General features: G+C 40.9%; 5 protein-coding genes across 20 annotated transcripts in view; 1 reads left to right on the forward strand and 4 right to left on the reverse strand.

Annotated features, from left to right (window-relative positions):
- Window positions 1–2,241: 2,241 nt before the first annotated feature.
- CRY1 (cryptochrome circadian regulator 1) lies at window positions 2,242–42,123 on the reverse strand. 2 transcript variants are annotated; one of them, XM_041416732.1, is made up of 14 exons: window positions 41,664–42,123; window positions 19,240–19,348; window positions 15,368–15,510; window positions 13,813–13,997; window positions 12,358–12,446; window positions 11,646–11,786; window positions 11,239–11,550; window positions 8,631–8,782; window positions 8,333–8,535; window positions 7,471–7,572; window positions 6,339–6,431; window positions 5,079–5,150; window positions 4,875–4,982; window positions 2,242–2,910 (listed from the first exon to the last, which is right to left on the reverse strand). In XM_041416732.1, the coding sequence occupies exons 1-13, from the start codon at window positions 41,819–41,821 to the stop codon at window positions 4,879–4,881; spliced, it is 1,863 nt and encodes a 620-aa protein (XP_041272666.1). In that variant the 5' UTR covers window positions 41,822–42,123; the 3' UTR covers window positions 2,242–2,910; window positions 4,875–4,878. The 2 variants fall into 2 exon arrangements, with proteins under 2 accessions (XP_041272666.1, XP_041272667.1); XM_041416733.1 differs by lacking the exons at window positions 4,875–4,982; window positions 5,079–5,150 and having other exon boundaries at window positions 41,664–41,824.
- Window positions 42,079–55,090, forward strand: MTERF2 (mitochondrial transcription termination factor 2). Of its 9 annotated transcripts, none has more exons than XM_041416735.1 (3): window positions 42,079–42,211; window positions 42,843–43,614; window positions 49,556–55,090. In XM_041416735.1, exons 2-3 carry the CDS (start codon window positions 43,476–43,478, stop codon window positions 50,761–50,763), a joined length of 1,347 nt encoding a protein of 448 aa, XP_041272669.1. In that variant the 5' UTR covers window positions 42,079–42,211; window positions 42,843–43,475; the 3' UTR covers window positions 50,764–55,090. The 9 variants fall into 9 exon arrangements, with proteins under 9 accessions (XP_041272669.1, XP_041272677.1, XP_041272668.1 ...); XM_041416743.1 differs by lacking the exon at window positions 42,079–42,211 and adding an exon at window positions 45,301–45,323 and having other exon boundaries at window positions 42,396–43,598; XM_041416737.1 differs by lacking the exons at window positions 42,079–42,211; window positions 42,843–43,614 and adding exons at window positions 45,855–46,036; window positions 48,667–48,862.
- A 338-nt stretch (window positions 55,091–55,428) lies between these two features.
- On the reverse strand, window positions 55,429–68,576 carry TMEM263 (transmembrane protein 263). 5 transcript variants are annotated; one of them, XM_041416745.1, is made up of 5 exons: window positions 68,463–68,576; window positions 64,976–65,037; window positions 62,952–63,041; window positions 59,830–59,899; window positions 55,429–56,049 (listed from the first exon to the last, which is right to left on the reverse strand). In XM_041416745.1, exons 3-5 carry the CDS (start codon window positions 62,955–62,957, stop codon window positions 55,763–55,765), a joined length of 363 nt encoding a protein of 120 aa, XP_041272679.1. In that variant the 5' UTR covers window positions 62,958–63,041; window positions 64,976–65,037; window positions 68,463–68,576; the 3' UTR covers window positions 55,429–55,762. The 5 variants fall into 5 exon arrangements, with proteins under 5 accessions (XP_041272679.1, XP_041272680.1, XP_041272681.1 ...); XM_041416746.1 differs by lacking the exon at window positions 62,952–63,041; XM_041416747.1 differs by lacking the exon at window positions 62,952–63,041 and having other exon boundaries at window positions 68,477–68,523.
- Window positions 68,577–94,095: 25,519 nt separating this feature from the next.
- Window positions 94,096–126,274, reverse strand: RIC8B (RIC8 guanine nucleotide exchange factor B). Of its 3 annotated transcripts, none has more exons than XM_041416863.1 (10): window positions 126,141–126,274; window positions 122,903–122,950; window positions 114,579–115,187; window positions 112,014–112,108; window positions 107,281–107,434; window positions 106,875–106,970; window positions 104,325–104,469; window positions 104,019–104,163; window positions 102,122–102,241; window positions 94,097–95,206 (listed from the first exon to the last, which is right to left on the reverse strand). In XM_041416863.1, exons 1-10 carry the CDS (start codon window positions 126,255–126,257, stop codon window positions 95,095–95,097), a joined length of 1,641 nt encoding a protein of 546 aa, XP_041272797.1. In that variant the 5' UTR covers window positions 126,258–126,274; the 3' UTR covers window positions 94,097–95,094. The 3 variants fall into 3 exon arrangements, with proteins under 3 accessions (XP_041272799.1, XP_041272797.1, XP_041272798.1); XM_041416864.1 differs by having other exon boundaries at window positions 126,154–126,193; XM_041416865.1 differs by lacking the exon at window positions 102,122–102,241 and having other exon boundaries at window positions 94,096–95,206.
- A 4,627-nt stretch (window positions 126,275–130,901) lies between these two features.
- Window positions 130,902–144,179, reverse strand: part of RFX4 (regulatory factor X4) — an 82,499-nt gene continuing 69,221 nt past the window's right edge. The window contains exons 17-19 of the mRNA XM_041416970.1: window positions 142,290–142,452; window positions 139,764–139,902; window positions 130,902–131,174 (exon numbers count right to left, since the gene is read on the reverse strand). Of these exons, the coding sequence (XP_041272904.1) occupies window positions 130,902–131,174; window positions 139,764–139,902; window positions 142,290–142,452 (575 nt within the window). The remainder of the gene's footprint in view (window positions 131,175–139,763; window positions 139,903–142,289; window positions 142,453–144,179) is intronic.

Here is a 144,179-nt window from a genome sequence, read left to right on the forward strand (position 1 = left end):
GTAAGCAGGTAGCACCAGTACACGACGGGCCACACAAAGTTCCTTTGCAAACGCTCAGGTTCTGAACGCTTGAAGACACTTAAAACTATTTTTTCATCCCAAATATCCCCTAAAGTTGTTCCTGCATGCTTCCAGAGTACATTTTTTGGTTTCCAAAAAACTCTCCTCTCCCCATCTCCTACTAGCTCAGGGAAGGGCCAGCTAAATCCCTTGGAAACAGAACTTTCTTGAGGAATGTTTTAAGCTCCATTTCTGGAGGAGAGCTCTAACAAGCAACAATAGCCCGGCCCTTATTCCATACTGGATTTCTAGCACATGTCCAACCCCTCGAAAAATCACAAGGGGGTAGTGGGGGTGTGAGGAGAAAAACCCTACGTTACAATGGTTTTAGTAATTTTTTTATGTGCAAAGCCTTCACCTTTTTTAATTTATTTTTATGTGATCACAGCACTTAGGTTGGAGGACTTTTATGAGGCTGTTGCTAATCTGAAGGCAACTTCTCCCCTTTATTACAATGGTTTTAGTAATTTTTTAATGTGCAAAGCCTTCACCTTTTTTTAATTTATTTTTATGTGGTCACAGCACCTAGGTTGGAGGGGAAGAATATGAGGCAAAGGGCTTTTATGAGGCTGTTGCTAATCTGAAGGCAACTTCTCCCCTTTCACACTAAACTAATCACAGACCCTTTTTTCCACCACAGTCCTGACACCAGAACTCCTCCAAGCCAGCACAGAAGTCAAACAGCATCTCCATAAATTTTCCTTTGCAAATCCAACAATTTGCCTACACCAAGAAGAGGAATACACTTTTCAGCACTTAAGAAGGGGGGAATTAACTTACCATAAAAATAAACTCCTTGGGAAATTTCTTCTTTCACCTACTGAACTTCCAGACTGGTTGGGGGAACGCAGTATTTAAGATGATGTTACCTTGATGAAGTTTCTCTGTGGGAGTTTCATAGCTTAATCATTCCAAAAATCTAGGTGGAATGTTTAATTTAGACCATATGGTTTTTTAATCTAAGGTTAGCAGAAAAATTCAGCATTATCTTGACAGAGTAAAACATGTCTTAAAGCAGTCTGGGCCTATTTTTTTTTTCTATTTTCAGACTACTTAAAAAAAAAAAAAAGAATTGTTTCTTTTCCTTATTATGTATGTCCCTAGGGCATCGCTCCACTTTATTTGGACCGATCTGTGGAAAATAGCATCTGCTTCTCTATTGTTATCTTTGAGTTTTTTTCATAAATTTCAAACATTCTCTGCCTCAAGAGAGTAGACATACCTCTATTTTCTTAGTAGTGCTTTTGATTTTGCTCTTGTATACAAATCAGTATGCAGAGATATTTACATTAACAACTATAATCTAAAATCTAGTACCACGGTAATTTATTCTGCCACAACAGCCCAGCTGCATATGTTGTTGCAAAAATCTAATCTGAATTTTAAACCAACACACAGAAGTGCCCACTGTCTAGAAGTCACCAATGTAATACTAAGAAAAAGATAATTAACTATTCTCGCTTTAGAATGAATTAATAGTACCAACCATATCAAGTTTGACAAAGACAAGTGCTGGATTCTGCACCTGACAAGAGTTCAAGAAGCATTTGGACAAAGCTCTCAGGTACATGGTGCCTGAGATTCTTGGGGATGGTGCTATGCAAGGCCAAAGGTTGGATTTGGAGATCCTTCTGGGTCCCCTTCCAATTCAGGATATTCTAGGATTTTAATCTGGGCACCCATTCAAGTAGGAAACTAACCTAGTCATATGCAAATTCATACTGCTTCTTCAGAGATCTTAATGGTCTAAGAAAACACTTAGATACAACTAATCTAAAAATTTGAGACAGTATTGACTGAGCATTCAAGCAAGTCTGAAATCAACATCCTCAAAAAGCAGCAAATTAATGCATTGCAGGAAAGACTTGGCAGCTATCAAACACATTGCAATTACAGCAGGGAAAAAAAAAACCAACCCAAACACCTAGATTGTGAAGAAACACTTATTAAATACATTGGTAAAAACATTTAATGGTCAGAATACATACATCCAGTTTCAAGAAAAAGGCCTGGATAATTTGAATATTGTTTTGCTTCATGATTACTTGGAAGTAAAAGGTAATATAGTTAATTGTTTGTGACTTCCAGATTAAGTCTAAAAAGAATATTTCTCTTCTTTCCTGAAACAGTTCTGTTTGGAAATGTAAGCAGGAGCAATAAACTACACAAAAGACAAACATATGTATCTATATATACAATTTTCTTTTATTAACAAGGTATGTCATTACTGAACAAGGCAACTGAGAAATACAAGGACTGGACATATACATGAAAATTTTACAACTGGACTAAAATTGGCATGTGTTTTATATACAGATGTGAGTAATTACGGTTACAACTCTACTGTATTTGATTAAACACAGTCCCAAGCACTTACAATATGAAAATATGAAATTGATCATACAGAGCTCAAGTATGGAATCTAAAAATAATGATTTAAAAACTTCGAAACTTTCTATTTTCATCTGTTTTTCAGAACAGCACTATAGCTTTTCCTACTACCATATACATGAAAGATTATCAAAAATATATTGATGGGTCTATCACTAATCATGAATATTTATATTTACAATAAGTTAGCAAATTCTTCACCAAATACTTTATATACAAAACTCAATCTGCCCTTTGTGAAAGAGTCATTAAAAAGTTAAAAACCATAGAAATGCCAGTTAGAAATAATGCATTGCAAAAATTGGACTTGTTTACAACAACTCAGAACAATTGAAAATAATTTATGAAAAAGTATGTACTTTTAGAACATGAACTCTCACAACACTTTAGCTCCAATACAGAGTAGCAGGAATTTTGTCCCAGGTGTTCTTTGAGTGGCAAACTTCTCTTCCAATCAAGCTGCAAGAAAAAAAGAAAAAAAACATTCTTAAGCAGTTTGATGTGAGTCTTACCAATATTGTTTCCCCCCTTCTCAATGCAGGAAGCCCTGTCCCAATCTATATTGGCCCAAATACTCAGAATTCTTATTTCTCACCTTAAAGGCTAAAAGAAGAAGGAAACAAAATAAGAGAAACCCAACAAAAGCCTCTGTACTCTGTACTTGAGTGCTATTCAGTAGTGCACGACCTTTTGCCAGCAGTGTTTTGAGTATGATCTTGGCTGATGTTTGTACGGATTATAATGCTTTTGCAGCATGCTTTGAACGCCCCTAACCAAATAATCTTCTCTGCCAAACTAAAAACCCCTCCAACCTGTCTCTCAATTGAAAAAGAACTTAGACAGGAACCAGACGTTCGCTCTGCAGGTACTTCTTCTACACAGACACGAGCACCTAAGGAATTCTGCAATACAAAACACGGATGCTGAATGAATCTACACACACTAAGGATCAGACAGCTACTGAAACACAGACTCTGTTGGAATTATGTTCCACTCAGGCCCATCCAGAAATCAGTTTGAGAACACAGAAGCAGTTTATAGGGCTTCCAGTATGTGAGAAAATAGCAGATGGATCACTCACTAAGGTCTCAGCTCACTTCCTCAATTGACAGCATTATGGAAACAGTGCTGTGGTTCTGCACTGAATCAAATCAGTACGACACAATTGCTCCAAATGCACTGCAGTAACTTCGACAAAGTGCTGCCACTGTATAACAAGCAAAATTAGATCTTGCTGTCAGAACCAAATAAAGTAGACTGAATTTCCCTTTTTATCTCTAGAGATGATGAATGTATCTCCTACACTTGTTGCATGGAATCCCCGTTTTCCAGTTCCAACAATGTCTCTCCATGTGCTATTATCTCGCTTGTTGTGCTATTCTTACTTATTCTTCAAATTCCATAATTGACTAATGCTCCACTTAGTTTTTTTAGACATCTTGATCACTTTTAACCTTTGCAGACACACTTCCAGTCTTGAAATCCTGTCCTCTCTCATTTCAGACAGTCTTCCATTATTTGGTTTCCTTCCTTAGTAATTACTCTTTGATTTAATTTAATCTTAATTCTTTTCAGGTCACCTTCCTTGTTCCTCTCAAATCAAGCTTACTGGGGGAAGAGGTATAACAATTTTGGCCTTCTCTTTCCTCTATCCTGTTCCCAACTTTAAAAACCACAATTGACTTGACTTCTCTGTGTTGATGATTTTACACACCCAAAACTCCTCCTCCAGTTTTCTACTTCTCTCACCACATTTTCACACCTGTTTATGCGTATCCATCTGCAATGACTTCTCCAAATTCAAGTCTTTTTCACCACAGTGTGACAAACTTGGGCACTCTGAGTAACCTGCTTCAATTACAGACCAATGACAAAGGCTCACATCTTCAAATCTTATTTGTCCCTACATCTTCACACTCAAGAACCACACCAGCATCTTGCAGGTTTTTGGCAGTATCTCTCTAAAACATGTACTGTTTAGTCCACTTATATATATCTAAACTAATCCAGGCCCTGAGCTCTTCCTTTTAAGTTGTCTTAGTCTCCTGATTCAGGTCACCATACAATCATGCAAACCATTCTACTGGCACAGCTTAAGGTGAGATGTGGGAACAGAGAGCAACTGAAGCTACTTAAGTAGCTCTGCTAATGTATTAAAACCACAGTTTATCCATCTTCCTTTCACTAACACCTGGATCTGCGTCTGATAATCTTCAGTCTGGCTCCACTTTTGCAACTACTTCCTATCTCATACTTCACAAACTCTTGGAGCCAGAATTTCATACTGTCTGTTTGTACAATCCCCAGAAAAGAAATATCTACAGCAATAGTTGAGGATCCTTTGCATTGCAGTGACATAAATGTTATCACAGACACAAAATCTGTACAGGACTTTGATAACTTGAAGGTGCCTCAGATCTTACCAGTTTAATTTGTGCTCTGTCGCTGGACTTTTGGTCCAACGCTCTGAGTTTCTTCTTCTGGATTTGGGCGTTTCCCTGCACTAATGCCAGTACCAAGGGCCGTTCTTCCTGATAATTTAAAATCAGTGTTTACATTAAGACTCTATTGCACCCTTATATATCCAAGAAAAGTTTTGGGTTTTTTTTCATTATTGTTTAAATTACCTGCTTGCAATAAGTGTGATTGCTGATTGTCTCCATGAGCATAGTGTAAGATACTACTTGCTTGACAGTAACCTGTTCAGATACAGTAGATATTTATTATACTACATAAAATTTAGAGCTGCAAGCAAGTGTAAAATTATGTTCTGTGCAACAACAAAAAGGAGCCAATTGATTTATTTTCCATCATCAAGAATAATCCTGCCAGAAACTATCCTGAATGCACAAGAGTTCTTATGCAAAAGAAAAATAAGCCTCATGGTAGTCTATAGCAGTTAAACATATATGCACTGATAACTGCAGAGTGAACATGTAGTGCCTACATATTTATGCATTATATTTGCAACAAGTAGAATGCTTGTATACCCAGACACTTTAATTATACGTTGTTATAAATTTTAAATTAAATTCTAAATTTAAATTTTATTTCTGCCAAGTCCTTTTTATTATTTTGTTATAGCAACGCAAATGAATCCCTGGCATAACTTAGTTGTGGAAAAACAAAAAAAAAAAAGGCAAGTTAAAAGAAAGATGAGAACTTTCTTCTGATCCATGTAAACTATCTACTGGCAACCTTGAAACTGAGTGTTCTGCGTGAATAGTGCAATCAGCAGAAGCAGTTGCAAGGTTTCTTGTTCTGAACAGTTGCGGTGTTCCAGTTACGTTCTGGGTGCTTAAACAAAACACAGATTACAGCCTTTCCTGATCAGTAAACACACCACCTCTGTTAAGACTGCAAAGAAACAAACAGTTGGGTTAAATTTCATTGCAACTTGGATCTATCACAAACCACAGCTTAAGGTTCTGTATACTTAAAGTAACACAAATTTGCTTCCACAATAAGAGACTACCCACACAAAACTGCGGAAATTAATTATATATGGAAAGAGCGGTAGTGAAATCGGGGAAAAGATAACATACAAATTTTGATATCCAATACACAAGGTGAACTTCTGGTTTTCAGTTTCTTTTAAAGTAGCCTAGGATAACGTTTATTTATATTTTTTTAGTCACATTTGTGATCCCTCCCACTCAAAGCATACAAATACTGCTCTAGATGAGCACTTTAGAGATAAAAATGACAAGACAAGCAAGTTCACTCTAAGAAATAATTTCCATGTTTCAAGAACAGAAACAAGGTCAGTTCATGGTGTATACAGCAGCTGTCACCCAAAATCTATCCATGCTACTTTGATGTTTTGTCTGGTTTTCCATAGTTGCAAGGATTTGGAGATCCTCTACAGACAGGCACTGCCATAATACCTTGCTGCTGAATTCCACTTGTTCCTGTATGAGAGTCTCCCAGGGCACATGACTGAACAACAGAATGACCATCACCAGTTCCCAGCTGAGCTCCTGGAGAGGCAGGGAAAAGACTTAAACATAACAGAAGGTAAAACTCTCGTTTTGGGATTTAAAATGTGGGGGGGCTTATCCCGCTCTTCAAGACATAGGATTTTTATTGTGGGTTTTAAACTTTTTTTTCCAAACCCCCTCATTACTGGTCCAAAGCTCTAAAGGTTTTTTTCTTTCCAAATTCACTGAACCTCCTACAAAAGGAATACATTTCTGATGTGAAAAGCGTAAGTACATGTATATATGAATGCATTTTAAAGAGAAAAGAGTGCACATGATTTTTAAAAATAAACCTTTCTTGTCTTATACACATCCAAAACTTATAAGAAATAAAAGCACAAGCACTCTGCTTTCAGGAGTTCGTATTTTAAATCTTTAGGAGAACTGTACTGGTTAAGAACAATAAGGTCCACCTTCCTCCACAATCTGCTTCTAACCTTGACCAAGGCCCACAAAGAATATAAAACTGTTAGATTTCCAGTTCTGCTGTATCCTTTTACATTGAAGAGTCTAAGGTGTATATAGTTTTTAAGATACACCATGGGTTAACACAATCTTAACACTGTTCTTATTTTTTCCTAGTAGAAATAAATAAAATAAATAAATTTAATAGAAATAAATAAATTCCAGTAAGCAATCTAATGCCAGCATTAGAAAGCTTTACAAGTTAATAATTCTCACTTGAAAGTTTACAAGTCACTCCTTATTACAAATATCAGGATGGTTATACACTTCTAGGACAAAATCATATTCAAATGCTTTTGAAATCAAATTGTTTGAGACTAGTTAGTAAGTAATTTTTGGAGTGGGAAAAACACAGATGAAAAATATTTGCATATTTGAGATTAAAAAATAACGTAAAGATGTCTATATACAAACACTATCAAGCAGTGAATAAATTTGAAACATTTGTGACTTGCACTCAGAATTGTCTTATGAAAGCAGTTCTTTCTTATAATACAAAAAGGCAAGGGCATTATAAAAGAAGTTTATGTAGTTCAGTCTCAATTATTCTATGTATTGAAAGAATTTGACTGACCTCCTGTACTACCACAACCAGAAATGCTTTCTCCTGGTGAATAGCCCATTAGGCCACCATTTCCATTTCCATTTGGATTAGAAGGCACAGTTGCAAGAAGACCTAAAAAACAAGACAAAATATATAAAGAAAGATAGCTAGAGAAAAAAAAAAATCAAGTGCAGCATTCTGTTTTCCTTGTGATAGCCAATTTTTCACCCTCACCTTGAGTGGTTTACTTTTATGACAGGAGAACACCTCTCTGTCTTGCCTGCTTCTGTTTCTTGCCAAACAATTTCAGTTCACATTTACTTAATTTTTTCTACATCATATTCAGCGTAACTTTTCCAATATTCCTTAGTTACATATATCCAATATGTTGGGTTTAAGTGCAACATATCCTGATTCAATACCCAGTATGTGAACATACTGACTGCTCACACCTTCCTGAGCAATACCGTGCACCTGGTTTAACTCTCAGAGCAAAGGGGAAGAATCCACCAGGGGCTGGGTTGGTGCTTACTTCTGCAACAGCATTTGCATAAGCAAATACAGTATTGCCAAAGTTACAAACCATATAAAATTTCTAATCACTGGTACTAAAACTTAACTGTACGAGAGTTTATCAGAATGCACAAAAGACCCAGCTTAACAAAAACACTTCCAAAGACCCAGAGAAAAAAAAATCCAAGCAATATTTGGAGAGCCAGTCCCCTCAAACTCTTTCCTTTCTCAGTTACATATAATATTTACTTGGATACAAACCCTGGTCACCACCCTGAGCTTAGACCTGACTCTCACTGCTACAAGACTAAATTATTAATTGCTAGAAGGTGAGAGAAGTTTTATATAAAGAAATAAAGCAAATAATCTATAATCCTACCTAGTCCTCTGTATCGTGAAAGCTGCTGGTAGATCTGTTTCATCCTCTCAATATTCAGACGGCTTGCCTCTGCGTGGTTTACCATTGGTTTGGGATAATTAACTCCTATAATACATTTTGCAGCCTTCTGGATGCTCTCTGGGGCATTCCAAGGATCATAAATGTATTTTGCAGGGAAACCTCTAAGTACTGGCAAATAACGTCTTAAAAAATAACAAAAGGGTAAAAGGTCATGTTAAGTATAAAGCTGCTCAATAGTTTAAGCAACACCCACTGCAATTTCCAGATTCTGAGTTACCTGATATAATCCCCATTTGGGTCAGTTCTTCTGCCAAAACCCACTGGGCAGTAGCAGTGAAAAAACTGTTGAAAGAAGGAACTACAGGATAGCCACATCCAGCTTCCAGCATTCACACTCCAATCTGCATCAAGTAACAGCTCTTCAAAGACCTTAAGAAATCAGTGCAACACGTTAGTCTGGGCGTGGCGCATCTTCAAGACACCTACTTTTTCAGGATTAGCTCTTGAGTTTCTGATTTCTTACCTGGCAGCATTCACAGAATGCTCAGTATGCAATTGCAAATGCCTTAATGCCAAACTCAAGAACAAAATAAAAAAATCATAACCAGGATTTTATCCTGTAAACAAACTTGTAAACATCTCAGCAAGCTACATATTCTTCTTGAAAAATAAATCCCCAAAGGATGGCTGGAGCCTCATGGCTTCCAAGTGGCACTTGCTATTTTCAGAAGAATTGCTTCATCACATTCCAGCTGAGTAGGCTTTGCAAACTTCCAGAAAATGGGGAACATACAAAGTACATTTTGAACTCAAATTGCTGGTCTGAATACCTCAACTTGCACAGCACCTTTCACTACGTGAGGAATCCCAAGAGTAGAAATGAAGAGTTTCTGGGCACCCCAAACATGCAGAAGTTGTGCTCTTGAAGCTAATAGTTTATCTAGCAAGTCACAGTTTTGAGAACACATTCAAATTCCTGGAGGCATTAGGAACCACCAAGAACACTGAAGGATGGTATGACAGATAATAAATTCTGGTCTGAAGACAAAAAAAAAAATATTCCAAACACTTTGATTCTAATTTGTTACCCCTATTATATATTTAAAAACCCCCAAAACAACAACAAAAACAAAACAAACAAACAACAACAAAAAACACACAAAAAACCCCTCCCAAAACATGAGCAAGCTGAAGATTTATGAGGGTTTTACTTTCAATCTGGAGCTCAGTAGCTGTGAAACATTCAAGTTTCCAGCACTGATTGCTTTTTCATCTTCAACACAGACAGTACTAACTTGTATAAAAGGAAGTTTATCTGCTCAGTCAGATCACTAGCAATGTATGCTTACAAAAAACAGAGCGAAGCCTCATTCTGTGAAGGACAACACTCAAGGACCTTTTAAAAAAAGAGTGCCTCTAGAAGTAGTTTTAAGAACAGATCCTTATTTAATACATATTTTTGCAAGTTCTGATTTTCCTTTCGAACTTGCATAAATTCCAAATCGACCACCTTTCTTCATGCTAAGGCACTAAAAACTCAACATCATAGTACTGCCATCCAACTTCAACAAGCATTATTCCTATACATGCTCTAAATAAGGTAATACTATTAAACAATGATCTCTCTCAATCTCTTTCTCTATACACTCAATAAGGCATTTATTCCACAGTATACACTGAGTAAGTGTTACAAAAGTATCTTTTACTAAATATCTGCAACTACTTGGGAAAAAAAGTGTTTTCAAAAAATAGGATTTATGTCAAAACACTTTCAAAAAGTGTTTCAAATAGATGGTGACTCATAATGCAACAAGATCTTCAGACATGAAGTGTGTAAGCACACAATTGTTCCACTAGATGCTGCCATGCAATAAGACTTTGGAAGTAACACCATGAGGAATGCCAGATTAACTTTTGCTAGCTATGGAAACTTGAGTTGAACATCTTTCCACTGCACAAGTCTGGGGCCTTCAAATATCTGTATTATTGCAGAAGTAAGAACAAGCTGCCATGTATCTGTAATTTACAGAGTAATTTATCTGGAACATACTGAGTTACCTATGTATGTGCATCTTCAATGTCTGTATTTGTGAACTGCAGAAGTGACCAAATTTTTTTGAAATGTGTTTGCTTACAACTGATTTGTTAAGGAAGAAAATTTCATATGATTATATACATACAGAAATATGATCTCAAAGTCCTGATGGCAATTAAATTTTTTAGATTTCAAAAATAAAATTGTCTGATTCTCAATTTTTCACAGGTTATTATTGCTCAGTAAAAGTTATGCTATGCTTCTAAAATTGATTCAAAGGCTTAATTAGTGAGAATAAATTATTCCCTTGTTTTCTCCAAAAACCTGACATCTTAGATTTGAACTTCAGCATCTTATACTTGCATAAAATTAACTGCATTAAGCCTTCAGCTAAATCATGTTCCTTTACTCACAGTTCTAACACTGGGCAACGTGACAGAAATTGCTGAAAGGACATTCTCAGTTTTTAGTTTTCTCTCTTTTATTCACAAAGTACTTACCCTTTGCAGGGAAGCAGATGCAAGATATGAACAGAAATTTTTCACACACAGAATGATTGGGTAAAAAATTAAATTACAGTATTATTATTGTAATTATTTGTCAAGATTTAGGAAGAAATCTCAAATTTTAAAGAACTTCAGACCTATTCTGACTGCAAGAATATAACATTCCAATAAAAGGGGACATTCAAGAGGCAAAATTTCAGCACACCTGGTTTATCAGAACCGATTTAGTTTTGCCCACAGTCTAAGGTTTAAAATTCAACTTACCCCACACAGCAACAATTCTAGAATGACCAACTGAAACTTTAACAGGCACTTTTAAGAAATTCAAAAATAAGAAACATTACCTTCATTCCTTCTTCCCAGCTAATCCAGAGGTCCCCTCGAGTCAAAAAGCATGCTACAGCATGCCGGGCTAAATGGTGTATCCAACCTTCCTGACGAAGTTGTGTCATAATTGCATCAATCCAAGGAAAACCTGTCCTGCCTTCTGCCCATTTGGCCAAAGCCTCAGGATTCTTATCCCACGGAATTTGAACACAGATAGGATTCCCCTCCATTTTATCAAACCGTGGATTGTTAGTCGCCGCTGTGTAGAAAAATTCACGCCATAACAGCTGGCCATAGAGGGAGAGGGGAGGGGAGCTGTTCTTTTTTACCTGAAGATCACCATTAAAGAAAAACATTTTATTAGGAGAAGTAGAGGATAACCATGGCATCTAACAACATGTGTCTGACTATACAGAAGTCCTACCTTTTTGTACAGATCCGTTAACTTGAAATAAAAGAGCCGACAGGACAAACAGCCAAAGCGGAGGTAGGGACTAAGCCCCGTAGGGCTTGCCAGAAGGGAATTTGCATTCATTCGTGGTCTTTCAAAGTTTGCTACCCAAGCCTTAAAAAAACAAAACAAAACAAAGCCCACACAGCAAAATTAGACTACAAGCTACACAGCAACTTAGAAAGGGAGAAATCACACACTGTCTGTAACTGAATCCAAACAGTGGACAGATGGTCAGGTCACCTACGATACACAGGTGCTCATTTTGAATCAGCAGAACCTCTAGAAGGTAATTCAACTCAATGCAGAAGGCATGGACTGTCTTCCAGAGCTATCTGTGCCTTTCTTTTAAATACACTGGAAACCTAGACAACTAGCAATACAATGTCAGAAGACTTCCCCTTCAAAGTTACAAAATGTAGTTTTTTAAAATAAAATTACTTCCAAAATAAAATTAAATTTATAGCATAGAAGAGTAAAACAGACTGTCTCTAAAATTCATATCAAAGACATGAATTTTATCTTTAAAAAACAAACTATTGATTTATATCATTGAGGCTTTGAGTTCAGGTGTGTGGGCTTGATTTTTTTCTTTAACACAACTTGCCCAAGTCCTTTTAGGTTTCACAGTAAAGAGTAACTATGTTTCCCAGATATGTCAGACTTGCAGTAATCTGAAACACACCTTTCGTTCTAAATGCCTTTCTAAGCGTGTGAGAGCTTCAGTTTCTCCCCCTGGCCATACTGCAGAAGGCAAACCGTCTGTGTCAAAACCTGAAAGACAAATTGAAACAAGGAAATTGCTTGTTTGTTTATACTATAAGGCAACAAAATTATAGCATGTTGATACTTGTCTACTGCATCCTTAGAAAAACCGTAAGTTGGACACCTGAAAAAGTCTGTTTTACAACAGAACACAACCAAGTCTTCTTGAAGAACATCCAATACCTTGAACTTGCAGCAACACTCAAATTTTTACTTTTACATTTACATTAACGTACATCAGAAATTTTATGTGCTGAATTGTCTTACTTCAGTCCCAATCCTTCTGGTTTGGTTTTTTACATGAAGTGACCCCTCAGATTTTCCAAATCTGCAATATGCAGACTATCCTAAAACCATAACTTTTTTTTTTAAATGGTATTAAGAAGCAACAATTGCTTTTGTCATTTGCAGAATGTCTAAAAACTTTTCCACCAAAGTAAAATTATGAGTGCCCTCTTCAGAACATTCCTAGAGATCGCTGACCTCAACTTAAATAACAGAGATTGTAAATCTGATGATAAACACGTATTTGAGCCGCAAAAGAAAGATAAAAAGAAGGTAATCAGATTTTTTCCACATCCTCCCACCTGCCCCAACATTGCTCACCAGATGTGTGGGAGAACATGTCTGCCTATATTTTAACCACTGCATAGCAAGATCATTGCTTCTTATAAAGGCTTTAAAAACCAAGGTCTGTTTTGTAAGAGTTTGAATGGACTAGACAGGGAAGTAACAGGTTAACCAAAATCTGTCCAGACCCTTTTGTTAGCAATTTGGAGGTCACAGCACATTTGACTGCATTTTGGGATGTGTGGGGAAACAGGAAAGAGATGAGAAGCTTCACGGGACAACAGCTGATACTATTCCTTAAAATTACATTTATAGAAATATAAGACTTTTTTTCTCCCAGAACCCTTTTTTTCTCCCTTTAGAACCTTCTAAAGTAATTAACTGTGTTATTAATATATTTTTTCAGTATATCAAGAAAAGAGGGCAGGTTTTTTTAAAGAAGTTTGTTAAATGACAGATAAATGACCCGAAGCACAAAGATACGAAGTGTATTTAATACAAAATGAAGCATTAAAGACTATTAATTAGTAGCTTAATGATTATTTGGTACCTTGGGAAAATGGCTATGCTGTATTACAAGAAGCCAAACAGTACTTAGTATAGTTCAACCTAACCTGTAATTTACCAGAAAACAACCAAAATTTACAGAGTTGATTATCTTTTTTTGTTCCTTTTGTATGCCATAATTGCACCAGGTTAACAATTACCCACTAGCAGGACCTCACTTGTTGTTTTAAGTATCGTGTTTTTAGTGGTAGATTAGATCTTACTTGTTTCAAAATGTCAAAGCAATCTCAGAACATACCCAGCTCTTCAAGTGATGGCACACCATATTTCTCATCGTGGTCATCAGAAACTGGAGTAGTACATTTTTTCATTACTTCTGGGGTTATAGTCTCCACAGGCATCTCCAGGGGTTCCATTCTACTAATCAGGGTCTGAAATCGCTTGTAAGTAAGCGGAGGCTGTCCTCCATTTAATTCTATTATTCTATATTAACGAAAAAAAAAACAAACCAGAAAAGCATGTCAGGCAATAGTATTTAACAGTTTTTCTTATAAAATATACACACCTATACATACACAGAAATATCTTCTTACCTCCCTCCGGCTTACACAGAATCCCAAATACATAGGGTAATCCAGACACTTAGAACTTTAAATATACCATCCTTCTTTCCCCATGAGGGAGACATATAAACTAACTGTTTATAACCAAGTCAATTTTCTTCATTCCCGAGTTATAGAAATTCCCTCATGAACAAGGATATAATGAACATGGACAGCTCAAGGCAAAGAAAAGAACAGATCAGAAGCAGATAGAGATCCTAGCTACATGCAGAAGTATCCAAGTCACGTAGAAGGCCACAGTATTTACGTTCAAAGAAATTCACTTTCCCCTTCTGGTATTGAGAACAGTAGTCAATATTAAAACTGTCTTAATACGGGGGGAAATTAACATGTAGCTTTTACACACTGACTGACTAAAAAACACAGTTTTGTGTTTTGCATTGCCATTTTAAATATATCTGCAGTCTTGGAAACAAGGAAAACTTCGAAGAAAAATTTACAAACTGATAGATGGAACCAAATGCTTATTTAGCAGGGTGTTTGGGCGGGAGGGGAAAAAAAAATTTCCAATTTGGGATTAAAAAAAGTCATCTATTGGTTTCAAAAAGTAAATACTTCCAATTTCCCTGCGCTCCCATATCTCTAAAAGTTTCTTATAGATCAGCTTATAAAAGAATAAAATGGGCAGCTACCACAATAAATCACCTAATGTTAAGAGAAGACAAGTTATATTTGTAACAAGTTTGTGGATTATGTTTCTAGGGAATTAACACAAATCCATTAAATAGATCTGTGGAAAAATATAACAAGACATTAAGGAATAGCAAACAATCCCCAATTACTTATTGAATAGATAATTGGTAGGAAACAGTTCTTAAAAAATCTTAAAGAACTTTCTCATAACTTGTGTACAAAAAGTGAAATAAAGACAAAACAAACAAAGCAACTAAACAAAACCAGATGTTATTTGGGAGAACCTACAGGCTTGTTTGAGGAACTTAATTATAAATGACAGCTAATTAACATAAACATTATTTTCAAAAGAACTCCAAATTAAAACTGCATTTCAGATTCAGTTACATATCTTTTTTAGGAGTTTCAAAGTTCTACTCAGTATGTAATAAAATTTGGATGGATGGATAAAAGTGAAACATAAAATAAATGTGTAGTTTTCCTAACTATGAACTGCCTGGTGCAGGAAGTAGCCCACAATATATAAATAAATACTACATAAAATTCCAAGGGTTTTTTCCCCTCCTTTTTTAAAATTCAAGGAAAATGGTAACTTACTTGTCCAGGTCATACAATGTATGCGAAATCCGAACAATGACCTCCACTCCCGCTTCACTAGCCAGCTTCTTGATAGCTGCATCTCTTTCCTTCCCAAATGGTTCAGAATCATATTCAATAGAAAGTTTTGCAATGTTCCATTCCTACAACACAAACCAAAAGTGTGGTCCTTTAGCAATTCAGCTGCATGATGGAGGGTCAGCGAAAGGAGAACTGGAAGGACAGGGACAGAATGGAATGTCAGCTATTACCTGTGGATAGTTATCAGAGATACAGAAAGATCCAAAATATATTAGGCACCCAGAATAACAAAAATAAAGTCCAACTTTTTGGCATCTAAGGAGCTATCAGGCACAAAGAGCCTCCATCTGTCCTATTACCATGGGTGCTCAGTAATGCAATGTGTAATGAACAATTTCCATGTAAATTTTGAAAACTCATCTCTAACTTTAGGATCCACATACCTTAAGAGACTCAAGAGAAGAGGAAGATGACGAAGGCTGTCTTCTGAACATGGATCAACAGCAGTACCTTGCCCTACACAAAAGCTTTTTACATGTCTGTCAGCTTTAGCAGCAGAACCAAAGTTTGATGGGAGGGGGTGGAAATACTGCCCTGCCCTATCACCCAGCACTTTCTTTATCTTTTCCAAATCACTTCTCCTCACTCAATGTTCAAATTCTTAATTTAAAAAAAAAGAAAAAAGTCTGTCTTCTACAAAGAGAATGCCTTGTGCCTTGAAGTCTAATATTCTTTATGTCACAGATGCTGTTACCAAGGCAAACAGTCACAGGTGAGGAAAAAGAAGGAAACAAAGGGATCAGTAACAGCTAAGGCTTCTGCAACAGTAAGAAATTGGAAAGGTGGAGTATGCACAAGATGATCCTAGAAAGCCATCACTCCAATCAAATACCCTTCTAATCCCTCAGAATCTTAATGACTTGATTTAATACACCCTAGTATTTCAGAGAATTGGATTTACACCAGAGACAAGGGCACCCAATGCTAATCACCTAGGTGCGATTTCACTACCTAACTCCAGCTCTCTCCTAGATGAAGCCCAGCCCTGAGAATAGATGATTTCAAGGAGTGCTTGCTCTCTGAAACACGGCTGTCCCACCATCCTTAAGTCTGCCAAGACTAACCCAGCAGGCCTTAAATCCTCAAGGAACTTCCTATACCATCACGTAACATTTACTTCCCATTTCATAATACTCCATAACATAAAACCACTGTCTGACAAGCTGCAGCAGATACTTCTCTAAACTCTTCTTTCCTCTCACGTTTTGCAAAGACCATAAAAAAGGGTGTCCAAGACACAGAGTCAAGTCCCTACAGAAGTCAAGAAACTCTGAGACAACTGCTGTGTAATGCGAATACACCCAAGTATTTCAGAGAATTGGATTTACACCAGAGACAAGGGCACCCAATGCTAATCACCTAGGGGCGATTTCACTACCGAACTCCAGCTCTCTCCTAGATGAAGCCCAGCCCTGAGAATAGATGATTTCAAGGAGTGCTTGCTCTCTGAAACAAGGCTGTCCCATCATCCATCTGCCAAGACTAACCCAGCAGGCCTTAAATCCTCAAGGAACTTCCTATACCATCACGTAACATTTACTTCCCATTTCATAATACTCCATAACATAAAACCACTGTCTGACAAGCTGCAGCAGATACTTCTCTAAACTCTTCTTTCCTCTCACGTTTTGCAAAGACCATAAAAAAGGGTCCAAGACACAGAGTCAAGTCCCTACAGAAGTCAAGAAACTCTGAGACAACTGCTGTGTAATGCGAATACACCCGGATCACATCAGCATGAGCTAGGCAATTAGAAGAATCAGAGACAGAGATAATTTTGCACAGTCATACTGCTGAATGGTTTTAGCAACAGTGATGCATTAAAAAAATTACTGATTGTTTCAATTCTATTTTCTTTACTGAGCCAAGCCCAAAGACCTAAAGATAGAAAGCAGACCAGGACAAATTGAAGAGAATGGGGCAAGAACAGGCCAAAACTTAAATTAAATGAAAGAACCTAAAGGTGTTTGAAGTCTTTGGTAAAGATAAAGATAGATCAGTGTTCTGCCTTTTGAAGGAATTGTTCAGACTGTGAAAAGCAAAGCCTCACCAAGAAACAGCTCATTCCTAGGAAATCCACAGATCTTGGCACCTGTGATAGGGCTCCTGACACCTGATAGGGCTCTACAGAAGTTCCACTATCTCCTACCCTAAATTAATGACTTAACTGAAGTTATTATTCCAAACTTAACTGAACTTATTTTTTCCACTTGTGTTCGTTCTCCAGGGTCAGGATCATTGCTCACCTCTGAGACATTTAATAGGGATGATCTAAAAAGCCTTGTTCACTGTTACAAGCCCTTCACTGCACTGCAAGTGTCTGATGCACAGCTACTGCTCTGGCAAAAGAAGTTGTGAGATATAATTACAAGACATAGATGCATGTTCCAGGTCAACTTCACTCAAAAGTGAAGAAATCCTCAAGAGCTTCAGTAAATTGTTGAGCATAGAGGATGTCCTGAAAAGCCCCTTAGTGAACCAATATATGATAAAGACACTAACTTGAGGAACCAGAAGACACAGACAGTTGTGAATGTTCTTTTTTGATTGTATCTATCTTACAAGTTATTTTAATTTTCTTCTCAGCACTAAAATTAATATTCTAAAATTGTGGAAATCCAATGCTGCCAGGCATAGAAAGATCAGCCTAGCAGCAAAATCTGAAACAGGAGCTGTCAAAGTAGCCATTAAAGCATTTAAGAAGACTTGCCACAGGTTGCTCAAATCCAGAAGGCAACACACAAAGGGAAGACCTTTGCTCCTACTTAAATGCAACCATACTAAGTTTGGCAGACAAATACAATAAGCTTGAATATCTGAGGGGTTGCAAGCAGCACCTCATGCCACAGCATGAGCTCCAGGAAGTTTTTCACTGAGGGGAAATCAAGGAAAGACCAGTAGAAGTATCATCCAGTTAGCATTTCACAACAAAATCACAACAATGAAGATGGAAATGTGGTTTGAGTTTTCAGCTTGATGTTGAAGACCTGAACATACAACCAAGACCAATGAACATACAACCTCTTTGGGAAAATGGGTATTTCCTTTTGCCCCCCAATCCCCGCCCCCCCCGCCAAGCTTCACTTGTTTCAGTCACCTCAATTCAATCATTCTGAAAAAACTCTTCAAATCAATTTGCCCAGTGGTCGTTTTTACAATACTATTATAGTATTACTACCTTAAATACACTACTATCCATAGACAACGTATTACTATCGGTAGCAATCACTCACAGCTTTAATTCTTTCAGTAAGACCCCTTCCCACAAGAGCCTTAAATTTCTTTCACTAGTAATTGCTTTTTAGTTACACTGTGCTTTTAACAACCTTACTACTAGAAAAAAGCTTATTAAATCACCTTTTATGGCCAGAAAGCAATCACAGCAGATGTTTGGCCTAAATAAAACATTGTTTTTGCAGGTCAGGCTTTGAACATGGATTCATGTGCACAAAATTTTATTTCAGTACTACAAAGGGAAGCTGTAAAGGAAAATGTAGTAATACACAGTACCTACACGTAGCGAAACATTTGAAATCAATTCTGTTTCTGGAGGGAAAGAAGCAAAAACCAGTAAAGTCTAAAAGCAACTCAGCTCAGCTGGTGATAAGCACAATACAGAGGAAAAATTAAAAACTAACACAAATAACTTTAATGAGAAACCGAAAAAGAATAGATCAGTATTTGAATTAATAACTTGCACTGAATGAAACAGTACAAGAACTATTCCTCGCTGTAATTAGTTTGTTGGTCATATTTGTGGATACAAACAACAACTGCAAGGTGGTATTTACCTTAAAAAGCCTGGGGAAAACATCTGCTGGCTGTCCACGGATAACAAACAAACGTGAATTCAGTTTCCGCAGATTGGCATCAAGATCCTCAAGACATTGAAGCAGGAATCTGCAAGAATTTAGAAGAACATTTGTTTTCTGAGGCAAACCAGACAATTTTACAATAGAAAAAGGTAACCGAGAAGAATAATCAACAACAATTATCAGACCTTGAGCACTTTCTGCAAATTTTATTTAGTATTGCATGCATGTTCATATCCTAATTACACTTGGCTTACAGCGATATGACACCCTGTAATATCTTCCACAATACATAATTCATAAAACCAAACCACATTGTCATTTCAGTTTTCCCCTCAATGTTATTCAGCTGTGGAATGGACTAAAACATGCTCTTAGTCTCAACTAAAACTACAAGTCTCTTGTCATTCTAAAGACAGAAAAACTCCTACACTACACAAAAAAACCCAACGAACAAAGAGATAATCAGCTGTTGGCACGCTGCTACTAAACTTAACCCAAGCCCTTCTTACAGCACTGAACTGTTACTAAAAACAGCATACCATGACTACACAGTCATGATTATCCCTCTGCCCTTCATTTATAGAAACAGCCCTCTATATAACATATGCATCTCTGCTGTAACTTCACCAGAATTATTCAATAAGCAAATTAGCACATCAGGAAAAAAAAAAAAGGGGGGGGGGGGGGGGGGAAGAATGAGGCGCTGCAAACCTGCAAGTGTTCAAGGGAAACAGGTAGTTACACAAAGAATGTTGAGACAGCTTCACATGCGCAAAAATTTATTAGTAGCTATAATATCTCCAATGGTGAAAGTGGTTTGGGGAAGAAATAAATACAAAAGGAAAGAGGGAAAAAAAATCTACCTTGCATCCACAGCTGGAAAGAGAAGTGCTGGAGGTTCCCAGATCAGTGCCCTTCCCCTGGACTCTCTCCAGTCTAACAAGTGGCCTCCTCCGTAATATTTTTCTCATGGTCAGCAGGTTGAGGGAGGTCATCCTCTCCCTTTACTCTGCCCTGGTGAGGCCACATCTGGAGTGCTGAGTTCAGTTCTGTGCTCCCTAGCCCAAGAAAGACCAGAAACTACTGGGGAGGGGTCTGGTGGAGGACTACAAAGACGGTGAGGGGACTGCAGCATCCTTCTTACAAGGAAAGGCTAAGAGAGTTGGGCCTGTGTAGTCTGGAGGAGCTTACTGAGAGGGGATCTTCTCAATTCATACAGATATCTTAAACGCAGTGTCAAGAGGATGGGGCCAGACTCTTTTCAGCAATGCTCAATAAGATAAAGGGCAACAGGCACAAAATTAAACAGGAAACTGCATCTGAATATAAGAAAAAATATTTTTGAGGATAACAGAAGACTGAAACAAGCTGTCCAGAGAGGTTGCAGTCTTCTTTCCTGGATATATTCAAAGGCCATCTGGACATGATCCTGTGCAACCTGCTCCAGTGAACGTGCTTTTAGCAGGGACAGTTGGACTAGGTGATCTCCAGAGTCCCCTCCTACCCCAAGGATTCTGTAATTCTGTACTAACAATATACATTTCACCAGGAGCTGCTCATGCCCTCTCAGCCATTCCTTCTTACAGTGCTGCTGGCACTCAGCAGAGCACATGCTGATCGGGGCAACTGCTGAGTCAGTGCCTGCTGGTCATTAATTTCTGTGCTCACACATTATTGCATCTCCTGCCATAAACCCCAAGCTACACCCAAAGGGGGGGGTGGGGTGAAAGGGGGCAATTCCCACACTGCAGTCTGTTACTCCTGAGAAACCCTGCTGTAATGACACTGTGCAGGTGCAAGGCCACAGCGATAACACCTCCGGAGCAACTGCCTGGAGCAAGGCAGGAGAAGCAGCGCCACGACAGCTGGAGACTGCGCCTGCTGAGAAGGGACACAGATACCACAGAAGGGCAGGAGCAGCTCTGCAAGTGCCCACCATGTTATGAGGACAAAGGCACTGAGCAACTGGCTTGCTAAAATCAGGAGTTCCTGATTTTAAATCAGGAGTAAACCTGATTTTAGCACCTAGATTTTGAAGGCAAATCCTAAAAGCTAACCGAATTCAAGGAAAATGCTGCACCTTCTAGGAGGGATATAGCATATGTGATTGCTGTAAACCTGCTAATATCCATATTCTAAGTATTTAGCAATATGTAAGTGATGCCTACCGAACACACATTGCTTCCAGCTTTACATAGGGAAAAAGCTTATCAAAAATAGTATCTAAAAGGCTGGGACGAACCTCCCCTGGCTGCTATTAAATACCTACAATGTGTGGCTCACTTGACCTGAAAGAGTAAGAACAGGCCTCTTGGCAGCCAGCATAAAAGAATACAATGGCTTCTTGGCTGGCAAACCACATTTAGATGTTTAATGACTGGAACAAACCAGAAAGCCTAATTTTTCTCACCTTTCTCAGTTTTGTTTTGAAAAAACTCTGCGGTAGTTAGGAAAGAAGAAGAAGAAACTTCTCTATACTCATTTAATTAGAAACCATGCAGGAGTTATTTTAAGAATCAGATGAGAGTTGCATATGCTTCTATCAGAGAGAACCTGAGCCCCATGTCCCCAGGACAAAGTCAATTCTATTTGGACTCTGAAAATTACAGCTTCATTTTCTTGTGTTTTTTTTAACTTGGAATGATAATTAGAGTCTTATCCATGTGAATCTCATTTTCAAGGAACATGTGCATTCACGTATACTTCACAAATCACTAGGAAGACAAACTGCAATACTGTTCTGGATACCTTTAGAATAATCCAGGGAGTCAGGATTTTTGGTTGGTTTCTTTTTTGTGGTTTGGTTGTATGGAGTTTTATTGTTGTTACACTGGTTCTTTGTCTGTTGTCTAAACTCACCTGACAGAGTAGAGGAAAAGGTTATAGAAAGAAACTGGTGACATAAAATAGTCCTAACTATTCCTGTATTTCAGGAAAATTGATTTTTTCCTATTGGCATTTCAGTTCCCTCTATTTTCTCAGTCTCTTCTCTTCCTACCTGACTGATCACAATATATAACTGCTAGTCTGGGCTGGGAACAAAATCCTACTCAAGATGATAACATGCACTGACCCAGTCTCCAACTCACATCCAAGATCCCTAAACTTGCCCTTAATACTGTTTAATCTCTATTTGTTGGTTCCCCAAATCCCCTCTATTATCTGTCTTATCTCTCACCACACTCCAGCATTTCAATCTCCATAAAACTCTTTCAGGTACTTAACAAAAATAACAGTGTAGACTCAAACTGTTAAATATATTTAGGAAGAGAGCAGGAGGGTGGCCAGGGGACACACACACTCCCCCTTACCTCAACAAAAACCAGAACAAATTAAAAACAGCCCAACCACAACTTATGTTGCAAGACTCACAGAAAGCACATTGTTCAAAAATAACAGACCAAATCAAACTCTAGTGACCTTACAATATCTAGAGTAATAGCAATGCAAAAGAATGTTGCTTTTGACTTCCAGAACACACACTCAGCTCACAGTTACTCAGAAGAAGCATGCCATTTATTAAGCATATTTCATTCTTTCAGTGGAACCAAATGTGTTTTAACAAAATGTGATGTAAATAATTAATCACTTATTTTGTTTTCATCCACTGTATTTATGCTATACTACATCTAAAAGCATTTTTTTTTATTAAAGTGTCAACAGAAGTCATCTAACATAAAAGCCTTTACACAGATTTATAGAATCACAAAATAGTTTGGGTAGGAAGGGACATTTGAAGGCCATCTAGTCCAATCTCCCCTGCAAAGAACCTTACTCAATCAAATATGAACCTTCTTAAATAATCACTTACAAAAACATACCAAGAAACATAATAATCAAATCAACTACTTGTCATAAAGTTTTTACCTCCTCTTTTTCTCATTAGTACCCCTAAAACTTAAGAGAAGCAGCACAGCATCTTTAACTGAATGCAAAATTACTTGACCTTTTTCTCTGAAAAGATCCACCAAAATGCTCACACATTCCTTTCACAGGAATGGTAAATTAGTCTATGAATTGAAAATTAATATGAAACCTCCATCTCATGAAAAGTATTTCTTTTCAGTAAATGAGCTCTAGAGGCAAAGTTTCTTCATAGCAGCTATGAAGTAAGAGCTACTAGGCTTAAACTCTACTATACTTTAAACCAGACTCTGGCAATGAGAAGATATTTAAATCTCTCCCTACAATAACAGGTCACGTTTCTGAGTCTGCAATCTAAACTAACTTTTTTCCCCTCAACCTACCAGTCAATGGGAAAGCACTTTCTTTTGCACTTGGAATGAATTATATGAGCTAAAAACTTTATTAAGACACAAAAAGGATGCCCAGATAATTTTTATCAGATTAGAGCATCAGCCTGGTTTTCTGTATCTAGTCTCAAACATCCCTTAGGCAAACCAGGAGGAAATGTTCACTAATAATTTCACACTAGCAAATGATGTGAGTGAGGCACATGTACGACTGACCTGATGATAGAGAGAGGCAGAAAAGACTTACGTATTTTAACATGGGGAAGATGCTGATGCAAAGCATCCCTGTCTGCAAGCAACATTCTTAGAGAGCACTACTCACATTTTGCAAGAAACATCTAATTATGATATTCAGAACTTTCATGAAAGCTGCTGAAGACTTCATTCTTTAAAAGACATGCACATAAAATCTTAGCAGTTGACTCCAAGAAACTCCATAAACCTCCCTTGCTGTCAATCATACAAGGTATGCTCGGAGTCTAAAATATAAATTAATTGCCAGAAACTGGCAATAATTGCATAATACAGCTCATAATTTCAGCTACCATGCAACTGAAAGAAACTGATACCATCAAAGTAGCTATTCAAAAACTTCAATAAGTAATTGTTAACACAGTTAACCATTAACAAAATGACCTAAAGCAAGCATTACTTCACACAATGTTCCTGCCTCTACTGTCTATATTCCTGCACTATTAGCATGATTAAAGACTATACAGGGAAGAAGTCAGGAGCAGCCTGTTAGAAAGGTAAGAATTTTATTTAGGGAGGAGACCTGCAAGAAGGATACCTACAGACATGCTATTTAAGGCTACCCTTAAGTCTTGTTTGGGGTTATTTTTAGGAGTAATAAACACCCAAAACCACAATCAGCTATAACCATCCTTGCCAGTACAAAATGAGGGCAGTTGCTGGGAACTGAGGGGACTTAAAATGCAGTGGCTTCTCTTGCAGGTGCTATTCACATCTGAAAATGCTAGTGGGCTAAACCATTAGGAATAAGTTTTCTGAACTAATCCAGATTCTGAATTTGACCATTAGCAGGAGTGTTAGACTGCACAGACACACAAAATACAGGAATTTAGCTAGCCTTTCTCATTCTGAGAGGAAGTTTAAGAATTTGAGTGAAAAGGAACAGTGCTAAAACTTGTTCTGTTCCTAAACTTTTTACCTATGACTGATCAACTTCCAGCAACTCATCCAAACTTGTGTTTAATCTCTCTTTTTAAATACCTTTTATCTATCCACTAGTCCTCACACCAAGCCATTGATTTTTTTTCAATAGAAAAGCTCTGTCAAACAAGAGACATGTTATGGGTATTTGATTGCCACCCAGACTTTGTCTATCAGAATTATCTTAGGCAGCCTAATGTCTGCTAGCTTTACTACCCTGTTCAATTGTTTTTTTCCAACAATGCTACCAGATACTCCTCCTTCATCTTTCAGAGTTTTGTAGAGCTGGATTCAATAAAAAAGAATATTGCACACTGTTTAATACCAACCACATTTTATTAGAGAGAATATCATTTACAGCATTAGAACTTAGTGTACTAATCACACAAATTATGTACCCTTTATTTCTCTTCAGAGAGAGAGCAAGAGCACTTTTCTTTCACACATACTTTGCCGTATGTTTGATCAGGTTAAAAGGAGATTTCAGTATAAGTCAAATATACACCTCATACTAATTTCAACAGGAATCACAATGCGAATACCAAATCAAAAACCAAAACTGAGTATGAGGCACTGAAAAGTATCTCAAACTTGATGTACCTTTACATAAATATTTAGTATTTTACCAAGATATTTTCCTGTTGGATTGTCACCAACTAACATGTCTTAGTGCAAGCAGTATATTCTTATGAAACTGTAAGAAGATTAAGCTCAGACAGGATTTAAGTGTTATGTACACTCCACAGCATCCTTTGGCAGCCAGCCGCAGTAGTATTTTCCTGTTACCAAATCAAGGTCACAGAGGCATCCTTTATTGTACCACATTGTTTCAACAAATCCCACATCCAACTTCCACATCCTAAAGTGGTATACAATAATGCATTTCATAAAGGTATTATCTTTTGAGCTTACACACAAGAGAAGGAAAAAGTTTATGTTATTGAACTCTAGGTACTCGAGTGAATTAGCTGTGGGAGTTTAAACTAATCTCCTGAAGGGCTGCTCTACAGTCAGCAAAGAAAAAACAGCTCCTTTAGAGAGCAATTCAGGACTACAGCATCTTTCATAACTTAGTACAGCTGATCCACTTGCAAAAACAATACCCAACACTGACCATGATGTGTGTCACTTGGCTTTTTTCCCCCTAATATTTACTACTGTTATAATCTTTAAGCCAAAGCAGGGCTGTGACGGATGACAAATGCAAGATACATCCAAGCCCAGGCACAGCTGTAAAAGAGGTTTTCAGGGAGAAAAAGGCAATTCTTTGAAAACAGATGAAAGAAAGGGTTTTGAACAATAATCAAGAGAAAACCATGTTTAAAATTTAATCTCTCCAAGCTGAGTCCTTTTGGGTGCGTCTTCTTTGACACTAAGGAAGAAAGACTACTTCAGATATGGAGTGAGAATAGGACATCAACCACAGCAAGCAGTACTGCTTGATTAGGAACAACAAGCTCATTTGAATCAAACCTATCTCACACTGGGCAAAAAGCTGGCATTTCCTTACATACCATCCCTCATTAATTTCTTTTCAACTGAACAAACTTTTCAAGGTTAGTATTCCCCAAAGGAAGAAAACACAATTTTTTTTCTCCTCTTCAGAAGGAGATTTGTAACTTCTGCTCTTCAAAAGACATTCATAATCCCCAAAGATGAAGGAAGCAAGGTAATAGGCAGGATTACAACCCTGGACTTTTGGAGATATACTTTTGACTGCTTCAAGGACCTACCTGGAAGAATCCCATGGGTTAATTCTCCAGAAGGGAGAGGGGTCCAAGGGCGCTGGTTAATACTCAAGCATCATTTCTCCCAAGGCAAGGACCAGTGCATCCATATTAGTAAGAAATCAATTAAAAGCATCAGAAGACCTGCACGGATAATCAAGGAGCTTCTGACCAAACTGAAACACAAGAAGAACGTTTACGGAATATGGAACACAGAACAGGCCACTTGGGAGAAATAAAGGCGGGATATGACCAGGAATGCTAAGGTCCATTTGGAATGGAATCTAGCAAGGATGTTAAGGATGACAAGAAGGGCTTCTTTCCTACCTTTTGCTACAAGTAGCAAAAGGAAGACTAGGGAAACATGGGCTCACTGCTGAATCAAGTGGGTGCCCTGGTGACAAAGTATGCAGAGAAGGCACAGTCACTGAATGCTTTCTTTGCTCAGTCTTTATTGTTAAAGCCAGACTCCAGGAATCCCTGAGCATGGAGGCAAGAGTGAAAGTCCAGGAAAAGGAAGATTTTTCCTTTGGTCAAGGAGGATCAGATTAGATATCCTTCAACCAAGCTTGACATCCAGAAATCCATAGATCCCAATGAGATACACCCGTGAGTGTTGAGAAAGCTGGCAGATATTATTGTTAAACCATCATCCACTCTCCATCATCTTTGAAAGGTCATGGAGAACAGAAGTGCATGAAAGTACCAGTACAGGTTAAATGTTGTCCTGCTGGAAAGTAGCTCTGCAGAGAAGGACCTGTGATTCCTGATGGACAACAGGTTAAACCAGGAGCCTGCAGTGTGCCTTTCTGGCCAAGAAGGCCAATGGTACCCTGGGATGCATTAGGAAGAGCACTGCCAGCAGGTCAGGGGAGATGATCTGCACTGGTGAGGCCACATCCGGAGCAATGTGTCCAGGGCTGTGGGTGGGTACGCTGGGCTGCACAGTTCAAGAAAGACAAGGAGCTCTTGGAGAAGGTCCAGGAGAGGGCTACAAAGCAGATAAGGTGACTGGAGCATCTCTCTAATGAGCTAAGGCTGAGAGAGCCCAGCCTGTGTAGTCTGGAGAAGAGATGACTGAGAGGGAATATCAGTGCATACAAATATCTTAAGGATGGTGTCAAGAGGACAGGGCCAGACTCTTTTCAGCCAGTGGCAGAATAAGGGATGATGGGCACAAACTAGAACACAGGAAGCCATACGAATATGAAGAAAAACATCTTTATTGTGGGAGTGACAGATCACTAGAACAGGCCCCAGAGTGGTTGCAGTCCCTTTCCCTGGAGACACTCAAAAGCCACTTGGACACATCCTGTGCAGCCTCCTCTGGGTGACTCTGCCTTAGCAGGGGGGCTTGGACTTGATGATCTCCCAAGTCCCTTCCTACCCCAACCACTTTGTGATGCCGTGAAACAGCACTATGGAGTTCGTTCCTATTTTGTGAGCCATACATCACAGCAAATGGTGTATTTAGCTTCTATGAAGTCTGGATCTTAAATTCACATTCAAAGGGCACCCATTATTCACCTAAATTATTCCCATATAACTTGAAACAAACATCTCAAATTACTTCATGTTACAAAGGTCAGTCTGCTGATGATACAAGACTAACAGGCTCACAGCTTCCTAAACCTTTCTCTTAGGGTCTTCTGTTCTTTAATGTACATATTCTGTGTTTATTTTTTTCTAACCCCCTACTTCCAATCTGATAAATCAAAGTACTTAATATTTGACTTTAATTGTTTATGTCTGTTCTCTCCAGAGAGAAACAAGTTAGATCCATAAAGGAAAACCAAGAGCAAACAAATTGTACTGGAGACATATCACCTAGAAGCAAATTACAAAATTAGAGTTACTTGAGAGTACAGACATGGTCATACATAAATTTAAATCAACTTATTCTCATGTATCCAAGTTCTCTTATTTAAATTAGTAGCTCTTAAGGCTTGATTTAATTAAACAAGAGCTGGCCTGTTTTACAAAATATTTCAGCCACATTATTTTCAGCAATCTAAGCTGTCCATGACAGCTAAGGCTCATTTAAAAAGAACAAGCACAATAAGAGCACTCCAACAAGATAGTCTTGCAATCTGATTCTAAAGGACAGATTTTATACTGCCCTTCATTTACTTTAATAAAACCTCCTTCCTCTCCTTAAATTAAAGTGACCTCTTTAAGGTTACAATTACTGCTAGTAAAATTTTGCAGTTTTACGTTTCCTAGAAATAAAACAATGGCTTAAATAAATATATTTCTCAACTACACTGGATAAATTTCAAGTCCTTAATGTAAGAATTCTATCATCTCTGGCTTCCCATATCTCAAAAATCTATTAAACTAATAGAAGAGAATTAAGGATAGAGCTGAAATCCTTTAGCAAGCACAGAAATTGGTAGAAAGTTTGGAAAATGGAAAAAAAATATCCTGAAGCTATTCCTGGAAATCTTAATTAAAATTGACTGGTGCTCACCTTATGGCGGTCAGATATTCAGCATTATCTCGACTTCCCATTGCTACTGTTATGAATCAAAATGCCAAAATTTTATGAACCAGTCTTTCAAAGCTGAAATTAGTCATATATAGCTGAATACAAGGTTAACTTGATGAGGATGTATTCAGGGTTTTGAGTAATGATGATGTAGGAAAAAAAAACCCCAAAAATTCCCCCCCCCCAATAACTGAAGCACAGATTTGTTTATCAAGATGCATGAATCCTGAAAACCTCCACTTTGTCCTCAACTATCTCAGCATGTGGGCAGACTAGTGGAGTTAACTCTTCAACTCATGCTGCAGAGTCTGATGCAGGAGATGCAAAGAGCTCAGTCACGTAAGTCCTAGAAAACAGAACTGAAGTACAGCTCAAGACACAACAGGTTAAATAATCCAAATAACCTCTAGATAAATGTGCTCTCTTCATCTGCCACAATTTCAGCAGCTCTCTGCAACACTGAAGGTCAGGACCAACAGAAGGTACATCACTTGAAGTAGCTAAACTGATCTTAAAAAGTTACACAGGACAGTTAAGTAGAAGAGTCAGATAACTAAGGAATCATACTCAGTCATCTCTGCCCAAGTCATAGTAGTTTAGATAAAGATTTTAGGAAGAATGAAACTTTTACTGTAACAACTTCTACATTTTCCCCATCTACCCATTCCTTTTAGAAGACAGGAGTGGATTTCCAAAATTCACTTCCTAAACACCAGTAACAGCTTTTTTTATTACTTTGTTGAAAGAATAAAGGTAGACAAATGGAGAACATCCTTTTATACAGAATCACTGTACTTTTTTCCAGTTTGCTTGTGTGAGGGTTAGAATTAATAGCAAAAGAGTAGACTTAGACAACACTGCCAATTAAAAAAAAAAAAAAAAAAAGGAAAATAAAGAAAAAGAGGCAGGCACCAAACCCACCTTCCTGAACGTGGATAAACTTTATTGGAGAAAAGTGGTTTGTATAAGTGCGGTTGAATACCAAGAGAAACTGTGAGCATTCCAGAAGAGTGATACAGAATTACAGAATATCCTGAGTTGGAAGGAGCCCAGAAGGACCAATGAGTCCAACTCCTGGCCCTGCACAGGACAACCCCAAGAATCACACCATGCGTCTGACAGTGTTGTCCAAATATTTCTTGAACCCTGCCAGGCTTGGTGCTGTGACCACTTCCCTGGGAAGCCTGTTCCATTGTTCAAGCAAGATTTTATCTTTTCCAAGAAAAAGGTGGTTCTCTAGTTTGTGTACTTTGTTTTAACTCTAAAGTTATTTCGATAGACAATATTTATAAGGGAAGATTTGTAGGCTCTGAACTCTGTAAACATAATCACCAATGATAGGCATTATTGTTATGCAGAACCTTCAGGCAAAAAAAAGCTGTCCTCCATTAGAGGTCACCCCAACAGAAACAAACCTTATCTGCTTTAATCCTCCTATATTCAACATCAGGGGACAAGACGGGGGCGGGGGGCGGAGGGGAAGGAGGAGGGCAGGAGGAGTCCACAAAACCTGCAGCTTCCACTGTTACATATCTCCTAACCTGATCATTTCCTTATAGCACTTTCAAGAAGAACATTTCAATATGAATCAACAAAAATAGTTTCGTAAAGTAGGTCGTTGCTGCAGCAACCGGGCGGCTGTTTGGACTACTCCCTGCCACAATGACCTACTTTTCCAGTTATATGTAACCGCTGTAGCAAGATCCGAATATTCCTTCCCTACGGAGCCGCTCCGAGAGGATTCCTGTACCACAGCTGAACTTTATTCCTAACAGGGACAGAGAAAGGCTTCATTTGAGCAGGTACAAGCAGCGGGTCGGTTTTGCTCTTCCTCCTTGTCGTACTCAGAAGTGTCGGTGGCTAAAGGTTACATGAAACCCAATATGTGCTCGGAGCTCAGAAAGTGCCACGGCAGCGCTCAGAGGCGGAGGAGCCGATAAAGAATGGAAGGGGAAGGTGTGAAAAGGAACAGGCGCTCGTGAACAGCGTGTCCCCTGCCAGACTCAACAGCTGGCACCAAACTTCGGCACAAACAGGCTGTTCCTGTACCACCAGCCAAGCACAAGCTAATGGACACCATCCTTTATTACAGGTCTAAATAACATTAGATCTTCATAAAAGAAAAACCCTGGTGAATGGCAGGTAAAGCTCACATGTTTTTAAACCCTATTAACCCTGCATGCACTGGAGAGGGGAGACACAAAGGTGCCACGAAGGAAGAAATGTTGACAATTACAAAACTCCCTGTTTACTGTTGCTGTTAAAACCAGCATTTTTTCCTTACGACAAAGGAAAAAATATCATCTCTTAAACTAATGAAGGAAATAATTATCTCTGTAGAAATAAGACTACAAGACTTCAAACATCAATCACACTGACTTGTACTTAGGTATTTTTTGATCAATGTGTTCAATCAAGTTCAAAAGCTTTCATTCAAGGTAAAATTAAAGAGACAAGCACAAGAGACAAACATTTCCAGGCAAAAGAAAACTCATTCCAAGAAAAGGCAAGATAGGCATTACCATGTAGTACACCATAATTAAAACTCCAGCCAACAAAAGGCTTCTGAGAGATACTACAGCTCACATGATGAAAGCAGAAAAACAGAACACACAAAAAGGCTCTCCAAAGCTTACTTTACCTCAGGTATTCTTAAAATTTCTAAGTTCAGCAGGAAAAATACTGCAACTGGTGACAATATAGTACTGCAAGTGGAAAAATTTTTGGAATTTCCCGCACCGTTTCATTTGGTAACAAGCCACTTACAATGACATAACTGTTCCTGAAGATCCCATACTCATCAAACAAGACAGTAAAAAAAAAACACCCAAAAAGCCTAAAAATTATTTTTACTTCACCACTGCACTTGACAAGCCATAGAGCAACAACTGCAAAGGCAGGATTCTGGAATAAAGACAGAATAGAAGGGGGAAAAGTGCAGGATAATGAAAAGAAATAGGAGAGGCTGCTGCTAAAAGAGCAGCACACGATTACTAGTAACACTTTTCTGTTTCAAAGTGTGACCTCCAATGCCAAAAATGCAAGCTTCATTGTGCTGTCTCCTGTGGAAGCAGTAAAGAATTGGAGCAAGAATTTCTTCAAATGCTGCAAATGCAGCATTGAAGAATTTTGCTTTAACAAACACAATGTTTCAATGCTGGGACTAAAAAAGAGAGATTGGTGGAATTATATTCAAAAGAATGCAAATAAATTGTAAAAAAAGAAACATCCATATTATCCCCCACAAACTCACGATTTTCTTCATGGTTTAGAAGAAAAACACACTACTGCTGAAATAAAGTACTCCTCAAGAGTAAGTGTACCGGCAACTAGCTTACGGAAAGGAAATTTCAACCAGCAAAAGAACCCTACTCACAGAAAAGCACCATGACTATATGATGAAAATTAATTTTACACATACAGACCTTTAAGGAAACATTCACAAGATCTGGGAGATTACTGTGCAAGAGCTGTAAACAGTAAACAGTTACACTCTCTAAAAAGAAACATGGATAAAGCATAGTAAACTAGACCCGGCCTGTCATCTACTAAAAAACAATGAAGGAAAGTCACAGGAATTATCCCTAGGCAACACAAATAAAACAAATAATTCAGATGCCATCCTAGGTTTGATGACTCCCATTAAGCCTTGCATGGTTTCAACTTTTTGAATTCACTAACAGCAAGACTTACAAAGAACAAAATTAAAATGCAACCTCCTCCCCCAAAGACCCTTCCGAAATCTGGATGGCAAAAATTACGGTGTAGAATATTTTCTTTTAAATGCATGTCTGAGTTTTGCCAATGTAGTCATGCTTCTCCCATGAGACAGGAAAAATGGAAAAAATATTAGGTAATCTCTGCTAAAAGCCACAATGTTTTCTTCAGCTTTAAGACTTCTAGAAAAAAAAATTAGCTTGTTTAGTCTCTAGAACATAAAGTATAAAGGAGAAAGAATTAAAAGAAAATCACTTGACGTCACAGGATTTATAGACAGAAAATTTAAATGCAGAGGAAACTCTATAGAGAACATAGCAAGACAGTATTTAGTCCATTCTTCAATGAATCCAATATATTAGAAACCAAAGCCATTTTCAATGCCAGCTGCTCTATAAAATCCAGTCTCGCAATTCTCTGGATGCCCCCCCAGTACTTCAGAACTGCACAGATTGTGAAATTGAGATGTTTGCCATGATGTTCTCTATCTTTAGTGCACAGCAATAACTGCAACCATTCAGACCATGATCATGTTTTATGAACTATACAAGGCATGAAGCAACAAGCAGCCAACATGAACAAGTTGCCAATTTATTTATTTCTTTGTCTGATGCAAATTACCCTCTTATTTCTGTTTTTTCAATCATTTTTTTTCTCTCTCTCTCTCAATTGCAGCACAGTTTACCCCTCACCGACAAGGTCAGTAGAACACTGGCATTGAGAAACCAAAAAAAACCAAAAAAACCTGCAAGCACTAAACTCCACAAGTTCCTTACTATAAAAAATAAAGCATTTCCTAGGTCATGGATTTCATAAACTGGATAGATAACAGACAGAAAAATCCAAGTTTTCCTTACAGGAATTGCTCCTAAGTAACCTGTACTGTAGATATTTAATCTTCATCACTGAAGAATTAACAACACATATTCATACTTCACAACATCTCCATATGAGCTTAAACAGAATTTTTCCAACGTTTCTGGTTTTAATTCTGAAGGGATACAGGTTTGCATTCTGAAAGGGTACAAACTTTCAGCGCAAGAAATGTATAGCCTTTACTTTTCATGTCTGTGAAAGAGCCACAAACATACAGATGTTAAAGAAGAAAGGCATGAGAATGAATAGGAAGGGAAATGCTTTTCTATGAATTAAGAAACACTGAGGTAAAGTAAACTTCTAAAACAGGTCCAGAAATTTCCTCTAGTTTAGTTGTAGGAGGAAGCAATGCATAACACAAAAGCTCAGGTGTACATCACACATCTGTTAATACAGAAATTTGATAAGCAGGACACATCCTAACCAATGTTCAGTGGAAGAAATCCCCTCCATCTCTGATAAAACTGAAGAGGTTTTTCTTACTGCAAAAAAGTTCTTGCACTAGCACTTTTCAAAGAGATTTTAAGCAACAGTTTGACACCTGAATTTACTAGTTTACTTCCAAAACCCTGAGTATTATGAAATTCTTATTTCCTACCCAGGTTTACCAATGTTGAATTTTAGACCTTTCAAATACTAATGCAATTTAAAAATAAATAGTAAAAAAAAAAAAAAAAAAAAAAAAAAATCAAAGTACAGAATTTACAAAAAAAAAAAAGCATACTTTAGGGGGTTCTGTTCACTGCAGCTCACCTACTGTCTAACCTAATGCTAACAAAGCTCACGTATTGGTTTTTATTATCTCCACTGGTAACTGGAATGCACTCTGATTTTTAACTGTTTGAAAAGCATAGACAGCCATGCGGACTTTTGCCACAGCCATCTCTGCTTACACACTTGAAACAGAACACTGAAATATTGACCTGTCCTTTCCAATCTATCCTTCACCTCCACTGAAGCTTTGCTCCCTTATAAAAAAAACATTTACACTCACAAAACTCCAAAGCAGTGAAAGCAAATGCTTTATGGTGACCTGAAAAACAAATGGAGGCTTCAGGGTTAGAAGAACACTGCAATTATAACTCACCTCTTGACCTAGATTGCAAAGAACGTGAAAGCCAAAAGTACACAGAAGCACAGAAACTAACCTTGCTCCATGTTAAATAAGAGTTCTGAGAAATCTAAGTGAAATGTATTGCACCAAAATACCATGAAGTTCTTACCCTGGTAATCAAATCCAGTCCTTTCCTAGGGGTAACCAAAGGTATGGCTATTAAACCTGCTAAAATGTGATAAGCAAATTACTAAGCCCATGGAACACAAAGTTACATACTCTTACACTATTTACACAACCCACTCATGCTCAAGCTGACTTCTGCCTATTTAGGTCACTATGGGAAGGTCACAAAATTCCCAAAAGCAAAAGGTTTCTTTCAGTATGCAAATTCATAACATCACAGAATTTAGAGTGACTTCTACACTGAAAAAATGGCCGACTTTGCTGGCAGCTTGACCTTCCTCCAATCACAGGTTATATAACTAACCTGAAAACCTGCCAGGCACTGAGACACAGTATGGAAAAGAACCAGTTCTGAAAAGAAAGGCTTCCATGCTGTAGATAAACTGCTAGAAACTGAAAAGTTCAGGCAGTGCACAATGATAAACAGGCTTTTCTGTAATATTTGCGTAATATATTTAAAGAGTAGCTTCCATTTGTTGTGATAAAGACATTTTCCCAAACTGGAGGAAAATATATTTTATTGTATTAAAATGTCCAAAACAAAATGATAATATAGAATTGCTTTGAAGAGCAGATGCAGAATTCATTGACACTGCCACATACTGATCAGTAAAGGGAAAAAAAAATTGTGAATTCTTGATTACCTTAAAAAAAGCTGCTTTCACATTCATCACAGATGGTGTTTGCACTGATCAGTAAAGGGAAAAAAAATTGTGAATTCTTGATTGCCTTAAAAAAGCTGCTTTCACATTCATCACAGATGGTGTTTGGGGGGTTATCATCCTATCTGCTTGTGACCAGAGCAGGAAACACTATGAGGTGTGAACAGATTACCTTGCCCTACTCAAATAAAGAATGTGATCTATTGATACTTTTGTAGAATAAAACAAAAATAGACTACTGGTCCCAAGAGAAGGAAGACTAAAAAACTCCTGTGGACTTGTTTCAAAATCACATTTCTCCCTTAATACTCGAAGTCCACATACTATTACATATCAAGAACTCTTGACTCAGATCTTCTGTGGACATCCTCAAACCTGGAGATTAGTGATGTAAAAAACCAGGTGTCTAAAACCTCAAAATTTCTTAACCTGAGGAATTAACACTCCTTCAAGATAAACCTTGGAGTCCAGATTGTACAGATGCTCACCATAATTTTTCTGGCCTATAGTAACTGCTGTTTTGGAAAAACCAACTTACTGAGCACAATTCAATTTGCAGTATTGCCTGCTCCCTCCACACCCACCAGTGCAGACTTTTGTCCAATTGAATAACAGTTACTTTACAGAATCTGGTGATCCAAGATCATTCACCAAAATAAGGAAACAAGCACAGTGTAATTTCTCAGCTAGCAGGCTCATTTCTCACATTCTGACAGTTAGACAAAAAAGAAATTGCATCTTTTCCCAGCAATATCATTTCAAAGAGTGTCAAAAAAATGGCAAGCCACAGAAGAAACCAATAATCCCCTTTCCAAAAACACCTGGTGGTTACTGCAGACATGAGCAATGTAGTCCAAGAGTGATATGACCATTGTAATGTGACTCAAATCTATATTGCCACTGAAAGAAATGGTACCTGCCCTTCTCACTCTTTGTCTCTTCACTACTACTATGGTGACCTTTTTGCTGGCACAATCTACCACAGAGCTAATCCCACCAAAACTGGTAATTAATCTCTTTTGGACAGATTGATGAGCTAAACTGGCTCACCACATGGTTGTGTGCTATCATAAAAGGGTGGAACCAACCCTTTCATCAACAGTGCAGGATTAAACCCATGAGGACGTACGTCAGTGTGCTTCAGTGACGTACTTGGTAAATCATAGGGCTAGATTTTATAACACAAATTATAGAGGGAGTTGCTGAATTGCAGGCACTTTTGGGGTAAAAAATATTTTTTGTGCAAGAGAATAGGTGAACCGCCTAGGGGTGTGGCACTGGGGGGTTTCTCCAATCTAATACAGAGCTCCCATCTGAAAATGCAACTTCTGGAAGGAAGCTACAGACTTCTCAAGATTAATGTTTGGGCAAACAGAAGTGCTCCAAGTGGCACACACCACTCTAGAGTTGAAGCCACTCACTCATTACAGGGTATGCTGGGTTGCACTGGATTTGCATGGCCACAAGTCAAGGCACCAGGGGCTACAAGGATGGATTCCTGTGAGAAGCTGCTGGAAGCTTTCTGTCTGTCTTTCCAGGCCAATGCCAGACAGCTCCAACACAGACCTGCCACTCGCTGGCCAAGGTAGTGCCTCTGGGATAACATATCTGACAGGAGGAAAACATTACTGCTCAGAAGCCAAAGAAACACTCTGCACACTCCTAAATCAGGGAAGGAGGAGGGGGAGGACATGCTCCAGGCACCAGAGCAGAGATGTCACTCCAGCCTGTGGTGAAGAACACTGAGAGGAAGGCTGTCCACCTACAGCCCATGAAAGACTGTGGTGGAGAAAATATGAGCGTGAAGAATCCTTCCCTGAGGAAAAAGCAGCAGAGACAACATTTGATGAACTGACCAAAACCTCCATTCCTCATCCCTCTGTGTTCTTCAGAGACAGGAGGTTGAGAAAATGGGAGTGAAGTTGAGCCCAGAAAGAAGGGAGGAGTGGGAAGAAGGTGCTTTAAGAATTTAGTTTATTTTCAGTCACCCTATTCTGATTTGGTTGGTAATAAATTAACTCCTTTTCCTCACGATGGTAATGGCTAAGTCATCTCTCCCTGTCCTTATCTTGACTCACAAGCTTTTGTTGTATTTTCTACTCCCTGCCTAATCGAGGGGAATGACAGAGTGCCTTCGGTAGGATTCATGCTAAATACTTCGTAAATCAAATAGATTTTCATTCTAAGTGCTACACAATAAAAGCAAACTTAAAGGGATATTTTCATCAGGGAAGTCATAAATATTTCTGTGCATTCCTTTTCATATATTAAGCATGTCACCAAAAATTAATGAACACACAAACTTTGTCTGCCTGAATTACACATATAAAATTCAAATCACTCATAAATTAATTATATTGACAAACTTTTTCCACCAATTCCCCATCCAACAAACACATCTCTATTGGACCAACCATAACTATGTAAGCTGAAATTGTAAGTATATTTTCAAAACCAGATGCACAGAATAGCAAAATTTAATAGATACTACGGAAAGATGTCTAAGCATTATTTTTTAAACAACTTCCCATTTCCATGAATTGCAGTGATTGTCCTGGAAATGAAACTTTTCGTTCCCTCAGGTTTTTTTTTATTTGCTTGAAATCTGAATGTGGAAAAAAAAAAAAAAATCACCTTTCTTCTCTCTCCAAAGTCAATACCAGTATCTGCCATAATAGCAGCAGCTAACTTTGAAGGATGTTGAACACATCAATATTCTCAAAACATCTAAGAGATATACAAAGCAAATTCAATTACTCTTATTTTAAAAGTAAAATCTGTTCTCTTCAAGAATGGTTAAAAAAAAGAAGTGTTTTAACTAGCATATCAAAGACAGACATACATACCCAAAAAGACAAACCAGAAGAGGTAAATTATTACCCAAAGTAAATCCTTATGCAGCAACTAACAATGTTTGCATTTCTTTTCAGGTATTGTGATCAACTGTGACTGTACTAAAACCAGGGCTAAATGGAGGTCTCCCCTAGGTGATGTTGTTAAGCACGAGATCCCATTCTCCTTAATATGGAAAAGTCTGTGACCACACAGGAACACATTTTTTCAGAAGTAGGTAATGGTTACTTGTTGGAATATGCAAGTTACATTCTTTGCCTGCTTTGTTGACATAATTAGATGCAAGCTAATTCTGGTTCCTAACATTTAAGGGCAACTGACAAAACTTAAGAGAGCCTTAGTGTGATTTTAACATTTGGCATCTCCCTCCACCATTTCTACATCGCCTTTTCCTGCACCAAGTAACTTCTCTCTCTCTCAAGTGTTGATCTGTGAACAACACTGTGAACTCCTCCCATAGAAAAAGCATGTTTCAATGAAAGCACATCTTGATTTATTTGACAGCTTGAAAAAAAGGAACAATAAGAAGAAACAGAACAGACCCAGAAAAAAAAGAAGTGAGGTGAGGGAGGTCCTGGCATTTGTTATGTAGCATTCACGAATTTAGAACAGGTAGGCTGAATGCCAGGAGAAAGGAGGTCAGTAAGACCATGTGACTGCTTAGTAATTAGACTTGCTCAATAGTGCAATTACACAAAAATATTAGTCCCTGATTGTTACAAGACTGTTTTAAAGAAAAAAAGTTAATTAGAAAGCACCTATGTGTTAAAGGTTGCTATTTACCAGATTTAACACACATTTGTTAATATAAACCATAAGTGGTGGCCCTGCAGAATGACAATATTCTAACAAGAAACTAAACCTCCTGGTTTCTTGTATTCTTTCACCATTTTTCCTCATGTAGGTTGTGTTAGTCACAGTTTGACAGAGAAGAGTTTTGCCCAGGGCACCAGGACAACAAACACTTGGCGTCAATCAACTCAAATTAAGAAAGGACCACTGTAAATTCACACCAGGAGGTTAAATTTGACTCACCTTCCGAATGCTGAAGGGCTTCTGCTCCTAGTCTCAAATAAAATATTTCTGACTACAACACCCTACTCAACAGGCGTGTAAGAAACAATTTTGATCATAGTCATCAAGTGAAAAAGAACATAAAACGTTTTTTCATTAATTATAAGTGTGAATTATAAATGCAAATGAGATTGGCAAACCAAAAAACTGCATCATATATCTTGTGTATACTTGCTTGGAATGTATGTGTCTGCAGTGGTTAAAAGCACCTCATTAAAACCACTGGAACCTAAAGTGGATTCATACCAAACTAGTAACTGTTCATTTCAATAAAAAATTATTGAGAAGGACCTTAATAAACATACAGCTTTAGCAGCCAGTTATTTTATAAAGCTACTTTACTTTTAGACTTGAAAAAAAACCTGATGATTTCACAAAACCAGGCTATGCAGGCAGCAAGATTTCCTACTCAAATCCGTGTGCAGCATGTGCCTCGAGGGTATTTGAGTACCAGGAGATTGCTTGAAGTGCTTTGGACAGGAGAGTTGTAATCTACCCCAAACTCAGTCCCTCTGACCAGCAGCTAAAACCAGGCATTTTTCTTCAAATGCAAAATGCAGTGGAAGGACTAGCTGCCTTCTAAAACACTGAAAACACTGTTCAAGCAAACCAACCAGCAATGCATCACGCACAGATGTACTCAAGGACTCTATTAGCAAATGATCATATTACACAGTCATTGAAGAACCAGGGCAACAGCACTGAAGACATGAACTTCCTCCTGCTAGAATCAAAGTTCACATTTGTCTATCATTCACTAGCTCAGACAATACAACCAAAAACTGTTCAGCGCTTCAATTGCAGGGCACACTAGAGACCTAAGAAGTATTCTGAAGACGTGATTTTCTTAACACTTAGACCTGTGCCAGTTGTCCACAATCTTTTAAAACTTAAGTAGCTGTTCATGTTTCACCCACAAAATTACGATCTCTGAGCTTCTTCAGTAAGCTAAAATGTTATTAAAAAAAAACTTATCCCTTCAAAACAAAAGCAATTTAAAAGTCTCTTATAAAATAAATGAACATCATGAATCTCAGATAAGGGAAGTATCTAACAATTATTAGTAAGTTATTTTTGTCAGTGAAAATTAAATAACCATCAAGTTGAAGTTTACGAAAAGCATCTTTAGTATTTCTATCTCTTGAAAACAAGAGGATTGTAAGGAAAACCTCTCAAAATCTGAAAAATTCTAGAAACTCAGAATCTCCAAAGGTAAGTTACCTGGCTGGTAAACTATAAGCTAGGATACAAATTATTAAATCTGAAAGGAGCACTCCTTCAAGAAAACACAATTGAAACCTTAAGTTTCTAAACTTTGTCATTCTTCTATGACGCAGTGTTAAGATAAGTTTCATCGTGCTTGTTCCATAATTAGGCAACTTCTCAGCATTGTGGTCTGGGCAGGCTAAGTTCACTAGCATTTCAAGTTCCTGACAGGAACAGATGATACACAAACTTTACCGCATTATTAACCATTTTACAAGGGTAACAATTTTCAGATTCCTAGTGATGTTTTAACTAATCTCACATGACAAACATGCACAGAAGTCCTATTAACCTCTGCCTTATGGCACACATTTAGCAGGCAAGCGTCAGCTACAGCTCCACAGTAAAGTTCATTTTTATATCGGGTAGGAGAATTACAACTGGCTTGACAGTGCAGGAACAAATCTGCACTTTCCAGAAAGGGACACTGCACACCGAGCCAGCCAGAGTTCAAGAAGCGTTTAGACAACCCTCTCAGGCACACAGTGGGTTTCCTGGGGCTGTTCTATGTAGGGCCAGCTACTGGACTCCAGAATTCTCGTGGAGCACTTCCAACTCAGGATATTTTGTGACACCCTTCCGTGCAGGAACGCTACTCTGAAAAAGTACTTCTGAGCTAAGCGAGCAGCTTCAGAGTTTCTCCAGGACGGAGTCGCCCCGGGGTTCCCGGCTGCCCAGAGTTCCTGAGATGGTGCAAGCCCTCCGGGCTGCTCCGCACAGGGTTTTCCGCCCGGCAGCAACCCCGCTCTGAGCTCCAGCGCTCGGGCACTGAACCGCCGCCCTCGGGAGCGAGAATAAGCGCTCCCCGCACCGGGAAGCCACAGTCCGCCGGTCCGCACTCCGCCACGGGCTTCCCGGTTCCTTTTTCCCCGTCCCTCCCACGTGCGCCGCAGCCCGGGCCGGCGCTGGGCTGGATATGTAACACCGCCGGCCCGCGGGGAGGGCGAGCAGCCGAGAGAAGCCGGCGCTGGCGACGGCCCAATCGGGCGCGGAGGGGAGGGGATGGCGGAGAGGCAGCGTGACCGAATACATAACGCGGGGATTAGGGCCCCCGCAGCGCCCCGCACTCACCGCCACCTGTTGATGCCCACGTTGGAGGAGCCGGCGAACCAGGGGTCCAGGATGTAGACGCAGCGCACCGTGTCGGCGCCCTGGATGCATTCCCGCAGCGCCGGGTTGTCGTGGAGCCGCAGCCCCTTGCGGAACCAGTGTACGGCGTTCACCCCCATGCCGGGTGCGGGCGCTCAGCGGGAACCGCCGCCGCCCGCGGGGCCGTTCATGGCCCGGCGCCGCCGGGCGAGCACGGACGGGCGGCGGGGCGGCCCGCGGGGCCTCGCTGCGGACGGCTCTAGGATCCGGCGGACACGGCGGGAGCGGCCGCCCGGCGGGGACGCATCACCCCGCGGAGCCCCCGCGCCGGGGAGAGCAGGGACGAAAAGTGTGACGCTGGGTCCGGCGGTGACGGCGCCCTGCCCGCGGAAAGCGCCGTCCGTGCCGCTGCCGCCTCCTCGCCGCTCGCCCTGTGACTGCGCGGGGCTGCGCCGGCCGCCCCGCCCCGCCCCCCGCCGCCCATTGGCCGGCGCCGCTTCCACGTGACCGCGGGCCCTCACGTTTCTGAGGTGTGTTCGCTACAGGCGGCGCGCGGGGGAAGGGAGGCCGGCCGGGGGGCCGTGGCGGAGAGGGGGCGTCAGGGGGACCCGCGATCCCGGCGGGAATCCCACCCGCCGGAGCACAGCGGAGCTGGCGGGCCGGCCCGGGCCGGCGGGGGGGGGGGGGGGGGGGGGGGGGCCCCCCCCCCCCCCCCCCCCCCCCCGCCGCGGCTTGGCTCGGGCGCGGCGGGACCCGGATGAGCACGGGGCCGCGAGGCGGCTCTTGGCGGCGCCGCTTCCGCCGGGAGGCGCAGGCGCGCGCGCCCCCGAGGCTGTTACGTATCGCGGCCCGCGCGCGCACGGGCGGGGCCCTTATGTAAGCGAGTGCGCAGGGAGCGCCCGCTGCGCTGGCCGAGCGCCGGACGGCCCTTCCGACCTGACGGCTCCGTGACGCCGGCCGAGCGCTCGTTGCTGCCCGCTGCCGCCGGGACGTGTCGGTCGGTCGAAAGGCACCCCCGCGCTTGAGAGAGCGGCTCGGCCGTGCGGCGCTGCCGCACCCAAGCAGGCTTTCAAGCAGCAGAACGGGTTAAAATGGTCCCTCCTGGAGCGCCGTTAGTAAAGTCATTACTAGTGGTGAATTTCTCACGCCTGTTAATTACAGAGCTCACACCACCGTCTGTGTGCTGCCAACGCCGCGGGTTTCCCTGGACCTGCTCCTTGGTTACACTGGGCACGGCCAGCAGCCGACGGAGGCACCGCACTGACCGGAGTCGGTAGAACCCTTTGGAGCCTTAGCAGGGCAGCTCTGGGTACAGATCTGAAAATAAACCTCCACCTGTGGATTGCAGCTCAAATCTACAGCTTCACGGACAAGCGCATAGCAACAGCAGGAGTGGTCTCAATCGAATTACTGTCTCAAGTAAAAGGCAGAGTACCCACATCAGCAGTACGGCTCTTTCTTTAACTTCAAGAATTCCAGACAGTACTTTAAGAATTGTCATTTTTCTTTCTCCTAAAATATTTCTTCTGCTAAGATCCACAGAAAGTAAAATCAACAAGAAGAGACGCGTGCATCGTATGTTTCCCTTCGGGCCTTTCTTTCCTCACTTTGAATGACCTAATAAACACAGTAATAGAATCACAAAATCATTTAGGTTGCAAAAGACCTCCAAGGCCAACTTTTGACTGACCACCACCATGTCAGCTGGGCCATGGCACTGAGTGCCACATCCAGTTGTTTCTTCAACACCTCCAGGGACGGTGACTCCATCCCCTCCCTGGGCAGCTCAGTCCAATGTTTAACAACCCTGTTGGTGAAAAAATTCCTCCTGATATGCAACCTGAACCTCCCCTTGTGCAGCTTGAGGCTCTGTTCTCTCGTCCTGTCACAGCTTGCCTGCCAGATGAGGCCCCACCTGTGATTGACGATCAAGGTATGCCAAGGCCCCAGCCGTGATTAGAATCACTTTCTGCTTGGTCTTACACAAAATTTCTTTTTAAAAGGTGTAGCATGTGGAGACCGAACAGTTTCTGAGCACTGATTTTAACAATAGCATAAATTATGATGAGTTTCTCAATTATCACTTGATTGTAGAAAATAATATTCCACAGCTCATCATTCTGACCCAAGAAGAACATATGGGATCCTTGCTGCAAGTCAGAGCTGCAGTAGTGGGGTCATTGTAAAGTCAAACATTGCTTTCTCAATTAATACAAAGTACGTTCTTATTTACTTGGTAGTTTTTTATTATTATATGCCAAATATTCGGTAATTAATTTGGAAAAAAATAAATAATAAAAAGGAATTCAGTAGTTAATGACCACTGTCCATCAAACTCATTTGAATTCTACAATTTTTGAACACACTGAAGAAGTAGATTCCTTATTTTCAAGGAAAGTCACTTCACAACAGTTTTTATTTCAAACATTTAAATTGCTTTTTCATACTCATTATGTGTCCTGCTAGCTCCCCACAAGGCTGCTACACTGAAGATAGCCCTGAATAAAGTCCAGCATCAACCAGTCTGCCTTCTTGGGAATACTGAGGTGGAAACAGCCCTTCCTCACTAGACCTTATGGTTTCATAAACAAATTGCAGTCATGAAAACCATCAGTCTCTAAGCTGTTTGTTGCTACAGGCTAAATAACAATTGCAGTATATCATTAGCATATAGTTATGTCAAAACACTCTTTGGGTCTACCTGGCCATGCCTTCTATGTGAGACAGTTTGTTCTTCACTCAGAAGTGAGAGAAAGAACATATTAACGTATAATTAATATTGTATTAGGATATATTAATATATAATAGATGCAGACTATATTAATTAAAATGTCAGCTCTCAAGGGAAGAGCCAGTTCAACTAAGTTGAAATAGAAAATAGAATGACAGTTAATCAAGGAACTCACACAAGTGAACCTCTCTACAGTGTTCTCATGTGAATAACTTTTTTAAACAATATTGCTAATTTAGCCCAGACGGTGATTGCAAAAATTAAGAGAGTGGGGAGAAGATAGAAGGGAAAAAAGATAACGTGAAGGCATGAAGTGAAAAAAAACACGAAGAAGCAAGTGTACAGTACATTTTGTGTTACAAATTAGAAGCTATTTTTTTAGATGCATGTTTTTAACGTTAGTGTATGCATTACATTCACAGAGTTTGTTAACTGTTCTAGGAAGAGCTGTTATTTAGGAGACCAGGCCTGAACCCTGCTCCTACAGCAAAGTTTCTTTCTATAGCATTTCTCTTCTTCCTTCATTAGCTCTTTTTCACAGACCCAACAGAGACTACTGAACACGTCGCTATGAAAGAAGGGTTCACAGAGACAACAGCAGTGATTCTCACCCTTTGAAAGATGTGATTGTACAGACTTGGAGTCAGTTAAAAAATCCCAATGTTTCTAGTCTAGAAATCATTTATGTGACTATTGATTGCTATTCTAGTTGAGAAAGGTAAGCAGATGTAACTAAAAAAACATAAGCTAGAGAAAAATGGTTCTCACCATCACAGCTCAATGAACTTCTGAAAAGCCACCAGCAAAACAATATAAGCCCAATGACTAGATGTGAATTTAATTATGTAATAAGGCAGTGGTCATATAAGGAAGATACACTGGTGTAAGGCAAGCCTCCCCTCAGGATGTCGGCGTTACCGAATCAAAAGGATCATCTGCTTCCCGTCAGAGCAAAGGCACTCAAGTAGTCTGACTTTCAAATATTCCGTTCTTTGCTATTATATTACTTAGAAATTATTATAAAATATTTTCTATTCACCCCACCACTTCTCTCTGCAAGCTGTTTTACTCCAAGGGCCTTTCACTTTCCTAGCGCCGGCCAAGCCTGCTTTGGCAAGCGGCGGAGGCTCGGCCGGGCCCGGCCCGGGTCCCCTGCGGCACCTGGTACGTGCCAGCGCCCCCCGCGCGGCGGCGGTGGTGCGGCCCGGCGGCGGCGGCGAGTGAGGGTGGGGCGGGCGGCGGGCAGGGGGAGAAGGCCGCGGTTCCGAGGGAAGCGCGGCGGGGGCGGGAGCCCGCGTCGGCCGCCGCTGTCTGCGGCAGGAGCGGCACTCGGGGCGGGATGGGCCTGCAGCCGCTGCTCCCGCGATGGCTGCAGGAGAACATCCGCCTCCCGCCTCTCCGCCCCCAAGCGGGGTCCAAAGGGTGGGAAAGGACGGCCCCGGTGGCCGGGCTGTGGGAGCGGGCTGTGCTGGAGACCCGTGTTTTGTCTGTGCTGAAAGCACCACCACTTAATGAACCGTGGTTTAAATAGTGCTGCGCGTCCTTAAGCACTTTCCAAATGTCTTTCCTTTCCTGGATGTAAGAAGAAGCTTTGTCCCCATCAGGAGGTTGAGCAGTGGAACAGGTAACTCACAGAGGCCGCCGGGCTCTATCCATGGAGGCTTTAAAGACCTGACTGGACAAAGCAGCCCGGATCCTGCCGACCCTGCTTTGAGCTCTTGAGGTCCCTTCAAACCTGGATTACTCTAGGATTCTCTATATTTTTTTTTTTCTAGAAAGCTTTATGTTTGTCTAGCATGTATTTTATAATAATTTACCTAATTTCCACCACTAATGCAAAGCAGGGATTCATTTTTTGTAAGTGCATAAGTGTGAACATTTACTGTGCATTAATCTACAAAACTGCAACCTGTCACCACCCCAGATTCCTTCACAAACCATTTAAAGCCTGTCTACACTGCTCTCTTCTAGATAGACACCTACTCTTCTTGGTTCACTCTAAGTTCAATCTAGGCATTCAGTGTATACATATATATATTCAGTATATATAATTCTTTATAGCCTATTAAGTTTCCTGTTGTGAGAATGGTAGTGGGTCAGCAGTCATACTGTTGCCCTCTTTACTGAAAGATTTTGTGAATAATTCATCATGAGTAAAAGTTTGAGTTTGCTAATTTTCAAAAAGTGATATTTGAGTCTCAAAACACACATTTCAGAAATTCATGAGGGATAAATCAACCAGTTGTATCTATATAAATCAACCTTGTATCTATTTCCTATAGAAGATTTACATAGAAGTCTCATTCAGCAATGAAACTTACAGCACCCCTGTACTCTATGTTCAGGTCTGCAAGTGTGCTAGCAAGCAGGATCACAGGTAACTTTGACATTGGGTCACTTCCTTATTGCTGTTCTAACACTTGGTGGTGAGAGGGTGCTGCTGGCAGTGAGAGCAAGCGTCTTATCTGAGCTGGCTGGGCTCTTTTTTTCCTTAATCTCCCAATTGCTTTACAATCCCCACAGCAATCTGGTTATGTGAAAAGTTACAGTGGGGTCTTGGACATTAGAACATGCATTAGATCCAACAAGAGCATTGAGATAACTCGGAATTCTTGAAAGCAGTTACATACCTGAAATGTAAATACTGTCACCTATGGACTTGGAAATCCATCAAGTCATAACTCAGATCTTCTTGGTTTCTACAGAACACCATGACATTCAAATTCATTCATGTTATTTCGTATGTTTTATTTTGCATAGGGCTTTTTCACAAGGGCTCTTAAATACCCCTGTTAAATGAGTTTTGGCACATAAACTTTTCCTTTCTTTTACAGTATTCTGTTTCTGGTGATCCTCACTAACAACAGGGAAAAACTGACTATGATCCTAGGCATTTTTAGAAAATGTAAAGCTTTTTTTATATGAATGTAACAACCATTCCTATGTCAGATTTTAGAAGAGCACAATTTACTGTCTCAGAATATTTTTAAAGTTCTGTAATAGTAAAAATTACAGTATTTTAAGGGACTGCATTACTCACAAGGCAATTTTATTTAACAGCAGGATTATGCATTTAAGTAAAAGTAAGTCATAGTTATTTTTCCAGTTTGTTCTTTGGAAATATTATTTGACATCCCAAATAATTTTAACAACACTTCACTTTGCTTGCTGCTTCTAGCTAAGCTGAAGCATTAATGAAGAAAACCCTGATCCTTCAGAGATTGGCTTATTCTGACTGGACCCACTAAACTCAGTAAAACTACTCAGAGTGCACAGACACAGGCAGTTGTGTCACTCCTGTGGAGGAGAGGTTTAGTTTGCAGTCACTTTTTCAGGACATGGAAAGGTCAGCACAGAAAACATCTGTGACTTACCTACACTTCCAGTGCTTCCAGGGTTACTGGGAAAAATCACTTGTTCTGTTGTGGGGCTTGAGACAGCATTTCTGAAGTCACAGGGTGTATGAAGACAAAATCATCAGCCTTGGGATTCTGGTACAAGCAGCACATTAGGCAGTTGGTTTTGCCTTAGATGTGTGAAATAACACTAAAGAGCAAGTTATCAATAAACAGGTTCTGTTAAATAACATAAGTGTGCATATAGGAAATGACATCATATTCTCTTAGTTTATGATATAATAACATAACAGTAGTTCATCTCAGGAGCAGGAAAAAAAACAATCTCAAAGCAAGGGTACACTCTCTTGAGACAAAGGATTTACCTCTGGAAAATATTCAACCTTACCTGGCAGCTAGAAAGAGAATCTACCACTAAAGTTTTCTAAACAAACCACGTATTTTCTTAAACAGCGGGCTATAAGGAAGATTCTAGGGCTCTGGTACAGCTGTACAATAGGTGTGTTGGTCTGTTATGTAGGAGATTGGACTGCATGATCATAACAGTATTTTCTCTCCGGGAAAAAACAAAAACAAAACAAAACACCCCCCCCCAAAAAAAAAAAAAAAAGCCAAAAAAACAACCAAAAGAAAGTAATTTAACCATGCTCATGTAGGTACTTTTTGAAGCATCCTATACTTGGAAGAGGTGAAAGCAGCTGTCCAAATGTTCTCATTTTCAGTTTGAGCAGTTTTAAGCATGTTAGCAGCAGCTGTTTGCAGGAGTATTACAGAGATCAGCAGTTCTCCCTTCCACAGTGGTACTTCCAAATGGTTGTTCTGAAAACACCCCGCAGGAAGTTAAAGATACACTTAATGATATCTTTGTTTGACTGCCGCGGCTCCTTTGCCCCTGCAGAGCGGGTGACAGCGCATGCGGTATTGGTGATAACTGGGCAACCAGTTTGAGCAAAGGTGAGGTGTGGGGTTGGCCCTGTGGACTCCAGCACAGCCACACACCTATTCCACAAGGACTCTGCCTGCAGAAGAGACCTGAAGGCAGAGATAAGGCACTGGAGCACGCAGCAGCTGTAGCAAAGTAGGTGTTGGAAGAGGTAGGTGAAGGCCTGGAAATGTTACTGTGTACTTGCTTCCTCCCCCAAAATACCAGGGTCAAACTGAGTGTGTCAAACTCAATTGACACACTCAGCTGGAGAAAAACACTTACATAAAAGTTCATATGATTTTTTTTCCTCCCTTAATTATATAAAGAATGATTTCAAAATGAAATTATGCTGCAAACTTCTGCTGAAGCAGCACTGCGTGGTAGGTCTCTGACACATGAAAGAACAACTCACACTCCAAATAATGCTTGAGAAGTTAAAGCAAATACACTCATAAGAACTAACTAAGAGATTTAAGCTGCCATTTTTGTCTATTTAGTGGGATTGCTGTCAAATGAAATTGCATGAATCATTTTCCTCACACGGTGTGAGTGATCTGTAATGCAGTCACATTGTTAGTGGCAAGAAATGGCTGACAGCTTGGAGCTTGTATGACTGCAAACATCGATATGGGCAGACCACCGCCCCACATCAGGTCTGTTGCGTCCAGTGACATGTCCATCAGAAGGTTAACCTTTCAAAAATAGTCTTTCCCTCTGCTTTCATGTGAAGCTGGATTTTGTACTAATAGCAAAAACCACTCTGGAGAGCAATTTCTTACATCAGTTCCGTCTAAACATCAATGATTCTGATCATTAACTCATTCCTTAAATGTGTTTTCTTACAGTTGTTGTGTCTCCACAGGACTGACTTCCATGATGCTGAGAGGAGTTGCTCACGGTGCAAAAGACACATTCACTCTTCTGTTGACAAGATCTCCGAGCTGTAACCCAGGACTGAAGTTTTCATCAGCATGGCCTGACATAGCAAAAAGAAGCTTCCTGATACATTCCAGTTACACAACTGATACCAAGTCAAGAGAGGAAAATAAAAAAACCCTCGAGAATCTCTACAGTTTGTCAGTTGACATCACGAAGATACGCAGACTGAAGGAATGGGTCCTTCTCCAGGATGTGGCCTATGTTAAAGAAATTGCTGGTATCTTACAGGAAATGGGAGCAGATGAGACCACTGTAGCCAGCATTATAGAACGCTGCCCTGAGGCAATTCTTCACACCCCAGCAGAGATAAATTCTCAAAGAGCTTTATGGCAATTAGTATGCCAGAATGAAAAACAGCTGATTAAATTAATAGAGCAATTTCCAGAGTCTTTTTTTACTACTGAGAATCAGCAGAACCAGAAGGCAAACATACTGTTTTTTCAAGAGCTGGGACTTAAGAATAATATAATCACCAGGTTCTTGACAAGTGCACCCAATATTTTCTATAATCCTCTTGAGAAAAACAAAAATGTGATAGAGACATTACAAAGAAATTATTTAAATTTGGGGGGTTCTGAAGCAAATATGAAGATCTGGATACTGAAGCTATTGAGCCAAAATCCATTTATTTTATTAAATACTTCCACTGCAATCCAGGAGAACTTGGAATTTCTCCAAAAGAATGATTTCACTGACCAGGAAGTTCTACAGCTGCTGTCCAAACTTAAAGGCTTCATTTTTCAACTTAATTCTACCACTATGCAGAAGAGTATGCTTTTCTCCAAAAACATTTTCAAGTGCAGTGATCAAGAACTGAAACAACTAGTGCTGAAATGCCCAGCCCTTCTCTACTATTCTGTTCCAGTTTTGGAAGAAAGACTTGAAGGACTACTGAGGGAAGGAATTTCTGTAGCACAGATAAGAGAGACGCCAATGGTGCTGGAATTGACAACACAAATCGTTCAGTACCGAATTAAAAAGCTCTCTGCATTAGGGTATGATATAAAGAGTGGAAATCTAGAAAGTTTGAATGGTACTAAAAAAGATTTTGAAGTCACTTATGGTAAGATACAATCAAAGAAGGAGAGACCAATTTTTAATCCTGTTGCTCCTCTACACATTGAAGATTAATTTGAAGGCTGTACTTCAAGTAATGCAACAGCAAATTAAAAGGGAAGTTAATTCTTTGAGGAGAGATGGAGCAAAAGCAATCTTAGCAAAAGTGTAGTCTTACACTGTACTTTGTTCAGGAGGGGGTCTTAGGTACAACTTCATTATACAATCATAGTATTGTAATACTTTAAGATATCATCATAGAAGTTACAGTTATGATAAAGGTTGCCTTTTTCTCAGAGCACCTCAGATGTGACATTTTCTTACCTGACAGGGCATTAACTGCCTTAGATTTTCAGTTCTGTCACTGCACAGTGCAGCCTGTGGTAGTGATTAGCACAATTTTTATCTGAGGAAGACAAAAGGAGGATTATTTTTCCAGCACTGGTCATCAGTTGGCTGGTTCACTGTCTTCAGGAAACACCCTTGGAGTTCTTTTCCTTATTGCTGAAGTAGCTCTAGCTCCTGGATGCTGACCTGCAACAAACTCGATTTCTTGGACAGCTAAGCCCTGTCCTGACAACAGGGGCTGGACATAATATTTTTTTATTAATTGAAACCCTAGTATCTGTGTACAAACCATAATGCAAAGAAACTACAAGATGATAACCTTTATACTTCTGAGACTTCAAAATTTACTTATTTTTTCAAATAGTTCGGGAGAGGAAGAAATACATTTGTTGCTATTGTATAGTTCTTAATCTCTTCTAGCAAGGTGGCAACAAGAAAGATTAGGGAGAGACTCAAGTCTCAAATGATGGTAGGAGAAAAGAGAAAGTCATGCTTTTCTACTAGGTGCAACAAAACTCTAGTCTGTAAACTACTGGTGGTTGAACATGACTACCAGATTTGCAAACAGCTGCAACAGTTTCTAAATATATGGGTGACACTGCTTCTAAGATAACACCATATGACAATTGGCGACAAGTGCTGGCTTTCAAAATAGTAACTATCAGACAGCGTTTAAGTTCTCAGGGGATTTGATTTCTTCTCATTTATGGGCTGTGAATGATAATATAAAACAGTAGCATCACTGACAATCATCTCAATAGGATTAGGATCCGTGATTTTCTTTCACAGACTTTCCTAAGTAGCTGTTCCACACACATTCCCTCTTACCAGCAGAATGAAAGCCAGCTACACACCACCCTCACAACAGGCATTCTTCAAGGTCATTTTTATCACACGTTTTGGCAGCAAGTCCAGGCCTCCGTTTCTTAAAATGTGGTTTGTAGTTGCTGAAGAAAGCTGGTATTGAATTACTGGTCCAGAGGGTGGGCTGCAAGATGATGCTTTTTTATAGTCTGCCACATTATCTGCTGTGCACTGGGGAGGGGCTGGGAACACCTGGTGGGAGCAGTGCAAAGATGCCAACAGCTGAAGGTCTTACACGGAGCACTCTGCAGGCAAATGCAGGCGTGGCCGGCGTTTCTGGGGGTAAATGCCGCTCCTGCAGGAGCACGTGCGACACTGGCAGGAGTTCAAGAAGGGGACATATCACAGCATGAAGAAAGTCAGGCTGTGGTGCCAGGCTGTGTCTATGCTGACTCTTTCAATATTCGTTGTTTAAGAGGAAACTGGGAAGACAGCTGTATTAAAAATTCACAGGAACTTGCCTTTGTCACTCTCTGACTGTCTTTCCCTGCTCAGCCATTAAGCAGACCACAATTTTATCTGAATTTTAAAGCCTCCTTCCCCTCAGACACAAAGGGGCATTTCAGCTCTCCAAAGCTCTTCTAACACAACCTGTAACTGAGCCAGAGACCTGATTGGTAGCTTAGGAGGAAAAGGAAACCAAGACATACAGCAGTGTTTTCCCTTAATATTTAGTTCTAGCATTTCTACAGGTACCTGTTTTTACAAAGTTCTTGAAACAACTTATTCCCATCACTTAAATTATTTCCCGTGGCAACAGAACAGGAAAAGGATGTATTTCCTTAACTAAGTCACAGCCTGAGTTATCACAAATTCATTTTGCATTCTGAATGTTTCCATTTCTTTTACCCTTTCAAAATAAAAGCATTTGCAGAAATGCTCCTCTTCTCTACTACCAGATGACAATTCAGTCAATCCTTCATTCCCGACTCTATCCTGGGACCTGTTTCTCTATTCTTCACAGGATTCATTTACAATAAAACCTCAGGAAAGTTCCCAGTCACCAAAACACTGTATTGCTGAAATCCTCATCTTTTGTTACTCAGAGTGACTGTGGACCAGCCTGTGAGTAAGCCTTTCACTACCTAGAGAGCAGTCAGGCATACAAGCTGCCTTCAGAAACATTTCCCCTTTTGGAACGGGGACTGGGAAAAGCCAAGTGAAATAAAGCTACCACAAAAACAATCCCAAGACAAAAGAACAACCTCACTCCCCCAGAATTCAGTTCCATATTCCACTCAGCTTACTATGATCTTAAAACTGGACATTCCCAAGCATCATTGACCAGGGGAAAAGAAAAATAGTGAAAAGGATTTTGTGTGCTGTCTGTGCATACCTTACACGCTGAAGTTACAGCTTTTGTTAAGAGCTGGTTGGTGCTAAGTAGACACAAAGACACTCTGGAGCATGGTACTGTGGGAAGATTTATACCTAAGTATGCCTTTCTCCACAAAACTAAGGAAGCTTTCAAATGTCTGAAACAGCAACAATTTAATGTTTCACAGGTGCCAGGACAGAATCGGAACAAGTTTTTAAGATGAAGCAAGTTTCATAAGTGAATAGAAAACACACAGGATACAGGACGAAGCTCTTTGAAAACTAAACCCATATGCCATGTAAAAGTTTAAGTTTACAAGACTCAAAATAATAGCTACAGGATATGTTAAGAAGAAAACATAATGGAGTGTTGGCAACTCCTTACATGCCTAACATTGCTTATCTCAGACCACACTTATTTTGCTGCAAGTTTCGTAGTTTAAAATTAAAGAATTTAATAAAAAAATGGGTATGATCAGTTCAACATTCCCACTTACAGCAAAACTAATAGGAAGAGTTTGGTGGAGTTTCACAAATTATCACTGTGCTCCAAACAGGTGACTCCTAAAGAGTTCAGTGGCAGCACTTGGGGGATATTGCTACATTGGAAATTGCAGGGGAGCAGACCATACTAAATTATATGCTGCAGCAAAATTGCCTCTGATATCCAGGCTAGCTCATTTCTAGAGCTAACTGATACCTCTAAACAATGCTATATTCTATGCAATTTGCTATTGACTATAAAGAAAAAAAAATAAGCCTTCCATTTGTTGCATCAACTTACCTCATTACCCCCTTGCAGCAGATCAGAACCAAGCAGCTGGTGTATCTAACAGAAGGAGCAGATGTCATTTCTTGGGTTTTTGCTCTCCCACCGCCCCAAGTTCCACGCTTACAAGTATCATGCTTCCAACATATACCATTTCTGATATAAAATGAAGTTGTCACAGAGTGCAGTTGAAGTACCAACGGCTCAGAGAGATTGCATGACTACAGTACCATAATTGAGACAAGATGTACTTCCAACACCCATGAACGAGGAATAAGTTTGACAAGTGATATGTTTTCGGTTTTTTTCATTTTTTAAAAAGTCCCCCCCATATAACGACCTAGTGCAACCACAGCCACTGAAAAAATAAGCGTACAAGTTCTCCATAGAAACAAAAGTTTTTAGAAAATACTGCATACACACCATGAACAGATGCCTCCCATGGGCTTCAAAAGAGATTACTTATTTTCAAAATCAGTACACAAATAAAAAATCACAAATGGTTTCTATTTTAAGGCAACCTCAAGCTGTGTCATTACAAGTGCATTTTGCCTCACACGCTGCAGAGGAAGTACAGGTGTTCCCATTTGAGGTGTTAACATTTGGAATCTGTCAGTACACAAATCACTTGAATCAAGTTGCCTTTTTTTTTTAAGGCCTCATCTAATGTTTTTGGTTTGTTTTAAATAAAAAGTATTGCATTTCACTCAAAAATCAAGGTGAAAAGTACAAGAAATGTAGTGAAAATTTCCTTGCATTTGCTTAAACAGAGCAAAAAGCTAACCTGGTGTATCACGGAGTTGAGAGAACGGCTTTGCTAGTTCTTCAGTGGTTTCCAGCTACACAAGAATTCCTAGCAAGTTAGACAGCTGTGCTAGATGACCACAAACATCAGCCCATTTTCTACAGGCTGTCATTTTTTCTAGTGTCTATAAGAAGTTTATTCGAAGCAAGTTCTCACTTGCAGGAGATAGATGCATTTTATTAAATACACCTGAGATGAAGCAATCATGTTTTCAGTAAAAACTGAGAAAGTTTCAGATATCAGGATTTATGAAGAGCCTAAAGCTCATTCTGTAAACTGCACTGAAACGACAGGACGGTTCTTTACACAGCTTCACCTAGTAAAGAGAGATTTTCTTCTAATAAGGCATTAAGTTATTTTACTCTTTATGATCCTTTCTACCACACTGTTAAACTTTTTCACTTCTATCTCCCATTCTCATTTCCAATTTCTGCACATCTCCAGGCTCTTTGCTCCTGTCTTCACTGGCAGAATGCAGTCAGGATAGTTTACAGGCTGCTTGCAAGTACAGGTTCATAACCAAGACTGGGTACGTCCAACAGTGCTTTCACACAGCTGAAGGATACTTAGCAGGAGGATGTGGAAACCACTGAGAACAATAATTGTCATCTCGTATCAATGGCATCACAGAGACTACTGAGTTTCTACATTCACATTTTAGTCCAAAACTGCAGAAGATGTACAGTAAATGACTATTCAAATATGTATTATTCCTTCAGATACACTCACTTCTATAGTTATCAAGTGTAACATTTCACCAGATACAAAGCTTCAATCTAGGCTCTATTAAATCCTCATATGCTGTGCTAGCCAAGCTTCTTCTGTCCTTTTCAGATGAAATTGAGTTACTTGCACAACTTGTTAGAAGATAAAGTGTCTAAGACACATGGCTTCTCATGGTCCCAATCTTAGCAGATTTTAATGTCACTGATGCAATATTCTGGAGAATTGAGTATGTCTCAGTTTTGGTTTTAGTCAGACTTGTCCTTTTTCTTTCCTGTTAAAGGCACTTTACTTGCAACAGCAGATCCTACAGCTGTAACACCTCCAGCTACAGCAGAAACACTTCCTTTGACTAGACCCACTCCCACGGAAGGCACAGATGTGACCGCTGTTTTGGTAATTTCCAAGCTCTTCCCTCCAATCCAAGCAACACCTCCAATCGTGGCACCAACAGCTCCCTTTGTGACACTGAAGAGGCCACCAGTCACACGAGAAAGCATGCCAGCCTGCTGTTGCGGGTGGTCTTTGAGTGATCCTAAGGGAAGAAACAGCAAGCAAATCAATCTCACCACCAGGATTTATGCATTTTCAAAAAAGTGTTGAAAGTATTTATTTCCTTTTCTAGCCTAACAGCCATTGCACACCGTCTATACTTACCTTCCAGGCTGCTTTTCTTGGATGCTCATACACCTAGTTCCAAATAACAAACAACAGGGAAACCAAGAAAAGAGCAAGTGGAACCACAGTGGGCAGAGCTAGGGAATAAACAGACATGAAATAAAGAGGTGAGGGAGTCAGGAGCAGAAATAACATGCTTGGAGGAGGACAACTACTGTAGGAGGCAGCAGGAAAGAAAAAAACAGCTCTGGATGCATGGGAGACCTCTGTCCAGCCCTGCCAACACACTGACTTTCCACTGCAACACGCCTTAGGAGAACCAGCAGAACAGCTCTGTCCCCAGAGCCCTCAATGCCCACAGCTTGCATCCAGAGCACAGATTCCAAGAGTCATGTCCCAGCACTCATCTGCTACAAGATGAAAACTCGGGTGAGCAACTTTCCATGCACTGCCAGTACGTTTGTGATAATGCCAGGACTGGCCATTAAAAAACTGTAACTGTCAGAGTTCCAATGTGCATACCTGAAATAACTCAAGCAAAAGATGCCACCTAAATGAGAGAATTTTCTACAAAGTTGACAAAAAAGGAAAACAAGGATACAGAACAGTGAAGCCCAAAGGAGTTGAAGATATTGGAAGTCCTTCCAGCTCACACTAGTATCCTAATTAACAAATTGATATAGATTATAGAAAGGGTAATGGAAACTGAAAACATAAATGACAGGCTTTTACTTAAAGCCATAATACTCCTGCTGGTTCATTCTAGGCCAGCAGCTTTCAATATGGACATCTCCAGCAAAAATGCATTGCCAACACAAACACACAGAGATCAGAATTTCTATGTACATACAGAAAGTCTTTAAAGCATCACACTCAGAAGGAAGTATGTGGAGTCTACCATAAAATCCAATGTCTAGGGCTTATTCACTAGAGGATTCTTGTGACCAGACTAACAGAATTTGTAACAAATTTGGTCAGAAACTGTTTCACTTCCACTTAACTGGTTCACTATCATCAGAGTGAAATAGACATAAAGTTTCATCCCACTGAATTTTAAGAGCTGATTTCACTGAGTCAGAACTGATGTAAGCAAGAAATGATGCATCATAACTAACATTAAAAATAATAAGAGAAACAAACAAACATAATCTCTGTGTATTTATCTTTACCTTACTTCAGAGGTAGCCAGTCCATTGACATCTACTCTACATGTGTAAATACAGAATGTGATGGTGTGCAAGTAATTTCTGGTAATGGCTGGCACATTCCATTTCCATCCTATTTGCACTGTCCATGGGCTCTAGCAAACACCCAGCACTGCAGTTTAATTCCCAGTGATTTCTGCTCTAGGACACACGTGCCTGGTCTCCTTTTTTCTGAAGTGTGTTTTCAAAGAATACCAGATCATGCCTAAATCTAAGGAGACTGGCTCAGTCACACAGACATGGTGCTGAAAACACAAACGTTGTGGGCTGACCCCACCATGGGCCCTCCATTAAAAGTTGGGCTCGATGATCCTTGTGGGTGCTTTCCAACTCAGAATATTCTGTGGTTTATGGAGCACTGAGAAAATGACACAAGTTCCCCATCCAGGAGTTGGCTCTACCAGGCCATTTCGCAGCCAGCTTCCCACTGAAAGGAATCCAAGAATGAACAAGAGTTTGAATGAACGTAGGTTGCAAAGGTTGGCGCCGCTCGCAAGGCAGAAAATACAGCATTAGAATAGCACTACTCATAAAAAGCAGGAGCACAAAAGCTTCTTCTAGACATTCTTGAAAGCCTTTGGGCACCAAGCTTGTTGAGCATGATTTGAACAAATCAGAACTATTTCTGTCTTTAGGAAAAATTGCAAATTGGTTTTGGAATTGAGACTTTCCTCTAAGGAGTATTTTGGCAGCCTGTTCAGAGAGATGATTTTGCCAGCATTGAACTTCCTTCCATCCACATTTGGCTATCTTTCTATGATGGTGTTAGTGTATCACGTATAAGGCCTTGTACAACATTCAAAATGGGGTTGTTTTCCAAGGGTATTCCATTTTTTTAACTAAACTCGTAAGGCTTGAAGAGTGTACATGAATCAGAACCAAAAGGAAAAAGCCTCTTCAAGGATGGAGTTTACATTAAGATGAGCTGTGCTTCACTCTACTCCCTCTAACTACACCCATTTTCTCCATCTCTTTAGACTTCATATTCAAACTAGTTATTGTCATACTGAAAGAAAACAATGTGCAGAAGAAAATAAGTCTTAGCTGCTCACAGATTTTAAATAAAACTTTGGAATAACCAGTGATGATCAAATTCTGCTGTTGTGCTCTGAATCTGGAAAACCTAGTGAATATTCTAGGAAGATAAAAAATGCCCACTTGTTTCACTGCCCTACTCAATAAAGAATTGGTTCTAGTTTCAGACTACTGTTCACTGTCTGAAAATACAATGATGTTTACATGATGTTTAACATGTATCAAACACAATTAAACCTCTAAGGCAAATAAGCCCGTAACAACTAAGCAAGCAAAGCCCAGCCTTAAAAATCAGACTTTAAGATAACACATTTAAGTGTAGTTTCCAATCAGGCATTTGCTATCAGAAATGCTTCTGGGATCTTAATAACAAAAGCACAAGACTTTTTTGTCCTCACACTATGCTACTGTAACAAGTATAACAGAGCTGAAGAATTACTGTGCCATGAAAACCTATTTTTCCCTTTCCTCTCATCTTCTTCTACTTGTGTTTCTTGCCTAACAGTTGTTAAGAATAGGGTGAGCTACTCGACTTCAATCCTTTCTGCTACAGTTAGTGGATAATACTGTTGTTCAAATGAAGGAAATTGTTCAGTTATACAACATAAAAAAGCTGAGGTAAAAAAAAACCCAGACCAACAAAGAACTTTAAAGGGCCATTATAAACTGAAGAGCAATGAACTGCAAGGAATCATGACTCACCGACCTCTACATCCAACACGTTTGGTTTTAAAGCGAGAGCAGACAGAACACACATAAGAATGTGGTTTTTTACATGCCAAGAATGGCTTTTGATTTAGTATATTTCCAGTCACATTATGCAAACAGGACTCTGCTCAATCCTGCCAGTCCACATCTCAGAAGAAATTCTGCTCATTTGCAACTGCATTTCCTCTGCAGATCTAATAACCAATTTAATATTCAGTTGGTTGAGGAGATCATAATGACACTGCATAAACGACGTCAAGTGTGTGCTTGATTTTATGAAACCATGAGATTGTGAACAGTTGGAACCACTGTTAATTGTATGATGGAAAACAGTCTCCAGAAGCAGTAATGAAGTTCTATATATATTTTTAATGCATCTTGCATAAAAGTCACATGCACTGTGAACACAGCAACGTGTCCAAAAATGAAGTCGGGCTCTTTACATCTCACATAGTAAATAGCAGAAATAAATGCCCATTAGATCAATTCATACCTCTGCAAACTAATCTGCAAATTAAGTCCTTCAGTAACTGCCCATCTTCTCTATAATTTATAGGTACAGTTGTTTACTCAGTTAATGGCCTTTTTGTAATCAGGATAATGCAGAAGTGAACAATAATCCAGGCCCATCTCATCCCAGGGTTGGTTTGTTTACTGTTATGTAAAAGAAAGTTGAAGTGTTCAGTTTGCAGATCCATTTTTAGAGAGAACTGATTCATTTACTTCCTATCAGGAAAGCTAATACATACCTTCTGGTGGTTCATCACGAACGTATGATGGGACTTCCTGCTGATTTTTGTCCGTTTGATTCATTATTGCCTAAAAAAAGAAATTCATAGGTGCTATTCATCTTTTCTGGCAAAGTATAAATGTAATTCATTAATCCAAAACTCAAGTAGATTAAGTTCCACAAAGAGAACTTCTTTTTCATTATTAGACAAGCTAGCAGGTCCTGTCAAATTGCTCATATTTTTATTATCAGACTGTGCTTTTGCATTCTTCAGCCAGACTCAATACTTAAAAAAGGAGCTCTCCACCACACCAGCAGGCTTGGTGAGAGCTGCCACACCACACCAAGTGCATCTCAAAAAGCAATCAGGAAGACAACAAGTAGGAAAACAAACAGCTACTGCCATACAAGAGTTTATGTTTAAGTACTGAAAAAAAAAAAGCCTAGTGATGATAGAGGTGATGGCCACTAGAGAAACAACAGTAGCATGCCTGTGAGATCTGCTAGTGCTTGGAAAGCTGTTTAAAAACACTAAATCCTTGCAGCATAATTTGAACAAATGCCACAAAAACAAGATGTATGAACAGCAGACAGAAACACACGATTTATCTTGACACAGAACTGCATAAATTGTGTGGTGATAGGAGCAGACCTGAACTGTTTTAACTCTATACAAACTCTCCAATGGAAACATTTCAGGGAAGATTTCTTAACATAAGCTGTTTCCTAGAGCAGTTCCAGACAAGCAGTCCCTGACAGGGGAAGCATAAAAGAAAGCTCAATCAGCAGCTCTGCTTATAGATTTTTTTCTCTGAAAGGGAAGAAAGTAACAACCAGTCCAGGTTTCCTTCCTGCTTTCCTCCCCCACCAAAGCATGCCTCGATATTAAGTCCTGCCTCCTCCCCTGAGTCCTCCCGCTAATCTTGCTTTCCCTCCTCAGCAAGCACCAAGGTCAGAAAAAGGAAAAACAAGTCGCATTACACCAGTCAGCAGGCTTCTCTTTTTTTGCCAGTGACCTCTTAGTTCCCTTCCCTCTGCACAAGTCTTTAAATCATTTAATTTCTTCCAGGAGACAACAAGCACCACAAAAATAATTCCTGCTTCTCTTGCCGTGCCCAGATCTCTTTGTACATGCTCTGGGTGAGAAAGCAGTGGCTGGGATCTGAAGAAGGAATGTGGAGGCAGAAGCAGGTGGGAAGACTCATCTGGAAAACAAGAGCTAAAACCCTCACAGCATTATTATGAAGTTAAAACAACACACTAAAAACTGGCACCCACATACTAAATCATAGACATTTGGATGAGAAGCAAGCCTAAACTGAATGTTAAAGAGTCCTCCCAATCAGCACTAAAGGTATCAGTTCAGGGCTCAGAAAACACAAGAAGCTAACAAGAAAGCAAGCAAAAATACCTACTACCAGGATGGCCAGTTTGATGGAAATACTGAACAAGTGCCATTCAAAAACCAGAAATGCAAACATGTCAGCTAAGAAAAAGGAAAGGATCATGTGATTTCCCAAGCTGAGAGGAAAGCACAGGGAACACTGAAGGCTGCACAGGACAGCATCAAGAATCACACCATGTACCTGAGAGCATTGTCCAAACACTTCTTAAGCTTTGTCAGGCTGGTGCTGTGACCTCTTCCCTGGAGAGCTGTTCCAGTACCCAACCATACTCTGAGGGAGTCTTTTCCTAATATGCACCCTAAACTTCCCTTAAACGGCTTTATGCCATTCCCTTGGGTCCTGTCACTGATCACCAGAGGAAAGAGATCAGTGTCTGCCCCCCTACTTCCACTCATGAGGAAGTTGTAGAGTAACAACACATCAAGATGGAAGACTAAAACACATGAGGGCTATAAGACAATTTAAAAAAGTATCAATTATAGAACTCCTTGTTATTTTATTTAATCACAAATAAGAGGAAAAAAATTAAAAAAAAAAAAATAACCTGACCAATCACAGGGAGCAACTGAGGACAATCAGGTTCTGAGAAAAGACCTGATTCAGATACTACGTGACTTCTTCGTATTCATCTAATGCAAGCTGAAAGAAATACAATATTCATCCTCACTATGTAAAGTTCCATGTAGATTTGTTGCTTTTTTCCAACTTGAAATAATATAAAGCACTGTAAGAAAGGGTAGACAGAAGAAACTGACAGGCCTGATATTATTCAATCAAAATATCTGTATCAAGATGAAGCAACTGTGTTCCTAATTAATGTCTGGCCATTTTGGTCATGAAGATGATTATCAGGAATGTAGAAGGAGTTTAACCACTGCCTTAGGGAAAGTCCTAAAAAGAGTAAAATAAAAGTCAGAACCTAGCAAGTCTTAATTCAAACAAAGGAATGAAAAAGTGATCAAAACAGTTTTAAAGCAGACTCAAGACAAATGAGTAAAACCAGAGGTAAATTATTTTTTATAAAGAACTACCTCCATAAATTTATTTGTATCTAGACAGCATGTAACTCCTAAAAGAACACCAGATGAAATTGCTTGTTTGAGCTTCCAAAATGTTTCTGTTAACAATCCCACATAAGAGATTCAGAAAAGTTATTTAATCTTAAGAGGACAGAGAAAACTGTCAGGAATTATCAAAAAGTTTGGAGTAAGTTACCAGTTTCAGACATAGGTAGAACACTAGAAGCCATCACAAGACTTCACACAAGGTTTAGTATTTTCTGCTATTAAGAATGTACTGAGCATAGCAACACTAACAGCAGATACAGCCCAGATGAAGCCCCTAGAATCTGTTTTACATGACATAATACCAGTAGTTAATTAAGATAAGATTTGTCCAGTAGGAAGAGTTAGAGTAAGATTGGCAGACTAAACAGGTAAGGGATGATTTCAAAACTCTCCACAGTCTGGTTTAGACTGTCAGATTTAGTTTCAGTTCCTGCAAAACTAAATGAGCAAAGCAGTGTATTGGCAGGGGAATTTCACAGCAGAGTTTCTAGTCTAGTTTAATAAAGTACAGTAGAAAAAAATAGCAGCACATATAAAATCACAGCACTATATACAAAAAGCAGTTCAGATTAGGCATTCCTGCCCATTATCTCTCCTAGAACCTTGAGGTCACATGATTGTTGATCCCAAGCCTTTCCTTAAAAGTTAAATAGAAATGCATCACTCACTTGCATCTAGACAGACCCCAGTGGTCTTTCTTCAGGCACTGGCAACCTGCTGCTATCAGGCCCCAGAAGTCAACGGAGAACTACGCACACCTGAGAACAGCAGCCAAGGCAAGTAAGTCACTGTTAGTAGGACTGAATTTGTTCTACACAGAAGAGAGCCTTCAGGGGTTTGCAGAGCAGAAAGTTGACTACTACTGTACGATGGGTGGTTCTACAGGTGCCCGGAAGCACTCCAGGGATACTAGGTGTATGGTTGAACAGGATGATCTTGAAAATCACTTACAACTTTGGTGATTCTATGATGCTGCAAGAGATGTGCCCAACCAGCCTGTACTAAGTTTTACTCACAGTTCTATGATATCAGGGCAAGTGAAAACAGAATCACATCACTGTCAGGAAAGTCTCAGAGCCCGATCCAAAACACAACTTGGCACACAAGATCTCACAAAGCACAATTCATATCCTTTTGTTTTTCTGTAGAAGCTCTCCAGGGAATCCCAGAATCAAAACCAAGATCCAACAGAGGACTTCTACGGAAAATTTTCAAATATCTACTTTACAGTTTGCATTATGCATCCTTGTATCCAATTTAATACCTCAGGAGACTTGAAAGATTCTGAAAAGTGATGCAAAAATGCTGTCTACTAAACAGGGTGCAGCATATCTGGTGAACAGGATATGCACAGGAGCATGTTTTAAACCTGGCTCCCTTCCAGAGAGTTAAGGTGAGTATTTCTATTGACTGGAGGTCAGAGGCCTGGAATAACCGCTTGGTGGCAGATTACTTCATCCAGTCTTCAGAGCAAAAGGACAAGAACATAACTTTTTTCTTCAAAAACTGGAGATAGAAAAACAGAAACCACTCACTACATTTTACATAATACCATGGAGGTAAAAGCACTCAATGCCTCCTTTATCTATTAAGATCTAGGCTTGTATGGCCTGCTTTGCATCAAAGTCCCCCAGTCACCAGACTGCAGTGTATCCTAAGGGAGGGTCCTGTTCAAGCTTTCCCCCAAAGATGCGTCCCCAGGAAGAAGACAAAGCAAAGTTCATGAGATCCAACAGAGATTCAGCTGAAACTGAAGGCAGTGACCTAGAGATGCAAGTGTAAGGCTTTTGTGCAGAGTTAAGTCATTCAGACATGCTACAGGTTAAGGAACCTTGGAAACTTGGAAGCTGCCGATTCAAAGTCCCCACTATGCACTGAATCATTAGTTACAGCGATTACCAGCACTGCAGACGTATGCAACAAGGCAAAGATTTATCAGAAACCCGACCTTTGGAACTCTTCTCATAAGTTTTCAGAATCTTCTTCAAAGTACACTAAGACTGGCCAAAGAAAAAGAGAAGAAGAAAGCAAGCAAAGAGATCTTCTGCATTTTCATCCTGTGATGCCAAATTCACTTGTGTCACTGCAGAAAAGCCTCCAGCTTCATTTAACATGTTCATTGAATGATGATATGGAATGAGGCAGGATCTCTATGAGGCCCAGAAAAACTCATAGGGACATTGATGAAGCAGGAATCTATCGTATCACACTCCAGTTCCCTTCTTCACCTGTGTTTTCTCATATCAAGAAGTGGAAGCAAACCCAGATCTTAGAACAGGGATAAATGTAAACTACTTCTGGGTTTTTTTTCCCCTGTGTGCTTATGAAGATGTTGTCTATTGTCTATTCATTCAAAAGATATGGGATAACTTCTCATCTTTCTTAATTAAAATAAATTGTAGCTTTCATATAAAAAAAAATTTAAAAAATAAAGATGGAAGTCACTCAACTGATTTGAAAGGAAACACACTTCCATATTGTCAGAATATGAAATACATAGAAAGCTTAAATGTTTTACACTGTAACAAAAAAAAAAAAAGGAAATTGTTTAGAAGAGGGTTTTTAATTCAAGACCTATTTGTAAGATTAACAGCGCTGAAGATCCTAAATGAAAGTGCCAAGAAGCTCTAGAAGTAATGGCATAGCCACATGCACATTCACATCAAGGCTGATTGAAATAAAACTTACTCACCAAATATATTCCTTTGTGAAGATTTCTAGTTAGTTGTTTCCACGAAAGTATTCTGCATACACCTATAAGAAAGGCAGAACATTAATGAGATCTTATGGAACAGTGACTGTCACATACCTGCCATGGGTGTACAGTGGGAATCAGGAATACAAATCCCCACAGTATGGAAGAAGCACACTTGATACAGCCTTAAGCTGCCATATTTTTAGAGATCTGTCACCAAGACACCAATTCCTCCTGGGCAAAGAAGATAATTTTACTTGCTCCATGTGCTGCCATGAGGATTGCTACGAGGCACAATAATTCATGTTAAGACACAAATGCTCCTTAATGAGCCTGCAGTTCTTGGATAGTAATTTGTGTAAAATTTTAGCCTTCCATTGAGAAGTGGGCTCTAACCATTACGGATGTGTGTAATATCCCAAGTTTCAGAGGATGCTCTTGGTGTCTTTCTGACTTTAGAGACAAAAAGCCCTTCTGTCTCAGCACAGCAAACCTGGCCCAAGCAGCAGCCAGTGAAAACTGGCTTGTTTCAATGCCACTACTCAGATATTTGTGGGTAGCAATGAAACAACCCAAGGATGGGGCCAATTTCAGCTGGCAGCTTAATGCTGCTCCAGACAGCTGCAGCAGCAGCAGCCAGTGCTGGAACTTCTATCTGACAGAGCTGCAAACAAACCCATCACAAAAGAAGTTATCATCCTTCTGGCTACCAGCTATGCAGGTAGAAAGCCTGGCTACAGAGCTGACAGAAAACAAACAACCCTTGCCACATGAACAGCTCTTCTTTTACGTCTTTCAGCAGCTGCAGCAGATTTCTGAATGAACCTGATGTATTTCACATACAGGGGAAAAAATATATTTTTAGGTATGATAGTTTAAGAATTAAATTTTTGCAAGAGCAACAGTCTCTACTATCCAAATTAAACAAGGAAGTAATCATGAAGCCAAAAAAGATAATCCCACCTATGGCTGCTCTTCAGGGTACTGCTCCAAGCTGCACAAGCAACCCCTCACAATCAGCTTCACTGCCTTACTCCTTGGATTAGGACTTGTAATGTGTCACAGGCAATTGTGCACAGTGCTCTTAGTTCTCTCACACATAACCCCCAGAGCACGGCCAACACAGAAATGTCTGTTTCAGTCTGTTACTGCAAGGGAGAGAGTTGACTGCGCTTCTGCAAGAAGAGTCAGTGCCAGCAGCACTGAAGTACAAAAACAAATCCGGGCATGTAGAAAGCATGTAGGTAAAAACCAAGAGCACAGCTAGTATTTCAAGAAGCCGTCAGTTTAAAACTCAAGTTTCAAAATTCAGATTTATATACAAAGCAAGACTGGCTTGGAAGCAAGAGTGCTGTGAAAAAGAGACTGCATTTTCACGTAAAGACCACAAGAAGTTGATCAGAAGTTTCCAGGTGTGAACCACAACTTACTTCCAAGCCTACAGCAGGATGGGCTACAACTTCCTCCAAAAGAAGTTGCTGAAAGTAATGTACATAACAGGCTCACAGTATGTAGGGAACTGAACACAGCTGGGAAGGTAATGCAACATAGCTGTATTAAAAACCAAACACACACCACGATTAAAAACAAAAGAGAGGTATAATATCTCCTGAAAAAAAAAACAAAAAACCCCTAACTCTGCCCAGGACATTACCATATCATGTCTACCCTGGATGGAGAATGCACCATTTCTCCATCACTGTCAACCAAAATACAGCTCAGGGTCCAGAAGAGGATCTATGGAACACCTGATGTGTTTTCTCTGATGCAATGATTTACAATATATAAAATCAAAGGTGGCATGAACCAGAATTCTCCTTTTCTAGTTCTCTAAAACTGGTTCCTAAGAAGTACATGGTAAATTCCCGTAAGGTGCGCAGCACAGCTTCAAAAAGACCAGGAAAACTCCATCCTACCAGTTTTATCATCCTCTGCCTCCTCCTAGCTCAGTTTTCAGAAGAGCCTTCCCCATTTCTTTTAACACTTTTCTAAAGCCTGAGCTCCAGATCAGTCTTGGATCAACTTTTCCAGAAGACCCTCAAAGACAAAACCTGACTGTGCCTAACAGCCAGCAGTAAAGCAGCTTCTGAACTTCCTTGCTACCTCTGCTAATGAAATAGTCTTTTCCCTAGCATCCACCACCTGTTTGTTGGCTCCTACCTGACATTTAGACCTGGTCACAGACCACTTTTCAGTTTGCAGTGCTGTCCATTTCTACACTGAGGAGGCAATACTAACTTTTCTGAATATTTAACCACAGTTTAACAGAAAGCTTTACATGATATGCTGGATAATATTTACTGAGCAGTCTGTTGTGCATACAAACCAGTACCTATATATTAAATTAAGCAATCTTGTATGTATCCCTCCAGTTATACAGAGGCATTCTGCCCGAAGCAACACAGTGGACACACTAAAACAAGCTACATGCACTTGATATTTACATTCCTTATGGAGGGACATCCTGATTCAGAGTTCTCATTTTCACACCAATTCAATGAGCAGAAGGAAGCATAGAATTGCATCCACAGAGGCTGTCTCTACAGTTCATACAATGACCAGAACCAGGCATACAGCTAAATCAACTTGCCTTGATCTCCAGGCCACACCAAATAAACGCCTAGGCTAGGTGAATGTGAAAAGCTAAGCCAGTCCCAAACAGTTCACAAAAAACCTCTTCATACGCTACTCCATCAAGCTGGACTCGAGAGACATGGATGAAACAAAGAGCACGTTACTACAGCAAACATCCGAACACTGCAAAGTTCAAAAAGAAGAAAACCCGAAAGCTTCTACTAGGTCGGAAAAACTCTCGAGGGAGAACAAGACCATCCAGGAGCCAAGCCGAGGGGAGCACGGCTCCCTCCGCTGACCTCCCTCCCAGGTGAGGACACCGCTCCGCCACGGGCGCCCGGCCCAGAGAGGGCGGTAGCGGCAGGGGAGAGCAGCCCCCTGCCCTCGGTCCCGCACCCGAGGAGCCTCCCCCCCCGCCCCTTCCCCTCGGGCGGCCGAAGCCCCGCAGTCCTCGCCGCGTCCTGCTCTCGCAGCTACCTGCGTGCCCGGCGGAGCTGCGGAGGCGGCCCGGCAGCGACCCCCGCCCATGACCCCGGCCGGGCCGGCGCGGGCACCGCCGGCACCTCGACGCAGGGCGGCGGCACTGACGTGGCAGCCAAGGCCGCGGCGGAGCCGCTACGCCCGGCTCGGCCCAGCCCTCCCGCCCCGCGGAGCCGCGGCAGGAAGCACAAAGGCGGCCGGGCTGTGCCCGCGCCGGGGGCAGGTGGCGGCGGCGGCTCCCCATCCCTGACTCGCCTCTCCCGCCAGCGACTCCGCCGGGGCGCGCCGGGTGCTCTCCCGCCTCCTCCCCTGGAAGTTCCCCTTCATCCGCGGGGAGGCAGGGAGGGCGCTCGGCGGCCGGCCGGCTGGCGGCAGGGCCGGGGGGTAGCGGCCACTCATCCATCCATCCACCCCTCCCTCGCTCGCTCACCGTACAGCGCTCACCGCTCCTCGGCCCGCCCGGGCTCCGCTCAGACTTTACTCCTCCGCCCGTCCCCGCTGCCGACGTGGCGCCCGCCGCCGCCCGCCCTGCCGGCGCCCGCAGACCCCGCCCCAGCGCCCGGCGCAGCCCCTCGGCGGCCGGGGGGCGCCGCCGCTCCCGCCCCCGCCTCCTCCTGCGCCGCGGCCCGTGCCCTCCCTCAGAGGGGCCGCGCCCCCCGAGGGCCTGCCAGGCCCGGCCCGACACCCGTGGACGCCGCGGGGGCGGGGGCACCTTCTTGCCCCGGGGCCGCGCACCGAGGTGGAGGAAGATGCTGGGGCAGGGCTGAGGGGAGGAGGGAAGGGGTGCCGGCGTTGCTGTAGCTGAACGAGATGCTTCGGGGTGCGGGAGATTGGCTAGTGGGGCTCAGTGGGCTGGGGAGCGTCTCGGCCGAGCGGTCCCGGTGAAGAGATGACCCCTTGGGGCACCCTGCCCGTGCTGTTGGCACTACGGGGAGGCTGCAGAAGCTCACTGCAGCACAGTCCGACACGGAGCTGCACCCAGTCCAGTGCCAGCGGCATCTTGTGGAGCCACGACACTAATCCTAAGGATTCAGGTTTATATTAAGCAATATTTACATTGTACCCTTCATCCCAGCTACTGTTGGAGCGAGCTGAGCCTCACATGGCACCCGTAGAGAATAAATTTGTGGTAATCATGGTTTAAGGGCATGGCTTTATAGGTAACTGCAGCAATGAGGATAGCTGAGAAAAGATGGGTTTTCTGATGCTCACCCCCTTCTTTGGGAGCTCTCCATGTACATCTCTAAGGATCCCTGGGGATGAACAGTGACTTTCAAGTTTGTTAGACAAGGAAATGCCAGATGGCCAAGGGAGAGAGGAAAGTCACAGGTATTTTGAGTTTAGAAACAGAATTGTTTTCAGCAGCACAGGAATACTAAATACCTTATTGAATGCGAGTTTAGAAAAGTTACATAGACTAAATACCACCTCTGCTTCCTCCTTCATTTCTGCATCAATGTGATCTATCAGAGCAATGCTGCATGGGCTCAGAGGGGTTTGCTCATCACAGGGATTTGGCATTCCTGACCTGCTTAATGAATAACATCCATATTCTCTGTTTTGGATCTGAATGGGTGAAAGCATCAGTGTGGGAGAAACCAAGTGAAAAGCTGAGGGTGGTGTCTGGTAGGGAGCACACCATGGGTTCTGTCAGGATATGGGAGACAGAGTGCATGGATCAGTCTTGGTCTTTGGAAATAATACTACACAGACACGCAGGAGTTCTACTCTGGGATCTTGATTTCCTTCTGGGAGGCTGCGACTCTCTGAGCTCAGTGTTTGGAGAGAGTGTTTACTATTTAGTGTTTACCTTCCTGGTTCTAACAGATGACACCTGCAACTGTTGACATCTTTTTGGTCTTTGAGATAAGGATATTTTCTTATAGTTGCTATTCATCCCTTGCCCTAAGGCCCAGCTGTACACGGTGCTCTCTGTACATGTGATGCTCTGCAAGGCCTGAAACTTCTCATGGCAGCAGAAAGAGTTGCTGCTTGAGTATTTTTTTTTTTTTTGCAACAGTGGTAATCACCCATAAACTTTACAGCACCAGGCATCGAAGAATTGTTTTGCCTCCTGACTGAAAATGAAAGGCATCACAGGGATTAACATCTCTTCTTTTCAAACACTGGAAGAATCAGGATAGCACAGGACTTGGGTCAATCAAATGTTTTGCTGAGTCAACAGAAAGAGCCACCTTCCTTGTAAAGCCACAGCTACAGGGAGAAGAGCCTCACTGACAGGTGTAATAACTGAATTAACTTCAGGCTGACATCTCTGCAGACAACAGAAAACAAATGAGCAGCGTGCCTGTTACTTTGCTAAACCAACATTGAAGCTGAGAGGAAGGTTTTGGTTGCAGAGGTGTTGTCATCGTGACTATTTTTGGTCTCATTTAATATGTAATTTATAAACAAGCTCAAAAATGTTCTACTGTTGGTATATTCAGAAAAGACTTCTTAAGTATTATTGAATCTTTCTGAGATATAAATAACATGCTTTCACTGGAAATAGCATGTAATTACCTTCTTAACAATTTTAAAATGGAAAAATTATAACATTCTGTGTCTTCCCCTGTGGAGGAGTGGTTCCTTCATTTAGATTATATGTTTTTACATTTTGTCTGTGAATGCACTATGATTATAGATGCAGAAAATAATTGAAGGAAGGTCAAAATACATACATTTTGTATTCTTTTGTAAGGATTGTGATTGCTTCTGCTGCAGTAGCTGTGGGGAACTACAGCCAGAGTTGGAGTTTTACTGTGTGGGATTGGATGTAGACGTAGGAAAGAGCCTTAAAAGAAGTCCCTCTGTCTCAATACAGAACTTAATTTAAAATGTGATGAGTGTCTCCTGAATTCCTCAGCCTTGCAGTTCCATTTTCCTGTTATAGGTAGCTGATGTGAAAAGACAGAGCTGTGGGGTCTGTGTCTGGTGAAGTCCATAGGCATGTGGCTGACAACAAACTCGAGCTGAACTGTTTGCTCAGCAGCAGGCTTGAACGGGGAAGGCAACAGGAAAGCTTATGAGATGTGCTGTTATATTTGATCAGTTTCTAAAGATTCTGAAGTGGAGCAGCAAGGCCAGAGATAGACCTTACAGGATGCCATCTCCTAACTTGTATGCCATGGATACCTCCCCATTGCAGATCCATGCCAGTGGTATAATGGAGAGGGATTAGACAAGGACTGTACTTTTGCAAATTCCAAATATAAATCTACCATGGGGCTTAAAAATGTATTCCCTGAGTAGATAACCTAGGTTATTAGCATGCTGGAAGGAAGGAGGGAGGTTAATATCCAACATTTGTTGGTAGTGAGGCAGTTGGATGATTTACTACTGACAAAACCAGGCAGGGATGAAAGAGCAGCATACCCCATCAAACATATATAATGCCTTCATTGCACATGAAGGGATGTGCTTGGTTAAGCGTGATGCCTCACCTGCAGATGCATCTTGTCTCATAGGAAAGGAAACTGTCTGCTAGTTCTGGGTGACCATAGCATGCAAGGGAAGAAACTCGGAGAAGTGAGTTGGTTGCACACTATTTTTGGCTGAGGGGTCAGGCAGTAACAGAGATCCAACAGTCTGCTGAAGTACCCCAACACTGCCAGCTACCAACAAAAAAGCTAGAGTATCCTCCTTCCTTTCTGTAACAGAGTTATACTAATACAAATTGTGAATAAAAAATAACAGATTTTAAGTCTTGAGCCGTTAAGTGTTTGGAGGTATGTTTTTTGTTACCTGTGCACACACAAGTTCAAGACATTATCACATTATAATTACGTATTTAAAAAAAAATTATCAAGAAGCATGGTTTTGTGATTGTAGTCAGCTCATTACTGAGCCATTAGGAAACTGGTTCCAGCAGCAGAACCATTAATGAGTTGGTTTCAAGTAGTGTGTGTGCATTATGATTACTTGGCACTCTGCCTCAGTTTAATCAAGATTTTAAATTTACACTGTGCTATTCAACTGTGTGTTGCACTAGTGTTTATAAAAACGAATAGATTTAATTGTCCTCATTTTACAGGTCAGGCCACTGTGTCATTTTGGGGTCAAGGGACAAGACTGAAGCCACCCATCTCCTGAAGCAGTCTGGATCTGTTGCTCAACCTTCAGGTTTCTATAGACCGAGAAAATGATTAGGTAGACATTGACAAACCCTGAACAAAACAATTACAATAATATTATTTAGTAGAACTACAGTACCTGGTTTGATGTATTCATTGAGATTTGCAGAGATCACAAAAAAGCTAAATATCTGTAGAAGAGCAGTGGCCAATTAAAAAATTTACCTTTGACAGGAAAATTATCAAAGTAATTGAAGTGGTTTCTCAGAGCTTTAAAGAAAAAAGAAAAATAATCACATAATAAGAAACAGTATTGTTCCTTCTGTCACACTGTCTTCATATTATCAGCAATTATTTAATGTTCTAATCTTGCAAGCCTTATGAATATGAGCAGTCATGAGTAGCATGAGCAAAGTTTGCTGAAACAAATGAGCCTGGAAAGGTCAGATCCCTGCCTTGAATAAATAGGTACAAATGACAATATTGCTGTTTAATCTCCTAGGTGTGGTGTGCTGCATAGAAGTGCAGCAACTCTTGTGACATTTTCGGTTTTTACTAAATTTTAAATAAAATGTCCTTCTTGCTGTTTTCCAGCTGTGTCTCTTCTTGCTAATGTGTTCTCATAAGCTTTTTTGCTCTGTTTTATGCAGGTAGAAGGTTGAGTGAGTTATGAGTTGGGTGTGTGTTCACCCTCTTTCATAGCATAGCCTCCAAAGAAAATAGTTGGCATGGGAAACTTCCCCAAGAGGTTGACATTTAAAATAACACGCTGTGCTTAGCATGAAGTCACTCCTCAGGTTTATCTCTACCATGCCTCCATTTTTGTTATGAAATAAAACATTATCAGATTTGCAGATCTACACAGCAAGAAGTCCTTCCACGTTTTTGAGGTTACAAACAAAGATAAAACCCAGGCATGTGAAGGCACTGAGCACCTCTTTCCTTGCTTTTCTCTCCCAAGAGGTCTTTGCAGAGCTCGTTTAATTAGATATTCAACTCCCTGCTCTGCTTCCTTGTTCTTTGCAGCGGACTGATGAAACACACAAGCTTTTGGGAAATCAGGAGGGACCTCCAGACTTTGTTACAGCTATTTAATTTTCGGGTTAGAGATGAGCAACTGCTTTCAGGTACTCTTGGTACCTTTGAGATGGAAGCATAAGAATAAACCACACCATGATGTCTTAAGGTCCAGTAAATGGTCTGATCACTGCCAGCTCATAATCAGGAGAGCCAACAGCTTGCCACTGGCTCTCAAGTCAGGCATATCACAGTAGTGGCATACCAGAAACTTTTTGCCATTACTGTGTTTATTCCTACAAGTGAAAAGACAAATACAAAACAGAGAATTGTAAAACAGGTGTGGGAACACTCATAAGAAGTACCTTCAAGTCTATTTTGAACCACAAGTCACCTACTTCAAATACAAAGTAAGATCCTATTGATACTGCTAAGGAGTGAATACTTGATGATACAGCTTTCTAATGCTGTGCCTGATCTCTGCCTGACCACACCATACTGACAGTTGGCATATTGAGTGGATGAAAGGAACATTCAAAAGTAAAGGAAACCATGTGATTTCACAAATCCCAGACTCAAGCCTCTGAACTTCATCAAATACAATCCTATACACAACTAGATCTAAATTCTGCACAATGGTTTTGAACCCTTCTTCTCTATGTGGAGTATAGTTTTCTTCTTTCTCCTGATTTTCCAAATCAAACCCTATATTTCCTTTAATTCTTTTTCCTATTTAAGAAAATAATAAAAATAATACCAGTAATGGTGATGGCAGCAGAATGAATTACGTACATTTTAAAGCACTGTACTGTACTCACTCCTGTAATGCAGTTGACAGTCTGCAGGAGACACAGAACACCTTTTTTAGGGGGAAAGAATTGATGGGATTGCTGTCCTTGCTTAGGGGACTTTCCAGTACAACTCTCTGTTGAGCTCCCTGTGATGCAGGGAGAGGCTGGGTGTCAGAGGTATGTGTGTTCAGCCAGCCTGAACTCCAACAGTGGGAGCTACAGCTTTGCCAGGTCCTGCCATGGGTGATTTGGAAATTTTTGCTGTACTAGGAGGAGGAGGAGTGGGAGGGAGAAAACATAACTGTGGGCTTGGGGTTACAAGGACTTAGAGAGTTTTTATCTGCCATGTGCTGCACTCAGTGACTTTGCAGTTCTGCAATCTTTTCCCTTCGTTAGTCATATCCCTTTGCTGACCCCTCATTAACCACTTCCCATCATTACCTACATTGTTGGCTCTGACCCTGACTTAGAGTTCGGGCACTAAGTAATGGCAGCTGTCTAAGCTTGCTTGGCTCCAGGTCCTCTCTAACAACATGAAGTGCCTAGAGTAAAAAAGAAAGAAAGAGAAAACATCTTTCTGAGAACTGTGGAATGGGGAAAGGCTCACAAGAATGGATAATCCTTGGAAAAAATATAGTTTATCATATCCACTGTGCATTATGGGGAGTTTTCATGGAGCTGGTGCCCCTTCTTCACGCATAGACCCAAGAAAATTAATCAAGCATGTAGAAAGGAATGTTCTGACTACTTGTTGATTATGAAATGACAACATGGTAATTGTGATAGTAAATTACAACCACACTCTGTAAACTCACCCTAGCATTTCTAGGCAAAACCACCTAAATCAGTCCCATTTCTTACAGATTAATTCACACACCGTGGTCACACACCTTCCTCTTTAGGAAGGTTCCCATGCCAACTGTTCCATCCACAATGACATCTTACAGTGTTTGGAGTATTACTATGGAAAGAGAAAATGTAAATCTTAACAGCTCAGGAGGCAGAAGGCGTACGCATCTTACAGTGTTTGGAGTATTACTACAGAAAGAGAAAATGAGTTGCCTGTAAATCTTAACAGCTCAGGAGGCAGAAGGCGTACAAGGGCAAGCTAAACTCATTTGATATTTGGTATTTTTCAGGTCCTGTGAGTTTGGAGGTCTCTGTCAAATTTGGAAGGGTTGTGCCTTGCACTGCTGCAATAAAGGTCACAAACGCCGAGATGAACTCCCCTGGGCTAAACCTGGCTTTGCTGGCAGAACCCTTTCCATGCAGCACTACATGTGAAACAATGGTTTAATAAACTTACATGAGGATTAGTACTTCTAAACATGATATTCAGCAAAACTGCAAGGAGAGATGCTTTTTATTCCTAAATCACCAAGCCCCAATGACGTAAAACATTCGAAAAATCTAATGCTGAAGCACAGAGATACCCATTAAAGGAGAGCTTATATAATCTCAATTTAATTCTTCTTCTATTGACGTGAGTTTAGATATGGAATAACGTGAGTGGTTCAGGCCAGTATGAAAAATGAAATCTGAGCCTCCACACCCATCTTCAAGGTGGATGGAGGGTCATATTCTTTAGTGCCAGCAGATGGCATCCATACACTTTGGGATCGCTGCTTCACACTTCCCACTGCAGCAACGCAACATTTTCCTTTCATTGGAGGAGCCCGAGTCTCTCACACGAGAATACCTCCCAAACTGGTAAGGAACTTTGTTTTTATAAGGGTCAGAATAGTTCCTGTGCATTGTTCAACCTGATAAATTAGTGGACTGTGAGGATTAGATCTATTGTCTTGGAGATTGAAATTGAAGTTAGATCTCACAGAAATTAACTACTACATACAATCTGTCATTTGCAAGACACTGTTGGAATTTGGGAGGTTTTCATGCAGCTGCTCTTTCTTGCTCTTTCATATGAACTTTTCTAAGGTATTTCATTGTTCTGAGTTCTTTGGATTAAGCAGAGTATCTAGAAATCCAAAGATTTTACAAGCAAAATAATTGCATCATTTATCAAGCATTGCCATAAACAGTTTACTTGGAGGAAAACAGCACAAGGATGCTTTAGAAGTAGTTTTTCAAGAGTGAATGTGAGACTAGAAAAGATACTATTGTGTTTCTAGTTTTTCAAGATTCACAGAAAACACTAGGAAATAGCTGAGGTTTGACTGGCCAGCTGATTTCCACTTGCAGAGCAATGAATCTCAACAAGAGGAATTAAATATTAAAACAATTTTTATATTAAAAGGCCTGCTGATAATATACTAGAAAGCAAAATGATTGATGGATCTCACAGAAACCAGACAGATTCCAAAGGACAAACTGAGTATTTGAAACACTCATAAATGTAATATGAGAATATGTTATTTCTGCCCTCCATATATCTTCAAAAGAACACAGTAACAAGGGAGATCTAAATTCTTTCTAATCTTTTGGGGAGTGAAGATTTCATTAACTTTAGCGAACTCCAGGTTAGACTGTATGCAAGCACAACTCACAAAGTCAAATGCCAGACAGGAAAAAGAGAAAAGCTGTCTCGAACTTGCCAAAGATGTGTCTTGGTAAACCCAGTGTTACTGTAAAAGCCTTAAGTGGAAAACCCGTGATGGAACTGAAAGTGAACAGTGCAGTACTTGTGTATAGAGCTAGGTGGCTGCAGTGGCACACTAAGAATGCCCAGATTTGCTAATTCATTGTGGATGTACTTTTGTTTTGTATTTTGCTTCACGTAAAACAATCTTTTCTGTCTTCATTTCTTGACATTTTTATTATGTACAAATTCCATCTACTTTTGTCCTCTGTTTCTTCTAAATAAAGTTAATGAGCTTTAAGATTTGCATCAAGTGGCTTTGAGTAATGACAATTTGAAGCTGAGACTATTTAATTTTAAAGTAAAATGTTCAGTATATGTTTTTTCTACATAGCTACTTCTATAACTACAAAGAACAGAGAGAAGTTTAAAAAAATTGAGGTAACTACACACATTTAGAAAAATAGGTTTTTTTAAAGGAATTTTCTGGCAGGCAACCTGCTTTTATCATCATTTTATAACCTTGCAGAATATTATCTCTCAGGAACTCTATTATTACCTTAGGCAGTAAATTGGCACAAAAGAAACTTAACAAAAAGATGAGCAAAGTGTTGGCGGGTGTGGGAGGGGGAATACATCTTAGTAGCTTACACAGGCATTTCAGAAATTTTTTGGGGGGGAAGGGGGTGTTCTGTGTTAGTTTAAAAGATTAAAGTTTGCAATCTGCACTAGAGGAGAGTTCTTGCTAAAGTCTGTATACCAAAGCTGGCTTTGAATTGAAGAACTGTTGTAATTAGATTACTGTAAATACAATAAGAAACTCACTCCTGGTGGTCTGGGGAGGAGTGCCATAGGGCACTGGAGAATTGTGTTGGCAGGATTTGGGACAGTTTGACTGAAAGCAGAGAATACAATCTCAAAATCCTTTTAATCTTCCCCCCACCTCCCCAGTTCTTTGGGGATTTGTTTGTCATTAAGTAACAGTCAAAAGATTAAGGAAGTATAAAATGACATTAAAGCTCACAAGTACTTCTATAAAATTATCAGTGCTAGCGTAGTCTTCAGCAGGGTTTGCTTCTGCCAAGACTGTCTAGAGCCAGGCAAAATGGAAAGAAAAGAGGCAGGCAGGCACAAAAGCGCGCGCCGCGAACGCGGGCTGCGGTGCCCGTTGTGTGCCTGCGCCGAGAGCGCGAGGCCTCGCGGAGCTGTTGCTATGTGTCTGGGCTCAGCAAGCTTAAACTTTGCACGGCCCATGCTAAACTAATTTGAGTCAATTTGTCTACATCATTTCAACAATCGTCCTGTGCATTTTGAATCGTACATACAACACTGCATGATAAAGGCCCACCGAGCAGATGCCGACTGCTCATTCTGCCGTGGTCTGGCTGTTGCTAGCTCTTCACCATGGTTTCTCCATATCCTAGTGACAATGTTAGTTTTTCCATGTTGAGGTTAAGTCTGTGCCTGGCTAGTTAAGACTTTTCTTTACAGAGGACAGCTCCTATAACAACTGCCAGCTCTAAGCATGACCTTTAAAAATGAAATGAGGGAGTGTTAACTGGAGGGTTTTTTTTTTTAATCTCCCAGGGGAATTCAAAGGAATACAAGGAGATTTTGCAAGCAAAGTTTTTAGCCTGAACAAGAAAGAGACACCAATATCAGAAGATCTTATCATAGGAAAGCTGATCTAACCTTCTTACAATTAAATAGTTTCCATGTAATGGGTTTTGACTCACTCGTAAACGTGTACTTTGTAACACAGTTTTATTTTTGACATTGAAATCAAACAAGAATAAAGAATTAAAGCAACTCTACTCTGTGCCTAGGTAATACACCAGGACTGATCTGCAGCCAGTGCAAATCAGTATAGCTGCAGAGGGAATAAGCTGCATGATCCCATTTTCTACCAGCTAAGGATTTAGTCTTTGAGAGCATCAGAGTTTGAAAAACTCCAGTATTTGATAAGTAAAAGAGCAAGAAGGAGCAGTAAAAATATACTACATTCTCACGTGTGATAAATCCCTGCAAGAGGCATTAAGGTCCATGTGTTCTGTAGGGAGACAAAGCCTATAATTAATGTTTTTATTATTCTTGGATTGTCTTGATAGTTTCTCTGCATACCTCTGCTGAAAAAGGATTACCTGGTAAGTCTTGCCAATTTGGAGCCCTGGATAACTCCAGGGACAAGACTGGTTGTTTTTCTCTCTCTCTAATGAGCTATTGAGGATTTTTTGTGGCACCCACTAAATTGGCAGCCATTTTCCTATAGTAAACTTTGAGAAAATTTTCAGTTTTGACTGCGTTTCTAAAATAACATAGCTCTGCCCAAATTGTCAAAGTCTTAGTTGGGATTAAACTTTACTGGTTTGAGGGGGTGGAGGAGGGTTCCCACTTTATTTTTCTTTTTTTTCTTAAACCAAAGATATTTAGGGTACCCTCTCTGAGTTAACCAAAATTTTATTCTAATGAAAAAGAAACAAGGATATATTGTATAAGGAGTCACTTTTTCCCTGTCAGAGAAAAATACCAGTGAAAATTTCTCAGGTCCGTGTTTTGGAAATTGTTTTAATGCAGAGTTTGGAGGTTTTTTCAGTATTTGCTCTCCACATGATAAAACCAGAGAGATGGGAAACACAGACTGCTCTAAAAAAGAGCTCAGAGGCACTTTTTAAAATGCACATCCTCCAGGCGTGCGCTCATTGCATTCTGATTTGAATTTTAGGCCTCAAAATAAAGTTCAGTACTTCATTCAAATTCAAATGAACTGTGCTATGCTCTGGCAGCCTCTAAGGATGTGGCAGGCCTGCAACACCTCAGAAAGTGGAGAGAGCAGCAGCAGCTTGCAGATTAAATTCTGTCTGCCCCAGAACAAAGATATTCTAAAATCTCTCTTTTCAGGCAAACTGAGTAGAGAAAAGGTGCACATGAAGATCTGAGATGTTCCTTCCTTCAGTGCTACAGATAATAAAGATGCAGCAGAGAGCTACATGTTAGAAAAGCTGAGTTTGAACTTCCTGCTGATGGTGGTGCTGTAGGAGTGTTACAGCATTATGGTAGTTCCTGAATTTTGGGAGGGGGATGGACACACTGGATATAGATGCTGAGCTCCCCTACGAGATCCAAGGGAACACGTGTCTGCCACTGTTGAGAGAGTCAGTCACGCAACTAAAAGTGAGCTGATTGCAGATAGGTTTACCAAGAGACATTGAAAGACAGTATCAGCAATAAATCTGAATCTGAACAATATGGGTTTATAGGATAAATGTGGGAGATGGTGAATGCCTGAAGTTAAAAAAGGAGCTGGGCAGCGCAAGGAATGTTTTACACCGCAGCCTAAAGGGACATCTCTGGCCTGAGCCTTGGCTCCTTTCGTAAAGCCCTCTGGGAATCAGAGACAGAAATTTGCTTCCATTTTTCCAGAGGGGTAACTCAGGTGAGAAATGTTAAACACTACCCTTTCCTGCACATTGATGCCATGGCAAATACAACTGCTGTCATGGTAGAGCAGTATCTCCCACCCTCATAAGGCCTCTTTTGTTTCCATGTGTACAACACAGTTCAGCGCAGAAAGCCTCCATCCAGATCGGTGCTGTTCTAAAGCAGACCCTTTTCTAAGTATTACATAGCAAGAAATATGCTTCTCAGTAAGCACTCCCTTTCAGACTACTGATATTCCTGGTGCCAGTAAAAGTGTTCATGTCAGTATTAGAAAAATTATCTGAGCATCCATCTCTTCCAAGAGCTACCCAAGCACAATTTTTACCTTATTTATAATGCTTTTTCACCCAGCTTGATTTCCCAGTCAACAACAGAGGAAAGCAAAAGCAGGTTCACAAGGGAGGAGTTTGTTATTAATTATTAATCCACAAATTATGCAACACCCATAAATCTTATCAAGAAAAAGGTGTCTGGCCTTAGCACTGTGCTGGGAGCTGAGGGACCTGACTCATTCTGTCCCTGACTTACCCCTCCCAACGTGGGAACAGTCACAAATGTCAAGACATAAAAGGCAAAAATTTGCCAGATTTTTCTCTGAAATGGACAAGATCCCCACAGGGAGCCATGGGCCACCCAAGCCGGTCTCAAACAGAGCTTTGTTCCAGGGGGAGCAGCGCCTGTGAGAGTGCCAGGGCAATGCTGGCCTTACTCTCTGCTCTGGGCATCAGCCTCTTCAACAGGCTGGGAATACAAATATGACAGGAAACATCAATCCCATGAGCACAGATCCCAGCAGAGAGCTCTCTCTGTAGCCCAGCAAGGCTAAGCTTTATGCTATAAGTGAGTGCTAAGCGCTTTTCTGCCAACGTCACAGGCAGCTTGCTGCAGGCCAAGATGACACTCAGAGGTCACAGGGAGATGGGGACAGCTCTAAGCCTCCAAACCACAGCCAACCTTACCCCAGGGCTGATGTTGGAGTCACCAGTGGGGAACCACTCCAGGCTGAGAGAAGGTTGTCCATCCACTGGGCATCTCAGCTGCCCATTGTGTGAAGCAGGGGCAGGAGCCTCCTCTGAGCTCCTGGTACCGATCCGCATGGGAGAAGCAGTCCAGTGCCAAAAGAAAATGGACATCAGCCCTTGGGCCGCTGCTTTGGAGGCGTTACAGTCACAGGAGCAAGTGGAGCTGGTTCTGCCAAAAAATGAAAGTGTGATGAGCACCTATGAAAAGGGAATTTGTTTTCACAGGACATTGCTCTTCTAAATGATAATGACTGATCTGAAGCTCTCGCAGATTATTGGTTTTTTTCATTAGAGTTGTCCTTACCTTGTAGCTTCAGTGTGACAGCCCACAATGAGCAGCAGTTGTTACACAAGCAGTACCCCTGTCCCAAGGCACAGCCATGAGCAACAGATGCTGCTCTTTGGGGTAAACTGAGTTACCCTAATCTGGTTTTATAGAACAACAATTTAACCTTTTGGTGCCATTCCCTTTTTGTCATACAATGAGCATAAAGCCATGCAGTTTTGCACAATAAGGCTAAAGTGCTAAGGTTTTTAATGCTTCCTAAGGTGCCTGGGTCTGGTCTAAATGTTATATTTCTCTTCTCTGGGGAGCAAAGCACTCCTAACTTTTCCCAAGACTTGCAGAAGAACCGTCTTGCATTGAAAATCCCCAGCTAACCAAAGAATCACCTTTGCAGTTAGTGGCAGCCAAAGCCAAGAAACAAAACAAAGTGGGAGACTCCAGCAAGAGCTCTGTGTTTACTGCTGAGGGAATAAGGCAAGATGGGGGAAGAATGCTGGTGCTTTGAGGATGCTGAAAGGGAAAGGAACAGTATTTTGGCTCAAAATGGGCCAAACCCAGGTGTTTCTATTGGCCACTGCCTTGTTCTGTCCCACAGTTAAAGTCAGTTTTTAGAAAAAATGCATTTGTGAAATTTGAAATTCCCCTCGGCATCTCTTGTTCTCTATGCTAAGCTTTAGCAGGGTGTGCTGTTATTCCCAAGTGCTGGCCAGAGCATGCCTGGCACACTGCAGCAAATATGTTCTCATGCTGAGTACCAACACTGGTCTTATTTACACACACAACCTCTCATATCTGAGCTGTGTAAACTGCTTCTAACAGTTCCTTTTCCTTCTTTGTTCAAGCAGACAATGGTCTTTGGAAATTTATTTTAATGCTGCTGAGACAAAATTGTAATTTAATTTACAAATTAATAATTCTCCTTTCCAAATGCCCTTTAGCTCTGCTTGCATATTACTTAATAGTTTATCTATACGAATATCAAATTATTACTGCTCTGAAAGAATATAAGTGACCCTTTGCTTGTACAACAGATCAGGAGAGGGAAAGGGGGATATGGCTCCTCTCTTTTTTCCCTTCTTGCAGAGAAAGGACAGAGTTTGGTTTCCTACGGACCTGTTTGCCAGCTTTTTAGACCACAAGACAGCACATTAGGAGCTGCTTCTGGGAAGACCTTTGTGATAAAGAATGCAACACATGAAACCCTGCTAATCAGATAAATTATAAAGATACAACTTAAAATATCATTCACCTTAAAAGTTACTCTGTTCTGTTTTCTGCAAGGAACTCTCCACACCACCTTTTGTGGCAGCACCAGTGCTGGGGAGCGTTGCATTGGGGAACAGTGGATCAACCCTCTACCCCCATAACTGAGCTGGCTGCCCAGCCTGCAGTGAGGTGAGTCTTCTCTGACCTGGTCTCCATGGCCTTTTAGTTGGCTGCTGTGGATGAGGGCAAGCAGGAGGGGATGGTAGTGCTGGGCAAGCCAAGTAAGCTCTCTGCCTGTCTGGAGGTAATAAAACCCCAGAGGTTATTTAACAGGATTTTATTAAATCCCCAGAGGGGATTTAATAGGCTGAGCAGAGAGGATGGGCAACACAGCTCAGCTGGGTGAGACCTTGTTGACTTGGATATGGAGCCTGCGTGGCTGTGGGAGCTTCTCAGTGATGGATCAGGACACCTGGCATCTTCCCTGTCTTTACAAAAAGTACTTGTGGAGCTGAGGGCGGTAGAAAGCAGCAGCTGAGCTGCTCTGCAGGTGTTTCAGGCCCTGACAGGGTGAAAAGGTGTCTAGGGGGGACCAAGGAGCAGCACTGGGTGAGTTGTGGATACAGAAAGCACTTCTACCACCGAACTGCAGGGTTGTCCTTATCCCTTCACCTCTTTTCAGTCCCAGGCTAACTCCTGGATTAATTCAGCTCCATTCCTCAGATCTACAGAAAGCATTTTCCAAGGCTTCTGCCATTTTACTTTGCCATTTTAAAAATGGTCTTCTGAATAAGTGAAACAATTAAACAATACAGTAGGACCTACCATGTCAAATTATAAATTAATTGAAAACATTTAACTTTGAGAACAAACCCCATCACACACACACACACCCTTCACCCTGCAAAAGGCAGCATTAGAAACATTCTTGTATTTAGGTAAAAAAGTGAGGCCTAAGCAGTTAAAAGGCAATGTGCTCTAAAGCCTCCCTAATCTATTTTCCTCCAATTCTTTCCACCTCTAAGAAGCTTGTGGAGTTAGTTGTCGATTAACATTCAGGAAGATTGTACTCTGTCTCCAGTTCATTGCTCTCTTGTTGGCTTATTGTTATTCAGAGCCCATTTATTGTAGATGAGCCATTCATTTTCCTCTAATTGGATGGGATTGGATTTCACTTTCATTGTTAGATGCATTGAAAACCCTGGAGGGGCTACAGGGATCAGCCCAGGGTGGGGGAGATTTAACTCAGCACAAAGTTTAGGTTGCAGCTGAAAGAAGCTACAATTTTTTTTTTTTTTTTTTTTTTTTTTTTAAATTTTGAGGGTTTTTACCACAATTGCCTCATGGCTAGATTTGCAAGGTCTCCCCTGTGACCCCAAACACCTTATTGCATAAAATGCTTTTGGTATTTTTATATAGCTCCTCCAAATGACCAAAACACTCATGACATAGGGATTGTTAGGAAGATTTCTGAGCATCAGTGATCCAGCTAAGGCTTTGCACCAATGTCCCTCCTGACAGGATCCAACTGGCTGACTCCTTCAAATGTTTGGATTAAATCCTTTCACAGTTCTGGGATTCTGCACTGTAACATCCTCCCTTGACAATCTGTTCAGATTCCTTTGGGGCAATACAAGGGTCTGCAAGAAGAAAGTGTTTTCAGAACTGCATGCTGCAACTCCTGCATCTGCTCTTTCCCCTTCTAAGGATAAGCTGAGAATGGAAGAGCCTGCCCCGCATTGATTCACAGCCTGGCTTTGTGGCAGAGACACAAGTCTGGACCAAATCCCTCTCAACCATGTCATACCTCGCTCTGAAGGGCTGGCAGCAGAGCTAAAAATATGCCTGGGTACCCACACGTGCATGCATGTATCTCTCTCAGATTCCTGTGTATGGGAGCTCCCTTCCCAGCTGGAAACATGGGGTGACCATGGCAAGGGCGGCACAGTCACTCTGGGCTCCTTGATTGCAGCACCTCACACCTCACCAGGCAGCTCAGGGTTTGCAGCGGGGCAGAACAGCCCTCCTTGTTCACCTGGAGAAACATCTGCTGGGAGCAGGCGTCAGGATCTACCTACCAGAGTTAGAGGCAGTATTAAAATTAAACTCGAGTGTTTGATTGTAAGAAAAACTGGTCTGCGATCTGCTGCAGCTTGCTCTGGAGTCAGTATAGAAATGGGAAGCCCTGGAGGATGAGTGATTCCTCCCAAGACAGGTCTCCTGGGTAGGCTGACCTGCTTTCTAGAGCAAAGAAGCCAGGAGATGCCAGCCTTAGGTGCAGCCCTGAGCACATCCCCCAGATGTCCTCTAAGCATCTCTAAACATGCTCTGGCAAGGTAAAGCCAATGACTGTCTTTGTGGGAGAGAAGGGAGATGAAAAGGAGCAGGGAGGAAGTAGAGAAAACCTACTGTGGTGCATTGGAAGGGTTAACATCCGGCCTCCTGCAGATGTTTGTCTTATGGGGGACCTGGGGGCTGGCTGGGCTGGGGTATTTGCATGGGAAATTCTCCAGCAAACTGCAATCATGTACTGGAGCCTTTCCCTTGGAGGGGGCCTATTTTGCACCTCTCTTTTCTTCTAGGGCACAGATTTTTATTAAATGTGGGGCTGATGTATCTCTGACATCCTCACTGTGCTAACAGATGCATTTTAAACTGGCCAGCAGGTTTAAAACCACCAGAAGGTACACAGGGAAAGGATGGGAACACCCATGTGCCTCGACACAGTGCTGGTGTTACTAGAAGGATGAAACAATTACCAAAGGAACTGTTAAAAAAGAACCTCTGCCCCTGCACACAAGAATAAGCAAAACATTTCCTACAAATCTGTGCCCAGATCCTGATAGCAAATAAGCTACCAGCTTGATCCCAAACCCTATTTCCCATTTTACAAAGGCAAAGGGCATGCCTGAACCCTTCCATCCCCTGTCCCTGACTCCTTTAGTTAAATTTTAGGTGACTTGACACCTCTGAGAAGCCCACATGCAGCGGAAGGAGACTAGCAGAGAGCAGCAGAGCCTGGAGGGAGGCAGAGGCACCCACACACCATGTGTGTTGAAAATAAGAGAACTAACACCAGCCCCAAAGGTCAGGCTCTGGCTGAGACAACAACCTTAACCACTAAAACTGACAGATCCAAAAATGAGGACAACATCCAAAGATACCCAAAATTTTAAATAAATATTAAAAAAAAGAGATAAAGTTTCACCTGCTGCTTGCTGAGATTTTTTTTATTTAGAAGGACTGTGGGAGACACCATATGTGAAAGGCTTTAACATGAAAATCTGCATTAGAAGACTTGGTCAAAAGCACAGACATTTTGAGTGTCTCCAGACCCCTCACAGCGCATGGAACACCAATGGCAGCAGCAGGCAGGGCTGCCCAGGTTCAAAAGTGAGTTGACCAACCAAAGAGCTTCAGATGACAGCAAAGCCCACCAGAGGTCACAGTCTATCACTTCAATGCCAAATTATGCACATGAAATACTATTTTGAGCATTTTTCAGCTCCATTAAGTAAATTAAAGTTTTACATACCTTCTTGCTACAGAGATATTTGGTGGTTGTCAACCTCTGGCTCTTGGTGGTTCTTGAGGTCTCCAGGCCCCTATAAAACAGTCTGCAAATTATAATTAAACAAAGCAAGTCTGTGAGCTCAACAGTCACTATCCCAGGCTTGCATCTCCCCTGGAAAATAGTGCTGGTCTGCAAAGAAAAAGTTACAAAAATCCCTCTGCTCTGGCTCCCACACAGCCTCCTCTCAGCCTTCCCCTGAGTCACAAACCATCTCCCCAGGTTTTCCAGGCCTCTACAGATCCGTGGGCTATGGGCAGGGAGCTGGCCACGGCCATGGTCTCTCCAGCACTGTACGGAGGGATCATTCTCCTTGTTGCAAGTGGCACCTTCACATACTCCCTGTGCAGGGACTTGTTGGCTTTGACCATCACACACCAGCTCTGTGATATCTCCAGCCCCTTTGTTTCCCAAATCATAGGTACAGGTCTTACAGAACCGTGTTGGACATTTTTCTCTGGAGAATGTTCTCCAACAGCAGCTCCAGCTCAGACACTGCTGAGTTACTTTACCGTGGTGCTACATGTGCCACACCAACCTGAGCGTTACTTCTCATAACATGATCTCTTAGTCCAGCAGAGCTCATGTGCTCCCACCTCCAGCCCAGCTGCAGGGGAACCTTTGCCTGCGGAATCACCCCAGCCCACACCAGTGAACACACCCCACACTCAGAGTTCAGGTATTTCTCTCGTATTTTTCTCCATTTTTTTCCAGCTGTCAACTACAAAGAAGCAGTGGGATTCACATAATGAGTCACTGTCACAGGCAAGGTTTTCTTCCCAAAGTAAGTCGCAGTTGTGGGTGGGAGAATCTCTTAACTCTTCTGTCCTTGGACACAGCAACCTTTCCTGAAAAAACTGAAAAACTGTGGATACGGAACATCAGCCATACCAAATTCCACTCTTCTCTGGAGAAAACCGGAGCCAAACTGGTCATCCCAGAAACACAGCATCACTGGGAGGTATTGATCTCTAAATGGTACAGTGTTGTGGTGCACCAGTTTAGTTGTTCTCTTGCACTGGGTGATTGGGAATTTGCACAGAACAGTTTTGTATTGCACTGTATAGCTTATGTTACATCATGTGGTTTGTTACCCCGTTTCCCTCATGGTCTTTCCCTCACCTGTCCCAGTACCCCCTGGTGGTCTCTCCCCTGGGTTACCCCTCCCCTCGCCACTCCTCACTGGTATCCATTGGCTGTGGGCCTCTCCCTCTGTCCCCATCCTGGGGGGTATAAAAGCTCCCTGCTGCCAGGAAACACCCTCTTTCCTCCCATGGGTTTGTCCACCTGATGTGTGTCTTGGAATAAAGGACGACGTTTCCCACGTGGAGAAGAGCGCTTCTCAATCTTTTGCTTTAGTCTATGAATTATCGTGTGGGCAAGGGTCCATAGCTAGCTGGAGTGGACCCCAACAGCCCAGGAAGAGTTTTACCATGTGAAATCTAGCAAGAATAGTAAAAATTATGGCCTTTTAAAACTCTTTCAAACAATTACAGAAGGAAACGAGAACTTTCTATGCCATTTTAATGTCCTGCTGCTTTAGTAAAAATTTGACATGACTGCTCCATTTAATTTCAGGATTTTAAAAAATTTCCTGATTTTGCCTTGTCTTCAGTTACTTATTTTTTCTTCCTCCCATTTTTACAGAATTTGCAGAGGTTAAAGGGCATACATACACACATGCAAAAATTGAGGAACTGAGAAAACAGATAACTCTTTTTTTCCATTTGACTACCTTTTCCAGATGTTCTTGAATGAGAACAACACACTAGGAAAAAAAGGCCTTGAATGAAAAATAAATAAAAAAAGTGGTGGAGTAAAGGATGACAGAAGTGGGAAAGTGAAAGAGAAGAGTAGACAGTTCCTCAAAGCAGGATATCCCACCCCAGACTACATCTCCTCCCACTGCAGAAGCAGAGGTTATTTGCAGGGTCACCAGCCCTCCTGGCCTTGCCTGCTGCCAAGGGTTTATTCTCCAGGAAGCCTTTTTCCAGGCCCAGAATAGGCAGTGGGAATGCCTGGACCCTGGTTCTCAGCAGGTGGATACAGCAGCTCTGGTGGCACTGGTGCAGCCAGGCCATGCTCTCAGGACCTCTGGGAAACACAAGCCACACTTACAGAGGCATTTTGCCTTAGGCTGGGAAAAACCGTCCTCATCTTCCATAATTGTCCAAGAAATGACAATGAACAAATGGCTCCCTGCCACTTGTTACTTTGTTAGGATTTTGCCTCCATGCAAACCAGCTGCCTCATGACCTGGGGAATGAAAACCGCCTGATTCTTGCAGGTTTGCACCCAATATTGCCATTTCCTCACTGCATTAATTCCAGCTGCCCATCCCTGCACCCCTTCCAGCCCTGCTGTTGCTCTCTCCTTGCCTCAGGAGCGGCCCCAAGCTGTGAGTCTCACTGGCCGAGCTCAAGCCATGGGCACAGCCCAGCCCAGCTCCCCAGGGAAGGATATCCACCATCACCCCGCTGCCCTTGTGTGCCACTCTTACTGCTTTGATATGAATAATCCCAGCTCCCCTTTTCCCTCCCTGGCACAAAGCTGCCAAAGGCGGCGGCGTGTAAAAGTTGTTGCATCTCCATTAAACTGTACGCGCTCCGCCCGCCGGCCGCAGTGCGCTTCAGATAATTCTTTGATGCAATATATTTTCCAGGATAGGCTTTTGTTTTCTTTCTTGGCCGCTCACCCTCTTTCTGTGGTCAGTTTTGCTCATTTCTCTTGTAAGCTGTCTAGAGGCAGAGAAAAGGCTTTCAGTTTTAAGCAGTTTCCTTTTCAGTTCCCCTTTATTGAATTCCAACCTACATTTTTTTTTTTTTTTTTTAAAGCATAGGGACATCATTTATCTTGGACTTTAAGTTGCAGGGGCCTTCAAGGGGCTTCCTTTTTTCTTTCCCAGCTGCATTTGTTGACACACAGTCAATCTGTTTTTTGCCTTCGTTCCCCCTCTTCCCCCCAGCAGGCCATAAAGTATCGACAGCTGTGCCCTTTATTAGCATAGCCATTTTAAGCACAACAAGGGGAAAGAGACTAAATATATTACAGCCATTACCTCTGTCAAAAAGTGACAATTTTAAAACATTTTAGCTTTTCACTGGGAAAGCCGGCAGCACAAAAGAAAGTGCTATAATTTTATTGTAAATGCTTTTTAAATATGGGTCACTTGGCCATAATCAATAGAAAGGATGGAAAAGTTCAAAGCTTGAGAACAGTTCAGGCAGATAGCAGAATTTTTTTTTTTTTTTTAAAAAGGCTTGTCTTTAAAATATGCTAATTAGGACAAAAATACAACAGTGAGAAGCATGCAAAATAAGATCTTGTTCCTGGCGGTTTTGTTTTCTTTACAGCACTGTTCATGCTTTTCCCATCTACTTGTAAGTGTGTTTTACAACTTGGATGGGAATTTTTCCTCCCCAACAGGGTGTTATGAACATTTGGGGACTGAGAAAACAGGAGGGAATCCAGACAGTCACTAGTCTCTTCTCAAAAAGGAAAAAAAAAAACCACTAATAAGCTACTGGTTTTTTCTAATGCCTTTGGAAGTGTGATGTGCCACAGCACTGTGATTTACCAGGCAAACTCACTTTTTAAGCATAAAATAATCATGGAGCCTGAGAATCCTGGTAGTTTAGGTTCAGGTTTGAATTCTTATCGGCAGAAACTTGTATTTTATGTTTCTAGACTGAAGAATTGGGCTTTTTGATTAGACAAGGACTAACAGTCCACAGCATCTGTTACAAGCTCTAAAACGTAAAAGAGGGTTAATGGATGTCCTGAAGCCTGCCGATCTTGGCTGCTTTTCTTTCAATTTGTAATGGGTTTATCAGGCAAAGAGGAAGGGGCAATCTCAGTAGGGTTTATTTTGTATGGCTTCACCTTCCTCTCCATTTGTTAAATCTGGAGTGAACTTAGAAGTCTTTTCTGTTATCTTTCCCTCTCTAGTTACATTTTTTGCTAGAGGTTTCACTTGGGTTTTCAAATTTCAGAACATGGGTAAAACTTGGCTTATACCAAGGCAAGTTCTTAAACAGGCTCCCAAAACCAAAGCTGCTTTAAAGAACCTGTTGAAGCAGGAAGCCCATGAAATCCTGCACACAGCCTTATACAGTACCTGCCAAGAGATGTGATACAGCCTTTGTCTTGTATCCAGTGGCTCCTGGGGGCGTGTATCCCATTGCACTGAGCAAGCTCCAAATTTGCAGGAGAGAGCAAGCGAGCATCCTGCTGTGGGAAGAGTGTGGTCCATGGCAAAGGGGAAACTGGAAGGAATTCTCACCACCCATCTTTTGGCAACCAATTTAGCAGTTAAATGTAACCAGCTGGTTTCCCCAGGCTCCCTCTGTAGTCGAGGGAGGGAAAGCAAAGCTCCTGCAGAGGGTCATTCAGTGCACCCAAATGAGCCTTACTCTGAATTGTCCTCTCTCTCATCCGTGACTGGAAAAGGACTTAGAAGAGACTACCCGGGTAATTTAGCCAGCTAAGATGGGTGGTCTGAATAATTCCATCCTCACCAACCTCTAAAAGCCTGCCTAGGTACCCCACAGAAATTGGCATGCTGTTGGAGGGATCGATTCCCAGGCACATCAGCAGCTCAGCGATCTGCGCTCTCGCCTGCTCTGGAGAAAGCCGGGATGCTCAAGGAACTTACCTGGTCCTGTTGGACCCTGCTGCTCCCAGCCAGGACAGAGAGCTGAGCTGACCCTCGTGCTCTCAGATGGTGCTCTAGGACTGCTTGTGGCAATAGTCAGATTTGGGGTTTGGGTTTTTTTCCCTACCTGACAGACTGCATCTGCTGTCCTCAAGCCTGGCCAGAGGCCACTGGCATGGCAGCAGCTGCTGATCAGCCTGGCCCTCAGAGCTGTCTCATGGCAGAACTGAATGAATGCCCAGAGAAGACAGGGCTGCTCCTACCTCCTTCCCAAGAAATTAGTTGGGTCCGTTCCTGTGGGACCCCCTCCTCCTCACTCACACAGAGCCAGGAACAGGGGCTTGCTCCCAGGGACGACAGCAAGGCACAGAGCACGGGCAGCTCTCCGCGAGGGACTGACTGCAACACCCACAGCGCCACGGGGGCCTGAACCGAGGGCAACAACCCACGGCAGGCACAGCCTCCCACAGCAACAGGAAAAAGCAGAAGATTGACAGGACCCACCTGCTTTGCTGTGGTAAGATGAAGAGCCCTGAAAAACACTACAGTCACCACCTTTTCCCTCACCTCATACCCACCTGGGCCTCCCGGCAGCCTCACGCCTGCCCTGCTTCCCTCCGGCAGCAGCGGAGGCGGGATGGGCTCCCAGGCCCGGCTCACCCCAGGCTGGCACCGCTCGGGAAGGACTTCCAGCCCGGGAGCTGCTTTCCAGGCACAGCTGGAGGATACATGGAAAAGCCAAAAGGACATCGATTTGCCCCAAAACTCCCGGTCTAAATATTGCATCACCAGAGTGAAATGTATTTTGGAGAGAAACAACTTCAGGACAAGCAAAAGCTTCCGCGTGGAGAACAAATGGTCCCTAACACTTTTCATAAGGGTCAGATCCATGCAAGTAACTAAGATGTTAATGCAAGAAGAATTTTCATTTGTAGGATTAAATAGCTTTTTTTTTTTTTTTTTTTTTTTTTTTTTTCTGTCTAAAAGTGAGCCACATCTTTGCACTGCTACTAAATCACTACTTTTCCATGCTTGACCAGAAAAGCATCTGACCTGGGCAGCTGTTTAACTTGCTGCTCAAAGACCAGCAAAGTCTGGCTCTCAACTGTTTGAACAGTGGAAGAGTCTTTTTACAGGCAGCCTTATTAAAGCACAGGATTTTATTAGCTGTTTTGTGGTAATAAGTTGAAGTACAATGTTGTGGAATGCTCCTTCATGAGATTTGGGATATTGTGTTCTTTGGGCTTTACTTTCCTCTTTCTGACTAGGATGCTTAGCAACCCACTAATGCTACAGCTTCATTGTAATGTTCTCTTCCTTAAAGCCACCTCTGACAACTGATTTTTTCACCCAGGTAGGAGAAATTTACAATTTGAAGAACTGTAAGAAAAATATGCTATTGCCTGGTTGTTCTGGGTGGTTTTTTTAAAGCCTTTTCAGATTTTCAGGTACTTGGAAAAACTCAAGATCCAGGTTAAAAAAATCACACACACTTACAGCAATGTTGGACACCCAAAACATCAAAGCTAATGTGGTTTTCCTCTTTGGCAAATTTATTTAAACTTCTGGTAATTATATCACAACATTTTTAACAGATTGTAAACAACCCTTTTTCCTAAAAACCACTGTTGGGGCACATGAAATTTCAATTAGCATTTGGGAATACCTGCCAGGAAGTTTTCACAAACATCTAAACAAATATGTCTGTATTATTTTACAAAAGAACAAAGTATTCTGACAAATTTCAGCAATTTCCCATCATCTTTTGTTTCACAACGCTAATGGGAAACAAAGAGAAGCAAAGCTTCCAAATAATTGATGAGCTTTAATGGGAACTGTGTTGCTTTGGACTGTTGAGGCCAAAGTAAAGACTGAAACTGAAAGATTTTGGGTTTGGGACTTCCTGTGGAAGACATTTTGGGAGTGAAACGTACATGTCCTTAAAACCCACTGGGTAACACCTTTATGGTCACCACTAGAAAACCTACTGACATTTCACTCAGAAGGGAGTAAAATGAGGCATTTCACTTAGAGACCCTTTCCGACACTTGCCAGTTTAAGCAAGACACAGCTACCCAAGCCTCCAGTTTTGGAGATTCAACTTTGAAAATAAATTCAGGAGCAATATTTCACAGTACATAAAAAATTCCAGGCAGTTCCTTTTTTTAACCTCACTTTTCTCCAGACTCCCATCCAAGAGAAATCCTACCATGTGCTCTGTTACTCTGAAAACACCAGCCAGCAAAAAAGGAAGCAGAGGCATTGCTGATTTGAAGGATCTTTGTCCCAAGATATTCCCAGATCTCCAGCCAGTGCAGCTAAGGTTGGACCTATGCTACATTGCAAAGATAAGCCAAAAGTCTGCAGCAGTCTTTTCACAAACTATCCCCTTGGAACAAGAGCTACTCTTGCACTAGTGCAATTTATCTACATTTACCTGCACTACAGGCAACCCAGCTATGACAGCCACTCTTGAGCTGGAGGATTCAGGCCGGCTAGGTCTTCACTTTTTTCTTTTTAATTGACGCAGCATCCATGTCTGTAGAACCTTCTACAAGCATCTATTTTCCAAGATAAACTAAACAGACCTATTTATTGCAAATGTTGCTGCCCTGTGGCAAATGACAGGAGGCAGAGCACAAGAGCCTCGTGCTATACTGCTTGTTACAAGATCCCTGGAGCCATTATTGTTTTATTAATCTCTTTAGCCAGCTAATTGTAGGAGCATATTCTACAGCTTCTAAAGCAGCAATTGAGATTTTGCTCTTTTTCATGCTCTGTACATAGTGCTCAACAGCAAGAAGCCCATGACTGAAACAACTCCCTCCCCAGCCCCAGCTGACACAAGACAGTTCCTTATTAACAGCTCCAGGGAAGTTTTGCTCCTAGGGGAGGGATCACAAATTCTTTGTACCTGTAGGGTCCACAATACTTGCCTGTGCTGGGCTCAGAGTAGTCAGTGCATGATGCTAAACCCACAGTTACATTTTTCAGACCCAGCTTAGATGCAGCCAAGGACATTTCTTGCTCTTGGACAACTGGTCCCTTCCACTTTTGGAGTCATAAAGAAGAGGTATGACATATTACATATGTACCAAGTAAAACACTGCTGTGGCTGGGCAGTGTCCTTTGGAAACGCAAACTGAACCACTGAGAGGACAGCAGTGCATTATTTTTTCTTTTCAGTTCTTTTGGAAGACTAAGATCATCTGCAGAAGCTGCTCACATAAGCAACCACAGCACAATTTCATACAAAATCCCCCTTTACGGGGTCTTTGAACACCATCTTCCTTAGTTCAAAGAACCAGTGTCAAGTCATAGGAAACAAAGACAAACTGGAGAACCAACACCAACTTCTGAAACATTCCCAATGAATGGCATGTTTAAGCTGCACAAAATACAGAATTCAAAACTAGGGCATGGATTATTCTTCATGTAATTCATGCTGGGAGAAAGACAGAAAGAAACCAAGCAGGCAAAGAGGCAACAGCATCAGTGCAGCACACCTAAAACTTTAATCTTTGTTTTTAAAGAGTACAGAATTGAAAGTGACACTTTCTTCTCCTTTCTATCCTCCCATTCTCTATTCCATTGCTCCCTAAGTTCTCTCTAAGAGGAAATATTTCTTTGTTGATTAGTTTGACTTTCCTTCAAGTGAGGCACAGCAGTTAATCTCCAAAAGCAGGCCCCAATTGAGTGAAACACTGGCACATGCACTCCAGTCCCCTCCCATTCATGGCATCATTTAAGTGCAATTCTTGAACACCATTTTCAATAGGGATGTTTTTACCCAACCAAAGAGGGGAGGTATATTCGTGTGGTCTTAACCAGGGAGAGAGGGAAGACTTACAAAATCCATCTTCTTGTTTCCCAATTTAAAGGCAGTTTTAGAAGCAGTCTGTCACTGACACATTGTTAAAATCGTAAATAGCAGCTTAACTAGAGAAGTTTGTAGCAGTAAGAAACCCCGGGGCACTTCAAAAACAGGAGCTTTGAAATCACTGCTCAATGCCAGCTAAAGCAGCCTCACAAGGTCAATCAGACTTCTAAGTCTAAACACCCTCTGCTCCTTATGCCATTAAGTAAACACACTTCATGAATACAATTATATAAAGAGGAAGACTGGCAAGACAATACAAAAGGTTATCAAGAATGGGAAAACCTACAGAGTTCAGAAAACAGGATTCTGGAAAACGAAAGTGGACTTTATTTTACACTGTAGGCTTTCACTTTTTACCCTTTTAAAATACATTTAATTTTAAATTAATAAAGATCATAAACTAATAAATTGATATGTTCTCTAAACAGACATAATAAAAATTCAGACATTACAGCACAGGACCCATCATTTAAATATGACAATAATAGAACAGTTAAAGTGATGCTGGCTAATGTGAGGATAAAAGATGTGGCTCTAAGGAGAAGTGTGGATTACAGGAGAATTGAGAGTAAAGCAGGTGATGCCTTAGTCTGAATCTGAGCTCTCTTGCTTGCTGGTATGGTACTGGCTGACTGCTTCCTCCAAAGGAGCCATAGTCCCATCCGGCCGCACTCCCATTGGCTTTATGAGCTCATCTCTGTGAGGGATTGAAAAAGAGAATCCATATTAGCACGTGCACACATATCAATTCCCATGTGTATAATACAATCACATACAGTATATGCTTTGGCACATAATGAGCCTTTAAAAGGAAGTTATTCCTGCTAAAGCCCTCTGTTTTGAAGAAAAAGGCACAAAAAATCTTCCCAAATAGGTGGGAGGGGAAGAGCAGGACAGATAAAGACTTCATTCATGTAGGCCAAACCTACTTAGCCAATTAAAGACACCATGAAAAGTCAGTGCCTAATAGGCTCAAAACAAGGAGCAGGTTCACTGTTTTGGATACATAAACTAGCTTTTCTTCTGAGAATTCTCTAACAGCCAGCTCTTCCTAAAATTTCACCTGCCATTCTGGCTACTATATGCCCAAGCAATTAAAACAATGATTTGATACATATTCATCTTGTTGAGGGAAATAGATCAGTTAAGAGAACAGACTCTGCCTACACCACTACTAGGGGTGTGTTAAGGACTTGCTGATTCATTTAAAAATAGCTGACTGATTCTAATACTATTGCTTTTGTTTGTGGCAGTTTAATTATAGGATTTACAGCCATTTTAATCTCTTCAAAGCTCCAAAGGCCGCTCAGCGGTTAATCCAATTATATCTACTCCAAAAGCTACAGCCTCATCTAAGAGATGATTAATTATTGATTAAGCCAATCAAAAAGTATTAGCAAAGATTTATTTAATCCTTACTTTTTATCACCTCATTTATATGTGGATTATGGCAAAAGCTGTAAGGGCAAAGATAACATTTTGATTTTATGCTGAAAAAAAAGGGAAAATACCTCTAAATATTCAGGAGTCACCTTAAATAAAGGAGCAGAGGTTTGATGTTAATTTACCCCTTGGTTGAAAGGCAGCCCAGTAGAACTGTCAATTTAACATACATCTACCACTCTCCCAAGCCACAGACAATAAAACTGCATCACTCGGTGGGGAAGCAAAGCCATCTCACCAGTTCTCTGCCTGGTCTGCACTACTACCTTGGCTGAAAAAAGGGACAACAATTCCTTGTACAAAACTGGCAATCAGTCCAACCTTGATGCACCCACAGGAACAGCAAGAAAGGCAACATCTGAGTCACATGGCATGCATATGCTAGACACTGTACAGTCAAGATGAAGTTAAATCACATCTCAAAAAGAGACCAGCAAGATAAATGCAGCTGTTTGTGCAGATGTGACAATCAGATCCTACAGTGATAAACTCACAAATACCACATGAGAAACAATTACTGTTGCTTGGCTGACCAGGTCTGGTGGGAAGCCTGAGGCCAGGGAAGGAGGTTTGCAAGACCAGATCAAAGAGCACAGGCCAGGCACTCCCTCAGTGTGTGTGAAAGAGTAGGATCCATCTTTAAACAGACTGGAAAGAGTTTGCCATTACTTCAGGATTGCTAGTGAGTCCCCTTCCTTCTGGCAATGCAATCCATAGTGTGCAGATTCTGCCCAAGTGACAGCACTCAGAGAATCTCTTAAAGATGTGTGGAAAAGACACCTCTGAGCCCTTGAAATCAGACTCAAATGGGCTCAAAACATGAAGACTGCAAATCTGGCGTCCAAAGAGAACTAGAACCCTGCCTGCTGTAGGGGTCCCCCAAAGGCAAAACTGGAATGCTTTACAGTTGTGTCTAACAGCAGAGACTTTTTTTCCCACAGAGAAAAAATCCTATAAATCTAAGGCCTTTTTGGTTTTCAAACTTAAAACATCATACAAAACAAATAACCTCTAAAATGTAAAAATGCAGCCATGAAGAACAGAATCACCATTGCTTGCCCTTTAATAAAGCTGAAAGGATCCTAGATTTTTGTTTTAAAAATCCCAAAGCGTACTCTTAAGTGGCAACATTTAATACTAGAGCCAGAAGTCAAGGAATCACTTAATTTTCTAGTCATTTACCATTTATTTTTGGTAATAAATGAATTATAATGGCTAATAAAGGATAAAGAATTTGTGCATAAAATAGGAAAGAGAAACACACGAAAACAAGGTCCCAAGGTCCCTTTATGTGGAGATCTCCCTCTCCTCCCAATAATTCTTAGGACTCTAAATGTTGTCAAGAAGTCCTATCTCATTATTAGTCAATTATAAAGGCAAAGCTCTTTCTCTGAGGCTTCCCTTTTCCAGCCTCACTTTCACATCCCGCTTTAGCTTTAGGCTTTAACCACGGGAGCCAGGCTGAGCTCACATTGCACAGAGTAACAAGGATGCTTATCAAGTACCTTTCTGTTCCTGCCTGAGCTTCCTGCTTTGCAAGTCCCTGAGCAGGATGGGAGAGGGCTGGTAGGGGTTTGCTGTTCTCTGCATTAGGAGGCTGAATTCCACACATCCTTCCTCAGGTAAGTGCTGCCCAGTAAAACTGAACTGTGTGAAGACAGAAATATGCCAAGCCACCAAAGGAAGAAGGAGGAGAAACAGGGATCAGCCTATTTTGTTTCTAACCACAATCTAGACCTCAACTGTGCTTTGACACCCTGGGCTACCTGAGGATGTGCTCACTGTCCACAGTTGAGAGAGAGACAAGGTGGGAAAGGAAGTGCCAGGAACTGACAAGCAGAGCCTCAGAAAACAGGTCACTGTCCAGAAACTGGATGTTTATAGCACATCCATAGGGCAGAACATTGCTGGCCTCAGTCCAGTAGATGGCAGGGGGAATTCTTCCATATCTATGAAGTTCCATACAAGCACACAATGTGTGTATTTATACAGGTTTGAACATCCTTAGGTGACCTTCCACGTACTCAAACACATCTTGTAACACTCATTTTTCTAATGCAAATAAAGCATTCTATTCAAGTGTACTTAGGAACACACCATAATTAAAGAGCTGGTAAAATGTATGATCTTCTTCCACTTGCAGATCTGCCAAGAGTCCCTTCAAATACATCCATACAAGTTCAGCCTTCCTGTTTGCCATTTAGCTTGATAACGACTCAAAAATCATTGCCTTGTTTTGAAGGGTGACTCTCTCCTGCCTGCTGTCTGTGCTGCAGGGCAGCACTGCCACACAGAATTAATGATGGTGTCTGTAATCAAACAGCCATCATGTAAACACCAGCCTGCCCCTTTGATAAAACAGCGTCTTGGGGACCTATTCACCTCCTTATAATTGAGTGCCACATAATAGTTCCGATCCTTTCAGGAAACATTATTTTGTTCTATGATTAAAAGGGGGAAGAAAAAAACAAACTCGATGTAGCATTGCCTTCTTCATTGATCCTATGATTAATTTTGTGTTTTTAATGAGTACGGTACCTTATTTAGACAGGTTCTCTTACTTGTTTTGTTGACTTCTGTTCAATGTACAACAAAACCCACGCTGTGATAATTGGAGACCATTTTATCAGCAAAAGGATTCTTCCTATTAATACAAGGTTGGCTTGGAAAAAGCATCCTGACATTCTAAATTAGTCAATTAATATACAATTCTATCTACCATTTATAATAGAAAAAATGTTAGCATTTTTTCCAGACATTTTAATTAACAGAGTATCTCCAATAATCTATTTTATGGACAGAATATCACACAACTCTGACTTCAGGTGGCTAACTAGATGTTTTGCAAAAAAAAAAGAAAAAGGAAGGCCGAGCTAAATCCTTGCAGATCTGGGGAGTTTCTCAAAGCTCGAAGATGTGCATCATGTGCAGAGGACACTGACTTAGTCATCAAACAGTTCTCAAAGAACCAACAAGACACTACTGCAGACAAAACATACAGAGTTATATCAGGGCCAAGTTCAGGCATCCAGGATCAGCCTAAGTTGTATATACATCTCCCAAGGAATGCAGTAATTGAGATTTCTCATGTTCATTTATACTTACAATTTGTACATATTTATTTTTAAAAAGTAATCTCACTCAGCCATATTTGATCAAAATACTAATTTCTATAAAAGCCTTTGTAGAATCCAACTCTATGTTAAAATATTGGCACAGGGGAAATGGGTTCATAACAATATTTAGCTTTCCTACAGGTATTTTGAGAAATCAAAACTGGGTGATTAATTTTAATTTAGCCTTGTTGATGGTCGATAAACCTCATGAACAGGCCCAAAAACCAATAACCTAAAAGAGTAGAAAAGCTTGGGAAGTACGACCTGAAATGACCAAAAGCATCAATCAGTTTTACATGATCTCAAAAAGTTTCTATTTTTCAGGGCCAATGTTGAAAATAAAAATAAACCTAAAAAGCAAAAATCCACTGGCATACTACAGAACTAGGAAAAAGATGTCCCTTTGAACTTATAGCTTCAATAAACCTTTACAAAGGGAACAGTGCAAACATTCAGCAGCCATTAATGAAGGCTATAATTTCCCAATGAAACAGTACTGCCTGGATAATTTGTTTTTCTGAGTTCTCATACTCAGCCAGTCAAAGTCAAATCTGAAGTGCCCCAGTGACAAACTGGCCTAATTATTCTCATCAGTCAGGGAAGGAAGTTGACAAGTCCAAGTTTGTCAGTCCTTCAAATTTTTTTTTTTATACTTTTCTTTAGTAAAAGTGTGGCAGCTCTTTAAAGCTTAGCTTCCACTGCTGGGACAATACCAGTGAACTAAGTAAAGCTGTTTTGCTGTACATCACACAAGTTTACCCTAAGCTCCTGTTCGGGTTGCATTAAATTATGTAAACTTGCTCAGGAGGAGAACAAGTTGTTTGCTCCTGTTCAACTTTCTCCCCTCTATAAGCAAAGCACTGCATCAATCTGAACCTGTTTATGGCACATTTCCCTCCTATGATGACAAGGGAGAGAAGCAGGAAACCTGCCACGAGCTCTCTGCCTCAAAGGAAGACTCAAACCGCAGAATCAACCAAAAACTCCAACCAAGCAACCTCTGCTTTGCATCTGTAGGGTGCAAACCAAGGATAAGAAGTCCATTCCATGTAGATTTAAGTCTGCAAACTCCCAGCACTCCTCAAGCTGGAGGCAGCACAAATGTCCTATTCCAAAACCATGGAGGGACTCCCACTACTATCAGCATGGTACTAACTCCTCCTTGTATGCAAGACTGGCAACTTCCCACGTTGTTTAACATCTGCAGGGCCCACAATTGCACTCAATTACATTCATGAAAAACATCCCACAACCTCCCCATTCCAAGTCTTATTTTCTTTTTCCTTCCTGCCAGCATTTCCTCCTCCCCTATTTTAAGTAAACAGAAAGTGTGGGAAGAACAGTGAAATTATTTTATTGATGTTATCACAGCACCTAAAGGGGTCACATCAACAACACTGTCCCACAGTAACCACAATACTAAACAAACAAAAACCCTACCACAGAGTGCCAGCCCTGAAGCAGTGTAAGTGCTATAAAAGAAATTGCAGGTGGATGGAAGGGGCCCAGAAAGCTCAAGGTGACAGCAGTGCTGCTGGCCAAGAGGATAAGTGGTGACACAGGGCAGCAGCTGCTCAGTCATTGTCAGCCTGTGGCAGGCCCTGCAGCAGGTGCCTCCGACCCTCCAAACTGAAAGGGCTCTTGTGCCACAGTAACCATTGGGAGTTTTTGTGTAATTGCTGCAGTGACAGCAACTGCCTTCAGTCTCAGCTTGTCTGCAGCCTCAATCTTACTTTCAAAGAACGTTTTAGACCATTTAGTCATTTTATTGTGGTACCCTTAATGCTCAGCATCTTAATTCTCTAGCTTAACATAGCAATGATTCATTTTTACAGAGTAGTTCAATTAAGATTACATGTGCATTGCATTTTCTTCTCTTTCCTAAGAAGACTGTGACAAGGTACAATTGCCTTCCATGCAAATAATGTGAAAAAACATCCAATTACTTCACTGACAGTCTCAGATCAGTTTTTCTAAGTTCCTTCCCTGCTTTCAATTCTGCCTGTAATTCAGTTTTTGATGGCCAACGTAAAATCCAGATTCTCCTGTATCTTTTGCTATACACCTCTGCTAAGGATTAGGAATAAAGACATGTTTGCTGAATTTCTCTCAATAGATCTTGTTAATTGACTATCTATAGACTCTCACAAAACAAGCACATTTCTAGCTGCTGAGTTTTTTCCACATTTGAAGAATGGATGCCCTTAAATATTTACCTCCTACGGCTCAGTTCAATGGCAAATTAGTATCATGTAAGTGTTTCTCAAGAATGTAACTTTACTTAGGAATTAAAAAAAATACAAGCAATCACTCCAACGTGGCTTGAAATATGGGAAAAGAAAAAACAGTAAATTCTAGGCATATTGAGCCAAAGAGCAAAAAGGCTAGAGATAACAGCACAGGTCTATGTTCTCTCATACACAGAAAGTTATGAACTGAAGATCAACCCTCTGTATCAATACTGTAACACCATTATGTCACACTAAGTACCCATTTCTTTCATGGCATTACCTTTGTCACATAAAACAAATTACAAAGGCTGATTTGTAATCCAGTCCACACTTAACCTAATCAATCCACAGTAAGTCTTAACTGTAAATTCCCTTTTAATTGCTCCATTATACAATTTATTGTTTCTGACAACAACTATTTTCACACTGTATTTGCTCTTCATATAAGGAGCAGGCATAAGTAATTACAATGAGATGCTGCTGCTCATTAACTTGGGGAAAATAACCATGCTTGCCTTGAGCCTAGATTGTGTCCCATACTTTAAAAGAAGAAATTGTCTTCATTACCATCAGCCTATCTATTCAGGAGACAGGTCCACTCACTACCACATCTTCCCAATTCTGTCCAATCCTCCCCAAATGAGGTTTCCTCTGAAGTCCTGCAACATATCATTCTTTTATTTGAAGTGCTAAACATTTTCTCTGCATTTAAAGTGGTCCTAATCCTACAAAGAAGTCGATTCTAGCACTATTTTGAAGCACTAGACCTTAGTAAAGAGCCAGGATACAAGCTGCCTCTCAAAAGCAGCTATAATACAATACCTGGAAAGTTTATCAAACATGTTAACAAGCTTCATAGCTTCATATTCTTTTTGCTCTTCTGTCATTTCATCCATTGGATTGGGCATTGGTTCTTCTAAGTGACCAGTGATAAGGTTAATGCTGGAGGTGAAAAAACCACACAGTTTACATTTCTGCAGGAATAGGTACATTTTCTACCTTCTTAACAGCAGGAAACAGGAAGAACTCACAGAAACCATCAAGACTAAAACTGTCTGAACTGCACACAAAAGGTTTTGTTATAAATAGACAAGATTCATATTTATACTGTATTTTCTCATGAATCGTGACTGAATCTTTGTGTGGATTCACTGTATCAACGTCTTGTCAGTGCTCAAAAATGCACAGGCTGGTAGCTTTTGTTGTTGGAACCCAGAGGAGAACAGTTTGAAACCAGGGGAATGATGATGGTAACAACGACAATGCCATTAGTACTAATGACATAAATAGGGAACTGGATGACAGATACGTGTCTGAAACTAATTCTATACAGGCTTAATTTTAAAAATATAGACAGGTTGCAGTTAATTTTCCATTAAATTAGTTAAGTGTTGCCCTTCCATGATGATGATTTTTTGCTCAAACCAGATTAAGTTACTTTACTTTGAGCATTTACAAAGCCAGCTTTATTTTCACTGTTAATACAAGTGAACAGTCATACAAAAATCGTAACAAAAGCAGCGAAGTAGTTTTAAAGAAAACTTTCAGGGCACATTATCCTTTCAAATATTTTCATCACAGATATTTAACAGCAATACAGAAAATCAGATGCATAAATCAACCGACAGTTATCTTGAATGTTTCATGTAAGTGTTAGCTTTTAACTAAATGGATGTTATAGTTTTACTTATATGTATATAAGTGAATGCCAAGCTTTTGAAAGAAGAGCAGAGAGGAAACAGCAAGAAAAAAATCCCGAAGTGCAGAAATAAAGAGAGACCTCCTGGTTTACGGCTAATTTCTTAGCATAGAAGCAACTAAGTCTCATACATTTAATCCTGACCTTTGTTCATATACCTTAATAGGAATCCTTCAATAAACCACAAGCACTCACCATACACCTAATCATGTCTGTGAAATTCAAGGAAAACAGAGTAAAACAGAAGAATAATGTTAAACTTAAGATGTCCCCTACCTACAATTTCAAAACATCTTTAAAATAGCATCTAATCCTAGACTTAACACGACAAACTAAAACCTCTAGTACCCAATCAATTACAACCAATAAAAATCAACAGAGCTTCTACATGGTCACTGAATTCTTTAAACAAATATACTGGATTCCTGCTGCATGACTTCTATACAAGTTATTTTGCTCCTCCCATATTTACATGTGTGACCTACCTGGTTTTTCAGGAAAATTTTAGGCAATCTGAAAAATTCCAGGCAATCTGAAACTCGGTCAAAACCAAAACAAAACCTACTGGTTTTCTCCTTTTTAACAAAGCTCTGGCTAAAACCTTTAGCCATATCTGACCCCATACCCCACAAACTATAGTTAGCAGCTTGGCAAACATCATGTGAGTTCCTCAAAAATCCAGGACAAGACCCATCCTTGCTAAGTTTGCCACTAATTTTTTTTTCCTATCACTTCCTTAAAAATGTCTTTCCATACTTGAATTTTAAGTAGTTATTCAGATGTTAAATCATTCTCGTAGTAACTTTTTTTCTCCCCTGCAACCATATATGACTACATGATAGTCACTATTAGAGGCTGGTTTCTCAAAAACTAGACCATGAAATCAGCAGAAGACAGGAGTAAATAGAAGCATATACCATTGCAAAACTGGCCTCTCTGAAAAAGGTAAAATACCCCCAAAATTACATCAAAAGAATCCAAAACGCAACAGGATATGTGAAATTGAAAACAATACTATACTTTGGCTTTGCAGATTTGTATTCTTCTGTGTCCGTATCCTCATCATCCGAGTACCAATGATCTCCTCTTCCTCCTGCTAGCAGGCCCCTGGCTGCTAACAATCCTGCTGCATTACCATAGCCTGTGTACTTCAACAAGCTATCGACTGCAAAAAGGATACACAAATTATTCATTGTGTATAAACTGTACTCAGCTACAAAACAAACCCCACCAGAGTGCTACAAGAATTGGGAGTTACGGCAAGAGGCAAATATACCAATTACAGCAAGACCTGATACAAAAAGGAGAAGAAAAAGTAATTTTTACCTCTCTCTTTACAAAGAACAAAAAGAAATTCTGCTGCAATTTGCTTTACTCCAAGGTCAACGTGTGTCATAAGGCGCACGAGCTTGTTCCTCACTGTTGTGCCAACTTCAGGACGGTTTGAGACGTCTCTTAATGGGGGCAGTACCTGGCAGCACACAAGAAAGGGAAGAACAGCATAAAATGCATGGACATATCTTGCAAAACCAGTATTTGCAAAAACAAATGTAGTCAACAGAACAAAAAAATACTCTGTCCTTCAAAAAAAAAAAAAGGCAATAAAAATCAGACAACTGTGCCCACATGCATTAATAGTGACTCTTGCTTCTTATTATATTTAAGTTTTCTAGTCTGTCATTTTGGGCAGAAAAATGCTGTCTCAAATGTAGATTTTAAAAATACAATTATTAGGAGTTTATGAGCACAAATGGGTGTCCCAGGAGAGTTGGTCAACAGGCAGCCACAATCTCATGCTCTCTGTTTCTTCTGTTTTCCTCGTGTATTTTGTAAAAGTGCCAGAAATACGAGTTTAAGGAAGCTCACACTCTTAAAACGCTCTGTAGTTTATACAGAACAATGAGGTGCTTAATGAATAAGCAGGAAAATAAGTACGCTGCAAATTCTACTACTCAATTTAAAAAATGGGCTCTACACAGAGAGGAAACACATACTTCAACCACAAAACACTTTTAAAAGCTCAAGCTAAATTTCAGAAATATTTTGGAGAAATCACTATTTAACATTTCCTCAAATACACTATTTTCTCATTAGAGGTCATTAATATTGTTAACTTCAACCCTCAAGAAATGCAGGTAATGCAGGAATGCTGCAAACTTGTGCCTCCTCGTGTGGATGCCTTCAGAGTCAAAATCTATGTAAATTTTTTCACATTTAAAGGATATATTATATGATCTGCAAATAAATCTGGGCCATAATATGAAATATGTAATGATCTGAAGACTCTAATAATAAGAATTATGGATCTTTAATATTTTATTAGGGAATAAAACAAAGCGTGTCACTATCATAAGAAATTGCAAGTCCTTTGTTTTCTAGGTGTCTAACGTAAAGTGTCATGTCCTTTGCAAAATTACAGCACAATTACTACTGAAATTGGACTCACTGGGAACGGATGCTTACATGAATGCTACAGTATTGACTGCTTTGGATAAAACAGACCCTGTCTTTTTCAAACCAAGTATTCAAACAATTAGCAAAACCATTTTACTTTGTCCCTGCTTACTCCCCCCAATGGGGATAGTACCATGACTGCCATTTCCCAGTGTGTTGTAAGAATGAATTAATGTTTTTAGAGTACTCTAATACTAATACAGTGATGAGTGCCATAGGACAGTCCATGAGGAAATCAATCATCCTGTCTTCAGATCACAATTTGAATAGCACACAATAAATAAAGCCCAAGGCCAGAACTTAACAATGAGAGTAATTTAAAATATCAAACATCCAGTCATGCAGTTAGCAACATCCATCCATTCTCTGCACTATATGAGGCAGCGGTCCTGTGGCAGGAGTCAGCATGCAATTATATCCTGACATTGAGATGCCCAGATGTCGTAAAAACATGCAGACAACTTCATTTTCTAGCTTCTGTACACTTGGCTCTGCAACTTTTTTTTTTTTTGGAAGTTAACAGATCAGCAAAGTATCCTAAAAACTAACTGCTGTGAACAAAAACAAACAACCAACAAGAACAAGTTTCTTAAATTCCTCAAAAACATTTTTCTGGTATAGATGAAAAAGGCAGAAAATATATGCTCTTCTTTATTTTAAATTCCATTTATGAACTCAGGCACAGCTTCGATCTGGGAGCATCTAGGATGCAACTCAAAAGTCTCTGCAGCTTAGGATAAGGACAGCAGAAGCCAGAGGAGCAATTTCTTTCTTGTGCTCATCTTTCAACTTCTTTCCACTCGACCTCAGGAAAAGCAGCAAAACAAATAGAAAACACCACACTCAACCACCAAGCTACACAGATCCTTCAGGTCACTAACCATGGCACAGAAATCTTCTTCCCTGTCAAAAGCCACAGTCAATACTGTAATAAAGAGTTCTTATAAGAGATAAAGTGATGAAGTGTGCCTCTGTCCAGGGACACTTTTACTCTGACAGGACAGCTGATACACACTGGTACACAAGTCTTAATCCAAACAACTTGTTCCTGCTGAGGTAAAACTAAACCTCAAGAGAACCCATCAAAAGACCTGTATTCTCACTTGCCACCACACAGCTTTGCAAAGTCTAATTAACTGCACTGAAATGTTTCTTATTTGCTGAGTGTAAGGGAACAGACCTTACTGAGTTTTTTAGCCATCTCATAAGATCCATGGTGACTCACTCACATTCACACAGCTTTACAATATCCCTGATGTTATTATTTAACAGCTCTACAAAATGTATCATGGAACTCAGGCCATATATATCTATTGATTTATGTGACTGAAAAATTATTTCTACAGCACTGTCCTGCACTGATGTACAAACCTCCAAGTTCATAACTAGCTTCAAACACAAATTTCGATGAATTTTACCTACCTGAGCTTTGATAAACTTCCTGATATTCCTGTGAGTTCGGCAGCATTCAGTTAATAAACTGAGAACTGGAGTCAAACCTTCTCTGTAGCTGCTTCCCTAAAATAAAACCAAATACAAATAAAACATTTTAAGAGCAAACTTTCCTTTTCAAATTCTATGAATGCTTCAATCAAGTTCTATATGAGAGCCAAAATATGAACTTTACGTCAAGAGCCACATGTTCACCCTCAGAAACATAGCAAATAGCTTCAGGTATTCACAGGAATTTGGAGGTGTTTCACAGTTTGGTAGGACATCCATATTTGTGCTAAATACTGGCTGAAAGGTTTATACAAAACTTGATATATGTGTACTTTTTGCCTTAGTGAAAGAGGCCCCTTCTGTGAAAAATCCCTGCAGTCCATACCTTGTCTATTCTCTTCTCCATGAAATCCAGTAAAATCTGAATAGCTCCCATATTCATACCATTGTATTTTATATCTGTTTCCTCTTGGGACGACGGGTTAATAAGAACATCCAAGCAAGAAACAGGAACATTGCTTAAGAGGTTGATTGCATTGCTGAAACAGATTTCAAAAATTCATTATTCATTTGGAAGAAAGAATTAAAAACAGAGTACAACTCACCATAAACTGCTTGTACAACTGCAATCAAAAAGAGGCCCTACAACTCAAACAATGCTTTATTTTCTCCTCTCTGGGTTTTAAAGAAGGTGGCCTGCATTATCGCCTGAGCGCTGACTCTTGGAACAAACAAGGAAAAAGAAAGACAAAACGTTCCAAAAGCAGCAGTGCAGGATTACTTCCAGCCCCCACAGCATCTCATCCCATGGATAAGGCACAGCTTCCAGCAGCAAGCTACAGCAGCTGATCTTGCAGGACAGCAGGGGGAACTCTCACATCGATTTGCAGTAGTCACAGTTTTTTCCTCCTTGAAACGTAAAACATTTTACCATACATCCACATTACCAACATTAGTGTGGCAAAATACAATATGGACAATATTTCCTCCTGCTGTAACAGGGGGGCAAAGTGGCCTTTTCTTAGGTCCCCTGAAATATTTTTGTTTTTATTTAGCTTGCAGTATATATATGAAATACAGAAGGCTTTTAACACATTAAAAAAAGACTCAGGTTTATTTACCAAGCACTACCCTTCAGTAACTGGCTGCGTTCTCCTTCTAGGACACAAAGAGAAGCGTTTCCAAAGAGCCATTAAATTATTTTGATTAGGCCACAGGGTCCCTCCCTCCTCTTCAATGGAGTAAGGTGGGACTTACTTTGCAAGGGTCTCTTGCAGGGTACACATGCCTTGAGTTTGCTATCTACCCTGTTCTCACTGTACAGGCTTGGGCTTGTACTGTTCCTGAACACTGGGAGAAATTAGGCAGAGGCTGCAAAAATTAGAATTCTGTCATTATTTACTTGCTGACGTCCAACTAAACTTATAAATGGATGTATTTAGAAATAGCACAAAAACTATTCAGGTTCACCTGTGCAGACCTCAAAGCCATCAATGAACCAATGAGCACTCATGTTTCAAGGACTGGTGAAGTGCTCCAAGAATGGAGAAAACTTTTCAAACAACTTAATTTAAGACTTTTAATAATATCTACTTAGAAGCTGCCCTCTGTTTCTAAGTTATTAATACAATTCTAACAAAGAATTAGCAAAAGAGAAAGCCAACCATGGCTATCAGACCATAACAGGATTTCTAACAAATGTGCTGGTTCTGGTTTGATCAGACTGGGTGGCTGTTCCACACTGTGCCATCTCCTTTTTGCTCTTTTAGTAATTGAAATTCAGACCACTATTACTTTTGGGAACGCCTGTTCTCTTTGTTTTGTTTCTAAATCCTGCTCAAGATATGTCCTTTATATCACGGAAGTTATTCCTCTCCAATAATTCAGGAATAGTCAGAAACAAAACAGAAGAAATTCAACAAATATTTGATGGCTTCAGGCCTTTCATCAAAAGTTCTCTTTTTACCAGTTTCTTATTAAACAACCAAGTTCCCAAACACCTACAAAATTAATTTTCTGGATCACTGTGCCTGAGCTATTCTTTTCAATAAATGAAGCCCGGCTTTCTGATCTTTGTCACTCCACTGACAGTTTTATTTGTGGCAGAGGAGTGTATGAAATTCTCCAGCTACCAGGAAGTCAGTGACTATGCACAGATATGCACAATAGTGTTTGCATTCCTACTCCAGGGGGTAGAAATACTGTGTATATTACTCTCCCCTTTTTGGCTTCCTACAGATCATTAATCACTGGGACATGACATCTACCCACTCATGCTCCCAGCCCCCTCCTGATATGCAAATTCAGAAGCAAAGGCCTATTTAGAGCCAACGAATGCCTTGATTAAAACCTTGTTAGTGGGCAAAAATGGCACTCACTCTAACATGTGGTACTTTAAGTTGTTCATATTCAAACATTAAGTAATGCCGCAACAGAACCACAACAACAATGCTGGGTACTAAAGTAGTTAGGATATTTTATGGCTAACTTTTGCTTTTTTATTAGAAATAGTCACAATGACAACCAGTACATCGTGGCTCAGGGCATGCGTCCAACACTCACTGTTCACCTAAAATAAATCCCCAACTTACACATTCATAGCACAGGCATTCAAACGATGTGCTGTAACAGGCTGCCCAAACCTTTCACTGAAGCATCTTAGGTCCTGCAGATTTACAAACTTAGGGAAATGCAAATGATCAGCAATCTTAAGAAATATATTTATATCTCCCTGATGCGTCATACAGTTTATTCTGCATTCACAACTGTTTGTATTTCATTTTATTTTTAACACAGTTTTCATAATTGCCTTAGTGACAGGTTCCAGGAGGAAAGCAGAGCTGGAAGTTGTGCTCTGCTCTCTGACTCACACCTCATCACTAGCAATAAAGATTTCATGGTCAGAGTCCAGCATGCTGCACGGCCCAAATGATGACAGAGGCCTCTCTCTTTTAGCTACATACTGCTAACAACAGTTTACTCATTTGTTAGTGCAGCTCTTATCAGGAATTGAGTTTTGCTTGTCCAAATAGATCAGGGGACTGAAGTGGGGCCCTTTGATGCAGGCCCCAATCCCCTTGAGGATTTGCAGGGGCATTACTTCTGAGTATAGCTCTTCTATTCCAGAGCTGCCTTGTGATGAACAGTCTTGGTGGAAAAGTGTATCCAATTATTCAGCTTTTATTGCATCCTTGAAAGCATTCAAAGACACAACTCAGGTTCAGCAAAAAGGCTGAAATATTTGAATTGCAGCAGTCAAATCCTGCACGGTGCTCTTGCAGCACACACATCAAGATGGAATACCACAAGAAACAATGCTATACTTGCATTCTTTCCTCTTCAGCTAACTTCACCAGCTACAGTTTGCTAACTGAGGGACAAAGTTGTTTTCTCAGCACAGCAGAAAGACTAATGAAGTGCTATACTGAGTCTCTGCTGGAGAAGGGGGAACAGCTGCCTTGAAACAAGGCAGTGATGTGTGTCCTCATTTCTTTCCTGCTTCTCCCTCTCAGAATTATGGAGAAGCTTTGCTTTGACTTGGTGTCCATAAGGCCCAAGTGGGCAGCACTACTACAAAAAATCTCCTTTGACACTGAAAAAAGCAAGGACAGAAATCACACCAACACTACACCATCTTCACAGCTGCCTACTTCTTATATAAACCCCCTTCTGGATCTCAGCTGCAAGTGTGAGCAAAAGCTAAAACCTAAAGGAACTGCATAACTTGCATCCTTTTGCAATAGCACAAGACAATTAAATTTTACAGGGTGATATATTTAACAGGGTGATCAGACTAGTCAGATTTCTGGACAAAGGAACAGATCTTGGGAAGAGCATCAGCTGTATAATAGTTCTTGTAACTCTCTCTAATTGTTGATTTTATGCAAAACTTTTAAATTCTCCCAGCAGTAGGGATTTTATTCCTGCCAGTCCCTCCCTTAAAGAAGGCTGAGAGCATAAAGCACCCACCATAAGCAGCAGCAAAGAGAAAACACTAACCGCCCTGTAGGATACAGCACTAACTTCAGGCATGGCAACTACTGCAGCAGTATCCTAAATTATTCCAAACTAGTCTGCACCAACTGAGAAGGGCTCTGAAGTAGGATTTTAGTGTTCACCTCCTAAGAATGCTGATCTCCAAGAGCTTTCCAAGATTTTCATCAAGGTCATTTAACACTTTCAAGATTGCTGGGTATGAAAAGCTGCATCCTTCTTACAAGAGACTGGCTCAGAAGACCTAGAGATCCTACAGTCAGATATGCAGATGTCTCTGAAGAAGAAAATGGCAATATTTCAGCGCTAAGGGAACCGACTGTACTGTCAGGCCCAGTGAACAGCTGACCTGCTAGGTAAAGAAAAGGGTGCCAGAGAGAAAGAACAGTAACGCTAAACAAAGACCCACCACCTCACCACAAATAATCTGAATTTTGATTGAATTACTGGCTGACAATATATAACAGTTGGGTGCAGGACTGAGGGAAAAAAAAAAAAAAAAAAAAAAAAACACACAACCAAAAAACCCCAACAAAAAACAAAAACCACCAAAACAAACCACACTTTTAAAACTGTGTGATTCACTCATCTTTGATAAAAAAAAACATTATTACCAAGGAAAATTATTGGTACTTCCAATAAAGCAGACTAGAACTATTAGGATAAAAAATCAACTTGTTACTTCCACCCCAATTCCTCAGAACTACAAAATTTACATATAGAAATCTCAAAATGTAGTGTTTCCATTAGTTTTACTGTGCAAAACAGCAGAAGTTGCATTCCACTTCAATTTGAACTACATTTACAACTTCTATATGTATTTTCATCCTCAGATACACACACGTGAACATAAAACCAACATTTAAAAAAGTTGAGCTTCATTATCAGTGATAGAAAATAACAATCTTACCAGCCACCTTCTCTCTGGGAAACTGGATAGGCTTAAACAAAGTTTGAGGAAAACAGCTTTCATCAAAAAAAGATTAACAATATTAACCCAAAATAAATAAAGTTTTCATTGTTTCTCAGATTTTTACGTTAGATTTTAGGCAAAGTAATTTCTATATAGAAAAACCAACCAAACAAAAACCTTTTAATGTAGATTGGTTCTGCAATTCTACCAACCTGTGCAACTCTTCAGTTTTTTCTTCAGTAGGGCCCGTGGTTAATAAGCAATGTCGAAGGATGGCAGCCATGTAACGAAATTGATGAGATTCATTCTATATAAATATAAATTATGAAGATATTTTTTCATTTTGAAGATTGTAAGTAAGGCTTTCAGGTCACTAGAATAATAAAAGTTAAAGATGGAAAATACCTATTAGATCATAGCATCCATCCCTATCAATAAAAGGACTGTACCTTAGTTTCATTGAGCGCTTAATTCTGTATAACTCATAAGCTGACTTTGAACTAGGCCTTGTAAAACTCACTGGGGAGGTTTTTCAGTTAAATCAGCCTTCATTAGTAGAAAACCCAGTTACAAATGTTTGCTCAATTCCATACCACTATTCCTAACACACCACCCTCTTACTTCCTGTATTTACACCAGGCCACCTCTTCATCCATTTAGATTATGCATGTCCTTCATTTAATTTGCCTTCTCCTCATTTATGCCCTTTGCTGCCAAGTTTCATTCCCTTCACCCAGTCTGTCTCTTTTTTCTAATTCCCTTGATACCTTTCCTCCATTCCATTAGTAACTTCTCAGCAACCTTGTTTGCCCTGCCTTTTCCTCTCTCCAAGCAATCCCCCCCTTCCAATCTCCCACCAGACAGCAGCCACACAATAGTACACCAGTAACTGCAACCATTTAACTCTGTATCATTGTCCTCACCCTTTTTCAACAGCTCTTCTTGGCATATGTTCTGGAGTGTTTGACCTGGCACAAAGCACCCAATGCATCTTTCATAGCATCGGCATCAAAATCTGCCAAGTGTACCATCTGCAGCTCTTGTCTGGCTTTGCTACTTTGAAACCAACTCCAGTCATCAAACACTGGTGTTTCAAATGGTTCTCTCCACATTAGGATAGATCTTGTTTAGCTTTCCACCCAACCTCTCTGCTCCCCTTATTTAACATGTGCTCTGCTGTTTGGAATTTCTTCAAATTCTGCGTCTTCAGCCCACTTGATTAACATTCTTTTCTCTCTTCTCCCAGACCATTAAAATTGCCACTGGAATATTCACTAAGCAGAATGTCACCTAACATATCTGGCTAACACCTAACATCCACTAAAAAGTTCTTAAATTTAAAAGTTCTCCGCTTTTAGGAATTTCTAGTAAAGAGTTATTATCTAAGCTTCATCTCAAAATGCAAATAAGCTTCTCCTTCCCTGGGGTTTCTTAAACTCTCATAAAAAAAAAAAAAAAACACATGCATGCTCAGGATATTAAGAAGGAAAAGACAGTGAGCTGGGATTTACAACTCTCCAGATTCAGTCTTTTGTAAAAGTAAATCAGCTTCCAGATATCAAGAGCTTATCTCTCAAGAGGTGAACATGTAATACAGTTTCTTTTTCCAGCTTTCCATATAACTGTGTTACATGCTTTTTTACATCCAGAACAATCACTTGTCTATACAAAGAACTTTGACAAAGTAAAAGATACTTTTAATAAGGGTCTAAGTCAGAAATACAAACAGAAGAAACTTCACTTTCTTTATTTCCTTGAAACCCAAATATTAGCTTCTCTAACCCCTCCAACACTTCATCTTAAATTTCAAGACTTCTTATTCAGCATATCCTTGAGACATTAAAGAAAAGAATAAAATTCCAACTTTGCTCAAGTTTCACATTCCTTAAAGCTATAATTAATATCTGATTTGCTGTTTAGTCCAATGCACTAAAAAGAACGACTATTTGCAAGTTTTAACTACTGTAGAATTTTGATCAGCTTTATATGCTGCATATTTACCATGTCCAGTGGAAAGTAAATAACACTGTTCTAGAGACTATGATGTGGACTATAAAGAAAGGTTCCCTATATAATTCTCCTGCTTTAGCAGAGACTCAGATTATTCAGAAAAGTTACCCTTGTAATTTCTGTTTATAAATTTAAGGATGACACACATAGGAAGCATATTTATCTAAGAAAAAAAAAAAGATCTGACATAATAATGAAAACAAACCAAGAAAAACCTTATTCATAAGACATAACAATGAAAGTGTATTTTGTTCTTGTACTTGATCTCATCTAAAAAGATAATATTGAAGTCCAAAGCTGGTGTTGGGAGGATGGGACGAAGATATTAACAGTAGCACTCTTTCATCAAAGTTATTTGTTAAAAATGAGAGTTGATGTACTTATCATGCAACAGAAAAACTAGGGAGTTCTCTCAGCTCTATCCATTGCCCTATTGCCAGAGTCCACAACCTCCAGAGATGCAACCATCTGGTACACTTAGATAAAGAAGTTTTTCCTAGCCAGCTAATTATTAGTGAACAACATTTATTTTCTTTTTGAAATCCAAGACTTTTATGAAATAGTATTTTTTGCATTTTTGTATGAAAAAGCATACAGTTTAAACTTGCATTAGGCAAGCCATGCAGCTCTCAATACACAGAAAATGTATGGATAAGATTTTCTGCCCAAGTCGTAACAGGAACAGCAACTGCCCCCTGTGTATCTACCCACTGGTTCTTGCAGGCTAAAGAAAATCAATTGAAAAAAGCACTTCAGCTCAGCCTTACCTTGCTGTGGACATTCCAACTGTCAAGTGTTACATTAAACAGAGCCTTTAGTGCCTCAATGGCACAATCTGTCTCTTGCAAAGATAGAGGAGGCCTGTCACGATCTTCTGCTGCCTTATATTCTTCTGTCCATCTTACACTCAGGGAACTCTCCAAAGCCTGAGTCAAAACCTGCACCCCTTGTAGCTCCTGGCGCAACTGTGCTCTAATATCTGTGTGCAGAAGCGACAAGAGGAAGAGGAGACGCAAATCAAAGCATTTAATGTCATCAACAAGCTGCCGGTCCTTACATTTCTGCAGAAGATTGCAGAGCATTGCTGCAAGATTCAGTTCCAAACTGAGCTTCTGTGCAACTGAACTATTAAAAATTATGTTACAGAGGCATTTTAAGGCTTCTACTATCACAGGAAATTCAGATACTCTCTCCAGTGGATCTTCCACAGTGTCCAGCTTTGCTAGCTTCATAAGAATCTGCATGTTCCTCTTTGTGGTTACAGGCACTAAAACCTTCTTGTCCCTGGAGAGAATCCGGAGGGCCTCCAGGCAGGCAACTTGACATGAAGTTTTTGTGTCCTTTTCAAGGATGTTTAGAATTCCCTCACACAGTTTCTAGGCAAACAATACAAAGAAAAAGGGAACAGTTTTAGTGTCAAAATATTGGTGGCAATAAGAAACTACTTTGCTAAGCTTCCATATAACATTTGAGGTTTTATCTGACTTAAGAAACTAGGTATTGTATATTAGCGCTTCAAAATATGTACTGTTACCAAAGGTCTCCAGAGAGAAACAAAAGCAGCTTTCCTCATGGGCACAATCCAAATACATCAACATTTGCAGAAGCATTAAGCCAAAATGGCAGCTGTTACCCACCACTGCCAGTTACAGTATCAGGACTAAAAACTCCAGAAGAATAAAAAAGCTAGAGAGAAGTGAAAGCAAAATTATGTCCAAGTACAACAGTCACACCTACAGCACCTACAGAATTTTAAGTTAAGGTTCTTTCAGTCAGGAGGCTGTGAGAAAAATAAACCAAAATAACTTCTACCTAACATACAAGGATTAGTACTCCACGTTTGGTAACACCTGTAATTTATGTGGCCTCTTCAACCTAACCAACATACTTCTCCCATTTTAAGTACTACTCTCAGAAATAACACCTCTGACACAGAAACATAACGCATTTTTCCTTGAAGGCAGTCTGTAGCAGTTTTACCAAACCAGCAAAGCTGCTGCTTTATCAACACAGATTGTTCTTGATGTCAAAATAGTTCACATATTCCTTATATCAACAGGACTGCAAGGGTAAATAATCACATCAATGCAGCATGGGAAAATACAACACTCCAATAATCTGCAGGTCAGAATTGTAACATCTGAATTACAGAAGCATTACCTTTTATTTACCTTTTATATATATTACCTTTTAAGACAGAAATGGACAATCAAAGGGGAGAAAAGAGAGGCCAGAAGAGATTGCTTGATGTGAGAGGACTCCATTGAGTTTTTATGCCTTATGCTCAAGACAACATTACTATTCATGGGTAATAGCATCAGAAGTATAGTCACGAAGAAATTTCCAACACAATGGAAACTGCACTGTACTTACTAGGACACAGTTTCTCCATGCTCCTTTCCTCCCCAGCTTGGTGTCTTGACTACCAACATGAATAAATTACTGAAGAAGCCAGAGCAGCCACTGAGTGGAAGAGCCCTAGTGCAGAAGTCTACTTAGGACCCAAAATTCATATTGTGATCTCAGGCAGTCTGTGTCACGAAAATAATTACAAAAAGCATAGGAATACTAGTAAAGTATAAAATGGTTCTTGGTGAATGGTCTCTGGAATTCCACTTTCACTATCACCACCACAATGAAAAGGTGAGGAGCACAGAAGCCCATGACCCTCCAAAATTTCAAAGGAAAGGTTCCACTTGGGACATGTAAGCCAATATTATTACTGTGACGACTTACAATTAAAGTCAAAATAAAAAAATGAACAAAAGCAAGAACAAACATTAAATCTAAAGCACATCTAGAACAGACACTCCAGAGCAAACAACCCACAACTTAAACTGGTTTTCTTTTAACTTCAACAACATTAAAAGAAAATGTGTAAACAAAGTCAAGCAGTAGAAACTTGCAATATGATTTTTAGGATGCTTGTCCTGGGGTTAAGCCCACCCAAAAGCATCACCCAGACAACCAAGATCTTGACTGCATTTCCACAGCCCTGACTAGACTAATCCAGTAAGAGTCTGAAAACAAGGAATGAGCCCCACCTCTTATCACAAATGCAACATGAGAAATCTTTTATCAGAATACTAGAGACACTACAGCACTAAAAAACCCACATGTGACCACCTGTACAGGCATCTAGGTACTTACTGTGGCTGGAAAAAGACACTTAAGTACAGAGTTCTTCACCATTAACCTAATGCTGCTCACACAGAACTGCACAACTCCCTGATATAAGTGTGGTATGCTAGACCTGCACTAAATGTTTCTGAAGGTGGCAACTTGGAAGTGTTTTTAAAAATGCCCAAAACAAAAAATGACCAGTCTGGATCCACAGTCAAATTACAGTGACAGCTCAACTTCTTACAAGAGTTCACTTTCCATTGCTGAGAGTTTTCCATACAATTAACTCTGCTTTGCAAGCTGAAGTGTGGAGTCTGTTTGGTTTTGAGGAATAACACACAACTGAACAGACAGTTCACAGAACTATAGAAAGATACTAGTTTATTCTGTGTTTAAGCACTTTTCAACTAGACCTAGTAGTTATTGTCTTCCTTGTTGGTAACAGCTGCTACAAGGTGGTCTGTAACAATTTATCCAAATTCTGAACACTTATCTGATTACAAAGAGACCAAGCCGCTCAAATTCTGACTTAATTTTTTCCCCATAAGTTCTCATAAGTTCTACTCACCTGCTGTTATGAAAGTGTCACTAGAAAATGTCAAAAGCACAGCAGGAGAGATGCCAAAGGGCAACAACCTCCTGCTGACTTGCTATGAGAGGTGGAGTCTAGCCTGCCCTCCATACAGTAAATGACATGCAATTTAATCAAAAAATATAAAATCATCTCTTGGCTTCAAATCATAGTGAAATGCAGCACCAGAAGAGTCTTAACTCTTAGAAGAGTCTTAACGCTAAATAGCTGTACTAAAGGTAGATATTAAATAGAACTTTTTTTTTTTTTTTTTAGAGATTTAGCAACCTGATTACAACTTAAGTGCTGACAAAGTTCTCTGGAGTTAAGACCTAGTGAGCCATCAAGAGTCATTTTAGGGGGAGCAGCAATCATTTAGGGTATCTGTGACAGTGAACCACTGCTGGCTGATCCCAAGAGCCATCAGCAGCTCAGGAAAAGCTAGAGTATCTGATTATAATTGCAGTGCTATCCATGGAAAGATTCACCCTATTAGGAAATTGCCTTGGAGACAATTAAAACCAAAAGCCATACAGCACATTTTCTGTTTTGGCCTTGATGGTACAAGGGAAATGATGGCACAGAGAGAAGAGAATCAGGAAGAGATGTGACTACAACAACATTATTATGCTTTTCATTTTCTTTAGGTGATGCTCTTTCTACCACCCTGTAGGCCATTAGTATGGCACAAACTGAGGGGCACAGATTTAATTTATGTGGCTGGAAATGAAAGCAAGTGAAAATTCAGACAGGAAGGTACCTCCCCCTTTCACAACACATATGATGATTGTTCCAGTTTCAGGGCCTTTGTTTGCTACCCTTTAGGTCACTGCAAGATTTTAACATTTCTTTGTTTGGTGTTCTATCCTTTCAACATCCAGATAACATTCTGATTTTCATCAACTGTGCTACAGCAAGCAATGTTTTTCATATACTTTTTCACAGACTCAAGGCAGTTTCTAGTTTTAACTTTTTATTGTAAAATCCATTCATTTCTCCAAAATTCAAGATTTCTCAGCTTTTGTGCTAATAGTAAGATTAACACAGAACAATGCACACTATTCCTTTTGTCTAGACTGCAGTATTAAATCTTATGTTAAAACAGGAAGGCCAGAAAAACCCATTTGTCATCTTGTTTTGACAAATAAACCATTAACCTATTTTGGTCCTTGATCTTGACAGCGTAAAGCGTTGATGCTAAGAAGCAATACACCTCAGTAGAAAAATACCTCTCCTGAGAAACAAGAGACCTGTGTTTTCTCCCTTGCTCAGCCACAGACCTGCTGTGTGACTTTGGGCCAAATACTTCCATCGTCTTCCACTATCTTTGTTTACAGGCTGATTAGGCTGGGCTGAGGGGAGGGGATGGAAAGGGGAGCACAACTCTTCAGTTTCTCTGTTTAAATGTCTGTTAGGTTTCAGAGCTCAGCATCCATGGCAGTGAGAAAGTAAGCCCAAGAATATTTGAAATGTTAGTTACAACTTCATTTCTCTGGAAGCCGAGACAACATTTATACAACATGTATCATCAACTGTGCTGAATAACAGGAGAATTAGATAACCTCCCCTGAGAAGACCGTGCCAAATTTTTGCCTAGTCTTTGCGGACAGATGTGGGTGGGAAGGTGTATATTTGCATTCCTGGAGGATTCAGCCTGCTTTCTTTTGAGCACTTCATCGTTGAGCCCGCACTGGCAGCGGGAGGTTGGCTGTTTGGCAGGAGCCTGCCAGCTCTGACATGGCACAGCTCCAAGCTGAAGGTTTGAACATGTGAGAGCACGACAGTTCTGCAGGTGAGGTGAGGAGCACACTGAGCAATCCCTGTTGTCAGAACTGGTGGATTAAACACATGCTTCAGAGTCACAGAAAGGTTAAATCCTGTGTACCTGCACTCACAGCAGCCCCTGCTCACCTCACTGGACAGGGAGAGGGAGAACCCTTTTACCCCCTCTAATCCCATGGTGAAAGAAGGATGTTTAAAAGGAGAGATGCATTTTATGAACCTTAAGAGGTTTCAGTAAAAGCTGAAAACTGCTGGATGGGAACTGGCAGGACCAGAGGGAATTAGAACAAATGCTCAGTATTAATGCAGGATACTTAGTATTTTGTTCCTCTTACAGACTGGTATTCCCTTTAGGGGTTTTGGTAAAGTCAGAACAGTAACAACAATGACTAAGATACCACACACAGTGCGCCCACAGGAGAACGTGAGCTTAATATTGTTACAGGACACTCATTAATAGACTTGAAAAGCTTACCCCCTATTTACTGGGTGGAGAAAAACTGTGCCTTGGTGGCTGCAGGAACCTTCAGATCTCCCTGAAGCATCACAGCATCAACAGCACTAACTTAAGAATGAGGTTCTTCTAAGATTTAGAGTGTGACAGCATCTTGCTCCATCAATGTACTTCACTCCTTCCAGAGTTAAAATATCATACTGTCCACAGACTTAGAGAATCTCCCCACATCATTAATTTAACCGGTAGAGAAATCCCCACAATACATTTGATATGATTTACCACTATTTCAACACCTTGAAAACACTCAGCAATGCAAGGGTGAAAAGACTGTTTTGGATGATTTTCTTCCCACTGAATTTTAGATCCATCATGTTCAAATTGAACCTAGACAATAAATCAAGAACACTGGTCTCAAATTCTGAAGATTTCTATTAAAAGACCCACCACAGTAAGCTGGACTTAATACAGCAGATGCTGCAAGTACTACAAGAGGTGAAACAGACAGAAAGGTATGGAGCTGAAGAGGAAATAGCTCAGTCATGCCAGGTAAGAATATGGCTTGTAAGTCATATTCTTACATTTGGCTACTGCTTCCTTTTTTTCCCCCTTCCTCTTGCAAACTCAGTGCCCTCATCCAAATTAAAAAGCCCTATTTGCCATCTTGGACAGATTTACTATCTGCTATATCACAGCAAATGGTGACGTGGCAACTTCCAGCTGTGGAATGCTATGACCAGCCAGGCATCAGTGCTGAGAGACACTTCCAGGGCACAAACAGCACTGTAATTTTCTTACCATCTGAAGTCTGTAAACAGCACAAATGTGTTGCTACTTCAGAAACAGTATTTGGCCCCAACAAAGTATAAATAATGGAGAGCAAAGCTATTAAATAAGGATCAAGTGGTCCAAAAAACCCTTTCCTTTTTGTATTAGCACACGAGCTTGAGCTGAAGCACCTGCTGTGCCAGAGAGAGGGAGAAACTACACGTGACAACTCTCTCCAAGGTGACTGCCTGGTCAAGTTAATACATATCACTTTTCTGGAGTGGATTCCAGAACAGACCTAAAGAACCAGCTGTTTGTCTCAACCATGAGAGACATGAGTGCTGTGAAGTGTCGCAGTTCTGACGACTCAACTTTTTCCAGCAAAACACCGTCAAAAACTTCTTGACTGCTTGAGACAAATATTTTCGACTTCTAAGAGCTCGTTAAGCTCCTCAGAAACAACACCATTGACATTATTTCAGCTGCTATTCCAGAACACATTTACTTCTGGTTGGCAATTCCTATACTATTTAAACACAGAAACTGAAAACAGGCTTCCATAAATTCGTATTTTTTATTAGTATATAACAAGAAGGATTGGCACTGACTTGATGTGCCTGGTATCTGAGTGGATCTTACAGTACAACATAGATTACCATCTGATTTATAACCAGAACATTCACCACAGATAGGCCAAGGCAGACACAGACATCATTAAACAACCAGGACAAATACAAGGACAGCTCACATTATAATCTTGTGTTTTTATCACCCTGTGATGTATTACAGTCCTGTGGCCATGTTCAGATAGACAAACTTGATAGCATTACCTCTCTTCCTGTCTTCCAGAGGACACAACCTACTTTCCTCCTGGAATTAAGTATCACAAACTCACTGCTGATCTACTTCAGTTACAGCCTAAAACCATCATGTTTTGATAGTCATATATCACTGCAGAGCAAATTACTCAGTCCAATTAACCAGTCAAGCCATAGTTTTGGCCTTTCTATCTTTTGTATTTTCAGCATGTCACTGGTGTGTATGGGTTGCTTAAAAAAAAAAATGCTCATACTGTGTAACTTATATTCACCTCTCCAAGATCATTATCTTTATTTAGCTTTTGCCAATTTGGCCTCTGCTTTCTTACCCTTTCCTGTGTTCTGCAGCTGGCAATCAATTTTTCAGACTAGACATTGGCTCAAGCACAGTGTAAAAAGGGATGAGAGGGATGGTGAGGGAACAGAGGTAAGCACCAAGTCCAGATACCAGCTGAGTTCTTCTACAGATCAGAAAGGACACACACAGTCCATCACCACATCACTGAGTGTCAGCTTACAGTAAAGCCAGAGATAAAGCAAAGCTAAGAGGTCTTTGAGTCCTCTGTGTAACAAGGAATTGCAACTGAAGATTACAGTACAAACAACTGATGGGTTTGCAAATGCAAAAGACTGACAGGCTTATGATGCCATCCATTTCTACCAGAAAAAAAAATAACACCTTAAAATATTTAGATTTAGCATAAGATCATGGAATGAAACTGTGTGCCCAATTTCAGACAAGCTATCCTTGTAGGAACCCTGCGATTCTGTTTTCAAGCTATGAGTTTGTTCCAGACATAGCAGAAAGACACATCCTCATTCACTAATGAACGTTTTCTGAATATATGCAAATCAGCCCCAAAGCTAATTACACAACAGAAAGGAAGGGGCTTGTTATTACATACTACACCCTAAAAATAACAACAGGAAAATGTACAAAATTCCATGTCCAAGCTTTAAATGCGAAGCTGTGAATGGATCCCAAGGGCTGTGCTAAGCCCTACCACACCTGGACAACTCAATTCACGTTTCCCAGCTTTGACACCTGACATGCACGTACCACATCTCACCAATTACAGCCACCTTTGGAATAATAGGCCTCTGCAACCCTGTCTTCCTTACAGCTTAATAGCTTTCTTCTGTACTTATCCCTTCATCTTAATCCCTAGTGTTCTTCAAGCATCTCACATAGACAGGAAATATCTGTCATATTGTTACCTGCTGAGAAGAGAGAAAACTGAAAAATCTATGGCAAAATTTTACCTCAGCAGATATAGAAGAGTATCTTCACACTTATTCCTCCACCTCATCTCAAATCCGTGCCCAGCAAAATCATTTATAGGCTTTTCTGTAACTACTTTCATTTAACACTGGGGGCTTTGCTAGAGGAATTTCTCTTTCAGAGAAAAAAGGGAATGTGTAGTTGTCATGTCTCTTGGACTGAAGAAGCAACAATTAAAATATAACTTCATACCCACTGCTTGCACCATTTCAATGGCAGCTAAGTTGAGAGACTGCCTTTACTCTTTTAACTTCTACATTGAGGTATGCAGCTCAACAGCCTATTTTACTCACCTTTCTTTTGTCTTCATCTGCAGGGTCAAACCTGAAAGTGGCCCGATTCTGTAAGCAAAGACAAGAGTTTGTGTTTGTTACATGCACAGCAGCTGCTGAGGATGTAATACCTACAAAACTATTCAAAACTCCAGGAGTCTGGTTAAACCCAGCCTCACATAATGAGGCTACAACCATGCCCTCCTCTTCCCATCCTCCCCAACAGCAAGAGCTTCAGTAAGTGACTCCAATGAAGAGTTTCACAATTACTGCTGGTGCAGAACAAGCTTTTATCTGTGGGATGTGAGTCAACCACCTCACACATGGCATTTGACAGGGTGAAAAACGAGAGATTGCCTTGTGTTTTACACATACCTCATTACCCAGATTCCTCCCCAAGCAGATCTTGCTTACAAGCTTTTGACTGCTCTGACTGTTCCAAACCAGAAGCACCATGGCATCATCTTGCCCAGAAAACAAATAGTACAAATCAAATAAGCCTTGCTGCAAAAACTATGAGTTTCTGTGTTCTGGCAGCTTCCAAAACACCTTACCAAGGTATTTGTTTCTCTGATACAGATAAACAAAAGATAGACATGGTCTAACTACAAGTCTTTATTTTTTATTAAACACTTCAAATAGCAGGCAGGCCTAGTTCCATGTTAGCACCCTGAAGAATGATGAGTAATATTTCACTGATAGCAGACAAAGAAAACAGCACTAATACCAGACAGTTCTCTTAACATTTTAAAACTTCCAATCTAAATGAGCAAGCATGATGAACAGCTTCCAAAAAAATAAAAATCTCAATTTTTACTTCTAACATGCAACTTGCTACATCATCCAAGTGACTGGAAAACAAAAGTGACTTTCCATAGCACATTCATGGGTCTTCTTACCTTCCATGACCCAAGCTTACAACTACACAGAAAGGCCTGGGATATCTACCCAACCACCAAAGGTTACCAACATCAATTAGAGCCTTGAGGATGTTAGAAGAATCATTCCCTTCATCTCTCTTTCAGGATTCCCAACTGGACCACAGGAGTTCAGCAACGTGTCAATCAAAAACAGGTGAGCATCGAATGATGAGCAATTAACCAAGAGAATGCAACCTTTATGTTTGCACACGAACATTTTTGCAAGTTTACAAAAGCAGTGTAGTGAGAACAAGCCTAAGCAGTAGAGGAACAGATATTTGGAATAATCACTGCAAACAGGACAGCACAGAGAAGCACCTACAGACCTATTAATTTCTCTCATTATGGTTATTTTATAGACACCTTCATCTTGGAACTACACTTGATCCATCCTTTCTTTTCAATTAAAGCATATTTAATTCATTATTTGGAAAAAAACTAAGGAAACCTAAAGCTCTGGAACCTGGAGTACTCTGTCCAGTTTTTGCTGGCCCATAGACAAAGTGTCAGTAACAAAGTGTACAAAAAAAGAGATGGAGGAAATATGATTAAAAAGTTTGAACAAGAAATGCAGTAAGAGCAATGTCATACTGAGACAGCATTAAAGTTTCTCACCCACTCCAAAAGAAGTATTTAGCTACACACAACTCCAAGACCTCATGCAAATACTTGAAATATCAGAACACAAGATGCACGAGCTCTCACTCTGTTCTTGAGGATTCAACTCAAGCCTAAATAATTCATCTGGGAAAGCTGCTGAGAAGGCATAAAATCCAGTATAGCAAAATTAAGAAATTATGCTTGTGCATGCTTTTTGACAGAACACATTTAACACAGGGTCATTTTGAAGAGTAAGGCCAGAGACAAAAGGTTCCCTCAATCAGAATCCTTCCTCTGTACCTTAGAGGTCAGCAAGTTAAAACAGATGTGACCATGAACTCCTGATCTACCAGTCCTTCAGACAGAGTGCCCTGCAGCTGCATCAGTCTCTGCCTTTGAATTTCACCTGCACAAAGGCAGCCTATGTCAAGACTGTTACTCAAGGTTCTTCTACAGGCCCAAGTTTGAGTGAAGAAATCAGTGATTGCCATTGTTAGGTGTAAAACATATTGCACTTAAAATAGCAAATTTCAAGACACCCCTTAGAGGCTGAATACCTACACCACATCCACATCCGTTCATTTGGCTTCTCCCCTAATCACAAAGCGATTTAACGAAACTTTAACTAAAGATTTGAATGTTTGCTCCTGTAACAGATTCCTAAATTTCAGTCAATAACTAGTTCAACATGACTGCATTTAAATTACAGCCAAAGCCAGACTCTGAGTCAGTACCAGCTTTAGAGACTTGTTTACCAGTCACACAAGCACCTATACAAACGGCAGACACCTGATGGGTTGAGACGTAATCTTTCAGAACGGGCTGTGCTGCTCTACTACAATCTAAGTGTCAAAATGCCCCTATCAGAAAGGGGGAGGGGGAAACAAAAGATTCACCCAACATGTATTTTCACTCTGATTTTCACCTCCCTACATCAGCAGGAAACCGCTTCTTGACTAACATACCCACATCAGACTGCAAAAGCAGTAGACCCTTACTACTTGTTCATACCTGCCAGCATTAGAAGCTCGACCTGCTCTAAGCTGTTTTTCCCTTTGCTTGGCCAGAAACACGGAAAAATGAAGCGGGGTCTATCAGCCCATTTCACACACAGCTCCTGCCCCTGCACACTGACACGGTCGCTGTCCAGGCGACGGAAAGCCCTCTCCATTCCCGGTGACAAAGGGCTGCCCACAAAGGGCAGCACCTCAGGCAGGTGGGCAGGTACCGAGAGACTTCAGTGTTCTTCTGTCCGGCCCCTGCCTAGCGGTATAGTAATTAAAAGACTTGTGACTCAAATGAACGCTATCGAACAGCTCCTCGAACAGCCCATCACCGATAACCCACACTACCACCGAGGCGCGCAGAACGCAGGACCGAACGCGCCGGGGCCCGAGCCTGGCAATGGGCTTTGTGCTCCCTTGGAAGTGCCCGCTCTCCTGCAGCCGCTGCCCCGGCTCTCCTGCAGCCGCTGCCCCGGCTCTCCTGCAGCCGCTGCCCCGGCTCTCCTGCAGCCGCTGCCGCGGCGCCCTGCGCGGCCTGCGGGCGGGAGGCTGCGCCGGGCAGGGGCTGTGGGAGCAGGGGGCATGGCGGCAGAGCGGGGAGCGCTGGGGACCCGCTGCAGAGCCTAGTCCGGGGAGGACCAGGACGGCGCTGGCGGCGCTGCCGACGGCAGGCGGGGCGGGGCGGCGACACCGCCGGGGGAGCGGCGCAGAGGGGAGGGGGATGGGACCCGTTACCTCCTCGTTGTACCATGCCAGGACGCGCTCCACCGCCTCGGCGCCGCCGCCGCCGCGCCCCTCCACGGCCTCCAGCACCGCGCCCAGCTCCGGGCCCGGCTCGGCGCCCCGCTCCATACCCGACCGTCCCGTCCCGTCCCGTCCCGTCCCGTCCCGCCCGGCGCCGCCGGCAGCGGCCGCGCCCCCTGACGCGCCCGACGCTCCCCGCGGAAGCCGCCCGGACCGGCAGGCAGCGTCCGCGCGCCATTGGCTGGAGGGGCCGGCGGCGCGCACTCCCGAGCCCTCCTATTGGCTGCCATCCTGCCGGCCGGCTATCTCGGAGAGAGGACTCCATCTCCCAGCATGCCAACGGAGCGGCGTCCGGCGGGACGTGCCGTCCTTTGTGGCCGCGGGGCACGATGGGTGCTGCAGTCCGTGCCCACAGCGCCGAGAGCTATCGCTGGCAGGAGCGGCGGTAGCGCGCTGTCGGGACGGTCGGCGGCGCAGGGCACTGCCCGGCCCTTCCCTGCCTCCTTAGGCCTGGCCGATTGTGTGCTCTCTGTGACCTGCCGCACCGTGTCAGCCCCAAGGCGAAGGGCTGCCACAACCACGGCTGGCTGCTTTTTCTTAAGCTTTTTAGGCTTAAGCTTTTGGGCTCCCATCGCGGGCGAAGTCTGTGACTGTTCCCTGAAGCGGGCCTTCGCCACAGCGCCTGGCAGCAAAACCAGTCTCAAGTCTAACCCTCCACAGCAATGGTGGTACACCAAAATGCTGCGTTTTGTTCAGGAGGTGGCAGGAGGGGAAGGTGCATCGGCAGAGCCAGGCAAAGGTGAACCGTGTCTCTAAAAAGATTTTGCAAGACTGCGTGTTTAAACCACTCCAAGCACATCCACAATATTTCCATACTCAGGGTCCCCTGTAATTGAAATTCATTGTCCAGATAGCAGAAGATGTTATACTGAAGTTAACAAAACCCACTCCGTATACATGTTCATGCAGAGCTGTGGCTGGTCTCTCCTTGAAATCTTTATTCCTCCAATTCAGGAATCCATGAGAAAGAGAAACCTTTCATCTCACAAATGGCCGGTCCCACAGCGGAACACGCCAGGAGCTTGCACCTGCAGACGGACAGGGCCCAGAGCTGCTCCGATGTGACCGTGCCTGTCTGCAGTGTGTAAGATGCAGACCCAAACCAGAACCTGAATTTCCTCCTCAGGGGTTTCTTGCCACAAGAACTGAGATATAAATCCAGAACAGCACAGCCACTGGACTACAAGGAGTAACAAAATCCTGCCATCCAGTGTGCAGCCATTTATTCTGAGTCGGATCCATCTGTAAACTAATGGAGCTTTGGAGAGAAACCCAGTGAACAGAGTCTTTTGCTTGTTAGATTTACAACTCTATAAAAAAGTATAAGCCTGCTTAGCTTTACTTCACAGCACAGCAAAACACTCATTTTACTTGCACACAGCCATTTATTTTTTTTTTTAATTACAATACCTGAAAAATAAAGATTAGGAAACTGTTACTGCCCTTTAAAGGCACATTGTTATTCATCATCAGCATGTTTTAGTTTCCACTTTATGTAGCATATGAAGGATTAGGATTTCAATGAAAGAGAAGGACAGAATAAATTGCATCCTCTGCCAAAGAACTGCCAGACCTTTTCAGATGGGTGCATACCACGAGCCCTTCCCATGTTAGTCAGCTTTATCTAAACTTTCCAAAGCAATGTCTGCCCCTGAATTTCATGGGTTTCAGGGTCAGTCACAACAGAATTGTGGGGCTGGGGAGGTCAGAGGCCATTTTTGTCAAAGGGTAGTGACCTTAGCAGCAAGAGGTAGCCTGACAAAAACAGGATTCATTCTACTGAATGGAGTTCTCACTGCTCTTCCCCCGCTGAGTCTTTTTTCTACCTGGTAATGAAAAATCTTGAAGAATTGTAGTGGATTTTTAGAGGCGTACGTACATATATATACATTTGTGTGTGTGTAGATCTATTTAAAAATATTAAATGTGTTATGTCAGTTATGCTGTAATACATAATACTAGTTTCTATTCTACTGTATATATTATATATCTGTCATTTATTATATGTCTTAGCCTGTGAAAAAGATCACATCTTTATAAAAATGTGTATTTGTTGTTAGGAAAAAAGAGAATGTAAGCAAAAAATTAAAAAAAAAAAAAGAAAAGGAAAAGGAAAAGGAAAAGAGAAAAAAATAGAAAAAAGAGAGGAGAGATAGGAAAGAAAGAAGAAAATAGGAAAAAGTGACAGAAGGGAAACTGCAATTGAGACTGAATATTTCAGAATGTGGTATAAAAGTTTCATCAGCAACGTTTGCATAGTCACATATTTACTTCATATGCACATAAATGCATGGCTAGGCAAGAAAACTGACCTTTTAGTTTCCATGGTCAAGGGAAAGAATTAAATATCAGCCTGCAGACTCTGACTCAGGAGGTTTGGCAGTTTGGGGTGATTTGAGACATTCTTGCCCCTCACCAGCCACTCCACCTTACGGTGCTCTCCCGAGCTGCTGCACTCGCCATTCGGCTGCACAGCCGGTCACTGAGAGCTGCCCTGGCGGGCTCTGAGCTGCAGCGGCCCAGGATGAGTCCTGCTTCGCTTCGCAGCTCTTCTCATGAATGTCTACTGCCCCCCATGAATGTCTACTTTGAATTTCAAAGCCCTCATCAGGAAGCAGTTCAATGGTAGTTGGAAGTGCGCACTCCTGAGGCATCAACACAAGTTTCTAAATTAATTTTTTTAAAAAGAGGAAAAAAAAAAGAAAGACTGTGGAGGCTTTTTTGCAAAAGACTTTCCAAGCCCTGTTTGACTGATGATGTTCTTGGCTCTTTTTTACAAGCAGCTTTGTGATTCTGCTGTTGGTCAGAATTTCTTCTCCCAAGACACCCAGGATGTTGCAGTTCACCACTTTTTTATTATTGTTTTTATTATTTTTATTATTCTTGTTTTATTATTTCTGGGTCTCACACCGTGTCCAATATCCCTCCTTCCTGAACAGTATGCCTTAGCTCTTGAAATCAGGGTGACAGTGTTGCCCCCAAAGGTGTTGAAGGATATGGAATATTTGTATGCTAAAATAGTCTCATTGTCTCCTCTTTTTCAGTCAATGGGGATTAGTCTTCTTTTGGTTTAAAAATTTACTATAAGAAAGAGCAGAAGTGCCTCTGGCTTCCTTTGGGTGGTGCTTGGGCTCACCACCATCCTGGTCCTTCCAAAGATCCAGCCTTGAGTTACTGGTCAGTTCTACCCACAGACATCTCACCAAGGCATCTGGTCCTTGGAGGGACCTTGGCACGTCAAGATCACCAATCCATCAGGCAAGGGGAGGAGGTGCATCACCCATTTGCCACAAATTGTACCTGGTCTCCAGTCCTTCCCTGGATAAAAGCATGATGACGTCTAACCTTTTTCGAAGGTCTTCAACTTGTAGAAATTTTTTATTTAAGTAAATTTCACTGGTATCTATTTACTTTCAAGAACTTTATTTGGGTGTGAAAATCCTTCATATATCTTGCACAACTGTACAAATAACACTTATGTCCATTTTAGACATAAACATGGTTATTGTCACACTGGGTGCTATCAAAGATTTTATTTACAAAACAACTACTAAAATGCCTGTTGTCATATTTCCATTTATTTATTTCTTACCCATAGGGTAATAGGTCCACCATAATTGCTTGGTGCGTTTTATAATACAGAAGAAAAAGCTATGTTAATAAAAACTAACAAAAACTCACAAATAGCTACAAATCTGAAGGAAAATGTCTAAGAAAAATTCTCCCCAAAATACAATACATTTTTCCACACATACACAGTACAGAATAATTTCAAAGGCACAGCTTTGAATTTTGCTTTTGTAGACGTACAGAGAATTATCACCACGTGAAGGAATTGAGAGAACAGTTTCATACCTGTCAATAGATAATTAAGCAAATAATCACGTTTGCATTGTCATTTTCTTCATATAATTGCTTCATATCATTATATTTAACATATGTGGCTCTGAATCCAAAATCTTCCCAGTCCCCAAGTCCCTTCTTACCTTGTCATTACCGACCAGAGAAGTTAGATTTTTCCAGATTGTGCAAACTCAACACAAATACATATATAATAAGAACAACAGTCAACTTAAGGCAGTGTATAATTCAATGCTACATGTCTTTTCTTCTCTTTTGTCAAGATCAAACTTACTGGATCAACAGAAAGGTGCATCAATATACAAAGTTAGGTGTAAACTGAAACCTACAGCAACACGTGTCCTTTTAAGGAACCAGACAGAGGAATTGGTATGAGTAAGTGATGACTTGGCAGAATGGTTTTTAAGGAACGCATTAAGAGCTTAAAAGAAGAACATATGACAGAGCTTTGCTGAGGGCAAATTTCCTGTCTTTAATTCAAATTATAAATAGGTCCTGTTTCAATATTTTTTTGTAAGAGTCATTAACATTTGTCAATAAGAGAGGGGGTAAAACTGGCTCACTCAAACTGAGGGCACACGGGGTTGTCCCAGAATTAAAAAAGGCACTGATCAGCCCAAACAGTGGTCTAGAACAGCACAAAAGTATTTTTCGGCTACAGGAACATTCGGTCATACTGGTCTGCAATCTGCCCACATTAGGAACTACATTTATCTGCCCGGGATCTTTTCCATTTTCACCTCCCTTGAAGAACATCCACAAAAAGTCCCACATGGCACGAAGCTTTTGTAACTCTTTTAAGTGTGTGGGCTCAGCTGATAGCAGTCATCTTCATTTAGCCCAGCCTGTAGTGGCTTCCCCATTGATGTAGGCAAAGCCGGGAAAGTGTTGCATGTGCTCATACTCAGAATTCCTGCGTGTTGTCAGGGGTGTGTACATGTCACTGGAATTGCCATATCTCGTGGAGTGCATGGAGGAGCTTGTGTAGCAGGAGTTGGCAGCTGGGACCTCTGGCCAGCGCGGAGTCACTGGTGTGGGATGCAGCCTGGGAGTACTGCTCATCAAACACGGCTCCATTCTTGATGTTGGGCCATTGAAAGGGTACTAGAATTAAAAAAAAAATGAAATCGAAGAATCAGCTGCCACATACTTCATTTTAAAATAAGGGCTGGTGGTGTCACAGTTCTGTGTTTAGAAAAGCCAAAATCATATCAATTAGCAGCTATCCAACAACAAGGTGTCGTACTGCAGGTGAAATATCAGAAAACCATTGTCAGCTGTAAACCAAAGTTTCAGGGCAAGTCTTGCAAAACAGTCACTGATTTTAAATACTGAATTGATTTATCAAAGTGCTAGGTGTATCTGGGAGGAGAAAAATTGATTGAGTTAATTTATCTTTATTTCTCCCACTTTTACTCAAAAACTTGCTATTTACTAAAAATCAGAAAATAAAATGTCCTAACTCTTCCTCACTCAAGTGAGTTTTGAGGGAGAGGAGCAAAAGAATCTTTATTTCTGGGAAGGCGCCTTCCCTTTAAGTGTTCACAAGTCATCCTGACAATTTCTTCAGAAAAACAGTGTGGTATGGCCCCAGAACCAGCAGCTAATTGGAGAACTTATGGAAGGAGGCAGACAGGAGGAGAATCCTTCTAGTCCCCAGCTGTTCACAGTGACACTTTGAAACTAGAAATCAAAGTTTGACAAATGGTTTCCACTAAGGAAGGACGAGATAGGACGGAAAACAGAACAGCTTTTGCCATCTATAGCCACAGACTGCCCAGCAGCAGGAAGTAAATTGTGCTTATGAGGGCTTGCTTAGCATGTATTTATCATATTGCCTGTCCTGCAGGAGCAGATCATCTGTGTGCTGTGTCTGAGGAATGGCTCTCCCTGTTTTGTCCCCGTTATCCATGTGCATCACAGAGATGGTGAGGATCCCTGTTACTCTTGGCCAGCCATATATCTTCAGACCTTCTACATTTCACATCTTTATACCTTTTCTGCAAAAAAGTGTCACATTTAAAATTTCTGTACCTTGGGTTGTTTGACACTGTGGTATTTCTTTAACTAGAAAGCTGTCACCAAAGCAGGACTATCTCTTCTGATGCTTACAAACCTTGCAAGCTGCATGCCAAAGCTTTCTATGGCTGCAAAACCCCTTCCTCATATTTAGGAGGCTTATGTAGAGAACAGCTGGAGTAGGTGTTCCTAGGAGGGGAGGTAGCAGAGATTCCCAAGGGGTCTCATTACGTTACCCACTGTGGATGGCCCCGGGCTTAATCAGTTGCATAAGCAACTGTTACATAAGCCCAAGGCAATTGCAGCAATGTCTCCATGAGGAGTTTGTGCTGTCTCCCTTCAGACCACAGCCAGGAAGGCAGGCCAGCCTTGGCAAACGAATTTGAACTGCTCACAAGGCTTATGAAGCTCAGAGCCACACGCTGGCCACTCCTAACTAGAGAGGAGAAATAGAAGACTTTTTGACCAACATACTGTAATTAGTGATTTAGGACATCCCTGCATGTCCTGGGGAGACAGGCCAGTAGGCAGACAAGAGGAAGACATCAAAGATGTTATCTAGCCTGTACTTCCCATCACCACACAGGCTGGATCTACCTGTGCCATCACAGCTGCTGAAAGGGGGTGTTAAACTGCAGCACCACCCTGGAACACTGACATTTCAACACTGTTCTGCTAATCCAGTTGCCAGAATAAGCTGTCCTGGCAACACTGACAACAGGTCTCTACAACACCATCTAAATTTCCATCTTCACCCCAGAGAAAATTTTTTCAGTAGAAAAGTTCAACAGAGCTTACATACTGAGTGTAAAAAGCCTTATATTCCTTTGAAGAAGAACCAAGTCTTTAGACTTGTTGGCTTTCCAAAAGTTTTCATTGAAGATGAGAACTTCCAATGACCAACAACAATGAAACTCAAGCTTTGAAGCAATACGTGACCCAAGTTAAAAACTTTCTTCCTTGTCTTCAGTAGCGTTTTACTTGGTACCAGTTATGGTGGTCTTTGCCTTTATTACCTATTGATATGTATTGATACCTATTGAAATGTATTGATATACATGAAATCACTGTAGATTCTTGTACTAAAGAGTGTACTTAGAGCAGGGTTACCCTAGACTTCTGCCATAATACACCAGGAATTCTCTCTTCATGGCGAGATAATTGAGCTAACCACAACAGAAGCCTTTGCCATCCTGACTCAGTGCAGTTTTCCTTTGAGGTTTTGAAATGAAGGTTGTGGCTTCAAACAGGGGAATTATGTGCTTTCACATCCCTTACAAACGCCAAGAGAAATCCGTCTTCAGCCAGGATAATTTGCTATTTGAAAATCTGTAGACTGCAAAAACGTTCACATATCATCATGAAGAAGAGAATGAACTCTGGGAATATTGTGGTGGGTCCCCTTGTTGTACACAGCAGTATGTGGGAATCCACATTATGTCTTCTTGGTCGTTTGGAACCAGAAAACTTGTGCCAGAGAGTGAATGAAATCTTGTCTCCCAGAATGAACTTCAGGATGCACCAAGAAAGATCTTCCCCCTCCAATGTGCAGCCCAGAGGCCATGCTTAGGCTTACTGAGAAGGCAGGGGAACTGGTCTGCATGAGGGGACAGGATGCAGTGTGCTGCTTTTCCTTTTCATCAAGTGCACCCAATGCAGCTGTGTTTATGAATGTGTCATGAACGTAAAAAGAATAATTGCTTGAAAATAACATGGACTCTAAATATCCAGTATTTTACAATAAATTCTGTTATGGCTGAATGCAAGATGGAAAGTTTTGTAATGGTAGGTCAGCTAATCACAAATGACTCAGTGGCTTCTTTTTCCCTACAGTGAAGAGACCATTGAAAGACAATATTTTTAAAGTACTTGTTGGCCCCTGCCTGACTATTAACTCACCCAATGAAGCATCTATTCAGCCTTGTTGGAGTGTCCAAAGCAGAGCCATCTGGGCGGATGCCTGCCCATGCTGCCTGAATCACCTTTCACACTCTACATCCGGTTTAATGAAGAGTGCTTAAGCTGAACTCAAAACACTGGGGCCTAGTGATCTTTGCCAGATATAAAAGCGACATTTGTTGGAAGACTCTTGACAGGAAATTACCATTTTCTGGGTTGACTCACACTTGTTACTACTGCTGCCATTAGACCTAGACAAGAAGCCCTTTAAGCCTGTGAGATTTTGAGCAGATTATTGTTAAGGCCTTGCCCACAAAAGTAAAATTAATTCAATTTATTTTAGTATTATTTTAGAAAATACAACATTAAATATGTCTTCCCACGAAGTGAAGGCTGAGGTTCTACAGTGAAAGGATGGAGAATAATCTCTTTATCCTTATTTTCAACTCACCAACCGATTATAAATGGAAGTGAAAGGTTTCAGTGTCCAAACAGCAAAATATTTTCCTTATGAATGTGGCTCTGACTTTACATTGTATTAGCTCCCACTTTTGCTGATGCTGTAAATTAATGTTGCATGTTAACCACTACTATAACACATACCAGAAACTACTGAATTGTGAAGAGCTGGCTATAAATTAACTTCATAAAAATATGCTTAAGTCTTATAAAGTGACATAATCGAAACTATTGATTAAAGGCATCTTTATCACCCTAAATTTACCCTTTTCTCCACAAATTGAACCTTATTGAATCTGTTAATTAAGCCAAGTGAAACTCTGAAGTCCATCTAAGTGATTTTGGTACTTTTGGGAGTGGCATTTGGAGCTTTCAGAAAATGCTATTTGTAATTATCTCAAAAGAAGACATCTGTTTCCTGTTGCATTCAATACATAATTACTTCAATTACATGCTAACAGTCTTGAGGACCTTATGAAGCCATACAGTTGGAAACAATGACTCTTGCTGCATGGGTGGGATTTGGGCAGTATTTCTGTCTTTCTGTCATTACCAGCTGTTTGATGACAGAGTGGTTACTGGGGAGGGTGTTATTCTTACTGCACTGGTACAGTCATGAGTTTATAATTCCAGTGTGTGCTGGAAGATTAAGAACTTTTCCCTTTTTTTTTTTTTTCCCAAGTAGATGAGCCAGAACAACATGAATGGACATTGAAGCATGGGCTCTGTCTGAGAGAGGATTTCTTTGGCTCCCCCATTGTCACAAAAAAGTTACTACTGTTTTCCAGTACTGCTTCTAGAAAATCCTGCTGCAGAGGTATATGAAGTGAAGACATGGTTTAGTGGAACTGTGGCATGCAGAAAAACTGAGTAGTGCACCATGCTGCACCCTGGGAAGTTATATGAGATCACTGCACTCCCCAGAGCAGTTCAGGAGAGTCAGAGTAATAACACTGCTTAAATTTCCTTTAACTATGGCCCAAACACTGTGCTCTGGGCCTCTGAGAGGTGCAGACCTGATCTACTGCTGAACAGCAGACTGTACTGCTGCAGTATTTTCCCGAGTGATTTGTTCTGCCCATGCCATGGAAGTAAACAATGATCTTCATAAATGCAACTTAAAGGCAGCAAAAATAAATAGATAAATAAATAGATTCGTTCTTGTCTTTAAGATAGGAGCTTCATGGCACAAAAGGAGAAACATTGCTATGCTACTTCTATGACTCTCTGTCACCTGAGGTTGACTGTTTGGAGATGATTGTTCCATTCTGGAAGCGGCAAAGGGGAAAAGGTAGAATGGGGCTGTGTTTAGTGTGGCATCAAGGAGGGATTCTCAGCTCTAGGTGGTTAATGTGGCAGCTTCTTGGCTGAGTCCCTCCTACCTACTCTGAGAGTCAGGTTTTGCACAGAAAGGCTAGAGGAGAGCTCCAGCTCCATCAGGTTCCCTGCTCAGCACAACTTAGAGAACAGGACTTTCACAGCCTCCCCAGACTACACCTGCCCTGCAGTCCTTGGATAAGTCCTGTGCACAGAGCACCTGTCACAACAGAAACTACAAGAGATGATAATGCTAAATTCTGCAAGAGATGACAGGGATGAGGTGAGGAAGGAGTGATGCAGATCTATAATGTCTTGAATGATGAGAGTAGATAAACAGAGAATGAATATTCACTATTCCTCATCACCCAAAAAACCCTAGGGCACACAATGCAATAACAAGAGAATGAACGTTTCATGCAATGCCTGACAAAGTCCATATGTACAAAAAAGCTCAAAGACAGGGTAATGGAGAGTGGTTTGCTACAAAAACATCATTCCAACTGCTGCTTCCTACTCAGGATATCCCTAGGTTAGCTCTTGCCAAAGTTGTCAGAGCTATGCTGATGAAAGGACTACCTTCTACTTACCCTACTTCTAAGACTTTTCCTCTACACACCTGTTTCTGGTTGTTGCTAGAGATAAGACCTGGATAACTGAACCTACAGTGTGATTCACTACAGCTACCCATTAGGATACTTGCAGTTAAAGATGTGCATCTTTATATGTTACCAGATATGTTAAAATGGATACTGCTGCAGATTATTCTAATTATTAGTAGATTTATTCTTCCTACTAAAAGTGTTATTAGCATTGAAATTTACAAAGAAAAATTACTGCAGCATGAATTAGTTTGTGTCCAAGGAAAAGGTAGAACTATGTGAATTGAAATACTTTGGAGCCTGAAAGAGGATTAAGACCTGTCCAGCCAGGGTGAACACTGCAGATAAAAGCTGTGCTCAGAAGCCAGTCAAGCCTACACTGTGACTTTGTGAAGGTGTTGTAACTCTCTGCTAAACTCAACATAGGTTGATGAGACCTCTCAGAGGCTTTGGGCAAGAGTTGTTGTGTATTTTCAACCCTGGCACCTGGTGCCTTAACCACAGAAGCAGAAGAAATAAAGGACTGATGAAATAAAGTCTCTGTATAGATATGTTTATGTACACACACACACTAAACAATCTCCTTCTATACTATGGTGGAGTAGCATCAGAATATTGTGGCAACCCTGCACTATGGCTTAGAGAATTAGGTAGTAACAGATCAATCTGTAGATCATTCTTCATTTGTCTGCCAGGCTCCTGGCCAGTAAGCCAAGTCAAGCAATGAGCAATCAGGCCTGCCATTAAAAGTAAGGAACTGTTCTGAGAATTACTCACAGACAGTGAGGGAAGAAGAAAAAATGTGGATTAAGACCAAGGTTTGAACAGACTTTCTGTAATCAAAAAGAGTCTTAGCCATCAGTGGAAATTAGTCAGCCTATACTGCCAGACCCCCCACCTGCACTTTTTGAGATCTGTAAAGTAATAGTTAATAATAAATATTAAGATAGTAAATAGTAAAATATCTATATCTGTGTGACTTCTTCCCCAGCACAGCCTCAGTCTAAAGATTCCAATTACAAAATCAAAATTCTCAAAGTAGCTGATAAAACCTGGAGTGTGTCACTCTCTTCCATTGAAAGAGGTTGGATATGATCTTCAAGACCAAAATAGTTATTAATAGCTGCAGCTTAAACCCCACCACAACTACATGCCACCTGCTTTGGCTCAGATCCTTGTCTGGGACAAGGGCTCTCCCTGAATCCATGTTTGTAGAGAATTTATCACATACACAGATCTTTTTCTTTCTTTTTTTTTTTCATAGGAGTTAATCCCTAGACAATGTCCTAAAGAGCATGGTAGAATAGCTGTTAAAGTTGAGCCAAAGTTCTATATTTGGCCAGAATGTAGATTATAACAAAGAGTTCTTTTGAAAGTTATGGTCAAAGCCTCCTCTTCCCAGCTGATTATACACCCACAGCTCTGCACATTGCAGCCCCTTTGGTTTCAGTATAGTGGCAGCTGTTGATATATTCATTGTAAATTTGGCTTCCTGTATTTTTATTTTGCAACATCATGAGTCCTACTGCAACTCCTATCAACATGTTCCCCTCACAAAGACCACTAGAAAAAGAGCAGTTTCCTAACATCTTATTAGGGACATCTTATGAACTTTTTTTCTGGTTAAAAAGTAGCTAAGAAAGGACTTATTATCAGAGCAGGCATTTTACAGATGCTAACTTAGCTTTAAAAACACTCTCAGCAAATTTTATATCAAACTGTTAAATACTTTGAATAATTTTTCAAAAGTAAGGTTCCAGTTTGTACTTCCTCTCAATACAGAACAAGCACATTGATATGTTTTTTTTCGGCTGTGTCCTGCTGTGCAATTCCATCTCAGATTATAAGCAGCATGAGAAAGAACATGCCACATATAAATTGAAATAATTTTCCTTTAAAGTGTGATCATTAAAGCATAGCTGTTCTTCGTATATATTCGGGACAGTTCAAAGACTAGCAAGAGAGCAAAAAAATGATCTGACATCTGCACTTGTAGAGACAGCCTACTACAGTATGAAAGACATTTGCCTGAGTTCAGTGTTTGCTGCTGCTTGCATACAGCATGTTAACCAGGATATGAATAAACTAAAAATGTGTTGAACCTGATTTGCTTTACTTGTTTCTTGAGATAACAGGGTAACACCTATAATTGAAAAATGGAGAAAAACAAACCTGTCCCAGGACACCGCACTTCAATGTTCGTTCACTTTCCTGCTGAAGACAGAGCCACTGTAAAAACCCTCAGACAAAGCCAGACACCTCATGCAGTCTGACAGACCAGGTGCTACACAAATGAGTGAGAAGTTGTAGCTTGTCCTTTCCATAAGCCATTGTTAAGCTGCTCCAAATGAGCATCTTGGGTTTGTACAGGTCTCTGAAAGCTTTAAGGAGATCAATACCATGATTCTTATCTTACAGCTAGGGAAAATGAAGCATAAAAAGGAGAAACAACTCCTCTAAGGCCATGTGGCAGACTGATTCTGAAGACCAGACTGAGATGCAGCTTTTGTGTGCTCAGTTTCAAAGCACTACCAAATTCATTTGCATCTGGTATGAAACTGTTGCAGTCCAGTGATGATAGTTAAGCATGGCAGTGCCTCACACACTTTTATAAATTTCTGGTAAAGGGTAAGTGGTGCTGTGTGAGTGGAAGTGGAATACCCTGATGCCATCACTTTCTGCCTGTCTGCCCTTTGCCAATCTTCCAGCAGAGAGCCCAGAGAGCAGCTGCCTACACTGAGGAAGCACCAACTGCACGAGGGACTAAAGCCCCCCAACAGTGGCATTACTTTGGAACTCTTGCCAGATCTGATCTTCACACCTCATCTGTGCTGGCTCCTACTGGCTCAGCTTTGTGAGGTGGAAGAGTTACTGGTATAATTTCGAAACATTTTAGTAGGAGACCATAGGATACAGATTAAACAACCTCTGCAGTGGTGTCCTCAAGTTATTCAAACTACATGCAGAACTCACTGTTTTGGCAAATTCCTAAACATGGGTGTCCTCAAAAGCAGAGACCCCACAAGAATTCACTATGGCCTCTGCATCTTCAGCTAAATGAAAACACTTTTATTTCTTATTAGGGATCTCTTCCTGCTTCCAACACCTAAGAATCATACAAATAGTTATATTTGTTTTTGCTTTAGCTACTCCTTAAAACAAAAACAGATCCAGACTGCTGGATTTTACAGTTAATACTTTATACTGACAATCTAAAGCTACTTCTGATCTCCACTAAAATTAAAAAATACCTAGGTAATATTAGAAAATAAAAAAAAGAGGAGCCATCGATATCTAGACAGCTTATTGATTCAGACAGCTAATATGCTGATAAATTTTAAAACTGAATTATTTTAAATGTTACAACAGCTATCATCAAGTAATAAATGGAGATTACCTGTGAAGAGCTTCTGTGGTAAGCTGAGTAGTGAAGTGGTCCAGAAATAGCAGTATCATGTGGTAAGGATGGATACTGACTCTGCATTGGATGGGGATGCTGGTTGCTATAGCTACCATAGTTGTAACTTCCTGTGTATCTAAAATACATCAAAAACCACTTTTAGTATGCACAATAATTTATTTCCACTAATCATTCCACAACTTTTATGAAACATACCTTTTTAATTTTTTTAATAGGAGGACGATATTTTAAATCTTTTCAAAAATATATCTTCCGGCTCAGATGGGAAGCAGATGCCACTAGTGAAAGTGTGTGTCCAGAACAACATCAAATAGAGAGACCCAGCATGTTTCTATGACTAATTTTAAACTGCAGACTCAGCTCTGCACTTTCTGAGGAGAAACTGTCTTTCCCTTTTATTGTTTTCTAATGCCATGTTCCCAGTAAATTGCTATCCAGGCTGAGGAAGTATGGTATGCCCTGACTTGAAGAACTACAATGAATTCAGCTACCTCCTTGTATTGCAGTCAGATGTTCCTTTTTTGGGAGGGAGAGAAGTGAATTGGTTTGAATCTGCAGCATACAATGTCCAGCTTTAGCACAGCCAACTCAATGAGGGAGTGGGATGTGAGGTTGGAGAACCTGTCTACTTTCTTTGTTGAATCCCAAACTCCTGCCTAGGCACATCCAGAGGCAAAGGAGGGAGCAGTTTCCTTAGCTACTGAGGCAGTGTTAGCCACCATTGTTTGAACCATTCACTAGTAAAGATGCATGGACACTTCCTGCAATCTCCCCAGTTTTGTGAACACGTGAACATCTAATCTTTGTTGTCTTTCAGAAAAGGTGATTCACCTAGATTAAAATGTTTCCTCAAATCACCATAATCCAACACCAGAGGCAAGAGATTCCTGCAGAAACAACAAATTCTTACATATATACACACATACATATAACATAGACACTGCCCTACTGTGGTCTGTTCCAAGTCTTGAATACTCTCAGCTCCCAAACCTCTGTGCTGCTCTATTTCTGCCTCCACCTAACAGTTCTATTTCTGGATAAGAAAGATGTTCCCTTTCTCCTTATCCAGGTTTTCCCAGTAAGGGCTTAGTAGTGACATTCAAACAGATATCTAAACCTAATCATATCCCAGATGGAAGAAGATCCAGGGTTCAAGTTAATCTACTGATACCTTTCCAAACAGTTTAGAGTCTTTCACACTGGGAAAACACTTCTGCAAAGTTAATGAGTTTACAACAAGACTGAGGAACACAGTAAAACCTTTTGAACCTCTTGCATCATAGCAGCACCTGGGCATTTGCTGATCTTGCTGTATTGTCTATTTCTTCTCCATCAATCAATTTATGACTTGTGTTTTAGTTATGGATATCTGTAAGTTATGCACTGAATCAAATGAGGATGGCACAGAAGTGCTGCTTAATGAAAACAGCACTGAGAGCTTTAGCAACTGTGAAGTTTTTTCCAGATAAAATAATGTTACATAAATTTATACCTCTAATTGTTTTAATTGAGAGCATTGAGCAAATTTTGGCGATGGAGAATATCAGAATATTGTGGTGATAATGTGTCTGTATGATCAAACTGTGGACATTTTTTCATCTGCAGGTTAGCAGTCGTCATTGAATCACTGAGGTTGGAAGGGACCTGTGGAGTCTATTTAGTCTAAGCCCCCTGCTCAAAGCAGGGTCCATGAGAGCAGCCTGCCCAGGATTGTGTCCAGCTGGAGTCTGTACATCAGCAAGGATGGAAACTCCATAGCTTTTCTGGGCAGCCTGCCCCAGTGTTTGATCACACTTACATTAAAACAACTTTTTTGTTTTATGTTTTAACAGAATTTCTTGTACTTCTATCTGTACTTGTCCTGTCATTAAATACTGCTGAAAAGCACCTGTCTCTGTCTTCTTTACATCCCCCAGCAGGTATTTATACACACTGATAAGACCCTCCCCTGAGCCCTCTCTGCCTGATGCAAAATAACCTCAGCTCTCTCTTTGTATGACAGATGGGCCAGTCCCACCATCATCATTAAAGTGGCCCTTTTCTGGACTTACTCCAGTATGCCTGGGTCTGTCTGGTGCTGGGAGCATGGAATTGGATCCAGATGTGGTCTCAGCAGTGCTGAGCAAAAGAGAAGAATCACCTCTCCTGACACATGGTACAGTAGGGCTGTTCTCTAGGCATATCTAGCTTTTTCAAACATGGCACAGGAAAACAGGAATCAGAGAAGAAATCTACTTAAGCCTTCTCTTTTAGAAAATATCCTCCAGGCCTAGTGCAGTTTTGAATAGAATTAAATGAGATTATAAAACTAAGACATAATATAATTACAGAATAGCAACAACAGCCAAAGAATTATAATACCAGCATCTTTGCAATACAGACTTTACTACATCAATAAACAGCTTTTACTGTATGAAAAAAAAATAAAATGCTTAAGCAGAATTTCATCCAAATGCCACCAAAAACACATGAGAAAACCCAAGGCACTGGGAAGTGCCTTACCCATGTTCTTCTCTGTGGGGATAAACAGGTATCCGGTGTGTGACGGATGATGAAGGTACGTGTGGGCTCCTCATGCAAGGCAGCTGTTGGGAATTCTCAGCAGGTGACCCAGCAGCTGTTGTCACAGTGTAGGTGAGTGACCATGTGTAGGATTGCATAGCCCCTGCAGACAGAGAGGAGCCAGAGGAACACAGTAAACACAGGCTGTCATCCACAGAGGTGCCGTGCCTTGAGACAGTTACAGGAAAACAACCGAACAGGCAATGATCATGGAAAGTGCACTGACCAAAATGAACAGATCAGTCATATCTGAGGCAGAAATATCAACACATCTAGATCATTGGGAGCATGCAAGGATCCAGAAAAATCAAACACATCTGGGATGGCTTACACTGTGGACTTCCAGCGTGGTGTTGAAATAATTTTGCAGAACAAAACCAAAACCCCAGAATAGGACTTAGAAATAGAAGAACACCAATGCAAAGATTTCTCAGGCATGATGCACCAAACCCTGGGGTCTCTCTCACATGGAGAGGGCTGCTGGCCTGCTCAGCTCTGAGGCCTGGACTGAGGCAGGAAGTACGATCAGAAAAATGAAAGGTTAGAAAAAAATCAGTGTTGTGCAAATAAATGTCTTGAATCCTTTTGCAGTTTGTACCTGTTCCACCCAACCAGGTACCAGCCCTTGTAGTGGCAACACTACAAAGATCCCCAAATTATGACAAGTAGATAGACAGAAATAGCCTAGTCATTTCCTTCCTGCAAATAACATTTCTTTCTTGTTTTTAGTGGCAGCAGAGGCTGGACTTAATTTATTTTTGTAGAGTGTTTGTGGGAAGAGCAAAGCAAAGAAGTGGGTTTTCCATTTTGCTTAGAAGGTGCTGAGTTTTTTAATCATCCTGATCCCTTCCAGGCAGGAACTCCAGTTCCATGAGCCAGCTGCTGAGAAACCTTTGTCCTTTGCACACACCCCTTTCACTCAGGAGCTGACAGATCCATTGTTCCAGTATAACATAGCTCTTGCTGGAGGTCATGACCATACTGGCTGAGATTACCCTGCAAATGAGGACCAGAACACTGAATTTAACCCAATGAGAACACTGGTTTGGGGTCTCTGGGCACTCTTGACTCTTTTTCTTCAGCTAAAAGGAATTGCAGGAGGTGACTCAGTTTTTTTCAGTATGGATTCTAGGACTTCCTGTAGCATGAAAGGGCCTAATTCAGAGGGGGAAATGATTGTATTCCCAGGTCTGTGTCTACTCCATGGCTTTGGGGAAGGAAAAGCCTATTTCAAATTTGCATCATTTTCTTCAGGTGTGTGTGATTTTATTTGGCAAAATCAGGCAAATATTTTTTTCTTTTGGTGGGAAATGCTTAATTCTGCAACTGAGTGAAGGCATTCTGAGCTTTGCAAGGTAAGTCCAACTTGAAATACTTCAGCAGGGTGTGATTTGGTGCTCTTCCAATAGAAATCCCTGGATGTGTTATGGCCAAGAGTATTTGTGATTGGTCTGTTGTCACATGCCTGCATTTTCTGCCACTGACTCTTTCTGTCTTCATCTCCTCCCAATGCAGAGGACCACTGAGATCCCCAAGACCCCAAGAAGAAAAGCTAGCTCCTGTTGCCATGGGCAAATAAAAGTTCATGGTTCCCTGAGCTGGAAAAATGTTTAAGGGAGCCTGCCTTTACTAAAAAATACAGTGTAGGTGGAAGATGTACTTATGCAGTTACCAAAGAGCTTCATTTGAAAACAAAAGAGTTTTGAAAATATCAACAACTTGTCTACAGAATATTTTAATGAAACATTTCAATTTCAAAAGGTCAACATATTTTCCCAGTGTTATCTTCCAAAAGAAAATTTGCAACTCTCTTTCAAAACAGGCCTAAAT

This window comes from Onychostruthus taczanowskii, unplaced genomic scaffold (genome assembly GCF_017590055.1).
Source record: "Onychostruthus taczanowskii isolate IOZ18803 unplaced genomic scaffold, ASM1759005v1 scaffold53, whole genome shotgun sequence".
NCBI lineage: Eukaryota > Metazoa > Chordata > Aves > Passeriformes > Passeridae > Onychostruthus > Onychostruthus taczanowskii.

Excerpts from the sequence above, each read along its gene's own strand:
- CRY1 (XM_041416732.1), bottom strand. The coding sequence starts at position 41,821 with ATGGGGGTGAACGCCGTACACTGGTTCCGCAAGGGGCTGCGGCTCCAC. Across the intron at positions 7,573-8,332 it reads TTCACGATACAGAGGACTAG|GTCTTCTTGCAACTGTGCCT; the intron begins GTAGGATTATAG and ends CTTGTTTTTTAG. Across the intron at positions 6,432-7,470 it reads TGGTTGTGGTAGTACAGGAG|GAGCTCAGCTGGGAACTGGT; the intron begins GTCAGTCAAATT and ends CTGCCTCTCCAG.
- MTERF2 (XM_041416743.1), top strand. The coding sequence starts at position 43,393 with ATGGCACTGAGTGCCACATCCAGTTGTTTCTTCAACACCTCCAGGGAC. Across the intron at positions 43,599-45,300 it reads TGCCAGATGAGGCCCCACCT|GCAAGCCTCCCCTCAGGATG; the intron begins GTGATTGACGAT and ends CACTGGTGTAAG. Across the intron at positions 45,324-49,555 it reads AGCCTCCCCTCAGGATGTCG|GACTGACTTCCATGATGCTG; the intron begins GCGTTACCGAAT and ends GTGTCTCCACAG.
- TMEM263 (XM_041416745.1), bottom strand. Across the intron at positions 56,050-59,829 it reads TCGTGATGAACCACCAGAAG|GATCACTCAAAGACCACCCG; the intron begins GTATGTATTAGC and ends TTCTTCCCTTAG.
- RIC8B (XM_041416863.1), bottom strand. The coding sequence starts at position 126,257 with ATGGAGCGGGGCGCCGAGCCGGGCCCGGAGCTGGGCGCGGTGCTGGAG. Across the intron at positions 115,188-122,902 it reads CAGATGAAGACAAAAGAAAG|AAACTGTGTGAGGGAATTCT; the intron begins GTGAGTAAAATA and ends TTGTTTGCCTAG. Across the intron at positions 102,242-104,018 it reads TACAAATCTGCAAAGCCAAA|CATTAACCTTATCACTGGTC; the intron begins GTATAGTATTGT and ends TTTCACCTCCAG.